Source organism: Vulpes lagopus, chromosome 12 (assembly GCF_018345385.1).
Source record: "Vulpes lagopus strain Blue_001 chromosome 12, ASM1834538v1, whole genome shotgun sequence".
In the NCBI taxonomy this organism is placed as follows: domain Eukaryota; kingdom Metazoa; phylum Chordata; class Mammalia; order Carnivora; family Canidae; genus Vulpes; species Vulpes lagopus.
The window spans coordinates 45,880,100-45,997,413 of record NC_054835.1 but is presented as its reverse complement, the minus strand read 5'-3'; the positions used below and the strand labels follow the sequence as shown (position 1 = coordinate 45,997,413).

Genomic DNA, 117,314 nt, shown 5'->3' with positions numbered 1-117,314 from the left:
CTCTGTGGTCCAAAGACCACATGTGAAGAAGGTGTCCTTTTCTAAAGAACACCAAGAATTTTACTTCAGTTTTTAGCAGCTTCCTTCGTTTACCATTTGCTGCAGAGAGAGGCCTCTTATTTTGAAAATGAGAGAACAGCGTGGATCTTGCTTTAGAAGGTTAAAGCACTAGATGAGATCAAAGTGATGTATGTAAAACTGAATGAGGTCCTGGAGTCACCGGCAAAGTTCACATTCACCTATTTTCGTTCAGTTTGGATGTAGCTGAATTCTCTCATCTTGGAAGTTGGGCCAGTATAAATCTGTGTCGTGGGACAGAGCTGCGAAGAGCCTGTGACCCATACTTGCTGGGATCCATCCAACTTTGGACACAGGTGCCATCCCGAGTAGGTCCCTGGACAGAAGAAGCCCCACAGGAGTCTCACTCTGCTCAGGCTTGCTTCCCGCTCAAGGCAAACCTGACGCGGGTCTGCAGAACATGCCCCTCAGGCTTGTGCACAAGGAAGGATCCAGGGACAAAAAGATCCAGAAGTGGGGGGGGGGGGGGGAGTTTCCGTTAGCTGAGCTGTTCTCCTTTTACAAATAAGGAACCTGAGGCACAAGGAGTGGGTTTCCCCTTTGCAGTCTGGGGCTGGAGGGGCGTTTGGGAGGGCTTCAAAGAAAAGTGCGAGACGGTTTTTCCATTCAGGTACTACCACACAAAATGAAAAAAAAAAAATTTTTTTTTTCTTAAGTAGCCAAATCATCAGCCAAGTGTTTGTTTGCCTCACTGTAGTTACCGCCCCGCCCGACTCTTCATTATTGAGACCATCCTACTTCCTTCCTGCTGCAGGCGCGGGCAGGCTCCGCGGAGCCCCCTGTCGACCGGCTTCGCCTTCGGCTTCCACACACTAGGGGAAAGGGACGCCTCCCTCGGGGCGCGCCGCGCGGACCGAGCTAACCTAGAACCTAAGACGCGCTCGCCGCGCGGCGAGTGCCGAGAACCTGCCGCCGGAGCCCCGCGCCCCTGACGAGACGCCGGACGCGCTGAGGCGCGGCCCCCCGCGCTCAGAGCCGGGGGGGCGGGGGAGGGACGGGGGCGGGGCTTCCTTACCCGCTCCGGGGTGGAGCCGGGGCGGGGCGGAGCTCTCCGGCCCTCCCCGGGCCCCGCTACTGCGCATGGCACGTTGCGTACCTCCCCCCACCCCCAGCAACCGGCCTGGCGGCGCGGCCCTAAACTAAGGAGGCGGAGCTGAGACGGGGTCGGGACTGCTTGCTAACTCCAGGACCAGGTACCGGGCTGGCGGGGCCGCCTGGTGCGCTCCAGGGACCAGTCCCTTCTCGCCCTGACGCCGATTCCATCTCCTCCGGGGCGGGCCTTCGTCAGATCGGCCATCCCGGCCCCCCCTCGCCCTCCACGGGCCCCTTTGCACCCAGTCCTCCTCGATTCCCGCAACGAGGGGCTGCAGCCTGAGAGCAGAGTAGGCTTGGGCCTGCCTGGGAGACCCTGGAGCGGAGATGCCGGGCGAGAGGGGCGAGCGCCTGTTTTCCGTACCCATCTTCCCCCCTGACTCCTAGGTGGGGAGCTTGGGGCCCAGGTGTCAGTTTGTCCTGTCCAAAGAGGCGGCCGATCCTGTGCTGACCTCCTGTCCCATCCCACCACCCCAATTCCCATCTCTCCCAGGCTGGACCGGCAGCGAATCAAGCCCCCTTAGGAGAGAGATTTAGGGGACTCCCTGAATCAGCAAAAACAAAGAGCTTCTAATTGTTGTCTTGTTTTCCAAGAATGTTTGGGTGCCCACAGATTAGGGGTGGAGATGGGCGGTGGGGGTAGGAAGTGAGCGCGAGGAAAGGAGAGTGGTTAAATAAAATTGTTCCAGTTTCCAGGAAATGGGGGACTAATTTTTCTGCCCAGCCTTCTTTTAAGATAACCTAGCATATTCTAACTTGACTTTCCCCAAAAAGGAAAAGCCGTTCGAATCGGTCCTTTTCTTACTGTATAATACCTGTTGAAGTAGAACCATATTCCAGTATGTATTTGAGGCATTAGGACAGTTCTTTGACTGATTCATGCTGTTGAAAGACACCCAAGATTGTTTCTTATTCCTGAGAATTGAAGAAACTGGGTCTCATTTGGTTACCTGCCTTAGGCCAGGAGCCTACTCAGCCATTTGTTACAGCGCTGAACTTAAGTCTATTCCCTCACCCTTCAAACAGGTTTCTTAGGGTATTGTGACTCAGGTGTTAGTGTTTGTAGTTGTAACCGCAGACCTGGATGAAATTTAGAAAAACAGTGACAAAAATAGGGGAAAAGGGAAAAAATAATAAATCAAGGTGAATTCTTTTCTATACTATTTGGCGTCTGGTCAGCAGCACTGTCAAATCAGGTGATGTCTTCTCAGTCAGTCATCATTGTATCTTTGTAGACACTTTCCCCTGGACTGCTCTATAATCACTGTGGTTGCTGGAGCACAGGCTTTGGAGCAGATCTAACTGGTCCTCTGCCACTTGCCCGTGTAATTTTGGGCATTTAACCTCTCTGAGCTTTTAAGTTCCTGATCTGTAAAATGAGGAAGATAGTACTTATTGTGAGCTGATCTGTGTGAAGCGTTTAGCACAGATCCCTGCACCTCGTAAGTTCACCATAAATGCTTGCTGCTTTTATTATTTTTGCAATTAACAGTTTAACAGATACGGGAGTGCCCATCTCATATGTTGGGCACAATAGCCCCTGGTGATGCAATAGTGAACAAGATGCATTGGCAATTAGCATTGTGGTAAGTGTGAGGGTTGAATATGGAGGCTGACACCTAACATATAGGGGAAGGGGAGGCGGGGGGCAGTTAGAGAGGACTTCTGTAGCACAAGACACCTGAGATGAGTAGTAAGGAACGACAGGTTAAAGGTAACAAGGCCAAGGGAGCAAAGGTGGTCCAAGAGGGGAAGAAAAAAATCTTTAATTTTTTCTTTGGACTCCATTTCCTACCTGCCCTCAGGTATGATGTCCTCAATATTGACCTATCCCAAGGCTTGCTTCCCAGCCTTCTGCTTTTCTCTCCGCATTTTTTTTTCAGTGCATTTGTCACTTGTATAGCTTTGGCTGCTATTTCCCAGGCCCACATAGTCATCTCTAATGTGTCTCTTAAGCATCAGTCTTACTTTTCTAACCAACTGCTGTATCTTCTCACTTGAGATACATAACTATTTTCTCAACCTCAACATGATTTAAAAACTCGAACTCATCTTTCCACTAGAACCACTTCTACCTCGAGTTTCCTGTTTTATCGCTGACACACTGTTCTTTCCCAGTTCCTTGGGAAAAAAAAAATCGGAGTCATCAGAGTTGTCTACAGTAGAATAGGTTCCCGATAAGGTAGTAAGTCTCTGGCTGGGGAAGTTTTCAAGCAGAGGCTAAATAATCTTACATCCAGGAGTTTGTGAAAGCTGTTCCTCCGAAGGGTGGAGGATGGGCTAGATGACTTATGATGTCCTTACTAACTAAATATAATTTCTTTATTTTCCCTTCATTTCCTATCCATCTGTTTCTTAACGTTCCCTCTGCTACAACTCTTATCACATCAAATATGGCCCATATAATTGTGTTCTAACTGGAATTCCTTTCTCTGAGGATTTTTCACCTCCCCTTCTCCCATCCCTTTGCAGATTAATATTCCTTAGAATATTTCTAGAACAAGGCTTCTCAAACATTAGTACCATGGTCCACAGATCAGCGACATAATCATCATCTGGGAGTTTATTAGAAGTACCAGGCCCGGCTCCAGACGTTCTAAATCAAAACCTGCACTTTTAATAAGATCCTCAATTTATTTGAATGCACAATAAAGTTTGAGAGACACTATCTTAGACCACTGTTTTGTGTTTGTCACCATTCTGTTCAAAACCTACAGTGGCTTCCTAGTGCCTGAAGAAAATCGATGCATATAAGGCCTCTTTGTTCTCATTTATCTGGAGTTAGTTGTGCTTCTTAATGTGCCTCACATTAAGTGGAGAAAATATGCAAAGTGCTAACATACTTCTCGGTACTTTGGGTCAGTCAGTCAACATTACCGAGTGCCTACTCTATGACAGGTAGGCACTATTCTAGAAACTGGGAGATACACGTGTGGACAAAACAAAGTAAGCACTAAAAATCAGTAGCTACTACTATTTCATGCTTGGAATGCCTCCTATTTGACATTGAAGCCCCACCCCTTCAATAAAACTATCCAGGTCTATCTCAGCTTATAGTAACCATCTTCCCTTTTCCTGAATACTGTAAGGGCTTGCCCATTTCTGCTTGTGCATTCCCCAGACCTTGCCGAATTAAAATTTTTTGAAGGTGGGAGTTTGAACATAAAAAACATAGGTTTTTTATAACTATGCAAGTTAATTTGAAACACATCCTGGGTTGAGAACCAATGTTCAGATAATTAATGAAGCTGTTGATGTGGTAGTCTAGGACCAGTTCTTAGGTTTGTTATATTAATTTATATGGTGTTTAGGGATTGACTTTATTTTGTATTTCCAGTATTTTCCAGAGCTGGACAGTTCTGCAGATAACAATCATCTTTTTATCTACATTAATATTCTATTTTCTTTCTGTTATAGACTACAAATGGATATGGATCCTGTTTCCTCTTAAGTTTCTTTTGTACAGTGCTTTGTGTTTAATGTTATTAAATAATTTGCACTCTAATAATCTTTTTATTTTTCAAATTTAGTCAATATTTTTACTATTTCATGCCAGGGTAAATGATTCTCAACATGGTGATGATCTTCTGTGAGAAGATTAGGATAGGGGTGAAGATAAATGCAATTTGATAAAAATCTATAGGTGATTTCGAAAGGTCTCCTCTCTCCCCTCGATTAAAAACCATTGCTTTGATTTCTCTAAGCAGTTCAAAGGATTCCAAGAACTCTATGTACCTGATTAAGTTTGTATTCCCATTTCTATACTATATACTACCACAATCCCTCAAAACTCCAACCCACCTAAAAAAAAAAAGAGAAATGTGACAGGGATTTTTTCTAGATTCTTCAAAGGTATTTCCGATTATTTATTTGTCATTTTACTTTTAAAATAATTTTTGTTGAGATATAATTTACCTACAATAAAACACACCTACATTAAATGTATGGTTTGTTGAGTTTCAACAAATACATTTGTGTAACTACTATGCAATCAAGGTACAGAAATTTCCATCACCCAGAAATTTCTTATGTGTCTCTTTGAATTTAGTCCCTCATCTCACCCTTGGTCCCAGGCAACCAATGACCTGCTTTGTGTCATATTTTTACTTTTTCTGGAATTTCATGTATATGGAAACAATATGTAGATTTATATCTGACTTTCACTTAACATGATATGATTGTATGTATCAGTAGTTTGTTCCTTTTTATTGCTGAGTAGTATTCCACATTTTGGTTTTTTTTACTTATGAGTTGATAGACATTTGGATTGTTTCCAGGTTGGCACCATTGTGAACATTGCTGTTATGAATATTCATGTATGTATTCATGTCTATGTGAACATATGTTTTTATTTCTCTTGAATAGACTATCTAAAGCAGACTTAATTGGGTCATGGGAAACTAAACTGTTTTCCAAAGCGGTTGTTAGACTAGTTTGCATCCCTATCAGCAATGTTTGAGTTTCTGTTGGTAGGTATCCTTGTCAACACTTGGTATTGTTGGTCTTTATTTTTAGCCATTTTTAGCCAATTTGGTAGGTGTGTGTAGTGGTATCTCATTGTGGCTTTATATACATTTCCCTGATGATAAATGATACTGAGCATCATTTCATGTGCTTAGTGGCCATTCCTATATCTTCTGTTCATATCTGTTGCCCATTTTTTAAATTGAGTTGTCTTATTGAGTTGTAGAAGTTCTTTAAATATTCTGAATATAGATTGTTTTGTAGACACATGTGCATGCTCGCATGACTCACACACACACACACACACACACACACACACACACGAGTTTTCTCCCAACTTGTTTATTTTCTTAGTGGTGTCTTTTGAAGGCAGAAGTTTTTAATTCTCAAAAAGTTTAATTTACCATATTTTTCTTTTTTTTACTTCATGTTCTTGATGTTCTTTTTTTAAAAAATTTACTTATCCCAACATCATGAAGATTTTCTCCTTTGTTTTATTTGGTAGTTTTAACTTTTTCTTTAGTTCTGTGATCCATTTCAAGTTAATTTTTATGTATCATATAAGGTAGAGGTGAAAGCTCACTTTTTCTAATTAGATATTAAGTTGTATCTAAACTATTTTTCCCCCATGGAATTGCTCTGGTCCCTCTCTTGAAAATTAATTGGCCATACATGCATGGATCTATTTCTGGATTCTCTATTCTGTTTCATTTATCCATTTGTCTATCCTTAGACCAAAGTACACTGTCTTGATTACTATAGCATTAAAGTAAGTCTGGAAATCAGATAATGTAAGTCTTCTTTGTTATTTTTCAAAATCATTTTGGTTACTTCAAGTTTCTTGTATTTCCATACGAATTTTAAAATCAGCTTATGAATCTCTTTTAAGAAGTCTTCTGGGATTTTGATGGGATTGCACTGAATCTATAGATCAATTTGGAGGGAGTTGATCTCTTCACAATATTGAGTCTTCCAGTCTATGAACATAGCATGTCTTACTTAATCTTATGTTTAATACCTCTTAGCACTGTTTTGTAATTTTAAACATACAGGTTCTTATTCATAATTAAAAAAAATATTCCTAATTTATGTTTTTGTTGGAATTGTAGGTACTTTTTCGTTTTTCTAAATTTCATTTTCTAATTGTTCATTGCTAGTACATAGAAACATAATTGGGTTTTTTTTTATAAATTTATTTTTTATTGGTGTTCAATTTGCCAACATATAGAATAACACCCAGTGCTCATCCCGTCAAGTGCCCACCTCAGTGCCCATCACCCAGTCACCTTCACCCCCCGCCCACCATAATTGGGTTTTGTAACTGACCTTTCTAAATTCATTTTTTTAGATCTAATATTTTTTTTTTGTAGAATACTTAGACTTTTCTACATACACAATAATGTTGTCTATGAATGAAAAGTTTTACACCTTCTTTTCCAATCTGTATGCCGTTTCTTTTTTTTCTTTTTTGCATTGGCCAAAACACTAGTACAGTGATGAACAGAATTGATAAGAGCAGACACTCTTGTTTTGCTTCTGTTCTTAGAGGAAACTCACTAATTATTTTTACTATTAGGTATGATGTTAACTATACATTTTTCATACATATCTCTATTATTTTTAAAGATTTTATTTATTTAAGAGAGAGTGCAAGTGGGAAGAGCAGCAGAGGGAGAGGGAGAACCAGACTCTGCACTCAGTGTGGAGCCCAATGCAGGGCTTGATTTTGACCCTGAAATCATGACCCGAGCCGCAATCAAGAGTCTGACACCCAGCTGACTGAGCCACCCAGGTCTACTATTCATGCATATCTTATACCAAGTTGAGTTGGTAAATTCTATTCCTGTTCTATTCCTATTTGACTATTCCTAGTTGTTTTTTTTTTTAAATCATGAATTGGTATTGAATTTTTTTCAGTTGCTTTTTCTCCATCTGTTGAGATGATTATATATATTTTTTATTGTTTACTCAGTTACTCTGGTAAAATTACATTGATTCTTTTTTTTTTTTTTTAAAGTAAGCTCTGTGCCCAACATGGGGCTTAAACTCATGACCCTGAGATCAAGAGTTAATTTTTTTTCTCCCCACCCCCACCATTTTTTTAATTCCTTAAAATTGGTTGTTTTTTATTTGCAAACAACTTCAGACAGTTTGGTATACACTGATTCCCTTTTTTAATTTTTTTTTCTGATTCACTTTTTAATGTTAAAACAGTCTTTAGTTCCTGAGATAAACCCTACTTGGTCATGATACATTATGCTTTTAGCCATTCTAGATAGAATTTTCAATAGGCAAACATAAAACAAGATCAGGATGATATAAAAAAGGATATATTTCAGAAATGGCAAAAGCTCTTGTAAGTGTGTAACCAAAATTTAAAAATTAGTAGAGGGATTAGAAAATAAAATTGAAGAAATCTCTTGGAAAGTAAAATTGTAAAATTGGAGTAAAACAAGTATAAATTAATTCTAGATAATTCAAGAAGTATGTTCCTTTTCTTTCTTTCTTTTTTTTAAAATTTATTTATTTATTCATGAGCGATAGAGAGAGAGGGAGAGACACAGGCAGAAGGAGAAGCAGGCTCCAGGCAGGGAGCCCGACTTGGGACTCAATCCCAGGTCTCCAGGATCACACCCCAGGCTGCAGGTGGCGCTAAACCGCTGCACCTCTGGGGCTGCCCTAGAAATATGTTTCATTCTATAACATGAAAACAGAGAAAGCGGAGGAGACAAAATTATCAAAGAAATAATACAAGAGGGATCCCTGGGTGGCTCAGTGGTTTAGCGCCTGCCTTCCGCCCTGGGTGTGATCCTGGAGTCCCAGGATGGAGTCCCACATCGGGCTCCTTGCATGGGGCCTGCTTCTCCCTCTGCCTGTGTCTCTGCCTCTGTCTCTCTCTCTCTGTGTGTCTCTCATGAATACATAAATAAAATCTTAAAAAAAAAAAAAAAAGAAATAATACAAGAATATTTCCCAGAATTGGAAGATCCAAATTTCCACACTAATAAGGCTAAGGTAGGGGAGCCTGGCTGGCTCAGTTGGTAGAGCATCCAACTCTTTATCTCAGGGTCATGAGTTTGATCCCCACACTGGGTGTAGAGGTTATTTAAAAAGTAAAAAAGAAAAAAAAAAAGATTTTATTTATTTATTTGACAGGGGAGCAATAGGCAGAGGGAAAGGAAGGAGCAGGTTCCCTGCTGAGCAGGGAGCTGGACACCAGGCTCAATTACGAGACCCTGGGGTCATGACCCAAGCTGAAGGCAAATGCCTAACCAACTGAGCCACCCAGAGGCCCCCCAAAATAAAATCTTAAAAAAAAAAAAAAGGCTAAGTGCAAATGGCCTAGAATTAGTCTGGATTGCAGCAGGAGGATGGAGGGCCATAGAAAGGCAGTCTCTAGGGAAAAATTGGAATGGATTTTTAATGTATTGAATTCAAATGTATTGAATGTATGGTAAAATATATTGACTAGATAAATAGCAGAGATGTAGTTCTTGCAAAAAGTTAGTAATAGCTATATGGGAAACCAAACAAGGGGGAAAATTAGTTATTAACTCTAGGAAAACAAATGGTGTACAAGAAAACAGACATGGTTGTCTTTGTCTCAGCTCTGAACCATGTTTCCATAGTCATAAAAATGTAAATGTAGACTGTTGACTTAATTGAACATTATGCCAGAATTATGTTGGGAGAATGAAGGCAGAAAAGTAGGGTCCACGAAGGTGATGTAGGAGAGCTTAGTCTTCATCTACGACAGTAGAAAGATAGTAGATAAATGTCTGAAATGGGTAAGTCATGGCCATACAATCATTAAGAATAATAATAAAAAGCAGGGTAAACAGCCAAAGAATTGAAGGTAATTGCTTCTGGGAAAGGATCAGAGGGGAGTTGGGTCAAGATAAATTTAAAAATTAAAGAAGAAAACCATCTAATAACAAACCTGTCTTTTCTAATAGAGATTGCAGTATTTCTGAATGTACTTGGCTAGAGTACATCCAGTTTTATTGCCACTGAAATGTTCTCTAAACCAATCTTTAAAATCTAGAAATTTATAGGTCTAGTACAGTGCTTTGAATGATAGACTCATAGTAAGTTTTGTTAATCAAAAGATATTTTTATAAAGGGAGATTTGACTAATTCAACCTGTTTCTATTTTTCTTTTAGGTTTAAATTTTTGAAATTTTTGACATTGAAGTAGGTCTACACATTAGGAACTCATGTCTTTTCTTGTAAGTAAACCAGAGCGAATTAGGGTGAGTGTTTCTATTCTTCTGGCTTTACTATTTTTATTTTCTATAAAGCAATGTATTTTGGCAGATATTGTAGGTGGGTTTTTTTTTTTTTTATGTGATGCTCAGAATCCTATGGAAGTGAGGCATGTAGAAAGTAAAGAGATATTGCAGCCTCTACTCCTGAGAAAAAAGCTTGCAGGCAGAGGCTGACCAGAGACACTAAATATACTCACCAGCTTGTCTGATAGAGAAGAAATGGTGGCTTATTTTATGAATATCACTCATACAATATTAAATAAATTGATGGCCCTTTTCACTATTGATATGTAATTACTAATAAGCTGCCTATTTCCTATGTATTTTCAATGAGTTTGTGTGTTTTAAAAATCAGTATCAAATTGTAATTATTGGAACACTTCCTAAGTATTAATAAAAGGTTTTCATTGAAGACTCTTTGAATGTAAAAAATGTTATTACACTTGAAAACTTCACCAGCTAAAATGATCTCAAGAACAAATACTAGATTTGGGTTCTTTATAAGCTTCCATGACTTCATAAAACAGCATTGTACTTTATTTATTATCAGGTATTTAATTTCTAAATGCAGTAGTGATTATTTTAAAATTTTGTAACAAGGCAGAAGTGGTATAGGACACATGAACATACCACTCTCTTTAAATATTAAAGTACATTCTATTTTGTGATACAGTGCATATTTTTTATACCAACTTTTTTATTTTGGTTGTTCTTTTTTTTAACTTAGAAAACAATTGATACAGAGAAGGATAGAATGATGTTATAGTTCTAGTTCTTAACCTGTATTACACAACTTAATTCTGAATGTTACTTAATATTTTTTCTTATGTTTGTGTATATAAGAATAATTTATACTGGAAAGAGCAAACTTCACTGTTAATTAAGAGGAAAAACAGAATCTCTCCTTAGCCTGAACTCTGCCTGGTGGAAAGAATGCCCCAAGCCAAACTTGAACACTAGTCCTTAAGTGAAATTCAATCTTCATTCCATTACTTTTACATATGAGCTTCTTTTCTGTTTCATCCTAGCCTGATTCATGTGAAACCAGACAACTGATCAGTATTAATGAAATCCAATACTCATTTGAAATAGGATAGTAAAGTGAACCATGACTGGTAAAGTTAGAGTGTCCTTGTAAACCTGGTAGAAAATGTAAGTGGTGATTGATGTCTTTAGAAATCCTAGTGGATGAAAGAATTGCAGCTTACTGTTTTCTTTTATAAATTAACAGTGGCTTGTGAAAAACTGTTTCATCTCTATTTTCCATACTATGAATTCCAGTAGCATTTTTCATATTGGCATTCAAAACCCAAAGCACCTGTAATAGACAGCCATTGAATGAGTAAGACAGAACCAGAAGATAGTTTTATGTACAGGAAGGACAAAAAACTTTATTATTATAGGGCCAGTACTACATTTTTCTCATCTCTCTGTCAGATTTAAGGATTATTTATCAGATTAGACAAAAAAGAATAGAGAAAGGAATTAACCTATTGTTTTCAGTTTATTTTAAATCAGGATTCTTTTTAAAACTTTTCCATAGAAATGCATATTAACTGTACCATATGATTTTTTTTTTTTGTAGTTTGTTTGTTTAATGGCTGATAGCTAATTTTTTGTGGCTTGGAAGAAATACTAATTCTCTTTGGGGTTTTCCTCTTTAGCGGTGGGTCTCGGAAAAGTTCATTGTTGAGGGCTTAAGAGATTTGGAGCTATTTGGAGGTAAGTACAGTATGGCATTTAGCCATCACTTCAGGATAAATGTCCGTACTCTTGTTGACTAAAATAATTTCCAGAAATTAGCAATTTTAAGGGCAAGTGTAAACTATAGTAGTTCTATTTGTTTGGCTCCATTTTGAATCCATGGTTTCGAAAGATTTGAGGACTCATCTGGCAGTTGACCTTGGCCTGTTTTGATTGTTAGAAAGTCAGTATTTACGTAAAGGCATTTTTATTTCTAAGTATTCGTCCAGTTGAACGACATATTTTTAAAGGAAAAAACTAAGTGTTTAAAAGCTTCTACCCCTGAAAATTTTAAAAATAAAATTATAGTAAGGATAAAAGTAGTAGCAATGATAAAGAAGTTCTGGTTTTACTGATCAATCTAGTTGACTCATCTTTTCATGGTAGAAATTATGACACTTAAGAAAACTAAGGAAAAAATCTATCAGGAAGAAAAATATTAACTAACTTCCTGTTATAAAATCCACATGCTGATTTTGGAAGTCATAGCCTTGCAATTTGGAAGTTTAATAGGGCCGGACACTTGCCTTTGATTCTTTTAGAATTGAGCCTTTTTAAGAACTGCGATCTTAAAGGCAAAGAAAATTCTTTTCTATAAAAATAGTAGTAGAGCCCCATTCTTTGTGTCTGAATACCAAGACGTGCTCTTCAGCAACTATAGTTAAAGAAACAGGTTCTCAGATTGAGTGCATTGGTTGACTGATCCAAGCAAAATGCCCTCAGTTTAGGCTTAAGATTGAGAGTGGAGACTTCTTAGTTACTAGGTGATACCTGTTCATTTATTTGCCCTAATGCCACTCAGAAACTTTCCAGAGGAGGATTATTTGTTAACTTTGTAGCATTATATTTTAGACAAATGAGAGTTTAGAAAAATGATGAGTTATTTTTGTCTTAATTCCAAAGAATAAAAATTAGCTGCACAGTAAAGGAAAAGCTAGTGGAAAAAAATACTATGTTCTGGTCCTGTTTTCACTATGTTTATGTTTGTGTATATAAGAATAATTTATACTGGAAAGAGCAAACTTCACTGTTAATTAAGAGGAAAGGTAGAATCTCTCCTTTTCTTCTCCTCATTAACGGGAATACCATGGTTTAAAAGTAGGCATTGGCATTTATAAAAATTGAGTTGGAAGTCCAGTTTACAATTAATTAGTTAAAAATATTCCAGTATGTGTGAATTGAATTAAGGATTTTGGTTTCAGCGTCTTGAGTGTAGGATCTTTGGCAGTCTTTTGACAATTTCCTAGTCTCTGACCTGAGGAGAGTGAAGGGGTTATTCTGTATATTGTTTACAGTGTGATGAAGCCTGTACTATCAAGTTTTATACAACTTGGAATTTGCCTTCTCCTCTGCAAGAATGAACTTGATTTCCTTTAATCCATTCACTTGGCTTCTTACCTTTAACAGATTATTTTAAGTAACTGCACTTGCCATTTGTATACCAGAAAACTGATGTCCAAAGCCAAAAAATAATAGTAATAATCTTATTTTTGACAAATTGAAGCTAATTTACTCTGTAGCTGGTTTCCTCTAACAATACTGTTGGATGCTCTGAATTCTAATTAAGATATTTGGAAATGTGTGATCATTCTAATACTTTCCAGTTAAAAATCAACTTTGATGATTTTTCTCACTTTCCTAGAATGATGAAAATAAAAAGGACAGATACAGAATTTGTCTGATTTAAGGGCAGGAAGTTATCTCCGTTGTCCTTTGTTTTATTTGTTTTCACATAGAGTTGCAGAGTGCTAAAAAGCCCTTGCTTTATTTATATTCAGAATAGAATGTATGTGACTGGAGAATCTAACCAAGTAATGGTCCTACATATACATGTTGCTGTATTAAAACCTTTTTGCCCTTTTCTTTTAAAGTCTGTTTTTTAGTCCCTGCACTCTCTGGGAAATAGCCAACCATCTCTATAACTTTATAATGAATGTTTTGTTCACAGTATAAGACTGAAACCAGCCTATTGAAAGTAACACTGTGTGCTGATGGAAAGTAAATGTAAGACTAGAATTATAGTAGCTGAGTTATACTTGCCAAAGAATACCCATAGAATAGTAGCCTTGCCATATTTTGAAGAGCCATAGATCCATGTTTAAAACCCCATCCATGTGTAGTGTTTTTACTGTAGGCCTCTCCTTCTGTGTGTACATGTGTGTGTTCATATGTAGCACTGTTGGCACTTTTTACTATAATGACTCTTAAGTGGTTTCTATAAATAAATGTAGTTCTAAGTGCTGTAACTGCTGTTCTGAATGTGGATGTGTCTTCTGCTACAAAACAAAATGCCAACAATCAATTTTTCTACTCCAGAGCAGCCTCCGGGTGACACTCGGAGAAAAGTAAGTGACTTTCTAGGCTCTAGCACTCTGGCTGTTGCATGGGGATGACTTCTTGTGGAAATCTGTGTTTTTTGTTGGCTTATCATTTGATGTTTCAGCTTATCTCATTGAATTTTATTTGTAGTATAATTCTTTTGCTTGTAGAAATTCAGGTTTCACCCTGGAAAGATTTCGATGCGTACTTTGGGAGCTAAAAAAATCTCAAGGCACTTGTCTCTCTTGGGGATGAAGGTCTCCTCCCCTTCCCCACCCTACCAGTCACCCACCACCCCATCCAAAAAAAACAAAGTTTCAACAGTCTAAGAAGTGGTTATCTTTTTAGTGGCTAGTGGTGCTAAATTTTCCATCTTTGGTCTATTACTAATCGATTTCAATCCACAGAGATAATACAGAGCTCTACCAAGATGATAGGCAACACCTCAAATCTCCTACCTTAAAAACAAAACCTCACACTAAAAAGTACAAAATAGAAGGTGTATTTTTTTTATTGGCAAAAGTTGAAAGACTCTCACCCTGCTTCCTACTCTTGTAGTTTATTTTACCAGAGTAACACCAGATGTACACAGTGTACCATGCTGTTTTTGATACTGTGAATCACTGTCTTATAAAGAGAGAGGATAAAGAGTCCTTTTCTAAATAGACTTCTTATTCTTTTCAGATGACAGACATCTGTACCTATTGCAGGCAGTCCAGGCCCACAGTTGAAGGATGGTGACATTGACTAGGAATTACTCTTTGAGGCTTTGGCTTTGCTTATCTATCTAGTTTGCTAATCAGAAGCACCTCTCCATCAGATCTAAATATTTTCCAGTCAGGAGACCAAAAACCATTCCCTGTACCATCAGTTAACTATTTTCCCAGAACAGAATGCCCATTATATAAAATTTTTATATTTTCACAGCTGCCAGTATTATGCCAAGAATTATCCTGTGTGAAACCTGTGGGGGGGGGGGGTGGATTTAGCATTTCACAAATATTGTCTTTGTGTGTTCTATTATACTTGGTTTTAAACTCTTTAAACAAAGTTATTTCATGGTTATTTCTATCAGTACCTTGTGTATTTTTCAAATGCTTCAAAAGGAATAAAATGCTTTTCATGGCAGGGGAAACTAAGAAGCTATGCTAGAATTAGTTTCTCTAGACAATTTGAGATGATACATCACACTAATACAACTATGCCATGCTGTGTTTAAAGAAAATGGACTAAACATTTCATCCTTTTCCATCTGAATTTTGGCCTTTTGTAACTCTGAAGCAGTATACTGATCTAACCCCCTCTTTTGTGGCACTATCAGACCAGACCTCTTCCTTTCAAAATATTGTCCTTGTTAATTTGTTTGTTTTCCTAAATAAAGGTTGGTTGCTCTCTGAGTTCAGACCTATAGAACATCCACAAAGTAGTTAATTGGCCGTGTTAGGATCATTGCCAGTGAGATGGGGACGGCAACCACTAGACTAGTTCATCTCATACAATTCCCCATTGCCAAGAACTCACATTCCCAATTACCTAAAGAATGTATTTCCTAAAACTAACAATTTTGAGTAGTTTTCCGTAGTCAACAAAGATAGTAGAAATATTTGCCAAGTTACTGCTTAATCATACCAGTAGTCTATTGCATCATTTCCTACCTATGGTCAACAAGTGTGTCTTTAGTTTGTAGCCTACTAGTATGTCTTCTGTGTACTCATAGCAAGGAAGAGGGACATAGGTCATAAAAAAAGTTATCTCAGTAGTTTTTCCCAAAAGAGTTATTTAAAATGCACTTAATAAGCATTTAGTCTCACAACTCCACCTGTCCTTCATAGTCTTTTTTCAAATTAGAGAAATATTCAGGAGTTTGCCTGGAAATCAGAGAATACCTTCAAATATATAGTAGTTTTGGATTTGTTATCATTGGGACTATATTGCTAAAAAATGCAATACTTTCTCAAAGGCAGGTACCAGATTATGATCTATAAAGAGCCCGTAGTAACAAGTGATCTACCATGAGGTACCATGAGGACTGGTATTTCCAGTGTAGGTCATTAAGTTGAACTCTGTCTCTGGTGGAACTAGCTGGTACATGTACTCTGCTTTCCTCTTCAGCTCATGGAAATGACAAAGTCATGGGCAGGAAACCTCAGTTCAAACTTTGCTTAAATGATCTTTGTAAGTGCCAGCATCATTGTAGCCATTGGGCAACACCTCGGCGACAAGACAGACAAGGTCCATGCCCTCAGGGAGCTTGCATTCTAGTAGAGGAGGCAGGCAACAGACCAATGAACTGCAATGATAACTTTCTGTGAGGAAAGTAAAGCAAGATGATAGAATCAAGTGACTAGAAGCTACTTTCCTTTGTTCAGTCTTCAGATGTTTAAGTTGAGACCTCAGTGATAAGGAAAAAGCAGCTATTAGAAAATGGGCAGGGGCGGGAGGCAGAAAAAGAGTAGGGCAGGAATGTTCCAAACAAAGGGACTGCTGGCATGAGCTTCCTAAGACTGAAGTATGCCTGTTCATAGGGGTCAAGTATAGCAAGTCATGGATGTGGTAAGGGATGAAGTCTTTAGAAGTAGGCAGGGGCCGAATCATGTGGCTACTCACAGGCCAGAGTAGGGACTTAGGATCCAGAAGTCAGCCCCTGGGTTTTGTGTTAACTGATGACACTGATTTTATTGAGGAGTAGATTGATACTTGAGAAAATAGGATCTCCAAGAGAACAAGAATACGTGTAGGCGATGAGAGGTATAAAGTTAAGGAGATGGGACTCAAGACTAACTTAGCCTGCAGCTTGTCAGCTCTAAACAAATGGTTAGTTGCAATTTCAGAGCTCCTGGTTTGGACTTTTTGCTCAAGTTTTGTCCCTTAGTTTTGTATCTCTCACCTGTCTGAGGCACTTGGGATGTAGTACCCAGTATCTTAGGATTATTCTGAAGATCAGACTGTGTCAAGTTACACTGGCTATAAATGATCCTAGAATTTGTTTTCAGAGCATTTGAAAACACAGATAACTATAAGAACCAAAATCAAACCAACCTTAACTATTGATCGAGCTCTTAGGATTCTGTTTTCTCTGTTCCATCTCATTTTTGAACAGGAGAGTGACCAAACAATAGGCAGCAAAAGAGGGAGAAGAGTAGAATTCACAGGTAGTGGTAAACTCGTTACATATTTCATCTCATTTAATTGTCACAACAACCCTATAAACTGGAAATTATTCCACTAATGAGATAATGGAGATCCAAGAGTTGAGAGTGACTTGCCCAGGGTCACAGAGCAAGTGATAGACCTGAGTTCAAGTTCTGCCTCTCTCTGGCCCCTGAGCCTATCTATAGTCTTTGCATTAAACTATATATTTTACTTAAGATAGCCTTTCCCATGTTACCTTTTCCAAAATTTAACAGGTGCAAGGTATAAAAGGTTCTCTGGATCAGAAGATTTGGAAAATGCTTGGGTTAAACAGTTAAGTTTCCTTACTACAAAACTTAAAGGAACTTAAAGCCTTTTATGCGAGCATGCCTTATAATTCTCCATGAGAGAGAGGATGCTGCATTTTCTCATTTAATTGGATGTGTAAGCTGTTCCTGTGCATTAGCTGCCAAGATCAGTGTTCCAGGGGGCCTACTTTGGGGGAAATCCTGCATTAAAACAACCCAGTAGAAAAATGGACAAGAGGCAGAAAGAGGCAATTTCACCTGGGAGAAACCCACATGGCCAATAAATATGTGAAAAAAGATGTTCAACTTTATTAGTAATCAAGGAAATGTAAATCAAATCCACAATGACATTGGCAAAAATTAATCTGATTTAGTAATAGAGGAAAATGGGTCAATGAGAACATACATATAATGGTGGAGGGAGTATTGATTAGTATAACCACTTTGGAAAATTTTACATTATCTTGTAAAGTTGATTGTTCATTTACTTGGTAACCTAACAATTCAATTTCTGGTTATAAGCTTTTGAATAGCTCTATGTATACATCAGGAGACACATTCAGATAGCACAGTTCATGATAGCAGAACTGAAAACAACCCAAAAAGCCCATCAACACTAAAATGGATAAACAAGATGACTATTACACAACATGTGTGTATAGCATGGCTAAATACAACAATATAGATGAGTCTTAGAAATATGTAAAAGTTAAATTAGAAATGTGCTGACAGGGCTTTCTTTTGCTTGACTAGATTCCTCTTACTGTTCTAGTAAGTGGTGCAAAAGGAAGAACCACACTTGGTTTCTTTCCCCATTGGCAGCGTGCACTCTTCTGAAACCAGATGTGCTTAAAATGTCAGGGACACCCAGCAAGGTGGTACCACCATGTCAGAACATTCTCAATTCACTCTCTTCGGGCTTGCACTGAGTCTGGGGCCTTTCATGTGTTCACAAAGACTTTTTCATAACTTGAGCTCAGGTTTAGGTATATAGCTTATGACATTTGAGCTGGCCTAAGGTTCTCCATTTCAATAGGACACACTTCTAAAGAAAGAGAATCCAAAAGAAAGAAAAACATGGCCCCTAAATCATGCAAATAAATGTAGGTCTGGGAGAAAGAAACAGCCTTTTGAGCTAAAGGAAGAGCTATTGCTCTGCCATCAATTTTGCTGGGCCCCCTTTTGCTGGACCTCAGAAGCCAGAGTTATGATGCCCACATCCTAATTGGCTGGAGTCCAGCTTCATTTGCAGCAGGAATGAGGAAGCAGGTTACTTCCGCTGCCTGGGATCGTGGCTGAGACCTGACAGCTCTGTTCCTTGCCCTGCAGCCCTGTGTGTTGGCTGTTCTTTGTTTTTTGTTGTTTTTTGCTTCAGTTGGAAATGTCAGAGAATAATTGGTCTGGGCTTTTGGTTTGCTAAAGAGAGGACTTCTTATGGCCACATTTTCCCTGTAGCAAGATTCAACATGTGACCTTTGGAATCTTGTGGTCAGGACCTTCACATAGGACCCCGTGGAGCAGGAAACTCAAGAGAACCCTCCCCACCTCTACCTCTCCATCCCCCTTCTGTTTTCTAAATATGCCTTTCTCCAGACATCTTTCCCCAGTTAAGAATTTCATAGTTTTTAACAAATGAGCCAGTTGTTGGTAAGGACAAGCAAATCAACAGTTGACTGGAACAGTTGACTGTCCCCCACCCCCATTCATCGACAGTGCTCATACTTACTGGCTCTGATGTTAGTGCTGGTGACTACACTGAACATCTGATGTTTTACATTTCTCATCAGATAGTGCTGGAAAAATTTCTTTGACCCAGGGTCAGAATTTGCATGTTTAGATGCCAGTCTCCTGAGGGGTCTGAGTTACCACCTACCTACTCCCATCCCACACCCAGTTTTCTCTTATTAACCTATTTTTCTTTTTCTTTAGACCAATGAGGCGAGCTCAGAGTCGATAGCATCCCTCTCTAAACAGGAGATCATGAGTAGCTTCCTGCCAGAGGGAGGGCGCTATGAGCTACTCACCGTCATAGGTAAAGTCCAGGAACTGCCATTTTCAGGCTCCAGGGCACTGCCACGGTCTTCTCTGCATCCCCAGATAAGTGTGTGCCAAAGGCTGTCAGCTAGTTAGCAGGATTCAGGGTGACCAAGCAGCCATTTGTGGGTATCCTTTCCTTTGTTTTGCTTTGCTTCCAGGTATGGGAAAAGAGATTATGTTATCAGGAGAGAAGCTCTTTTTCAATTTTTTCTTTTTGGCTGTATGCTTCTGATGTCCTGGGCCATAGTCAGTTCAAATGGTTGGCTGAGAAGGAATGGAGAGGAGACAAATCAAGAAATGTCAGCCACGAGGGTAACAGTAGTCACAGCTTTTTTTTTTTTTTTTTAAGAATTTATTTGAGAGCAACGAGAGAGAGAGAGAGAGAGAGAGCCTGAGTAGGGGCAGAGAGAGAGGGAGAAGCAGGCTCTCCACTGAGCAGGGAGACTAAATCGGGACTTGATCCCAGGAACCTGAGCCGAAGGCAGACGCTTAGCTGACTGAACCACACAGGTGCCCAGTAGTGACAGTTTTAACTTGAATTTTCTTTTTAAATCAAGTCTCTTTAAGGCAACCTTTGATGCTGTTGTCCTTGTTCATGGCATTCCCCTTTTCTTTTAGGCAAAGGATTTGAGGACCTGATGACAGTGAATCTAGCAAGGTACAAACCAACAGGGGAGTATGTGACAGTACGGAGGATTAACCTGGAAGCTTGTTCCAATGAGATGGTGACGTTCTTGCAGGTAATAAAGCATGAATGGGACGCTTGAAGGGTGGGCTCTTTGTTTCAGTAGTAATCACAAGGCATCTCTTACATCTGTCTTCTGAAAGTAACTGGCAGAAAATGAAGGTGGACCTAACCAAGAGGTTGCAGAAGTTCTTAAGAATTGTGGGCATTTGGCACTAAGGATTCTATAATGCTTCTCAGGCCAATTTAGAGTCCCCTCCTCTTCTCCAAAGACTCTTTTGTGGCTCACTGATTCATTTATTTATTATTCAGAGAGGCTAAGTAACTTGCCCATAGTCACACACTCTCTACCACTTGTAGAGATTCAAGTGGCAGACAAGTGCACTCTTGTTCCAGGTTGAGGGCAGCCTGCTCTCCCATGACAGCCATCTTCTAGCTCTCGTCCTGTTTGTCCAAGTTTCCTTTCTGCTGGAGAAGCACATTGCTACCTTCTTGTTAAATACGGAGAGCCCACAGATCCATCCAGTAGCTGACCGGGCACTAGACTCTCCTTCCATGACACAGGCTTGCACTATGAACTCCTAAGATTCAGGGCTCGGGTCAGTGTATTCTCAGCGGTGGGCTTGCAGCCTCTCCTCCTACTTCATTCATAACGTGTCTCTGAATTCATGCTCATCTGATGGTGCTCTACTACCCACTCTTATGGTCAGAGTAGTTTTGTGGGTCTGAGGAGGGAACAAGAAGTCAGCTCCAGCTTAGTGATTTGAGAAGATAGATATCTGAGTTTATTCTAGAGCATGTTGGACTTGAGGGCTCTTGTTTTAATTCTTTGGAGTAGTGGATAAGTAGTAGCTATTGCCTTTTTGGCCTTAGCCCCTGTCCCAGAGGCGAGACCCCCAGAGTTTCTGTAGTTCTTTTGTGTAAATTCATTTTAAAATCCCTTAGGTCTGACACTTTCTGTAGCTACTCTCTCAATCCCAGGTTGCTGGAGAAGTACCTTCGAATATCTAGTAGTTATTGTTTGCTCTCTGATGCTTTGTTTCTTTGTTCTATCGATTACATTTTCCTTTATAAGAGGAAAACATTTTTTGTTTTCTTACCTTAAAAAGGAGTTCTATGACTTAGTCCTTGAAGTCGAGCTAGGCTTATTACTTCCTGTCTTCAGTCAACAGTTGGTTCTCATCGTTTCCGAGGTGACGAGCTGGGACCTTCTGTGATGTTGTTAGCAGTTTCTCTGTTGGTGGAGAATCTTTCTCGAGGCTCTTTAAGATTGGCTGGTGAGCCAAACTGGGGCAGAAGCTGGCAGAGCAGTGCTGGCTTCCCTGCGGAGACAGCGGAGCCTGACGTGTCTCCTACAGGTGACCACCCGCCTAGGCTGCTCCCAGGATGCTCAGCAGTGCTCCAGGGAGAACAAAGTCCCCATATTATTCCTGCTGCCACTTCCATGTTGAGCGTCCTTCTTCAGCGCCCCTTGATTCTGACTTCCACTTACCATTGCTTTCAGGGGGAGCTTCATGTCTCTAAACTCTTCAGCCATCCCAATATCCTGCCATATCGAGCCACCTTTATTGCAGACAATGAGCTGTGGGTTGTCACATCATTCATGGCATATGGTGAGTGGGACGGGGTCCTGGCAGAGAGGTGTTCTGAGAGCACCATCGTCAGCTGGCTCATGTGTGGTTTCCTTCTCTGTTATCCTTCCCCTCTGTCCCCACAATTGTGTTCTTCAGGTTCTGCAAAGGATCTCATCTGCACGCACTTCATGGATGGCATGAATGAACTGGCGATTGCTTACATCCTGCAGGGGGTGCTCAAGGCCCTGGACTATATCCACCACATGGGATACGTACACAGGTGCATTCTTCGACATAACTATAACTGTCCATCACCAGAGCAGGGGTCTGTGCCCGGAGGCCCTCAGATAAATGGTGGAAGGTTGATTGAAGCTGGCGAAGTCAGAGTTTAAACCAAGGCTTGGGCCCTGGTCCTTGCCTCTGACTTGGTAGAGCATTTTGTCTGTCAGTGCTGCCTTTATCTGTCCTGAGTGGCTTGGTCCTGAGTACCGTGTGAGAAGAACATCTGACATGGACCCCTGCACCCCACTCCCCCTCCCTTCCTTGGAGCACCCAAACTGGCATATGTGCCCCCAAGTCAGCCCTATGCTTCGAGACTGAGGGGAAGGCAGGGTGCTCAGGAAAGCAGCTCACGGTAGGGAAGATAAGGAAACTGGGCCGCTCCTTAACTCCACATACAAAGGGGCACTTCAGATTGATTATGTCTAATAATCCATGTCTAATGTCAAAATGTCTAATATAAAACTACAGACTTAGAAGTAAATAGTTTTATGACCCGAGGTTCTAGGTATTTTAGAAGCACAAAACATAAGACAAAAAAAAAAAAAATGATGGATTTGATTACATCAAGATTAAAGGTCTCTCTCTAATAAAGGACACCATGAACAAAATTAAGAAATGGGTAACAACACGTAAGAGTAAGCTTTGTCTAAAACACACAGGAGATCTGTAACAAGGAAATCCTGTGAATGAATAAGAAAGAAATAGGAAAGAATAGAAAAAAGAGCAAAGGGTTTGAAGTTTATAAAGAAGAAACCCAAGGGAGACAGACTAGGGAAGAGGTTTATCCAGGCCTTATCAAGTCCAGGAAGCAGACTTGGGACATTTGGGCAAGGATTACCTGAGTCCTAAGTGTCATATGAACAGACACTCAAAGCTAACAATAATTAGAAGAGCAAATAAAAACTGGAGGACGTCACTCTATACCTGAGACTGCTGTAATTTGGAGGCTGAATGAGGCCCAGTGTGGTAAGGAGGTAGGTTCTCTTATCAGCGTAGTGGAAGATGGCCTGACATGATTAAGGTCACTCAGGACTGGGACCATCGATGCTGCTCTGGGTGTACACTCCCAAGAAACCCTCACACAGACCTTCAGGGGACATATGTGGATGTCATCGTTCATGTTCATGGTGGTTAGAAGCAGTGTCAGTGCTCCTTCCTGGGACAATGGATGAGTAAAAGTGTTAGATCCCACCCCAGGGTACAGGTGGCAGTTGGGAGCAAAGGTTGATTTTAGACAGGTGGCAGCACAGCTGGATCTTCCAAACAGCACTGAGAGGTGAAGGAAGAATGAGATAGTAAATTGAAAATATATACATATAGAACCCTGCTACAGTTTACAAGAACACCTGCAAACAAAAAGTATAGATTCAAAGCAGTAGATGGTAGGGAAAGCAGTGGTCTGTGAGCATAAAAGAGAACTTTAACAAAATACAAATAAGTTTTAAAGTCAGGTGATTCATAAATTGGGTCATGCTATTTTCTCTTTTATCATGCATGTGTTATATACAAATACATGTGTATGTATATAGCATGTACATATACACATGTAAAACACACACCCAAACACTGCCAGGGAGAGAGCTGCCTGGAGCTAGTATGTGAAGATCAAAGGTCTGTGACGTAAGGGGCTCCTGCTGCCCCATGACACCCTCTCTCCACCCCCATCCTCCCAGGAGTGTCAAAGCCAGCCACATTCTGATCTCCTCCGACGGGAAGGTCTACCTGTCTGGTTTACGCAGCAACCTCAGCATGATCAGCCATGGGCAACGGCAGCGTGTGGTCCACGACTTTCCCAAGTACAGTGTCAAGGTTCTGCCGTGGCTCAGCCCGGAGGTCCTCCAGCAGGTCTGTGGACTGAGTCCCAAGGAGCCCCCATCCCTCACCAACCTGAGTTTCCTGAGGGAACCTTCTGAAATTTCCTGGGATCGGGTGGTGCTTTGCTTCTGAGTGGAGTGCAGGGTTCCAGAGGGAAGGGTTCCTGCTCAGTGTGGGCATTACGTGCCCATTGCAGATGGTGTTTTTTCCCCCTTTGTGGGGCCCCAAACTGGACCTAATGCTATTTCAACTCCCTTCAGAGACCTTCCCATCTTCCAAGAAGAGTGAGCATTCTGGAAATACTTGGTGCTCGCCACATCCCTCCACTAAGCAGGAGCATGGGGTCCCACATTTCTTCCTGCTTGCTATACAACATCAGACATTCATTCCTTTAAAATATCAGCTATTCTTCAGTAGTTCAGGCAAGGAGAATGGGCCATATTTGAGACAGGCATTCTTTTCCTCTCCTGGGATGTCACTCCATGCCCTTCTAAGAACAACCAAGGCTACAAATGGAGTGACCTGTGGCTTTTTTTCTCCTGACTTAGAATCTTCAGGGTTACGATGCCAAGTCTGACATCTACAGTGTGGGAATCACAGCCTGTGAGCTGGCCAATGGCCATGTCCCCTTTAAGGATATGCCCGCCACCCAGGTGAGCCTGCAACCTAGTTTCCTTCTTGCCCTCACACCTCCCTCCGCATGCCTTACCCCTCTGTGGGAGGAAACCCCGGGCGGGGCGGGGGGACAGCCCCTGTTGTAGGGCCTGGGGCAGGAATACAAGTGAAAGCCCACATGGCATGTGTCTATTTTTTTTTTTAAGATTTTATTTATTTATTCATGAGAGACAGTGAGAGAGAGAGAGAGGCAGAGACCCAGGCAGAGGGAGAAGCAGGCTCCATGCAGGGAGCCCGACACAGGACTTGATCCCGGGACTCCAGAATCACGCCCTGGGCCAAAGGCAGGCGCTAAACCGCTGAGCCACCCGGGGATCCCCTGCACGTGTCTATTTAGATGTATAAATCAAGAAAACACATTTTTATAAATTTATAAAATATATTGTGTCCTCCTACCTTACTAAATACTTGGAAGGCCAGTTTCTAACTTGTAGTTCTCAAACTTCTCAGGTTCTGGGATCTCACATTCTGGTCAATACCTTGGGGACCTCTCACCTACAAGTTCAATTTCTTTTCATGCCCCTTATAATAACTACTCTTTGGCCACTGCTTGGCACACACAGTCAGTGATACTGTGTACCTTTGGGAGACAGACTAGGGAAGAGGCTTATCCAGGCCTTATCAAGTCCAGGAAGCAGACTTGGGACATTTGGGCAAGGATTACCTGAGTCCTAAGTACCTGGAGCATGACCTAGAACTGGGAGGGTGTGAGGGTAGGCTCTGAGCAAGCCTCTTCCTTGAATCCACAGATGGCCCTATGGGAAGAGGGGCAGCTAGAGAATGGCCAGAGGGGGAGACTGCAGAGCAGGAGGCCCATGGAGACTTCTGGGAGGATGTGACATTTGACCCTTGAAGGCAAATAGGAATTAACTGTGTGAAGAATAGAAACTAGGAAGGAAACTTGTAGACAGAGGGAACACCATGTGCAAAGACTCAGAGTCAAGAAAGGATAGGATCTGGGGAATGGCAGTAGTTACCAATAGCTGAAGTGCAAGTGCTTCGAGGGGGCTTCTCGGTGATGTGGCTGGAAAAGGAAGCCAAGGGCTTTGTGTGCCATGCTAGGGCATTTGGCTCCCATCCCAAAGCATTTGGAAAACTGCTGGTGGCTTTTAAGCCCAAAAGTGATAGCTTCAGATACATAATTTTAGAAAGATCATTACAGCAGGTGGATTAGACATAGCAGACTAGTTAGGAGGGTATAGAAACCTAGGTAAGGAATATAGAAAAATCTAAGACAGTCACAGAAAGGTGCCCGGGAAAGGTAAAGGGCTATGTGAAGTGAACAAGAGGTACGGGTCCAGAAACAGCACTGTCCAGTAGCACTTTCTGAGCTCATAGGAGTCCCTTATCTGTGCTGCCCAGTACGGTGGCCACTAGCCACCTGTGGCTATTGAGCACTTACACTGTGGCCTGAATTGAGCAACTGAATTGTAAGCTAAATTTAAATTAAGTATAAACAGCTATATGTGACTGGTGGCTACCATATTAGGCAGCACAGCTCTAGAGATACTTCCAGGTTTCTGGCTTGGAAGTTCACAAGGACAACCCTAAGGACAGCAGTCCTTAAAGCGGGGCTAGTTTTGCACATGTAGACCGAGAACTTCGGCACGGCCACCCCAGCTGAGCCTGCCCCTGAGTGCACTGCTCCCGTGCAGCCCGCCACCGTGATAGCCCAGGGTGGGGCAAGGCGGGTGCCACATATGTACCCCTTCAGACCCTGGATACAACAAATGGGCTGAGTGCCAAAGAAAATGACCTGATGGCCGCCTTCACTCTGGGTTGAAGGCCGTACAGTTCAAAGGATGTGATAATGTCTTGGAAACAGGAGAGGAGACTGGGAGCCCCTTCCTTGCAGCCACGGTCAGGAGGTTGCATCTTTGTAGGCCTTCTCCCCTTCCCTTTGTTTTTTTTTTTTTTTTTTTTTTTTATTATTATTTATTTATGATAGTCACAGAGAGAGAGAGAGAGAGAGAGGCAGAGACACAGGCAGAGGGAGAAGCAGGCTCCATGCACCAGGAGCCCGATGTGGGATTTGATCCCAGGTCTCCAGGATCGCGCCCTGGGCCAAAGGCAGGCGCCGAACCGCTGCACCACCCAGGGATCCCTCCCTTTGGCCTAGCTAGGGTATGGCTGCTTAGCCAGTGGCCAGCATTCCTTTGGGAAAATTAGACTTATCCCGCTTCTCCTTTTTCTACTCCCCCAAGCCACTTTTGTATATTGGGAAAAGTATATTTGTGAAGAAACTATTCTATAGACTTCCCAGGGGCCCCCCTCCAGCCTGGATCCTGGCTCTGTCCTCCCCAGATGCTGCTGGAGAAGCTGAATGGCACAGTGCCCTGCCTGCTGGACACCAGCACCATCCCCGCTGAGGAGCTGACCATGAGCACTTCACGCTCAGCAGCCAACTCTGGCCTGAGTGACAGCCTGGCCACAAGCACCCCCAGGACCTCCAATGGCGACTCGCCATCCCACCCCTATCACCGCACCTTTTCCCCTCACTTCCACCACTTTGTGGAGCAGTGCCTTCAGCGCAACCCTGACGTAAGGTATTTCCTCTGGGCTAGGAGTGGGCTTTCAGGGGAGCATGGGGCGGGGTGGGGGGGTGGAGCTGGGGCACTGAAGGCAGAGTTTGGGAGGATGCATCTGTCCTATAAAGGGCTGAGTTCCCGGAGGAGTCCTGAGCCCCTGTGGCCAGAGACTTAGAAGCCAGCTTGTCTGTCATTTCTTAGAGGGCTGAGGGAAGAAGTAGAGGATGCTTGAGGATGAGATGTAAGCAGCAGGATTTTGGAAGTCTGGGGCACAGGAGTGACCCTAGTCTCTCTTCCCCTTTCTCTACAGACCAAGTGCCAGCACCCTCCTGAACCATTCTTTCTTCAAGCAGGTACAATAGCACTTTTCCAGGGTTCCCTGGGTTTTTTTTTCTTGCCTGTGCTTCTAACTACCTTGTACTCCCTTAGCTTTGGGATCCCTAGATATATTCTCTCCTCCTCCCTTTGAGTCAGAGAAATGGCCATGTTTCTGAAACCCTTTAAAGGTGCTGCTCTTTCCTCTCATAGAGATTTTTGGCTCTAACAGACCAGCTGTCATGGGGCCACTTGCCCCACGGTGTCCTGGGAGCCAGAGCAACAGGATCCACCCCCACCTGTCTCTCCTCCCTCAGATCAAGCGACGCGCCTCAGAGGCTTTGCCTGAATTACTACGCCCTGTCACCCCCATCACCAATTTTGAGGGCAGCCAGCCTCAGGATCACAGCGGAATCTTTGGCCTGGTAACGAACCTGGAAGAGCTAGAGGTGGACGACTGGGAGTTCTGAGCCTCTGAAGAATGCGCACGTTCTCCATCCCGGGACACATGAACCCCGGCGGGGGCCCTTCCCGAGGGCTGGCCACATTCCCACTCTCCTGAGTGCAGACTGGGTAGAAAAGACATTTCTGCCAGGTTGGTTGGCCACTTACTCACTGGGAAAGAAATTCCTGGAGAGAAACCTTCATCATTACTGCTCCAGGACTTCTGAGACATAAGGGAATCCTGGCAGCCAGTGATCAGAGGCCGGGAAGCTGACATTCCATCCTGGGAGCTCAGGTGACCTCTTCAGAAGGAAGAGATGCTGTTCTGGCCCTGGAGGGCTGAAGGCCAAGCCCAGGGTTTGACTCCTTGACCCAGAGGACTGTGTGACTTCCTCTTCTCACTCTTGTCCTACTAGCCTGTTCCATCCTCTTCCTCTGCTCTCAGATCCTGTAGGTCCATGGAGGGGCAAGCAATAAGCAACCTGCCCCCCATCCTAGCCCCCAGACTTCTCCCTAATAATTGAAGGGAAGAGCATTTTTTTCTTGTTAAGCACCAGGTTAAGGCTGGGGCAGTCCCTCCTCACCTGCTCATTGCTTGGGCGGAAACACCTTCCCATAGTTCATCTGTGTGGCTCATCCCTTTCCCACCAAGAGCCCATCTTACTGCCTCCTGTCGGCACCTGGAGGCTTCCTCCAAGGCCACAAGGTCTTGCCTAGCCTGAGGACTTAAGTCCTTGTGCAGCTTTAGTTTCATTGCCAGAACAAATTAAAATTTTTGGAGAATCCATTGGAGAGTGGTATTGCTGTGTGCTGGCCACGCAGGCTGGGACAGGAGTCCCTCAGCCCCACATTCTGGCATCCCAGAGTGGTCCCACGAGCGCATGTGCAAGCACAGCCGTAACTATCATCAGATAGCCTCACAACACACGTAATAGATTTGTCTCCTCACTATCCAAAGATGTGAGACCGTCCGTTTTAGTCCACGGCCAGCAAACCACTTTGGGGCCGAAAGGTCCAGGTGCTAAAGACTAGCCTTTCCGCAGGACCCCTTCTGGGCCACTAGGAGTCCAGGCAGAAGAGGCTCATGTTTGGCAGGAAAGGAGGTAGATGGTCTTGTTCTGTAACATGACTTGCAGTGTCTCCTTACCCCTGGAACTAATACCCAAGGAGCAGGTAACCCAAGAACCAAACCTGTTCCCTCATCCTGGCTGGCCGCCAGCAAGGCTGGGCAGGGGAGTGATTCTGACCTGGGTCTCCAGGGTGCCTCCCGGCCTGCATGGGCACCATCCTGGCACCTTCCCTGCCTGCCAGTCCCTCTGGGGTGAGGCGCCCTCCTCTCGCTCAGGCCCTAAAAATGTCAGATTAAGGAAGTGCCCCTCCCTCTGAATGCCTCTGACCTGAAGCTGCTCTGAGCCATCAAATGCTCTCAGTTTCCCTTCTCTCAGAAATTATAACACCAGTTGAAAAACAAAAAATATCTCCTTTGGGCAGTTACAGGGCTTGAGGTGAAAGGAATGACACCCACTAGGGGGCTGAGTGGGGAGGCCAGGTCACATTTGTTTCCAAGCCTCCTCCTTACCCCTGCCCAGCTCATCTTTAAACCTCAAGTTCCCTTTTCTCAACACCAACATCAGCCTGTTTTCTTTCCTTCTGAACTGCTTTCTTCACCTTGTGGTCGGGTCCGTTCATCCTCCGCGCCCAAGCTGCTGTTCCTGTGGTGGCTGCTGGCAGATCCCCCCCTGCAGACCCGTCGTGGGCAGGGGAGGTGGCTCCACAGTGCCTGCAGCAGGCGCAGCTTGCTCCTGGTGCTCCTGCAGTGGGTGAGGGCCACACTTTCCTGCATCACTGCAGCGGTCTTTGAGAATCTGGTCACTGCTATGCAAGCTGCCAGGAAAGATGCACACACAGTTTTAGAAGTGTCTCACACACACACACACACACACACACACACCCCATCCAGGGGGTCTGGGCCTGCAGCTCCCCCCAAACATAAATCTTCCTCTAGGGCAGGGCAGGAGGCTGGGGAGAAAAAGCAAAGCAGGCCATGGGAGCCCTGAGGGAGCCAAGGGAACAGCTGGGGCCTGGGGAAGCGCGCTCCCTCCCTCCAGCCCTGGGGCTCAGAGGCGCGGAGCTGTTCTGTTCCCTGACACGTGTGTGTGGGCTGTGCTCTGGAGCCGCTAGTTCTATTCCTGCCACAGTGTGGGAACAAGCTATGTTTAGGGCTGTGTTTGGTGAAACTGCTTCCAGCCAGACCTCAGGCAGAGCCCGGCAGTCCCCGCAGCCAGGTAGCCGGCATCTCCCCACAGAGGCCCCTCCGGGAAGCCACGGCCGCGTGCACAGCACAACTGAGGCCCTACCCCCCCCCCCCCCCGTGGGTGACAGTCACCTGCCTCCTGTGCCCCCGACCGTCCAGCGGTGTGCTGGAGCCCCGGCAGCCGCTGGGCCAGCGGGCAGGGAGTACGGAGCCGGCGCCAAGCCCGCCGCCCTAGCTTCGGTACTTGGAGGAGGCGTTGGGTCTTCGGGCCTCGCTCCCTCGTGGTAAGGGAGGTTCGGGCGGGCGCGCCGCGATTCGCTGGTCTGAAGGATGAACTCTCGTAAGGGGCTGCCCTCGATTTCTCTCAGGCGACGGTGCCGGTGGGGTGAGGCGCGGTGACTGACGCCACACACCCGCGGCACCACAGGAACGCCGAAGCGCCGCGGGCCTTGCAGCCTCCGGGGGCCCTTGTCTGTGGGGTCGCAGCAGAAGGGACTGGGGCTGCTGGCCCCCCGGACCCCCGACAGACCGGCCCGCGGGGAGCCGGCGGCCCCAGGCGACCACCACGGGGCGCCGCGCCTCGCAGCCTCGCGTGGCGGGACCGCGTGCCGGCCGCCGGCCCTGCCGGCCTCGGGGGCGGCCTCTGGCGGCGGGAGGACTCCGCGGCCGGAGGGGGCGTGGGATCCCGGACCCGGCCGCCCCCGCGGGGCTGTCACCCCGCAGGGCGCGCGGACAGCCGGGCGGGCACGAGGCCACCCTGGGGAAACTGAGGCCGTGGGAGGGGCGTCGCTGGGAGCGCCATTTGTCCCGGGCCCCGGGCCTGTCGACCTGCCCTCGCCTCGCCCTGAGGCGCGCGCTCCGCTGCGGCTCCCGACCCCGCCTGGGTCTGGAGCGGGCCGACGGGGCGGCCGGGGAGCCGGGGCCGGCGGGGGCGGCGCGGGTGCCCGGAGCGCGGGGTCGGGGCGGCGGGGCAGACAAAGGCCGGGGACGGCGAGCGAGGGGAAGACAAAGCGCAGAGGGGGTCGGCGGCGGCGCCGGGGCCCCGGAGGCGGCTCCGGGCGCGGCGGAGCCAATGGGCGGGCGCGGGGCGGGGGCCGGCGGGGGCGGCGCCGCGATAAGGCGGTGGCGGCGGCGGCCGCTCGGGGACCACTGGCAGCGGCGGGAGCTCGCGCCCGCGCCCTCCACGCACCCGAGGCGTCCCCCGGAGACCGACCCCCCGCCCCGCGGCCCAGGCCGGGGCCCCGGTGAGACCCGCGGGCGGGCCGGGGAGGGGGCCTGCATCCGCCTCGCAAGCCCGGGCGCCGAGGAGGGGGTGCGGGCGCGAGGGCCGCCTCCCGCGGGGTCCCGACGCCCCGCGCCTCCGCCCGCCGCTCTTGCCCGGGGCCCCGCGCCCCGAGGCCGGCGACCGCCCTCCCGGGCGCGCCTCCGAGCAGGGACGGGGCCGAGTCCCCCTGGCGGGGCCCGCGGGGGTCCCGGGTCTGGGGCCCGGTGCTCGTCGGCCCTGGGCCGAGAAGCGGGGCGCGGGCGGCGGCTTGGCCGGGCGGGGCGGGCGGCGCAGCCCGGAGCGCTGTCCGAGGGCTGCGGCGGCCGAGAGGGGGGCGCCCGCGGCCTCGGCGGCGTCGGGCCGGGGTCAGGCCGGGCCAGCGGATTCTCACCGAGGCCCCGCCCGGCCCGCCCGCCCCTCCCGCCCCTCGGCCTCCCCTCGGCCTCCCCTCGGCCTCCCCTCGGCCTCCCCTCGGCCTCCCCTCGGCCAGGCAGGGTCCGGGCAGCGGGCGCTCCCGGCGGCTGCGCGGCGCCCCCTCCGCTGGCCGCTGCCGGCTAACTCTGTGCTTTCCCCACGACACATGGTTCCACTCAGGGACCCCCGGGCCCCGGGGAGCGGCGTGGGGGGCGGGCGGGCGGAGGGGGTGGGTGAGGGGCGGAAGTGGCAAGACCCAGAGCAACAGGAAATGACTTAGGGAAAGTCCCAACCGCAGCCCCCCAGCCCCCTGCCTGTAAGCGCTCCCACCCCACCCTGCAGGCTGGGGAAGGGCTTGTGGGGCCCTGCCGACCGACTTCCCCTTGCAGAACCCAGCGGGTGCCGCGTCTCCACCTGGGGCCTCCATCGCCCTCACCGAGCCATGTTCCAGGCTGCAGAAGCCGCCCAGGCCACCCCCTCTCATGTAGGTGATCAGCGGGCCGGGAGGGCCCCTCTCCCGCCGGCATCTGGCCTGGGGTGAAGGGGTGAGGGGCGGCGGGCTTGCCTGCCACCCTTTGCCCCGCCCCCCGGGGCCCTGGGACCCGGCGGGCGCCCCGCAGCAATGGTCTGGGCATCCCTCAGCTGACCTGGCCGATTGGCCCTCTCCCTTAGGAAGCCAAAGGCAGCGGTGGCAGCAGCACTGTCCAGCGCTCCAAGGTAGGGCCCGGGAGAGGAGCGTCGCGGGGAAGAAGGGGGGGCATGGGTCAGGCGCCTGCTTACTCTCTCCTGCGGTCAGTCCTTCAGCCTTCGGGCCCAGGTGAAGGAGAGCTGTGCGGCCTGCCAGAAGACCGTGTACCCCATGGAGCGGCTAGTGGCCGACAAGCTCATTTTCCACAACTCTTGCTTCTGTTGCAAGCACTGTCACACCAAGCTGAGGTGCGCCCTTGCCCTGCCCCTGCCCTCACCTGCCAGCCCTGACCTGACCTGACCACAGTTGTTCTGCTTCTGCAGCCTGGGCAGCTACGCGGCACTGCACGGGGAATTTTACTGCAAACCCCACTTTCAGCAGCTGTTTAAGAGCAAAGGCAACTACGACGAGGGCTTTGGCCGGAAGCAGCACAAGGAGCTCTGGGCTCACAAGGAGGTGGACCCTGGCACCAAGACGGCCTGAGGCCCCTCTGCGGGCCACTGTCTCTGCAGAAGAGGGCCTGGAGTGGGGCAGTGGGGAGGGTGGGAAAGAGTGGACCTGCTCTTGGGGTGGGGGGGTGGATCCTGGGGTGCATCCCAGGGTGGGATGGGGATAAGGCCATCTTGCTCAGGCAGAGGGTTGAGGGGGCAGGGCTCTGCTCCAGGATTCCTTCATTCTCCCTGGGTGGGGGTGGCTCGGGAATCAGGATTGGGGTTTTGCTCACCACCCTGCTTCCTACTTCTTTCAGCCTCCCCCCATGGCCCCTTGGGAGGCCCCCAAGCCCAGCTTCCCTATCTAGGTGCCTTTTCTCCAGTAAGGAGTCAGCATGCCCCCTCAGGGTCCCAAGCTCCCTCACTGCCACCTGGGGCTCTCTGCGGCCCTCACGTCTCCCCATCTACCTCTGCCCTTAGCCTGGTCCTGAGCCATGGAGACCGGAGGAAGGAGAGCCAGTGTGTCCTTGCTGGGCCTCCCGGAATGCCCACCAAGGCCCTGGCGGGGGGAGGGGGAGGAAGTGGATTAGCCCTGCCCTCCCCCGAAAGGCGAAGCACGACTTGCCCAGTGGGGCTTGGGACCCATCTTGCACCACCGGAGTCACGAAGCGGAAGCTAAAGCACCACCGCCAGGCTGAGAGCCACAGAGACTGGCTGGGGGCTGGCGTCCGCCATGCTCACCTCCTCTTTCTCCCCTGTTGCTGCCGGTTCTGACTGTTGTGATCAACCCTATTTTAAATATGTTTTAACAGATTCTGACTCTGTATCATGTGGCCTGATTGGGGGGTTGGGAGCTTTGTGGCAGGAAGGATGCAGAGGTGACAGGGAGCATGGTCAGTCCAAAGCATTCCTGGCCTTGATTGGGGTGGGAGTGGGGCTGGTGATGGGTATCAAGGAAATGCCAACCAGCCTGAGAGAAAAAGGGGGGGGGGTGCCCCTTTTGCAATAGCCAGATCTCCTCCACACTGTCCTATCCAGAGTGGTTTCATAACTGGAACTCTACTTTGCTGGTCAGCCTGTGTTGATTAAGAGAGGGTCAGGCTGGGAAGCCTGGCTGGCTCAGTTGGTAGAGCATGCAACTCTTGAACTCAAGGTTGTGAGTTCAAACCCCACGTTGAGTGTAGAACCTATTTCAGGCTATCCATAGGTGATGGACCCTGGCCTCACTGCACTTCAGTATTTTGCAAGGCAAAACCCTTCTCCTGAGTCCCTGTCTGGAACCTCCCTCCCCTGCCCGCCTTTGCCTTGGAAATCAGCAAACGATGGTAGAAACCAGCAGATTCAGCAAGTGCTGTTGAAGGTTCTCTAGTTTGCTGTGTCCTTCCCCATCTGTCATCTTCCCCTTGCTTTTTCAATCTCTGGGGAGTGGGGCAGCTGCGGGCACCATCCCAGGTAGTCGAAGGAGAAACAGCTTCTCTGTTCCTTGGAGGGACAAGTTTACCGTAGGGCAAATGCAGCCAACGTGGAGGACCTGAGACCCCACCGCCAGAGGATTATAGGTAGGAAGTCTGGGTTGTCCTGTTTGGACCCAACTGTCCTGATTTCTCCAAACTGCCCATGGGCTACATGAACTGGTGGAGCAAAAGGGCCAACTCCTCGGGGATTTGCTGCCACTGCACCCCATACAATTCTTGAGTCGTAAGTGGCCCCATGCCCACAGGACAGGGTAGGAAGCTGGGACTCAGACTTGTGGCAGATAGGCCGCTGTGTTGTGTTGAGGTAGATGCTGCCCTTTGAAGCAGTAGCTAACGCTCAGCGCAGATGGCACTGGGTCCTCAGCATGAGAGTGGAAAGCCCCATTCAAAGCAGGCCCAAATTCTGTGCTGGAGGCCTGATGGCCTGACAAGGATGGTCTCTCCCTGCTCCGAGCTGAACACCAACAACAGGTAGACCGGGGGGAGAGAACAGAGAGGTGGCTCCTGGAGGTGCCTGAGCCCTGCCCTACAGAACACTGCTCAGGGGAGTACTCCCCTGCACTTCCAGATGCCATGAAGTTTTGGACTCCAGCCACTGGTGACACTTGGGTCAGGGGGGCTGACAGTGCCACCTTGATAATCAGGAGGCACCCTCAGCAGAACTCTTGGAAGTGGAGAGAAAAGGGGAGCCACCTCTGAGCTAGCAGTGGTATCAGCCACATCATCCCATCCTAGGACCCCTCTGGGAGTAATTTCAGATTCTCTGCTGAGGGACCCAAGCTGCTTACCAGGCACCATACCTGGCTCCCCTCAGGCAAACACCTACTCTCCACTCCCCAACCAAAAGCATTGCCAAAGGACCCCTTGGGTATAAATGATCCCTTTTATTGTAAGTAATGTGCGACACTGGCCTGGCTTTGCACTGCAAGCCCTCGGTCGAGATATAGTCAAATAACTATGGCTGCAGGTTCTTCTGCACGATCCACAATTCAGACACAGACACAGAGCTGAGGTGGACAGGAGGGGCAGGAGGGTGGTGGAGTGTGGACTGTCCCCAGCCCTGGCCTCTCCATGTAGGTTTGGCCAAGGCCGACATAGCCCATGGAATGATGAGCAAACGGCAGCATGGCCCTTCCCACAGCAAGCCTGGTGCTGCTAGGGGGCTGCCTTTAAGAATCTTTGGGCCCAGGCTGTCCTAGGCCCACAACTTGTCATCTGGGTTATTTAATATAAAGACAATAAATTAAAATTAAGCAACAGCTTGGTCCTGAGGATGCTGAGCCAGCATGTCCACAGTTTTTGGCACAAAAAAAAAAAAAAAAAAAAAAAAAAAATCAGGTCTTTTTTTTTTTTTTGGAGTGCAGCGTTTCTTGGCCTGTATGCAAATTCACTTTTAAAACCCATTCCCTGTGAGGTAAGACCCCAGGAGGTGGGGCTCTGTGAGAGCCTGAAGCTGGGACACAGAGTCGTCTTGTTGGCACCGGCACCGTGCTCTGTTTCCTCTTGGGGAACAGGGGCTGGGGGTGGGGGTGTGGGCCCAAGAGGAGTGCTACAGCCATCAGGATGGGGTCGTGGAGAGGCCGAGCTGCCACATGGCAACTTTGGTCAAGTTGAGGGGCCAGTCCCCACCCTGGGCAAGGGCCGAGGTGGAGACAGGAGCACATGCTCACTGTCTTCAGAGGGCTGAGCTGGGGGTGCCTGACAGAGGCCCCTGTGAGAAAAGGATAGAAAGAGGGGCCCAGACCCAACTGGCACCGTGCAACACACATTCCTGCAAAACCAGCTGCTTTCATTTTCTCTTCTCTCTCTTGAGGCGTCCATCACCTGTAACAATCTAGAATTGATATATATAAAAACCATCAAATATGATCTGAGATATAAATTAACAAGTACAAGGCCTCACATTACATGATGTGAAAAGGCTAAAAACAGCGATAGAAACTACATTCATAAAAGTGCATCGTCAACATACAACGAAGGCTTTGGCTTGTTCTGGTGCCCGTGGGGAAGTGGGCATGGCTGGCAATGAGCTGCCTGGCGCTAATCCCCAGCTCCCCGGAGAGGCCCATCCCTGGACACTGGCTTTGTTGTTGTTGTTGTTGTTCCTTTAATGACAACTCCCAAGGAAACTGGGTGTTCGGAGGGAGGAGCTCTAGCAATAGGCACATTTTGGAGGGGAGGGGCCGGAAGAAAGGACCAGCGCCCAGGCTGAGGTAAATAAGGCCAACTCTAAGCTGCTTGGAGACACTGGCTCCCCGACCCCTGCTACCATTCTTCCTCTAAGAAGGGAAGGAGGTGAAACCTCATGGGGATGGGCAAGGCTGGCCAAGGAGGAACAGAGATGGAGTTTGGGACACAGTTGGTGACATCATATGGGCTCTCTCTTCTACCAGGTGGAAAGGGCTCTGGCCTAGCAGGGTCATGTCTCACAGACAGCCTGATATAACTTCCCTAGCTATCCAGAAGAGCCTGCCCAGGGTTTAGGGCAGCCAGCTGGGTCAGATGCTCTCACCACACTGCCCATCTTTCTTTCTGCTCCAGTGGGGAAACGGGTGCCAGCTCAGGAACGCAAAGGCCATTACCTTCAGCTCTTTCCAATCCAGCCCAAGGCCCAAGCCCACAACAGGGATACTCAGAGCCCAAGGGCACAGTCTCCAGTTTAGAAACTGGGTACAGCATAAGAGTGACTTCAACTTGTAAAACAGAGACAATTGCATTGACAAAACTGGGTCTCTCCCCCCACTAAGTGGGGACAGTTCCACATCTCAGGCCCCTGCTTGGGGTGTAGGGGGGGAGCAGGGCCATGGGGGCAGGCAGGATGGGCTCCTCCCTCCCTGAATAAGGCAGCATAACATTTGCTTCATTCATCTTTGGTAAAGGACAGGGACTGGCAAAGCTGACCTGGGGGGCTCCTGGGAGAGCGTAGCCCCAGCCTCTGCCTTCCATTGGCTATGGGATGCTGGGCTTTACCTCAGGCTTGGGTGGGCTCATCCAGCCCAGAGATGCCCTGGTGGTCTCCAGACATGGGAGGAGAAACAAAATAACACTTTGAATGAAAGTAACACTATTCAGACCCTCGTGTCTGTCCTGTGCCCCCAGACCCTTGGGGCTTTGGTGCTGATTGCAGTGTCAGGACACAGCCCCTGAGGGTAAGGCCCTCAGCACTTTGCACACTGTTCCTAGATCCTTCCCCTCCACGCTGAGCTTAGGATGCTGGAGCTCTCGGGTCTGGCAGGCTGGGGGCTCCCAGTCCTTGAGGCTGCAGCCACCCCACCCTGGCTCTGAGCCCCAGTGGTGGAAGGGGCACAGACGAACACTGGTTGGACTGGAGCTCCATAGTCCACAGCGTTGCCTGGGAGAAGCAGCAACTTTGCTGAGCCCCACAGCAGCCCCTTGCCTGTGCAGCAGGGGCAGCTGGCAGCAGTGTGCCTCGAGAGCTCAGTACACGAGCTGTGCAAAGTGGTGTGTGAGCAGCTCCTCGGCTGAAGGTCTCTGGCGGGCCTCCACAAAAATGCGCCTCAGGAAGTCCCGGCCATGCTCAGAGATGTGGGAGGGCAGCTGAGGATTGGTGGGCTGGGTGGCAATCTTGAAAATGGCAGCCATGGCTTCATACTCTGCCCAAGGTGGTTTCTCCGTCAGCATCTCTACCACGGTGCAGCCCAGGCTCCTGGAGAGAGAGAATCCCATGTCACGCTGGGCTCCCTGACCTGCCCACCATTGTGAAAGGAGGTGCCTTTCTCAGAATAACCAGAGGCAGCATGGGACAAGCTGAGGTGTGATACTTCTGTAGAGGGTACCCAAGGCTTCATCAACCTACATCCACCCGGGTGAGTCTTGATATAAGGGAAGAGACCCTGTAGTGTGGACAGAAAGAGCTCTGAGATAGCTGTGTTTGTTTCCTATTGCTGCTGTAATAAATTACCATAAGCATAAGACATAAGAAAAATTTATTCTGTAGGTCAGAAGTCTAGAACTAGTCTCAATGGGCTCAAGTCAATGGGTCAGCAGGAATGGTTCCCTCTAGAGGCTCTGCTTCTAGAGGCTGTCAGCACTCCTTGGTTCACGGCCCCTCCTTAGACCACTCCAACCTCCACATCTCTTGCTACCCACTCTCATCTGCTGCCTCCCTTTGCAAGGACCCTTGCAATTATACTGAGCCCACCTGGATAATCCAGGAGAATCTCCCCATCTCAAAAATCCTTAAATTAGGCTATTTGCAAAGGCCTGTCTGCCACGAAAGGAAACATTTACAGGGCATGGGGTTAGTACATGGGCCTCTTTGGGGAACCATTACTCAGCCCACTTCAATACTGTTCTGAGGGGGAAGAGACGCTCTCACAACTTCTGGGCTCTTTTAGAGGATGCACAAGAAGTGAGGCAGAGCAGACGCAAGCCATGTGAACGCTACGAGATGCCATGTGAACGCTACGAGATGAAGAAGCCTGCTACAGTTTTGAGATTGATCCAGGCCTTCAAACTGGGTGCTACTTCTCTTAGGGATTTAGCAAACACTAGGGAGGTTTTCCATGGCCTAGGCTCTCAGCAGTAGCAGATAGGTGCCATTTGAGATTAAAACACAATGCATAATTATTTTGAGATTCTTTCATGGTCATAATTATCAAGACTTTGTTTCCTTATGTTGTTGTGTAGAACCCATCCTGTGCCTATAAAACAATTGGTCTATTCACCTGTTGATGACTATATGGATTCGTGCTAGTCATTCGGGCTGTTACAAATAAAGCTGCTGTGAATATTTGTGTAAAAAAAAAAAAACAAAAAAACAATGCATTTGCCATAGTTGCTGCAGCAGGCACCAATGTCCCCACACTCATGGAGGCTGCCTCCTGACCTGGCTGCCAAGAGGTGAATCTCCTCTTGATCCCACAGCACAAAGCCCCCATAGCTCATTTCTAAGTTAGGGGTGGGCTAGCCCAGACATGGAGATGTCATCCCAGCATGTCCCCAGTGCTCACCACACATCTGCCTTCCTTCCGTAGCCCTCACCGCTGATCACCTCGGGGCTCATCCAGTAGGGTGTGCCAGTGACCGAGCGCATGCCCGTGCCTGACATGCAGATAGTCTGCAGGCGCTTGCTGGCCCCGAAGTCCCCTAGCTTCACGTTCCCAGCAGAGTCTCGGAGGATGTTGGCTCCTAAGGCATGAAAGAGCAGAGGCTGCAACCCTGGACCCTCTGGGCATTTTGTACCCTCCACCCTCTTCCCCTCCCTCCCAGGTCATAGGGTTGCTGGGGACAATGGAGACTACCAGGAATCAGACACGACGAGCACCTAGCACTACTGGCTTAGCGCTACAGCATGACATGATCATCACCACAGCCAACATCTGCACAGCACCCTATAAGTAGTTTCCCACATTGCTCAACCCATCCATATCAATCCCCCAAGGAAACAATCAGGGTCTCACTTTTCAGAAAATTAAGAATGGTTAAGTGACCAGGTTTTAGGGACCCCATAGCCTGTGCCTGCTCACCCTTGATGTCTCGGTGAACGATCATGTTGCTATGCAGGTAGGACATGCCCTCCAGGATCTGCCGGGTGTACTTGCGGGTCACACTCTCTGTCAGAGCTCCGTAGGCCTTCAACTGGTCTTTCACCGAGCCCTACAGCCACAGGAGTCAGAGGGAGTCAGCTCAGAAAAGGGTGGGGTGGTGGTGGTGGTGGAGGGCTATTTCCAGCACCTAGCATTGCAGCAAAGGAGTGATTCAGCCAACCCCTGTGAGCAACATACCAGGCTTTGTTGGGGGCTATGGGGCAGCTTGAACAGTATGAGCCCTTCCCTTAAGCAATGTATGACCTAAATCCAGAAGGGAGACCCCTCTGCTCCAGGTACAGGCTGTACTTACTGGACAGTCAGTGCAAACCACCCTCTAAGCCTCAGGTCCGGGTGGCCTGGGATGCCTCACATCCCACACCGCCACTACGGCCAGATGCAGGACCCTCCTGACTTTGAGCATCACTTCACCTTCTCCCCTGAGCCTCTGGCATATCAAATGATCAGAAGCATGTCCAAGGGACGCCTCCTCTAGAGCCCACAGCCAGGTCTGGCCCTTTCGTGTGTGTCCCACATGCACTGAGAAACACATACCCCCGGCATGTACTCCATGAAGATGGTCAGAGTCTTCTCCGCACGGTCCCGCAGACAACCATAGTACTGCACGATGCGCTCATGCTGCAAGTTCTTCAGCAACTGGATCTCACATTCCAGAGCACTCACCTCCTAGGGAAGGGGCCCAGTAGTCAGCCTGGCTCACAGGGCCCTGGTTCTGCCCACCTGGGACCAGCTCGGGTTGTCCTAATTAGTGACCCAGGGGAGTCTGTCTATCTTGGCAACTTCCGCTGGAGCAAAGGGGGACTCTGTTAACAGTCTGGCCCTTGGACACAATGCTGGGCAACCCACAGGATAGTGGCACTTCCATGCTGGAAGAAGGCAGACATTGGGGTGAGAGAATGGGGGGCAGGTGCTTAGTTAAGGTAACTGCTGCATCTGTCCACTCAGACTGGAGTGTAGGCTGCACCCAAAGTTGAACTCTGAAGATAAGCTCCTTCTTGGACCGAGGGCTGAGAGAGGCATCTGTGTGAAGGGTGGGGGAGGTACTGTTCCTTGCGGCACTGGCCACTGCCCCTCAGTCTGGGCTGTTTGGTACTTCAGCATCAACTCATTTCCTCATACCTAATCCTTCCCCCAGGGGTTCTGATGCTCTTTGGACCACAGTCCTTTTGCCTTTTGCCAAGGTGGAGAGCAAGGGAACTTGGGAGGAAGAATGATGGGGGAAGCAACCTGCAGCTTCTCGGGCAGTTAATCTACGCAGTGAGATGGGAATTTCTGTCAAGGGGGGGGGTGGTGTGGGGACACTGGAAGCCAGACCATGGGGAGGCAGTACCTTGCTTGTCTCAGGGCTGTCTGGGTCAAACTGGACTTGCTTGGAAGCAAGCTCACGTCCTGTGTCCACGTCATAGCACAGATAGACCCTGCCGAAGGCACCCTGGCCCAGGAGCTTCCCACGGCGCCAATTGATGGGGGCACTGGGAGCTACAGGAGAATAGAAGGAAAGAGTGTTAGCTCGGTAAATTAGTTACTGAGATCTTGCCCTGGTCTCTAGAGGCTCTGTGATGGGATCTCTGGCTCAAGAACCTCTCACCCAGAACCATCCTATCTCTCAGTCCAGCATCATTACCCCCATCTGGAGCAGGCTCAGTACCCTGATCAGTTGGACCATTAGGCTCAAGTCTTGAGAGGCAGATGGCCAGCTACCGTCATGGTTAAATCCTCTTCTGCACTCATCAAATACTTTTATTTCCTATGTCCCTAAACATCTGAATATGACAAGGACTGAGAAGATTGGTCTTCTGTTTAAACACAGAGAAACTAAAGCCTAGAAAGGGGAAGTGGCTTGCCACACAACAGTGCAGCAAGGCCTAAGGTCCAAGGGATCTGCTGCTGACCCACAGGTTCTTCCAGTGTGGTGAGGATGGGTGGGAGCAGCCTACTGCTGAGCTAAACAGCCCCAGGGGATCTCTGGCCTCCTGCCCTGCCTCCTATGTGAGCACCCGCTGGACAATCTCCTTCTGGCCAGGGCCCACTCCTCACACTTGGTTGGCACATTCCTCTCCTGCACAGAGAGGGCATTCTCGCTGTCTGCACTCCGCAGGCGCCCTCTGGGGTCCAGGTATTGCACCGCCAGACCCATGTTTTCGCCATTTGTGCTCAGGGAGCGGCTGGACGGCACGAGGGTAAAGAGGTTGCCTTGATGACGCCGTATTCGTGGAAATGTTCTTCTGCCTGAAGGGGTGCAGGAGCCATAGTAGAGCAAGTCAGACCTCTGGCCACAAGGCTAAATACACAAACCACATCATCCCATCTGCCCTCTTCCTAACTCATGCCAGAATGGCTAATGTCTCAAGCACCCTGAGAATCAACACAAAAACAGGAATTAGGAAGCAGCCACAGATGGTTCAGGAAGCCCTAGCCAAAGGGAAGGCACAGGGCTAGCTCTCAGGTACCACATCACTTGCAAGGCCAATTCACTGCTGAAGTCTGTCTTCTCTGGCATCCTAATCCTAAACCTGTGTGAAGTTCCATTCCATCTGCTGTCATGGGGCAGAAGAGGGCGCTGGAGAGCTGAATCCAAGAAACACGCTATGGATTCAGATCAAGGACGCTATGCTCCCAATGGCAGCATCTTGGCTTCCAAATACCGCCCTTCCCCCCATCTCCCCTTAGCCTCTAGTGCTTCAAGTCTGGGCACAGCTCCTCAGAAATAAAGGAAACATGGTGTGTAGGGTGCCTGGGCCCAGCTCCTAGCAGTGGCTTTTGTGTGGCAAAGCTCTACCCATGTCCATTCTGAGGCAGCCAGCAGGGGGCAGGGTAGAGGCGTACTCACCCTCGTTGTAGTCCTTGTGGTGCACAGAAACGTGGTAGCGCCGGGGGTAGGTTCCACCTTTAACCCCTTTGTCATACAGCTGAGTTTCCCGATCTGAGTAAGATAGAGGAATCATTGGTTTCTGGGTAGGTCAATGTAAGTGAGCCATCTAAGCCCCCATGTCACCTGAGACCTCCGAGCAGCAGCCCCAAGGAGAATTAAGACAGCCCTGGCTTCCCAACTCAGCTAACAAAAGCAGAATACCCACAATCCCATCCAGACATCCCTGCAGTGCTCTCCATGCTCTGGGGAACTCACCCGAGAACTCTTGTCTGTTATCTGGGAAGCTCTGGGCTCGGGACATTCTCGATTTCCGGAAGGATGGGCTAGAAAAAAAACAAAACAAAATCACAATGTAGATATCAGCCTACTTCAAGAAGCTGTCCACCAGGGCAGAAGGCAGGATATCCACATGGACTCTCTTCCTACTCCTTCCCACATCATTACATGGGATAGAAAACCCAGAAAAAATACCCAGACTGCCTAGCTTATCACAATACCTGCTTGGTATGTAATCTTGTTCTCACAGTTTGAGAGGGAAGCAGAATTTGGGAAAAACAGCCATCTTCTGAGTTTGGCTTGCTACTTTCTCTTTAAGTAGTCTGAGGCCCAAGTCTGACAGGACCTGCAAGAATCAACCCCTCCAGCCCTCCCAAATTCCACCTTGGAGTTTGGCACCACATACCCTTCTTGTCCTTTCCTCTCACCTTGGTAACAGGGGAAGAGTTGCAAAACACCCCTTGCCCAGGGTGCTAATAAAAATAGCAACAACACCAAGCATCTTCCTTTCAGACTAATTACCACCATCCCATTTCAGAGATAGGGAAACTGAGGAATGGAGAGGTTAGGGGAAGCTACTTGACTTATATTTTGATGGAGCTGGGGTCTATGTGGCTCCACATCCCATAAAGAAGAGAGGAAAGCCCTATGCTCAAGTTAGGCTGGGCCTCAAGGTAATAAGTCCAGGTCATTGGGTTTTACTCCCAAGGAAATGAAAACAAAGCATTAGAGGGACGGAGGCAAAATCTAAGAATCAAGTATGTTCAGCTAGCTTTCCTAGAATTCACCTAAATGTCCTCTATCTTACATGTGAGAGTGCCTTCTGAGAGGGCCACAGGCCGGAAACGGTTAAGGACACGAGGGTGCCCTCTACTTCACAACTACTAGACCTTCTGTGGTCTTGTCCTACTGCCCACCCCACTCCCCACCCCTGCTTGGCCACAAAGTTTGGGAGATATTTCAAAGCCAGAGTCAGTCCCTGTCTTGGCAGAGCCTTCAGTTTGTGGCAGTAACTCCTGGCACTTTTATCTGGGCTTCTTGCTCCCCTGGTCAAAGAGCAAGCCCCAAGCAATGCTATGAAATGGATACCAACAAGTAACTATGACTATTTTATGACGTTTAGAAGGAAGACAGTGCTCATCAGTTTTCAGATCTATTAGGAGAGACAGTACAAATTTGGCCAGTACCCATGTGAACAATTGGTCAGTTACACAAACAGAAAAAAAAATCCCCGAACCTGCTCCATAGCCTCTGACCACAGCCCTTAGTCCAGTCAGACATGATCAAATGTGCTATTGGGCATAACAAGGTGAAGGTGAGAGACTGGCTAGATCACTGCCAAAGCCAACTCTAAACATACACCTCCTGTTGGGCGAACCAGCTCCACAGAGCCATTTGGTGACAGCTCTTACTCTGACAGAACAAGATTACATACCAAGCAGATAGTGTGGTAAGCTAGGCAGTCCGGATATTTTGTTTTCTGGTTTTTCTATTCCAGTTTCTTACTCTATCAGAAACACTTGGAGGAAAAAAAAAAAAAAAAGCAAACCCACAGGTGATAATTCAATTTTTTTCCCCCAAACATGGAAGGTTCACTACTTCTCAGGCCAGATCATAGCAATGAGGCCAAGAGCACAAGAGCAGTGTATATTATATGTAAAATTCAAACATGTACAGCACTTGGGATAACAGAGCAAGCATTTAACACATATGACTTGCTATTATGAGCTACTATTACGAGCTACAATTACACTCACCTAATTATACAAACATAAGACTCTCATGGTACTTGAAAAATTAAGGAGAGGGCTAGGAATCCCAGAAAGAGATTTCTTTCCCAGAAGCATGGTGTTGTAACCATGGGTCTGCAGAACAGTGTCTAGATCAGAGACATACTGGCTAACTCTGTTTCCTCAGCCCATCAGTCCCAAACATGCCCAGGCACTAACACCCAAAGCAGCCATAGTCCCATACCTGTCTGCCGACCTGTCCAAGGATTGGCAACTTCCTGACAAGGAATTTTCAGCACTGCTCAGAGGATCCAACATCTGTAAGGCAAGACATACAATAAAACCCCAGCCCCTGCCTCAATCCCAGCCAGGTGACTCAGGGCTTTATGGCCCAGCCAAGGCCAGCAAATAGTCCTTTCTGTCAAAATATGAAAGTGCCCTTTCTGTGCCTGTGCAGTGGGAAGAATGGCTAAGAAGGTACTATTCTGCCCCCGTAGTTTGAAAGGCAAGTTTCCAGAAGGGAGAAAAATGCCTGGACAGCATCCCAAGGAACTCTGCCAGGAGAGCAAAGCAGAGACGCTACTTCTCTTGTTGGCATTTTGTTGGCTCAAGAACACTGGGAGCCTGGCACTGAAGCTGGTACTACCCCACAGAGGCTTCCATGGCATATGGGTGGGACTGTAATGCTTCTGTTTACACTCCATAATTTAAAATTTACCGAAACAAGAATGGCCCTCGTTCCACAGACAAGCCACTGCAGGTCCAGGAAGGTTAGGAGAATTGTTTAAAGTAATGAAACTAGTATTATACAGCTGATACAGATGAAAAATTTCCTAGTTCCTGGTTCTCATATGGAGGCAATAAGAATCTATGAAATGTTTCTCCAGCCTTTGGTCAAATGCAGTAACAAGAAGCCTTCAGATTAGCTTTTTTCTTCAACTAATCTCCCTTCATTTTGCCTATGGGGTATTCCCTATCAGAGTATTCATTATCTGAGATCCAAAGTTAAGCATTACATAGGGAAGCAGGAATCAGAATAATGAATATTCACTAATTCACTAACTTTCATAAAATTAGTTTCCAACTCAAATTATCCCTTCCTATTTAATAGTAGGGTCCATCTTGCCCATAATTTCAAAGTGAGACCAGTTAACAGAAGAAGAATAGGCAAGTAAAATAACATGACAGGCATGATGCAGAAGAATACCAAAGGTTCAAGAGAGGCCTTTTGAAAATCCACTGAATCCTGTGAAGCCCTCTGGGGGAAAAAAAAAAAAAAAAAAGAGGGCCCTCTTTATAACAGTGTCACAGAAGTCAAAAGGGAAGGAAAGAGGTAACATTGTGTCAGCAAAATTTTTGTTAGAAAAATTAAGCCAAAAAAAAAAGCTAAAAAAAAAAAAAAAAAAGTTAAGCCAAAAAAATTAACATGAATCATGCTTTTGTTTGTTCTAAAAATTAGCAAACAGATACAACTACTACCTTAATCTGATGAAAGAAAAAACAAAATAAACCTATCTTAGTTTCACTTTTCAAGAAAGTCCCAATTGAATATTCCTTCACTATATACTACACTGTTTTGGTTTCTGTTACGTGGATTTATCTTGAATGGCTGGTTACCAGGAACAATTCACTTTAGCTAAGGGGAAGGGCCTAGGCATTCCTTCTTTGGCCCCCCCCTAAGTCTGTCCTCACTAGGAGTCCAATACTCCCACACTTTCCAGGGCTAGGCAAGTACAGCAGACATGTAAAAGACCAGGATATAGGGCCATGGGGAGGGATAGAGACTAAAGGCAATGAACTCATTTGCAACCTTGAGATTTTATACCCAAGTCACCTCTAACACAGCTGATGTCCAGAAGTGCTCTAGCTACAGAAAACAGAAAGGATGGTCAGTAAAATACCCAAGTAGGGAATCCTTACTCCCTCCAGGAGTAAGTAAAAGCACTCCAGGTCACTATTCTAAACACAAACTTACCTGGAAAGCAGGAGTTACAGAAAAGAGAAGAAGCAGTGTAAAGGGTTTCCTCACAGCCTATATAGTTTGGATAATGCTTTATAGAGATTAGTTATCACCAGGAAAGAAAAGTTATAAGAATCAGTTTTAGGGGAAAGAAAAATTACAAGGATCAGTTTTTTATAAAATTTCTCATGTGATGCCACTGCCCCTTCTACTGGATGCTTTGTTTTTAAAAAATTTCCTCTTCCCAGGGGTGCCTGGGTGGGCTCAGTCAGTTAAGCATATACCTTTGCAGCTGCCTTCGGCTCAGGTCATGATCCCAGGGTCCTGGGACCAAGCCCTATGTTGGGCTCCCTGCTCAGAGGGGAACCTGCTTCTTCCTCTCCTCATGTTTCCTCTCTCTTCTCAAATAAATAAAATCTTTACAAAAAAAAAAGAAAGAAAAAGAAATTTCCCCTTCCCGGACCAAATCCTAAAAACTTGTAAGAGTGGATCTTTCTCTTATGTAATCAAAGCAAGCTCATTGAAAAGACTTCAGAATGAAGCCAGAGATCTCACTCTTGCTGATTTTACCAAGCCAAAATGCCATTTTCATCAAGTGAGCCATTAGTTAAAAAGTTAGCCATTAAAATGAGTGAGCCATTGTGGTAGGCTCCCCACAATGTGGCCACCCCTCTTCTTAAGTATGGGTAGAATTTGTGACTTGCTTCTAGTTAACAGACTATGGGAAAGAGGGTGATATATTCATTCTCATGATTATGTCATATTTTATGCCTCTTATCTTTACAGACTAGAGCAAGAGATTCTCGTCTTGGCCTTGAAGAAGCTGCCATATTGTGAAAAAGCCATGTGACAAGGAACTGAAAGTGGCTTCTAGGAGCTCAGGATGGCCGCTGGCCAACAAACAGCAAGAAGACAGGGACCATAGTGCTACAACCACTGCCAACAGCCACGTAAGCTCAGAAGGGAGCCCCAAGCTCCAGCAAGGAATGCAGCCTGGCTGACACTTGACTACAGTCTTGTGTAACCCTGAGTGGAGGACCCCTGTTAAATCATGCCTTACCCAGGAAAATTGTAAAATAATAAATGTATGCTGTTTTTAATGTATGCTGCTAAGTTTGTGGTAATTTGTTATGTAGCAACAGATAACTAATATAGCTGTCTACCACCATAAAAGCTCACCCAAAGTAAACATTTCTACAGTGTAATTTGGATATGGTATACTCCCTACCTTTCATCAAGAAATAACAGAACTAAAATATGGCTGATGAAAAACAAAAACTGTCAGTTTAGGATTGGTCATATGTTATACTCTGCTGATATCACAGGCAGTTTTAAGGAAGTATTCAAATAGCAGAGTGGTCTTCTGCAGGGAGACCAGTGAGAGGAGCACAGCAAGGTAAAATGTGTCCAATGCTCATCCAACACCAAGAAGGCTAGGTAGTTTACACGGTGTCAACGGCAGGAATTAATACTTGGTCCCAAAAAAGGAATAGTCCATATTTGGGCAGGTCTGGTTTACAAAGGAGCTAAGAGATGAGGTTCAAATCCCTCAGCTCTGCACCAGGCCCACTGAGTAGCCACATTATAACCTTGGTCTGACACACTCCAAGGCACACCCAAGCCCTGTACTCACACACTGCTCACTCGTCTCTGGGATGAACTCCCCTTCACTGTTGATGCTGGTGTAGGATCCCTGACGGGCAATGCGTTGCTGCCGCTCAGGCACGTAGCCAGGAGGAGGTGAGCTTCGGCCAGGGTTCTGGGAGCCTAGAGCACAGAAACAAGACCTTTTACAACACAGCCCAGGATATGTGGCTGAGAGCAGCAGACAGGGGACCAGGTCAGACCAAACATCTGTCACAGAGGTTGGTACCAGGTAGGAATTCAGCAGAATTCCATTTGTTTACTTCACTCTATGTGGCAGATAAAATGGGTTAGACTCAAGATCTATTCCACACTTCTAGTATGCCTTCCTGTACTTCAGAAATTAATCAGTTAAAAGCTATTACTTCTACAACCCCCAAAGGTCCAGTCAATCAGATGTACTTGTGTGAGATTTAGATGACCTCCTGCTGCTCCTACTGCTCCTGGCCACTACAGTCATGGAAGCCCTGGTTCTTCTTTCTGCTGCAGCATTAGCGGAGACCTCACACCTGGCCTCCAGTTTTCCAGACATGAAGGACAGATGCAGGCATCCCTATGGATGTGGTAGGGACCACAGCAGAAGGGTGCTGTGCTTCTGAATCTGGTAGCTTCCTGAGCCCAGAAGAGGGAGGAGCTCTGTGGTGTCTTAACCTAGAATTTGTTTTTTTCTCTCCAATCACTTTATAAGACGGGATATGCACTACATTTCTTCTTCCTGAAACTAGTTAGAGTGGATTCTACTCTACTCTGTGCACCTGAACCCTGACCAATATACTCTGGAGTGAAAAGGTATTACACGTTTTAACTAGAATGAAGCAAAAATGTGTCTTGTAAGGGATTGATTAGAATGAAAGAAAAACTTACTTATTGATGAAGTCCCAGACAGTGGTCTAACTATCCCCAGACAGCATGAACCGCCATTAGTCTGTTACATAGAGTGTCTAAGTGTACCTTCCCCGGGATAAAATATCCAAGGCCCTGGACACCAGTTTCCACTGAACTCTCCCCTGTTTTACAGGTAGGATGGGACTGGCTCACATGATGAGGCCAGCACTACAGACCCAGGAGGGGCTGGGGGAAAATAGCAAAGGTTTTCTGAGCTTTTATTTCCAGCCAGAGACTTTCACTTTTTCCAATACACATTGCTGCCTGCAGAGAGCCAGCCTTGTTATCTGATGGGCAATGGGCCAGGGGCTATTGTGCACAGGCCCACAGCTTGGGGCAGGAAAGGGAAGTCTCCCCAAACCAATGGCTATCAGAGGAAGCAAATGGAAAAACCAGGAGTTGGCAGAACTGCTACAGAGCATTTTCAGTTTTGTTTTTATCTTCAATTCAGAAATTGGGGGCCAGTGAGACACATAACAGCAGTCAAGAACAAATGAGACAGAGACCTTAACAGGACAGGATCCTGGACTGCAAGACCGAAGATGCTCCCACTGTGTAACAACAGGGACAGCAGCGAGCTAGATAGCACAAACCACAGTATGCGAGACAACCTATTCTAGGCCTTGGAAGGCAGGCATGCGGGGATGGAAGGTCTCTGGGATGCCCTTCACTGGCATTCCAGCTGGATCTTGCTCTATTCTGATGAGATCATTTGTGCCAAGGGGCCCCATCAGCAGTAGCTGAAGCAACAAAGCAGAGTAGTAGCCCCATGTTCAGGGTGGCCCATAGCTCTGCACAAAGGTGTTCTACACATGAGGAGAAAGCCAGGGCTTTAAGCTGCTGATGAGCTGTAGTCTTCCCAGAGTGTGCCAGCTATCTGTGAGCTTCTTAACCCACGGCGCAAAGTCTGAGCAAAACTCACCCAAAGTTGAAAGACTGGCTCTCAGATTCTAGCCCTTCTCATAGGAGACTCTGGTCAGGAAGCTGATGCAGTCAGGAAGTTCCCTCTGCAGGGAGTTCTAGGGTTTGGGGTCAGTGTTAATGTTCAGGTCATTGCAAGTACAAAGAGATAGCTGTTTTGGCCATCAACTATTTTCTCTAAACCCTGCTGTCTCTTGCTGGGCAGATGAGATTGGGGGAGGAATCGACTTTTTTTTTTCTTCCTCAAATGGGAAATCTTAACCAGTATTCCTCAGTGTGCTCACACTGGACCAGGCTGTGCAGAACAGAGCTTCTCAACATTTTGTCCCACGAGACCCTGAGAACATCCTAGATGTTTCAACTTTCAAAATTCCCATTTTATTTTGAAGTTGCCACCACTACTAAATAGTTTCTATTTAGTCTCATCTAGCATCACAAAAGAATTTACAGCAAGGAGAAAAACCCTGTGGAAGTGAAGGAAGCTGATGTGGGTGACCACTGGTTCTGCCCTTCCAACTGCACCAGGACAGGAGGGCTGGAGTGTGCACTGCTCTCAAACCAGCTACTGCTGGGGGCCCCCTGCAAGTCACATCTCCGTTCAATTCTCCTCTGCCTGAACTTTCCCTCCTCTCCTCTCAGAGGCCTAGGGCTCTCCTCCCCCTTGCCAAGGCATTAAGCACTCTACCTGCACTTCCCACTTCACCTGCAGCAGGTGCCTCTGGCACCACCCTCAATGCTCATTTCAGCTGACCTGGCACCTCCCTTCTTCAAGAGCATGCTCAGATTTCTAGCTTACAAGCAGTCTTGACCTTACTTTTGGCCTCTCCTGTAAGCCACTAACCCACCTCTGTTTTTCTTTTACAGCCAAACTCCTTGAAAGAACAGACTGCCTCTGCTCCCCTGCTCCCCATTCCTTAGGGGTTGCAATCTGACTTGCTGTCACTGTGGGACTGCAGTGGCAAGAAAGGAGATGGAGTAGGAAGAGAGGCAAAAGCACTTAGCGAGATGCCCTAGATCCAATGGGAGTCAGAATATGGCAGGGACAAGTCCCTGAGGCTTGGCTATGTGGCTTAAGAACACCACCCAATGTATTGTGGAAACATGGTGCTTGAGCTCAACTTCGAAGGTGGGTAGAATTTCTGTAGGCAAAGATATAAAGAAGAGCATCATCATATAGGGAAACTCCATCTGCCTTTCTGAAGACCCACATGGGCCTTTGGGTTAACTCATTACCTAGTTGTTGTTCTTGTTTGTTGCTTGTTTTTGTTTTTTAGCATGAACTAGTTTAACAGACTAACTGGCTTGAAAAAAATTAAAATTCAAGCTATGTATATTATGATGGGGAAAACAAAAAGCAAATGTGACAGCTGGTTTCAAACAGTTGAAAACCTGTCATATGAAAGATGTTACCTATGGATCTGTGTTGTTCGAGAGTCACTGGGTAAAGTGAGGGAAGATACATTTTCAATTCAATATAAGGAAGAAGTTCAAAGAAACAGCACAGATTGGGCTTTCTTGTAATTCCCCATTACTGAAAATGAGGCCATGGCGGCTGAATGACCCACAGGTTGCCATCTCTTGCTGTACACTTACAGGTTTCTTCCCATTGTAGGGGAGGAGAGCAAAGCCCATTTGTTCCTGCTGGTTGGAAGCTGAACTGCTAAGGCAGTTCAAAGGAAAACCTTTGACCCCATTTCTACTGCAAGAGCTTTTCTTCGTGCCTGATGCTTAGACCCTGACTCTCTCCTCTCTTCCTATTTCCTTCTACGTACACTGTTACTAGCACAGTAAACACTCAGACATTTGTGGATGAGAACAACAGTTTGTGCCTCTTACCCTTTCCAACCTAGCTGGTACCATGTAAGTCCTCCTCCCACCCTGTCCTGCTTCTCTAGTGACTCCTCTCCTGTGTCCTTTGCAGGTTCATCCTCCTCTAATTGGCCACTGAGTATCTGGGTCCCTGAGGCTCAGCCCTCAGGGACCCAGATATTTCTTACTCTGCAGTCTCTGCCTAAAGGCCTCTCATCTGGACTTCTGGCTTCAACTAGACAATTTCTAATTTTTTTTTCCTAGTCCTGATTTTCTCCCCTTAGAGCTAGAGACCTGTATATCTATCTGTCCATTTGATAGCTCCTCTTAGTTACCTCAATGGCACCCCCAATTCAACCTGTTTAAAATATGAGGTCTTCCCCTTCTCAGCACAGGAAACAGGTTCTCATCTATTGTTCCTGTCTTAGTGAAAGGCAATGTCATTTATCCAGATCCATACACCAGGAACTTATCTCTTACTCTTTCAACACTCATAAAGTGCATCCAATACCACAGTGGTTCTTGAACCTCTTAGAACCCTTTTACACTTTGAAAATCAAGAGTACTAAAAATCTTTTATTAAGTGGATTATATTAATTTTTTTAAAGATTTTATTTATTTATTCATGAGAATACACAGAGAGGAGAGAGAAAGGCAGAGACACAGGCGGAGGGAGAAGCAGGCTCCATGCAGGGAGCCTGACATGGGACTCAATCCTGGGACTCCAGGATCACGCCCTGGGCTGAAGGCGGCGCTAAACCACTGAGCCACCCGGACTGCCCAGATTACATTAATTGATATTCACTGTATTAGCAATTAAAGCTCAAAAGTTTTGAAAACACAATAATACACAAGCACACATTCCATTAGTATCAGAGCAATGACATCACCTCAGGCAGGTAACCTCTGAAAAACTCATACTCATGAAAGAATGGAGTAAAAAGGCAAATCATAGACCTCCCCATGGAAAGGATCCTTAGGGACCCCTTGCCCCAAGTTCCCAGACCATACTTTAAGAACCACAGCAATGCGATGTCCTGTTGGATTTACCTTCTAAATGTCTTAAATCCACCTGTGCTTCCTCTCTCCACTACTGTCACTAGCCTAATCCAAACTTCTGTCTTCCCCTGGACCAAACTACATTAGCCTAACAAGGTTCCCCTTTTAATCCATTCTTGCTCCCCTGCAATCTGTTCTCCACACTGTAGCTAGAGTTTTTCAAAATACAAACCTGAATATGTCATACCACCTATTCCTATTCAGTTTAAAAACAAGAAAGTGGATTTTCACTGCTTTCAACATTAAGGATCAAAAATCTTCATAATGAACCACAAGGCTCTGCATACCTCCCCGGCTTCAGCCCGTTCCTTTGCATCACTGTTCTCAGCTCTCCAGCCTCAAGGCTTCTTTCCATTTCCAATCACACCATACGCCCTCAGCCATCAAGCTTCCCCACGTGTAGCTCTCCCTGCCTGGCACTCTCTTCCTTGTTTTCCCTTTGGATCACTCAGGCTCTAGATCATAGGCTAAGGCTTTCCTGGCCCCGAAATTAGGATGCAATCTCTCTGTTATACATGCTCACAGCACCACACACCTTTCAGTCACAGCCTATAAATTTTACATTACTCTTATCATGACAAATGTTTGTCTTCCCATGTATCTCTAAAAGCCAAGGGGCAGGACCCAGGTCTTTTTTGCTTCCCATGTTTCTGGCACATAGCTGATACTTGGCCAATTAAATCTTAAGTGAATAAATGAATGAACAAAAATGTAGCTTGATAGGGAGAAAAGAAAAGATAATAAGATAATGTGCTGAACGCTATAATAGAGACGGGGATAAGGGACCAACATTTTCAGTGGCTTCCCACTGCCTACCAAACACACCCAAGGGCAGTCAAGACTCCTTAGGAGTGGCCCAGGCATCCTTTCTCAGCTTTTTTTATTTTCCTCCAAATATACCAGCCAGTCTGAAGGACAAGTGACAGCTCTACAGGCCCTCTCCTCTCATCCTTATCAATGGAAATCCCCCCACAATCTCTAAAGATCCAGTTCAAACAGCTCCTCCACAGAATACATATACAAGTTATCCTAGTTAGAAATAACCTCTGCCATTTCTTGGCTTTACGGAAAGGCTAGCAGGCTCCACCCACTTCTTCTGTCATGTCCATCACACTCTGTGCAACTTGGGGTTCCCCAAACCCACTACCTTCTTTTGTGATGGTGTCTGGCAGGTGCCCCTTCCTGTGCCTGGAATATCACTATGCTCAGTAAATGTTTCCTTCATGTGGAAGCTCTGAGGTTTCCTCTTCTGTAGAAGCCCTTCTTCAGAGTCCTAGGCCGAGTTGGGTATTGCCTCCTCCCACCCTACCCTGCCCTCCACTGTAGCCCCCACTGTACACACCTCCACTGTAGCCCTCATCCGAGCCCAATGGCTGGTACACACTGCTTGCTGAATGAAGAAACCCAAGATCTACATGTACTGGGAACCTGTGTTGGCCATTTTCTAGATACACAGGAACTACTTCATAGAAATCCTATTCCTCAGCATTCTCAGACAAGGAAACTCCATATATGGCTCCTCAAAACAATGGCCCAGCATTTAGCCCCTGCCTCTACACACAAATCTTGGTAAGGAGCAGGAGGCCCAATCACTGCCCCATGTTGATCCTCATTGCTTCCTGTACAAATGAACAATGCTGCCTTCCTCCAGCCCCTCAATCTCTCTGAGGGCTCTGGAACAGAGGTCATGCTGGCAGAGTTTCCTAGGCTTCAGGGCACCTGGATTCCAGGGCCAGAGATGTTTCAAATAGGGCCTCCTTGCTAGGGTGCTCGCTCTCTGCCCCCCACCCCCACCAGCTTATTGAAAACATCGTCACCAATTAATTATCCACAATGCTAGAGAAATATGAAACTCTTATACAGGTCTCCAGCTTGGCAACACTTACTACCAGTGTTTGCTCAAGTTCCAGAAATTACTCAATAAGGCAAAGTCAGTGCCTCAGTAACACATTCTTCTGCTACCCTCTCAGGAGGCTTATCATTCAGACAGGCTTAGCAGCAGGATTGATGTTCAGAACTCCCCAAACTGAGCTCAAGATCTTCAGAGAGTTCAGTTTGATGCAACTCTACCTGTGTGGATAGAATTTGTCTTCCTAGCAGTAGGAGGGGTCTGAGCAACATTAGGGCAGTAGGTTCAACACAAATGTTTGGTAAGGTCAGGTTTCCCTCTTGATACAAATTTCACAATTCAAGACATGGGCTTTCTCTTCAGACTCTGAGGAAATGGGATTCAGAGCCATACTGGACTATCTGGTATAATGCACAGACTTGACTTGGATTTCTTTCCTGGGAGGTCTGGGGGCAGCTACATAGTTTTCTTCCTAGTTAGCCAATCACATACATTATGGAAACAGTCTCCTGTTCTTTCCAGACAACTTAGTTTGATTCTCTAAAAGTTTCATTGATCAACATCTTCCTCAAAGTGTAAGGACTCCTCAGGAATCATAAGCAAGAGATCTGAAGTTAAAATTTAAACTTGGACCTTACTCCTAACCTTGTAAGTCCCTAGTTTTTTAGCAAAACAATGGTCAAAAATGAGAGTGAACTGTTTATGTTGGAGGTCTCCAAGTTTTGGAGACCTCAAACAATAAAATATTGTTTGAGGAGATCACTTCTTCAGACATGTTTAAAAAGGAACTTGGTCACACCATCACATTGTTATATTGTAAGCTCCGTGAGAGTCAAGGACACCATCCCGGTCATTTCTCTACCCATTCCCCCCAAATAAAGGCATAGAGGATTATTTTCCACAGAGTTAACAGTCAATAAATCTTTGATGATGGTTTTTAATTAATATTTAATTTTTTAAAAGCATGGGCAGATAAATTAGATGAGACGAGAAAAAAAGAGGTGAAATACTCACTGACAGAGACGTGCCTGCTTCTGGGTTCAGGGGGCTGATAGATGGCATTGATATCTCCTGCAGACTGGGAAGCTTTGATCCGCACCTGCCTGGACACCCCAGAATGGGGAGAGGGACTGGTCTGTAAGATAAGAGGAGAAAGGTTGAACTATCTTTAGCAGGCAGGCCAAGAGAGGCCCACATGTCCCTTCTGTAGAACTCCTCGTGCTCTTAGCTGTCTTCATGCTTTCAATACATGAGCTACCCAGTCTTCCCCCCCAAATCTTACTCCTCAACCTGGGCAAATCACGATTTCCTCATGGTAGTTTTACAGCTTCAGTGATATCTGAGCACTAAGACCCAATGCCCCAGTTTAAGAGGTGATGACCCAGGCATGGAGGAATAATAGGTTTTCCTATAATAATATGCTAAACAGAAAAGTGAGTTGTAAATACCCTCTCATAAAATTCTCCAGAGAGCTTGGGAAAAATAGCAGGAAATTATTTCAGCAGCGAGATCACCTGCCGAGTGGGGGGTCAGAATAGAGAATGACAGTAACCTCTCCGCCCAGCAGAATTCTGGTTGGTAAACATGTATTCCTAAAAGTAGCTTGATATGCTGCTTCTCCCCCAACCACAATCACTCCCCACAAATTATGGCAAAATCTCAGTTGCTTAGTATCACCAGGGGTTTATGTGCAAAACCACCTCAGGGTTGTGTTCATCTGGGAAAGGCTATCATAGCTACCATTCTGTCAGAGGTCAAGGATCTCGGGACAGAGTCAGAAAGCTTACCACACACACACATTCACTTTTCCACTGTTCCAGTTAAGCCACCCAACGAGCCCTAGAAAAAAATCAAAGCAACAAAGAGGGACCTTGCACTGAGAAAGCTGAAAAGTGAAGGTAGATGGTGAGCAAGTGACATAGGGATGCGATTATAAATACGTGGAGCACTACAGAGAGTGGGAATGGGAGGTCAGGAGCGCTAAATAATTTGGATCAAAGTTTCAACTTGCTTCTCCAGCTCTTCTACCTCACATAAGAAAAAAAAAGTTCGACCTAAACAAACTATATCCTGTCCTCCAGGAAAAAGGCTTCCCGCTCTCAGGGCTGAATTCAGCTGCCAAGCAGCCTCCTCTGGTCTTTCCACGCCAGACTTTATCACATGCAGGGCTGTCTCTACAAACTGTCTTGCTCTAACGGGAAGTCAGAACCAAGGGGAAGTGGAATGTTCTTTCTGAAGCCTCCGATGTGCAATAGCTCTCTGCTGAGAGTCAGAAAGGAAAAAACAGTCAAAGCCACATACTGGGGAAACAGGCCAGTGAAGGGCAAGGAAAGGCCACAACCCTATAGTCAGAAAGAGAAGAGCCACATGATGAGCCCCCTGAGGACACCTGCTTGCACACAGTGCTTTTTTTTTTTTTTAAGATTTTATTTATTTATTCATGAGAGACACACAGAGAGAGAGAGAGAGAGAGGCAGAGACACAGGCAGAGGGAGAAGCAGGCTCCATGCAAGGAGCCCGATGTGGGACTCGATCTCGGGTCCCCAGGATCACACCCTGGGCCACAGGTGGCACCGGGGCTGCCCATACACAGTGCCTTATACACAGTGAGAATTCCATAAATCTTGGCAATGTGAATTTGAAATGTACAAAAGAACGTACACTCTAGACTCAATTTTAAACTCTAAGAACTGAGACAGTAAAGTAGGTTCCACAGCCAGCATGAGCATTGGTTTGTAGAAGGAACGGCTGAAATTACGGCAACAGGTTGGAAAACAGATGAAGAGGATCAATGGAGGTTTCAAAGGAAGGCTTCATATACCCTAATGTGCACAAATCACCTGAGACCTTGTTAAAACACAAATTCTGACTCAGTATGTCTGGGATGGAGTCGAGAATCTGCATTTTTTTTATTTTTTTAAGATTTTATTTATTTATTCATGAGACACAGAGAGAGGGGCAGAGACACAGGCAGAGGGAGAAGCAGGCTCCATGCAGGGAGCCCAACGTGGGACTCAATCCCGGGACCCCGGAGTCACACCTGGGCCGAAGGCAGGAACTAAACCACTGAGCCACCCAGGGATCCCCTGCATTTTTTTTTTTTAAGATTTTATTTTTAAGTCATCTCTATACCCAATGTAGAGCTTGAACTTATAACCGCAAGACCAAGAGTCACACACTCTCCCAACTAAGCCAGCCAGGTACCCTGAGAATCTGCATTTCTAACAAGCTTCTAGGTGTGCTGATGCTCCTGGTCCATAGACTACACTTTGAGCAGCAAGGTTGTAGGAGAGTTATATTTCAATTTAAGTTCACAGTTCTCAATTCTAGACACCCATTAGAGCTGCCTGTGGGGCTTTAGACACCTCACATCAACTACAACAGAATCTCTGGAGATGGGGCCCAAGGACTGGTACTTTTTTTTAAAGATTTTATTTATTTATTCATGAGAGACAGAGAGAGAGAGAGGCAGAGACACAGGCAGAGGGAGAAGCAGGCTCCATGTAGGGAGCCCAATGTGGGACTCGATCCCAGGACCCTAGGATCACATCCCGGGATGAAGGCAGGTGCTAAACTGCTTAGGCACCCAGGCGTCCCTAAGGACTGGTATTTTTTAAATCTCCCCAAGTGTTTGTAATATTCAGTCAAGTTTGAAAACCTTAGTAGAGGGATAAAGGAGAATGGCACAGTAAACAAAAATGAAGTTCATGCAAGGATTCAGGAAACTTTGAACACAAACTAGAAGTGGGAAAGAGAGGGAGGTGGGGCTAGGAAAAACAAGAGGGGACTGTGGTGGAGTGAAAGGAAAGCCCACAGGTAAAGTGTGGCCAGCAGAATGTTCTAAAGATAGAAAACAGAAGGTGGCATTTGACTATTCAGTGTAAATCTCACTGAAGGACTCTGTAGGTAGCAGTGTGTGTGGCTAACACAAACAACACGAAAAATTACCAGGGAACCACATCAATAAAGATTACGGTGACTGGAAACTACGGGATCAGCAGAAAAAGTGGTTACAAGAGTTGACCCACAGACTATCTTGATAAAAGATTTGATGGAATGAGACAAAACGAACAAGTGGATTCAACTATGCAGAGGGTAAAAGTGTGTGTGTGTTTGCTCCAGTTTGGTTCATGAGAATGTAAGGTGAGAAATGGTACCCTGGATCTCATTAGTCCTCTGCTTCAAGGGTGGCATCAAGAGACTCTGCACAGAAGACTACAATACTTATGATAGTTATATTTTCTTCTCCTAAGGTAACCCAATATTTAAAGAGTTCATCCAAATTGAGATAAGGTGACTAAATCTGTGTTTTCATTATCTGTACTCTCCAGGGCTTCCTAGACTTTGACTGCATATTTACAGCTTAGGGTACCTTTCTAGACTAAAGAGTCCCAGGCTTTTTTGGCTATTCACATACAAAAGTGACTCCAACCCCTTGAAAATGTCATCTTCCCTGGACCTTTTCTAGCTCAGTTACCCTCTGAGCTGTGGGATAGAGAATGACACAACACCTCACAACTTCTTCCCATGGGCAACATTATACTTTCTGTTCTGCTTATAATGAACTGTGGAAGAGCCCGGAGGAGGTCTTCCAAGGACACTATAATAGTTATCAGACCCCACTCCCGGAGGGTAAGTGATAGGTACTGAACTACAAGTCAGAACGTCTGGATTCTAGACCAACTCTGTCATCACTGATTGTTCACCGTGGGCAAGCAACCCTAAGTCTAGGTTTCCCTAGGTGTAGACTGGCCAGAACAGCTGCCTGCCCTAGATCTCTCAAAGTTGCAAGAATCAGAGAGACAAAAGCACTTATACATGCAAGGTGTTATATTTAACCAGAGGCCAGACCGAAGCTATTGTACTCAACAAATTTGGTCCTATCTTCCTGCACTTGCCCCATTATTTTAGATTATCCTTGATATTTTGAACTTAAATAGTAGACAAGATAGCATGGAACTCACTGATGGGATATTTGGGAAGTGGGCAACATTTAGGTGAGAAGATTAGAAGTTTACCCTTGTCAGGGTGAATCTGAGGTAACAAAACAAAATGCCATACTCCATTTAAGGTGACTAGGTACTTGATTTTTATCATATTCAGATATAAGTGACAGAAGAATGTTAAGCTTGAGATTATTTTAAGATAGTGGAAAATTTGGGTCTAGGAAGTTATAAGAAGGTCAAGAGTAGAAAGATAAACTCACAGTTGAATGCACACATGCTTAGAGAAAAGTCTGTAATAGGAATAAACAGGCACAGGCCTATGGCAGCAAGAACTACTGAAGGAGATGATGAAGTATCCTAAAATGGCAGGAGAAAGCAAGGCTAGAGAGAGGCTCTTCAGACTAATAGGAGGCTCTGTGATGACCAAACTCCAGGAGTTCCCAGGTAAGAACAACATGAAGCCTAAGACATGGCCTTGGTCAGGTGAGCTGGGAGGGGTTAGACATACATCTTGGTGGGGGGTAAAGAAAGAGGAAAGATTAGAAGCTGTAATAGAAGGATCAGTAGAAAAGGAATTCAGAGAGAAGAAAGAGACTGCACATTTGAAAATAGGTATAAGGGAAGTGAAGCAGTAACAAGAGGTGGATGAGGCAATAGATTGCTAAGAAACTCTATAGAGAAATGAAGTGGCTGCCAGTTATCTGCTGGAGACACAGCAGGGTGCTATGGTATCCTGGAGTAGCACACTTAAGTATGATCTGTGGGGCTGGTACCATGCAACAGCTGATGGTGTAACAGTCCTCAACAAGGTAGTACAAAAACAGAGAATAACTCTCTACAGACTTTTACAGCAATTTGGCAGAGTGACTTTCTGTCTACTGAAATTAACGATAAATACTATAGTCTTATATTTTGTATATCTCTCATTTATTTTACCATTTCATTTTTCAGTTTTTGTGTTTTAAAAAGAATTGGTCTGGGGGATCCCTGGATGGCTCAGTGGTTTAGTGCCTGCCTTTGGCACAGGGCATGATCCTGGAGTCCTGGGATCGAGTCCCATGTTGGACTCCCTGCATGGCGCCTGCTTCTTCCTCTGCCTGTGTCTCTGCCTCTCTCTCTCTCTGTGTCTCTCATGAATAAATAAATAAAATCTTTAAAAAAAAAATTGGTCTGTAACAGACTGGAAATTAGAAAAATAAAACTGATTTTTCATCACAGATGGTTAGAGAAGCACTGTTCTAGAGGTGAGATTCCTGAGCTTATTAAGAAGCCTGCAGTGGGGCTCCTGGGTGGCTCAGTCAGTTAAGTGTCTGTCTTCAACGCAGGTCATGATCTCAGGGTCCTGGGATTGAGCTCCGTGCTGGGCTCCCTGCTCAGCAGGGAGTCTGCTTCTCCCTTTCCCTCTGTCCTCCCTACCAGGCCTCATGCTTTTTCCCCTCCTCTCTCAAATAAATAAAAATCTTAAAAAAAAGAAAGAAAGAAAAAAAAAGAAGTGTGAAGTCTAGGTGAGGAAGTTCCCAAGGAAAGGTTTCATCACCACCATTACCATTGCCACTACTAGTCCTTTCTTTTAAGATTTTATTCATTCATTCATTCATTCATTCATGAAAGACAGAGGCAGAGACATAGGCAGAGGGAGAAGCAGGCTCCTTACAGGAAGCCCGATGCAGGACTTGATCCCCAACCTGGAATCATACGCTGAGGTAAAGGCAGATGCTCAACCACTGAGCTACCCAGGCGTCCCCACAACTGCTAGTCTTTTTTTTTTTTTAAAGCATTTTATTTTATTTTTAAAGATTTTATTTATTTACTCATGAGAGACACACAGAGAGAGAGGCAGAGACACAGGCAGAGGGAGAAACAGGCTTCATGTAAGGAGCCCGATGTGGGACTCGATCCCGGGTCTCTAGGATCACACCCTGGACTGAAGGCAGGCACTAAACCGCTGAGCCACCTGGGCTACCCACAACTGCTAGTCTTTTTTTTTTTTCCCACAACTGCTAGTCTTAAATGTAAATCTCTATAAATGCAAAAAGTTGGGGCAGCTTAAGTGACCTGATAATAACAAAAATGGTTATTTAATTAAATTATGGTATATCTACTCAAGGGAATTATGCATCTTGATAAATTTTAATTACAAAGATCACACATTAACATGGGAAAATGTGCATCACAACGTTAAGTGAAAAAATAAATTAGAAAATTGGAGGACTAAAAAAAAAAAAAAAAAAAAAAAAAAAAAAAGAAAATTGGAGGACTACCATGACAATACTTAAAGTATGTACCTCAAAACTATAGGGGTACATGTAAATAGCAACTGATGAGTGTGTTATAGTGATAGGATTGCATAGGGTAATTCTCTCTTTATTTAATTTCTTTATTTAATTGAGAGAGAAAAATAGGCAGCAGGGAGAGAGTCCCAAGCAGATTCCCCACTGGGTGTGGAGACCAAAACAGGGCTCAATCTCACAACCCCGGCATCACACATGAGATGAAACCAAGAGGTTGATTGCGTCACCCAGACGCCCTAATAATTCTCTCTTTTTAAAATTTTATAAAGGGACGCCTGGGTGGCTCAATAGTTGAGTGTCTGCCTTCGGCTCAGGGCGTGATCCCAGTGTACTGGGATCGAGTCCCACTTTGAGCTCCCTGCATGGAGCCTGCTTCTCCCTCTGCCTATGTCTCTACCTCTCTCATCTCTCATGAATAAATAAATAAAATATTTAAAAATAAGTAAAGCTTTATAAAAAGTTATATTGACAGGGGAGGGGGGGAATTTATACTGACTTTATAGTAATTTTTAAAAACATAAGTCCTAAAAAATTTATATATATATGTGTATATATATACATACACACATAAAAGTCCTTAGAGAGGCATCAATGTGGCATTTATTTTATGCAACATCTAATGCAATGCCATAGGCATCAGAGCTCAGATGGTCATTTTTCAAACAGCTTGGGTGTTGCAGCAGTATCTGCAGCCATGCATACCCCTTAAAGGATGGGAAAGTGGATGTAAAGAACCATTTATCTATACATTCTCATCAAGGGAATGAAGAGATCATAATCAAGGGTGCTAGCTTCTAGTCAAGCAATTACACCATTAAACCGAAGCCTAATTCTAGCTTCTTCTGTATAGAAGGGGTTTGCTGAATATCATCTCCACTTGACTTTTACTAATAATTAAGAAGCATTCATTGGGGATCCCTGGGTGGCGCAGCGGTTTGGCGCCTGCCTTTGGCCCAGGGCGCGATCCTGGAGATCCGGGATCGAATCCCACGTCGGGCTCCCGGTGCATGGAGCCTGCTTCTCCCTCTGCCTGTGTCTCTGCCTTTCTCTCTCTCACTGTGTTCCTATCATAAATAAATAAAAAATTAAAAAAAAAAAAAGAAGCATTCATTGTGTTTTCTTTAAAGGATGGGTGGGGAAGGGGTCCCAAAACAAAAAAATCACAGCTCCTACTCTTGAGGAGCTTAATAATCTTTTGGGGTAAAACTTACAAATATGTATCAACTAGAGGGCAATTACTAAGCAACCTATAAACTAGTGTGCACATTATATCCAATGACTAAAGGAACAGGGAATAACCAAGATAAGATGGCTGCAGTCACAAACACTGACCACTCTGTAGCAGGTAAATCAAGTAAGATCCTAAAAACAAGGTCGTAGCCATGGTCTAGCAAAGAGCAATAAGGAAGAACTGCAGAATGGGTGGGAGTATGCTGAGTATGTTGAGGGATATGGAAAGACTGCAGAACTGGAAAGAAGGATATCTGGTGATAAACCCTGGATGCTAGACTATATTTAGACCTTCTATGAGAGGCAATAAAGAAAGACTATAAGGAGCAGGTAAGTAACTTGAACAGAGAAATAAAATAATAAAGTATATATTTTACTTCAGAATACTTCCCAAAACATATCTAGAAAAAAGATACATCTGGGACAGAGAAGACCAATCCTCAATCACATGGACATGTCTATAATATTAGAAAATGTCTTCCTTATTCTAAGGCCTCCTAACTGCATTCTCTTGTGCCTCCCCCTAATGAGTAGGACAGCCCGATCCCAAAACATCTTTTTAAAAATACATGGTAAGGGGGCTCCTGGGTGGCTCAGTCAGTTAAGCATCTACTTTTGGCTCAGGTCGTGATCTTGGGATCCTGGGATGGAGTGCCACATCGGTTCTCGCTGCTCAGCCGGGAGTCTGCTTCTCCCTCTCCCTCTGCCCCCACTCATGCTCAATCTCTCTCTCTCTCTCAAATAAACAAAATCTTAAAAAGAAGAAGAAGAAAAAGATGACGACAGACCCAAATTGCAATCATTCTTGCGAAATATAGGCATCAAAGACCTTTTAAAAGAAGCAGTTATTTAAGGGATAATTCCTCACTTCTGACGGCCTCTATAGATAGATTGCCTGCCATTTGGTAAGGAAGCAGCTAGTAAGTTACAAGAAGCCCACTCCATGGCCTTTTTTCCATTGAACAGAAGGAAAAGTCTGTTTCCTACATGTTTCTCAAGAGACAGGCATGACTGCTGAGGAGTTGTGAGAGGTTTACATGATAGTCTCAAATCCTTGGCAACCTTTGCTACACCCCACCCTCATCAAATCTCTCTTGTTGGGATCCAAATTGAATTGAAATAACAAAAATATAGAAAAAATTTTCTCTCTTTTTTTCTTTAGATTGGATTGATTGATTGATTCATTCATTCATTCATTCATGAGAGACACACAGAGAGAGGCAGAGACACAGGCGGAGGGAGAAGTAGGCTCCCCACTGGGAGCCTGATGTGAGAATCTCGGGATTCCAGGATCATGCACTGAGCTGAAGGCAGACGTTCAACTGTTGAGCCACCCAGGCATCCCAAGAATTTTCTCTTTTATCATATGTTTTCCTTCCTCCCATGTCACAAGCCAAGTAACCTTTAGCTGCAACTTTAACGTGGATGACTTGACTTTGCAGTGAAATCACATCCAAAATGCTACCTGGCCACTCAGGCTGGGCTGCACTTCTATGCCTGCTTCATTTTTAACTTTTAAATTTGTTTTAGGGAGAGAAAAAGGTGGTGGGGAGAGACAAAAGGAGAGGGTTAGAGAAAATCTTAAGCAGGTTCCACAGCCAACATGGAGCCCAATGCAGGGGTTGATCTCATGACCCTGAGATCATGACCTGAGCTGAAATCAAGAGTAGGACACCCAACCGACTGATCCACCCAAACACCCCCCATTATGTGCTTACTTTAACAGCAGTTGAGGAACACAAAATTCTGTCAAGGAAGCCAGGTAAACTCCTAAAGCACAGCAAGTTTTGTCTTTAGCTACCAGGCCATCATAGGGGCTACTTACATGGTTTCTGTCCTGGGACAGCAGCAATATCCTAAGGCTTTTCATGCTTGAGCTTCTATCTAATATGTCAATTGCTTTATCAAGATCATCTTGGTTCTTCAGCAGGATGGAGAGCTGTGACACAGGACACAGAAAAAGAGAAGCATATAAGATAAAAATCTTTAGTTTCTAAATATAAGCAAAATAAACAACAAAAAATAAATCTGAAGGAAAACAATCTCATTGGATACTACGGGATGTTAAAACTAATTGAAACCATATAGATATTTTCTTTTTCTTTTCCTTAAGTGTACAACTATTCAATAATTTTTTAATAAACTTACAATTGTGCAACCATCGCCATAATTCAATTTTTAACATTTACATTTTTCCAGAAAGATCCTGCACTCACTTGTAGTCACTCCCTCTTCTCACCTGCAGCCTTTAGCAACTACTATTCTACTTTTTGTCTCTATATTTGCCTCATTTGGACATTTGCTACACATGGAATCATACTTCATACATATTCAATTCAGGTCATAGTCTTTTACATCTAGTTTCTTTTGTTTAGCTTTATGTTTCTGAGTTCATCTATTGCTATTGCACACCCCATTGTCTTTTGCATCTAGTTTCTTTTGTTTAGCTTTATGTTTCTGAGTTCATCTACTGCTATTGCACACCCCATTGCTTGAAGATATTTTCTGAGAAGCACTTCCTCTTTATTTTATTTTTTAAATTTTATTTATTTATTTATTCATGAGAGAGAGAGAGAGAGAGAGAGAGAGAGAGAGGTGGAGACATAGGCAGAGGGAGAAGCAGGCTTCATGCAGGGAACCTGACGTGGGACTCGATCCAGGGTCTCCAGGATCACGCCCGGGTCCAAAGGCAGGCACCAAACAGCTGAGCCACCCGGGCTGCCCTTGCTTCCTCTTTAAAAACATCCTTTAGGGCAGCCCGGTGGCGCAGCGGTTGGCGCTGCCTTCAGCCCGGGGTGTGATCCTGGAGACTGGGGATTGAGTCCTGCGTCGGGCTCCCTGCATGGAGCCTGCTTCTCTCTCTGCCTGTGTCTCTGACTCTCTTTTGCTCTCTCTGAATGAATAAATAAATAAATAAATAAATATTAAAAAAAAATAATAAAAAAAATAAAAACATCTTTTACTCCAAAGCACCAAATCCTAAACAGTTAAAGCTCCATATTTCTTCCCAAATTAAGCAGAAAAATCATATCCTACCCTATCCTATGCTGCCCTTGACAGAACAAGCAGAAAAGGCATAGGAGGAGGAGGGCAGGCAGAGGATGAAAACTCACTCAAGAACAGAAATTTAGGGCAGCCTGGGTGGCTCAGCAGTTTAATGCCACCCACAGCCCAGGGCCTGATCCTGGAGACCTGGGATCGAATCCCACGTCAGGCTCCCTGCATGGAGCCTGCTTCTCCCTCTGCCTGTGCCTCTGCCTTTCTCTCTCTCTCTCTCTCTCATGAATAAATAAATAAAATCTAAAAAAAGAAAAAAAAGAACAGAAATTTAGGCTGCATAGCAGCATGTGGTACCTTAATGTTTAAAGGTATTTGTTAAGTGTCCAACTCTTAGTTTCAGCTCAGTTGTGATCTCTGGGCTGTGACATCAACATGGAGTCTGCTTAAGTTTCTCTCTCCCTCTGCCCCTCTTCCTGCTCTCTCTCTCTCTCTCTCTCACTCACTCTCTCAAATAAATAAATAAATCTTTAAATCTAGAGGACACTATGAGTATTTGATACTAAAAGAAAAGTATGCTTTGCCTGGGACCCAGCAAATGTCAGATCTTATACATTTGTGGCAAACACAAAATTAAGAAAAAGTCCAATTAATTTCATCAGTTCTCAGAGATGACGACTCTAAACCATAGCCAGGAAAACACAAATAGCAAGGACAGTGTTTAAAAGAACATTTCAAGGGGTGCCTAGCTGGCTCGGTCAAAAGAGCATGCAACTCTTGATCTTGGGGTTGTGAGTTCGAACCCCATGTTAGGTGTAGAGATTACTTAAAATAAATAAAAAAGGATAAAATAAAATTTAAAAACAAAATAAAATTTCAAGAGAATTCATAGAATGGGAGAAAATTTTACAAATCATATTATATTAAAAGAATTTCTTCCTGTAACACTCAAAGTAGGAATAAAGAAAGATTGTTGTGGGAGGTGGGAGAGAGATAAAGAAGTAATTAGGGTAGGCTTTAAAGTAAACAAATAAACTACAACTTTGTAAATGTACAGTATGGGTCTACATATCCAGGTTATATAAAGAACTCCTATAACACAACAGTAAGAGACTAAATAACCCAATTCTTTTTAATGGTCAGACATTATCCAGAGAAGACAAAGGCTAACAAGCACTGAATAGATGCACCATATCATAGGCATTAGGGAAATGCAAATCAAAACCACAATGAGATACCACTTCACATCTACTAGCATGGCTATAATTAAAAAAAAAAAAAAACCCAGAAAATAACAAATATTGGTGAGGATACAGAAATTACAACTTTCATATGTTGCTGGTAGGAATGTGAAATGGTACAGGGGATATGGGAAGGATGGGCAGTTTATCAAAAAGCTAAACATACAGTTACCATAAGAGTTCCACTCCTAAATGTGTACTCTAGAGAACTGAAAACATACGTGCATATGAGAATATGCACACAAATGTTTATAGCAGCATTATTCATAATAGACAAAAGGTGAAAACAACTCAAGTATTCACCAACAGATAGATGGATGCACAAGGTGTGGTTTATCCATATAATGAAGTATTCTTACCTTGAAAACATTATGCTAAGTGAAAGAAGCCAAACACTAAAAGCCATATATTGTATGATTCCGTGTAATATGATATGTTCAGAATAGGCAAATCCAGAGAGACAGAAGGTAGATTTGTGTTTGCCTGCCAGGGGCTGGGGAGAGAAGGGAAGAGGAAGTGACTGCTAATGGGTACAGGCCTTTGCTTTGGGGTATTTGAAATTAGATAGTAGTGTTGGTCATACAACTCTGTAAATATAAAAAAAAAAACACCTCTGAATTGTACAGTTTATTTTTTTATTTTTTAAAGATTTTATTTATTCATGAGCGACACAGACTGAGAGAGAGAGGCAGAGACACAGGAAGAGGGAGAAGCAGGCTCCATGCAGGGAGCCTGATGTGAGATTTGATCTTGGACTCCAGGATCACACCCTGGGACGAAGGCACGCGCTAAACCACTGAGCGACCCAGGGATACCCTGAATTGTACAGTTTAAACGGATAAATTTTGGGATCCCTGGGTGGCGCAGCGGTTTGGCGCCTGCCTTTGGCCCAGGGCGCGATCCTGGAGACCCAGGATTGAATCCCACGTCGGGCTCCCGGTGCATGGAGCCTGCTTCTCCCTCTGCCTGTGTCTCTGCCTCTCTCTCTCTCTCTCTCTCTCTGTGGGTGTGTCTATCATAAATAAATAAAAATTAAATAAAGTTTGCCCTTTTGAAAAAAATAAAAATAAAATAAAAAAATAAAAGGATAAATTTTATGGTAGGTGAATAACACCTCAATAAAGCTATTATTACTAACAATAAACATAAAATGAAGTCTCAAGAGATTTCTCATTTGTGGTTCTCAAATCCTGACAGGGCAAGGTTTAGAGGGCAAAGAAAAGAAAAAGAGGTTGATTCTTTTGCCTTCGTGGATGTATCTTGCAAGAAGTTACTGTGGCCAAGTTCAAAAAGGGTGTTGCCTGTGTTCTCCTCTAGGATTTTGATGGAATCTTGTCGCACATTTAGATCTTTCATCCATTTTGAGTTTATCTTTGTGTATGGTGCAAGAGAGTGGTCTAGTTTCATTCTTCTGCATGTGGATGTCCAATTTTCCCAGCACCATTTATTGAAGAGACTGTCTTTCTTCCAATGGACAGTCTTTCCTCCTTTATCGAATATTAGTTGACCATAAAGTTGAGGGTCCACTTCTGGGTTCTCTATTCTGTTCCATTGATCTCTGTTTTTGTGCCAGTACCACACTGTCTTGATAACCACAGCTTTGTAGTACAACCTGAAATCTGGCATTGTGATGCCCCCAGATATGGTTTTCTTTTTTAAAATTCCCCTGGCTATTCGGGGTCTTTTCTGATTCCACACAAATCTTAAAATAATTTGTTCTAACTCTCTGAAGAAAGTCCATGGTATTTTGATAGGGATTGCATTAAACATGTAAATTGCCCTGGGTAACATTGACATTTTCACAATATTAATTCTGCCAATCCATGAGCATGGAATATTTTTCCATCTCTTTGTGTCTTCCTCAATTTCTTTCAGAAGTGTTCTGTAGTTTTTAGGGTATAGATCCTTTACCTCTTTGGTTAGGTTTATTCCTAGGTATCTTATGCTTTTGGGTGCAATTGTAAATGGGATTGACTCCTTAATTTCTCTTTCTTCAGTCTCATTGTTAGTGTATAGAAATGCCACTGATTTCTGGGCATTGATTTTGTATCCTGCCACGCTACCAAATTGCTGTATGACTAAAAATGAACTATTGGGACTTCATCGAGATAAGAAGCTTTTGCACAGCAAAGGATACAGTCAACAAAACTAAAAGACAACCTACAGAATGGGAGAAGATATTTGCAAATGATGTATCAGATAAAGGGCTAGTTTCCAAGATCTATAAAGAACTTATTAAACTCAACACCAAAGAAACAAACAATCCAATTATGAAATGGGCAAAAGACATGAAGAGAAATCTCACAGAGGAAGACATGGACATGGCCAACATGCACATGAGAAAATGCTCTGCATCACTTGCCATCAGGGAAATACAAATCAAAACCACAATGAGATACCACCTCACACCAGTGAGAATGGGGAAAATTAACAAGGCAGGAAACCACAAATGTTGGAGAGGATGCGGAGAAAAGGGAACCCTCTTACACTGTTGGTGGGAATGTGAACTGGTGCAGCCACTCTGGAAAACTGTGTGGAGGTTCCTCAAAGAGTTAAGAATAGACCTGCCCTATGACCCAGCAATTGCACTGTTGGGGATTTACCCCAAAGATACAGATGCAATGAAACGCCGGGACACCTGCACCCCGATGTTTATAACAGCAATGGCCACAATAGCCAAACTGTGGAAGGAGCCTCGGTGTCCATCGAAAGATGAATGGATAAAGAAGATGTGGTTTATGTATACAATGGAATATGACTCAGCCATTAAAAATGACAAATACCCACCACTTGTTTCAACGTGGATGGAACTGGAGGGTATTATGCTGAGTGAAGTAAGTCAATTGGAGAAGGACAAACATTATATGTTCTCATTCATTTGGGGAATATAAATAACAGTGAAAGGGAATAGAAGGGAAGGGAGAAGAAATGTTGGGAAATATCAGAAAGGGAGACAGAACATAAAGACTCCTAACTCTGGGAAATGAACTAGGGGTGGTGGAAGGGGAGGAGGGCGGGGGGTGGGGGTGAATGGGTGACGGGCACTGGGGGGGGCACTTGACAGGATGAGCACTGGGTGTTATTCTGTATGTTGGTAAATTGAACACCAATAAAAAATAAATTTATTAAAATAGAAAAGAAAAAGAAAAAAAGAAAAAGAGGTTGAGGGATTTTAAATTAATAAAATGTAAATTAGTCAACTCTTGGTCACTGACATCAGCAGAGTATGGAAAGACATCTGTGATCTAAAATAATGACAGGAAAAAAATAAAAATAAAATAAAATAATGACAGGGTAGCCCAGGTGGTTCAGCAGTTTAGCGCCACCTTTGGCCCGGGGCATGATCCTGGAGACCCAGGATCGGTCCCACGTCGGGCTTCCTGCATGGAGCCTGCTTCTCCATCTGCCTGTGTCTCTGCTTCTCTCTCTCTCTCTGTCTCTCATGAATAAATAAATAATAAACAAAATCTTAAAAAAAAATTAATGACAATTATTTATGTTTGACTTCAGACTTAATATCTGCATAAATATTTGAATAAATGAATGACTAACATTTTGGGCAGTCACTTTATTGGCAAAAGAGGTTGAGAATGGATTTTGGGACATGTGGAATTCTTTTTTTTTTTTTTTAAAGATATTATTTATGTATTTGAGAGAGTGAGATAGCACAGCAGGGGGAGAGAGAAAGGGAGAGGGAGAAGCAGACTCCCCACTGAGCAGGGAGTCTGATGCAGGGCTCAATTCCAAAACCCTGGGATCATGACCTGAGCCAAAGGCAGATGCTTACCCAAATGAACCACCCAGGCACCCTACATGCGGAATTCTTAATGGAAACAGAAACAAGTACTAAGTCATTCAGAAAAATCTCTACTACCTGAGGAATACCTTCTTTAATGCTGATTACCCAGCTGACTCCAGCCTCACTTTCTTATTCAGTAACTGAAGCTTGAGCTGCAATTTGAAAAAGTTCTATGGATTTGACATTTATATGGTTTGGGTTCTCATAACATTTATTTATTTATTTATTTACTTATTTATTTATTTATTTATTTATTTATTTATGATAGTCACAGAGAGAGAGAGAGAGAGAGAGAGAGGGAGAGACATAGGCAGAGGGAGAAGCAGGCTCCATGCACAGGGAGCCCGATGTGGGACTCGATCCCGGGTCTCCAGGATCGCGCCCTGGGCCAAAGGCAGGCGCCAAACCGCTGCACCACCCAGGGATCCCTTTATTTATTTATTTAGAGAGAGGGAGGGAAAGAAAGTATGTGCAAGGTGAGGGACTGGGCGAGTGAGCGAGACAGAATCTTAAGCAGGCTCCACATCCAGTGTGAAGATTGATGCAGGGCTCAATATCCCAACCCTGAGATCATGACCTGAGCCAAAATCAAGAGTCCAACACTTAACTGATTGAGCCACCCAGGCACCCCTCATATCCTATATTTCAAATGTTTTTGTTTACATACTTTACTTATATCTGCATTACTTATTAACTACGGAGTTAGTGGTTTATTTTCCAAATTTGTTGCATTTCTAAAATTTGTCCAAAAAACAAAAGATCAGATGGTCTTATTTTTGTTAGCTATTTAGCAATACATCCAATCATAGTTGTACATTTTGTGTACAGGGGACCAGGCAGTTTTTAGCTAACAAATCTCAGCCCCTATAGATTTTTGCCCCAAACTATAGAAGAAGTGCCTTTTTTAATCCCCCTTGAGCTGATGGGTTTTTTTTTTTTTAATGATTTTATTTATTTCTTTGACAGAGAGAGCATGGCAGGCAGAGGGAGAGAGAAAAGCAGGCTCCTCGCTAAGCAAGGAGCCTGATGGGGGGCTCAATCCCAGGACTCTGAGATTATGATCTGAGCCGAAGGCAGACGCTTAATCAACTGAGCCACCCAGACACCTCTGTTTTTTTTTTTTTTTAAATATAGTTGACACATAATGTTACATTAGTTTCAGGTATACAACACAGTGATTTAACAAGTCTATACTTTATGCTGGGCTCACCACAAGTATAACTACCATCTATTGCCATACAGTACTATTGACTATATTCCCTATGCTATACTTTTTATCCCCATGATTTATTCATTCCGTAACTGGAAGCTTGTATCTCCCACTCCCCTTCAACCATTTTGCCCTTCTCCTATCCACTCCCCTCTGATAACCGTCAGTTTGTTCTCTGTATTTATGGGTCTTTTCCTGCTTTTTATTTATTCATTTATGTTATAGATTCTACATATAACTGAAATCTTTGGTATTTGTCTTTCTCGGACTTATTTCACTTAGCATACTACCGTCTAGGTCTATCTATGCTGTTGCGCATGGCAAGATCTCATCTTCTTATGGCTGAGTAATACTCCATTGTGTGTGTGTGTGTGTGTGTGTGTGTGTGTATATATATATATATATATACACACACACAAACATCTTCTTGATCCACTCATCTTTTTTTTTTTTTTTGATCCACTCATCTTTTGATGGACACTTGGGTTGCTTTATTTTTTTATTTTTTTTTAAGTTTTTTTTTAATTTTTATTTATTTACGATAGTCACATACACACACACACACACACACACACACACACAGAGAGAGAGAGAGAGAGAGAGAGAGAGAGAGGCAGAGACATAGGCAGAGGGAGAAGCAGGCTCCATGCACCGGGAGCCCGACGTGGGATTCGATCCCGGGTCTCCAGGATCGCGCCCTGAGCCAAAGGCAGGCGCTAAACCGCTGCGCCACCCAGGGATCCCTTGGGTTGCTTTATGGAGGAGATTCTTAACTCTTCAACCAAGAATTAAGGACTTGTTTCTCAAAGGGCCAGGAAGTTGCCCGGCTTTCTTGTCTTGTCCCCCAACTCAATTCCCTCCAGATGCACACTCTTTACTAGGCACCAACACACTGCCTCTCACACTAATGTGCAGCACCAGACCAAGCAGACTGTAGCCTCTAGTACCTTTCTTAGAGCTGGAAAAGCAGCCAAGTAACTGACACTTAAAAGAATCCCTTACTGGGTAATATTCTAAGTATGAAAAAATAAGGACTACAGAAGTGGAAGGCAAGAGAAGGAAGAGTTAAAGAAATCACCTACATAGGTGATAACTTTGGAAACAAGCTACAGTTGGCAGTTAAACTCTGAAAAGAATCTAGCATTTATGACTGTCAATAAAGGAACTGCCCATCAGTTTTCCACACCTCTCCAGCCCATTCTAAACCTCTGCTTCTTGTTAAGGCTGTGCTGCAAAGAAAAAGATAAGTTACAAAACGTAAAGGAGACAATATAAGCCCTGGCACGATACCTGATTCCACCATGGAACTACTAGCACTGAATGAACACGGAAATGGAAATAGCTATGTAATCTCCCATGTAGTAAACCCCACAAACCCCAGAACAATTGGAATTAAGAAAAGAGGTTCCAGAAAATGGAAACCTCCAGATGATATTAGAGGAACAAACTACAAAATCCTCAGTTAAACAGGGAGAAAAGGTAGTTAGCTTTCACCCCTCCTTAACCCCACACCATCCATCTAGTTTCTTACCTCATTGTTCATGTAATGTAGATCAAGAGGCTGCCCAAACACTGTTGTCACCTTGTGTTCCACGTCTTCATATCTCACAGGCCGGCTGAATGCTATAATTCTGAAAAGAGTAGGAAGTGGGGTTAATTGTGTATTTTAAAAGTCAGATTCAGAAAGCTAAGATGTCTGAATGATATCTTCCTGCTCTTGTAGGCACAGGATTCTTTTTTCTCCCTTTGTACAAATTGTCTTCTGTTTCTTATCTACTTCATTTTTTTCACCCTTCTGAGCATCACAAGCATGGCTCAATCCCAACAATTGTTCTACCATGACAGTTCAGTATCAAAGCAGAACACCTGGATTTAAAACTAGGTTCCAAAGACTCCTGATAGGAAGAAAACCTGAAGACAAGAGAAGTGGTCCTGAAAACATGGTCTTAACTCCTAAGTGACTCAACTCCAGGACTAAGGAGGTCTTGTCCATTGCTGATGCCAGAGGAATCTCAATGCTAATTATCCTCAGAATTGAGATTTCCTACTTCAGAGTCAAAGGAATTCCCCTTAAGTTGGTTATATGACTACGTTTTCTTAATTAGTGACAAGTGATTATATAAGTAGCATTGATATTAACACTTTTCTAGAGAGACTCATTAGATCAGTTCAAAGAACAACTTCTATAAAGTCAGAACCTGTTCAAATAGGTGTTAAAATTATTTGTCAATTAAATAACACAGCAAAATTTTAAAGTGGGGATAGATGAAATATACAAGAGGAATGAAACAGAAGAATGAGATATACAAAAAATTGGCAAAATGTTGATAATGTTGAAGCTGTGTTACAGGTTCAGAAGAATTCAGTATGACAGTCTCTCTACTTTTGTGTGTATTTGAAATTTTCATAATAAAAAGTTTTAATAGATATATTAGTTTGAACTATATGATATTGCTGGTAGTTAACAATTTTTGATGCACAAAAGTGGCAATTTCATGTAAGTCCAACCCAATACTCTAAAAACTCAAATCTTTAAGACAAAAATAAGCAGAGATAAATGAAACAAGAATGCATCAGAAAGAAACTCACATATACATTCTACATATATATATTTAGAAGAAGTACAGGATTTAGAAGAAGTACAGGGGAAGGTCTTCCAAAGAATTACATTAAATATAGATGACAAGAAAAAGAAAGATTTAACAACAAAAATTTATTTAAGAGAGAGAGCGCGCATGCACATTTGAGCAGGGGGAAGGGCAAAAGGAGAGGGAGAAAATCCTTAAGCAGACTCCCTGCTGAGTGTGGAGCCCAACACAGGGCTCAATCTCAAGACCCTGAGATCATGACCTGAGCCAAAATCAAGAGAGGGACACTCAACCGACTAAGCCACCCAGGTACCCCTGACAACAAAAATTCTGATAGCAAAATGAGCCATCGACAAAGTTGAAAAACAAGTATCAGGCTTGGAAAAAAAAAAATCCTTGCAAAATCAGTAAGAAAAAGACAACCCAACAGAAACATAGGCAAAGGATATGATGACACAATTCAAGGAATTCTGAATGGCTAATAAACATATGAAGTTATGTTTAATGTGATGGTGGAAAATGTATATCAAAACCACCTTCATCTCTTGGTAGCTTAAACTGGACAAAATCTGACTAGTGCTTAGTAGTCAGCACTAGTGCAGCACTCAGACCTGGAGCCTCTATAATTCTTGCCCTCCTTGATGCTAAGAAGTATGTGGTTCTTTTACATCTTCTCTGCTCCCCTAGAGTGGGAAGTGCTATAACTAGAGGAAGAAGCAACAAGCCACAGGAGAGAGGGATCTAAGCTGCTGGATTTTAATGGCATCTGACCAGATAATTTCTTTAATACTCTTCTGTGCCAGGCTGGCATAAATAAGTGGGCAGCAGAAAAGCTTCCATAATCTAGAACTGTGCTCTTCAATATGGCAGCCACTAGCTACATGTGGCTAAACTCAAATTAATTAAAATTACATTTTAAATTGGTTCCTCAGTCTTACTAGGCACAATGCAAGTGCTCACTAGCCACAAGTGACCAGTGGCTACCACACTGAACAACACAGGTATATAACATTTACATTATAGCAGAAAGTTCTTTTGGATAACACTGATAGCATACTTCTATCAACCATAGTCTATCCTATCTTTCACACAAAGCCTAACATCTCAAGAAGCCATTTTCTCCATAACTTCCTTCATTCATCACCACCTTTCATTTTTTGAAATTATATTGCTGAATATATTAGTTTATATTCCATTTAGAAATCCATCCATACTGTAATCCTTGTATTTTTTCCCCTCAAATCAACTGTTCCAAGGAGTGATACTATTAGATGCTATGTAGATATACGCGTTTTCTGGAGTCTTTTGAGAGAATGCCTTCCCATTAATTCCTAATAGCGAATCATACCCCATTTATCAGGACCTTAGCAAAAGTCTCTCTGAATAAAATACCAGGAGACGTTTTGGATGTCCCTAGCACACTGTTAGAAAAGGATCAGGCTCAGATAAATTCTCCGCCATTTGGTCTGGCAAATGAGCCATTCAAAACCTCCAGAAGCAGCCTCAAAGTCAAGATCAGAAACCAGGACTTTCAGGTTTGGTGAGATCTAAGCTGCTGCCATTAAACTGAATAAAAGGCACTTTTAGTCCGTGCTTCAAAGAGGAGCCTAACACCTGTGACAACCACCCTCACCACTGTCCAGACAGGAAGGGTTTCAAAGGGAAGGAGTTTGAATCTATAGTCCGCCTCTTCCGCCCTCCTGGGGCTAAAAGGGAAAAGCATTAGGAACCTGCTCCCTACACCCTTCCAAAGTAAAGGGAAACAGAATGGATACCTGGCATAGATAAATGGAAAAAGTCACTATTTCTTTCCATTTTTCTGTATGTTCTAACTCTATAATGGTCTACAACATTTAGATAGATACTATCCACACTCCAGCAAAAAAAGTAAAGAAAACCCACAATAATATTCTCTACAAAAATCCTAAGACTTGAAACACATGAAACCAGAGCTGTCTGGCACAGAGCAGCTTAAACTTGGCTTCCCTGCACCAACTTTATAAAGTCCTCAATTCCACACATAGTACACAAACAGTGAAATGCCATGGCTCCTGAAAAAAGCACCATAATAAGAGAATGCACAGTTTTCAAAATCTTGATACCAAGATTTTGCTCAGGGCTTCGAAAGGCCATTCCTGCCTGACCACCTTAAATATTTGTGGTTTCGATCTGGCAGCTTCTCTGAAACCAAACACATACACTTTTTCAGTGTAAGTCTGCTCACTGTAACTACATACCACTTTGGGAACAGGAATTCAGGAGAGCGTAACTGCATAATTAGGCTCCAACACAATTGAGCTTTTGATTTTGTATCTACTTCTGAAAACTCTCTGCTACTCCAAGTTTGGCAACCCCTTTAAAACCCAGTCATGTCAGAAGTGTGAAAAGCAGCAACAATGAAGTGACAATTTGACTTCCCTGCTACCAGCAGGAACAGGATGAGAGGACAGAGCTCAGAAGACTTTCCTCCTTCTAGGCCTAGAACCCACATGGCAGCAGCAGGAATAAGGCTCCGCAAATCACAGTGTTTCCATTAGGCAACCTCTGACAACCTTGCAGGCTTGTGAATGTATCTTTTTTTTTTTTTTTTTTTTTATGATAGTCACAGAGAGAGAGAGAGAGGCAGAGACAAAGGCGGAGGGAGAAGCAGGCTCCATGCACCGGGAGCCTGATATGGGATTCGATCCCGGGTCTCCAGGATCGCGCCCTGGGCCAAAGGCAGGCACCAAACCGCTGCGCCACCCAGGGATCCCCGTGAATGTATCTTTTTAAGGGAGAACAGCAGCCCTGTATCTGGACCTGAGCTACCAATGTTTAGAGGCATTAAGGTCCTCTGGTGGGACTTACACAGTAAGAAGACCTTATTCTTATCAGTATGCTTTTCACATTCCCAAATGTTCAAAGCAAAAGAAAAAGAAGGATATCAATGGGAGAGAATGGCATAGCAGGAAACAGATACTGAAAAGCACACTTAGGCACATATATGCCACATGCATGCACATATAGGGTCCCAATTATCATGACCAGAGTTTGGTATGCTTTTTAAAAGTTCTTCCTCAGGGCACCTGGCTGGCGCAGTCAGTTAAACGTCTGACTCTTGGTTTTGGTTCAGGTCATAATCTCAGGGTCCTGGGATCAAGCCCCGTGTCAGGATCTGTGCTTAGCATAGAGTCTGCTTGGGATTCTCTCTTGCCCTCTCCTTCTGCCCTTCCCACTTATGCTGTCCCTCTCTCTAAAATAAATAAATAAAATCTTAAACATATTTCCTTAAGGGGTACCCCACTGGCTCAGGTGGTGGAGCATGCATCTCTTGATCTCGGGGTTGTCAGTTCGAGCCCCATGTTGGGTGTAGACATTACTTAAAAATGGAATCTTTAAAAAAATAAGTTTTTCCTTAAATAATTTGAGAAATTAAGTGGAGTCCTATTTTTCTCAACTGAGAACTTCTACCTTGACTTCCTACAAAAAATTAAATACTAACAATGGAGAAAAGGACAGAAGGATTTTGTAACATCACTTTCACTTCCTTATCAAGGAAAGATACAGAATATAGACTGAAAAACTCCCTCTTTCTAAATCCTCAAATGATCTGAAATCTTTCACAATTGATGGACTTGATGCAGCTTCCCAACCCAGACACATTATAAAGAAATTTCCAACTCACTAACCTGGCCCTGATGTGGACAGAGCCAGGGCCACTCTACTGGGCTAGGAATGCACCACATCACAGGAGAATCTAAATCTCCTTCTGATGCTCACAGGTGGCACAGTGTCAGTGTATTTGGAAGTCATAACTCTGAGTAGACCTGGAGTCCTGACTTCCTCCCCTAGCAAAATGGTGGACCCACAGGAGTAGAGTAAGAGCAAAAGAGTAAAACATCAAAAAAAAAAAAAGTAAAACATCAGCAGTTGAAATGGTTTCCATTTCTAACACCAGAAATAAAATTCAATTGTTAAGCCAAGCCAAAGATAAAAATCACCTTTTTATGCCCAATCAACTCCATCACCCAGCCAGTGACCCCATAGGGATCGCTCCAGGGAAAGAGCTTCCAGAAGTTAAATGCTTTCTGAGAACTGCAGCTCACATCAACACAATCACTGAACAGAAGGCAGACTTACCGCCTCTCCCCGTTGTGCTCAAACTTGATTCTGACGTCACTCTGTCAAAGGAATGATAGACAGGTTAGTGGGTTCTCTGGCAAGTGTTATCCTGCCATTCCCAGGTAAGCTTCAGGTAGTCCTTTAGCAAGGTTAGGCAAACATCCCTGATGGCTCCTGTTCCAGCTTCTCTACCTCATACACATTCCTTTCCAATGAGTTCGGAGCCTTTTGAGTTCTAACCTCAGGAGCAACAAAGCTCTTGGGACAAGATCCCTAAGTGGCTACCCCAGTTCAGCTGCTATGCTCTGACATGTCATTTCTATGTTCATACACTCTATTTCCACACTGGCTCTGGAGTTTCTCCCACCACATTGCCTCCTGGCCAGGATATGTTTCCTTCTTGGCTGCTGTGACTAAACAGAAAGAGAAACCCTTGGAATGGATACTTCCTAGCTATGGGTCCACATGTAAGTTACTTATCCTCCATGAATCTTAGTTTTTCCATGTGTACAGTGGGGCTAAACATACCTAATCTCCACAGTTGCTATGAGAACTAAGCAAATAATGTAGGTAAAACACCTGATACATAGTAGACATGCGATAAATGGTTGCTGCTGCTACTACAGATTTTCATGTTCCTTCTAAGACTTACACCTACCCCCTCACTCCAGGTAGGGTAAAGTGAGATCCTGGACAAGTTACCTTAGAACTGTCCCCAGTTTTGTCCTAAATGACCATCATGGGTAGCCCATAAGCTGCAGGAAGACATGAACTGTGTCTATCTTATTTCTATACCACAGTGACAATCAAGGAAAATGGTATATAATATTTGTGGTATATAATATTAATCGATGGATTAACTGGGTAAAGAACAGAATTGAGTGTAAATATCAGAAATAGGAGGAAATAGAATCATCAGAATGTTAAGAAACAAATCAATGAGGAAGAGATATTGTAAAGGACAAGCAAATGACTCAAGGGATGAGTCATGGCAGGATAAGGGAAGAGATGTTATAGAAGAAAAGAACAGGTATAGAGAAAAAAGAAAAGTAAAACTGTCAGGAAATCAACAAATAGAGATGGAGCAGAGAAAGAGTGCACAGTCAGTGAATGAAAAGTATACTGAGAAAGAGAAATTAATAAACTGTGCCTTGGAACAAAGAAGGAGGTTCTAGAGTATCTTTAGATGAGAAACACAGAGCAGACAGAGAAGATGACAGAAACAGGACAGAATGTCAAAGGTAAGGTGGATACATAAAGGACTTTCTCTACTAAAGAGATTAGAAGGCTAGAATTCTCTTCCAGTCCACTGAACTGGACAGGTGATTCTAATTTACACTCTAAAAATGAGGATCTCAACGAATTTTTGTTTATGTAGATTACATCTACTGATATTTCCTATTAGAAATTAAAACAGAAAACTTAAATATATCTCATTCACCTTAAAACAATTTAAAAATATTACTTAACATAAACATATTGTTACAAAAAATAATTATATACTTTTTAGAGTTTAGTGACAGAATACAAATCTCTTTAATGCATGTTAATAGGAGACAGTTGGATTCTCATGTCAGCTTCTGGTTTTAATCTATTGTGGTAAAAGATATCATGTAGCCTCTGGAAAACTCTACTGTACATTCTTAAGAGAATGAGGGTGAAAAGGGCAAGTAACATTTTAGTATTTATACGAAAATAGTTTTGACCTCATAGACTCTCTGAAAAGTTCTTGGGAACTTTCTAGGGTCCCCAGAACACAGCTTGAGAATCACTGAATCAAAATATAGAATGCCGTCCTCTATCCTGTTATTTTAAAGACAAGATGGAGTTGGGGCTCAAAGAGCTTCATGTCCCTGAAAAATTCACATACTAAACAGTAGACAGCAAAGCTCCTCTGACCTGCAATGTGAAAACTTCAAAACATACCCCTGATCTTACCCTCTTATCCTTTAAAATATAACACATGGACCACTTTATCCATTAAGACTATATGAAAATAGTTAATATTTATTGAACATTTACTATGTACTAAGCCTTGTTCTAAGCATGTTATGTGTATCAATTAAACAAATCCTCACAACAAATACTATTATTGTCCCCATTTTACAGAAGAAATGGAGTTGCACTGAAGTTAAATAAACTCCCTCAAGGTCATCATGCTTTAAGAAACAGACAGGATTCAAACCTTGGAAGCCCAGGTCTTTTTTTTTTTATTAGGGAGTTCAATTTGCCAACATATAGCATATCACCCAGGGCTCACCCAGTCAAGTGCCCCTCTCAATCCCCATCACCCAGTCACCCCAACCCCCCGCCCACCTTCCTTCCCACTACCCCAAGCCCAGGTCTTAATCACCATGCTATGCTACAACTTAAGTGTCACACAGGCATAGATTTATTTTACTCACAGATGCAGTGCTTCAATGGGAGAAACTATCAAAGGATCTTTTGTGACCTTACTTTTTTGGAGCTCATGGAGGAGTTGGAGTAATAATGGAGTCAGAACCAGGAGGCTGGAGTACCAATCATGTAGCAAGCTATGGGACCTGGGGAACCAGCAGTGGAGGCTTTGGCTGAGGTTTTGAGTACATAAGGGATGGAGAAGGTAGAATGGGAAGGCAGTGTGCTCCATCTAGTCTGCACTCGCATGTGTGCTAGTGTATATTTGTGTGTGTGTGCATGCACAAGCAGAAAGGTGGGGCAGTGCTGCAGAGAAAGTTATCGTGTGGATTTAAGGTTTATGCAAGTGACAGCAGTTTTCTGTCTTTCTTTTTCTCCTTCCCCTGAAATGCTGAGCAGTTAGCATGGCAAGGGCCCTCCATGGCAAGTGCTTACAACATGCTGTTGCATGCTGACATGCCACCTCCAGCTTCCTACACTCTAGTTCCGCAGCCAGCTCTAGAGTTACATGAGCACTCAACAGTCTGCAGCCCTGTCTGTCCCTGCAAGTGGGTTACCACAGCCTTTCACCTCCTGCTGCTCACAGTCAGGAGCTTTGGTGTAGCTCTCATTATTACTGTTTTTTTATTAATAGATCCTATTTTTAGAACAGTTTTAGATTTTCAGAAAAATTGAGCAGAGCCTACATACCCTTCTTCCCAAAAGTCTCTCCCTGTTATTAACATCATACATTACACAGTGCATTTGTTTTTTTTTTTAATATTTTTTTAATTGAAGTTCGATTTGCCAACATATAGTATAACACCCAGTGCTCATCCCATCAAGGGCTCTCCTCAGTCCCGGTCACCCAGTTACCCCATCCCCTCACCCGCCTCCCCTTCCACTACCCTTTGTGGTACATTTGTTTTTGTTACAATTAATTACCCAATATTGATGTATTAACTAAAGTCCATAGTTTATTCAGATTCCCTTACAGTTTATTTCTGTTGATTTAAATTAAGAAATTTGGGGGGTGCCTGGTGGCTCAGTGGTTGAGCATCTGCCTCTGCCTCAGGTTGTGATTCCAGGGTCTTGGGATCAAGTCCCTCTGCCTGTATCTCTGCTTCTCTGTGTCTCTCATGAATAGATAAATAAAATATTTTTTAATAATAATAATAATAATAATAAAATAAGAAATTTATAGGGGTGCCTAGGTATCTCAGTTCATTGAGCTTCCGATTCTTGATTTTGGCTCAGGTCATGATCTCAGGGTTGTGAAATCAAGCCCTGGGTAGGGCACTACTTGAGATTCTCTCCCTCTGCCTCTGCCCCTCCCCTTGCTTGCACATTCCCTCTTTCTCTCTCTCCTTCAAAATAGATAAATACATCTTTTTTGAAAATTAATTTAAAAAGTAAATTTGTATTCCTCTGTTCATTTTTATCTTTTTGTAGCAATAAAAAAACATATTACAATAGCTCTTAAACTGGGATATTATGCTTTGATGCACTTATGAGGGAATCCCTTCTGTCCCTCTGTGGGACTGAAGAAAATGAATTTATTTCATGATGTAGTGCCTAATTCAAGTGCATAGTGCAATAGTGCATAATTCAAGCACTATTCTATGTGAATTCAGGTAGAAAGGGAATTAAACTTTTGCCTTAAACCATAAATCACTCCTACTCAAGACTAACCAAGCCTGTGATTAGTAAGGAGTGTAAACAAAGATGCCTAGTGCTCTGAATCCCTTCTCTCATGTGGTGACAGCCTTTCCAGAGCAGGATGCCTGCATGTACCACATGGCATGCCCACATCTGCCAAGTTCCTAAATCTGAGTTCCCCCTGTCAGGCTGACCAGAATAAGCCATGGATAAGGAAAGTTCAGATAAAGATAACTTTATTCAATTCCTCTTGCCAACCATTCTCCTTGCCTCTCTGAGACATTTCACACTGGTGGTCAAATCCTCTTTCATGAGGTTCTCTTTTCCCTTGCATTCTGCGACTCTATCCCAGCCCAGAGAACCTGCCACCACTGTAACCACTTCTGCATCTTTGCTGGTTCCTCTTCTTCATGCCCTCTCTCACCCCTCCCCCAACATGTGACTGTTCCTTGAAGTTTGGACTTTTGGCCTCTGGATTTCTCCCCTTTCCTCACATCTTCTCTTCAGTAGGAATAAAAAATAGGCAACTTATAAACAATCCCCAAATCTGGGGATCCCTGGGTGGCGCAGCGGTTTGGCGCCTGCCTTTGGCCCAACGCGCGATCCTGGAGACCCAGGATCGAGTCCCACGTCAGGCTCCCGGTGCATGGAGCCTGCTTCTCCCTCTGCCTATGTCTCTGCCTCTCTCTCTCTCTCTCTGTGTGACTATCATAAATAAAAAAAAAATTAAAAAAAAAAAAAAACAATCCCCAAATCTCTGACTAGCCCTAATCTTTCAAGCAAAACTTCCTCTGTCTGCCACGTAGCTGTGGCAGGTAAGTCGTTAGGAATGTAGCACTGAAGTCAAACTGTCTGGCTTCAAATGCTGGCTTAATATCTCCTAGCTATATTGAATTTGACTAACTGATCTGTGACTCAGTTTCCTCATGTATAAAGTACAAACAGTATTTACCTAATGAAATTATCAAAAGAATTAAATGAAACAAATAGGTAGAGATAAGAGGACAGTACCTGGCACTTGGGGCTGAAAGTGTTTCAGAGTACACTTTTTAGATCTGGAGAGGCAGTCTGATACATGTTCCATATATTGTGTGATGCTTCCCCCCAGGGGAAGGTATCTGGCAGCACTTCCATGACAGAGGCAGAATATGAACAGGTATTTCTCATGCACTTCTGCATTGCTTAGCCTCTCCTGAAGTTAGTCTGGGGCTTTATGACTAGTTCTGACCAAGAGCTGAGAACATCACTGAGCTCTACACTCTCTTTCTTGGCAGCGATATGTTCCAGGTCATCGGAGCCACCCTCAGGGTCAGGGTCCTGACTGTGGTGAACACTGTCTTCCCCTTCCCCATACTGGGAATATTGTGTTAAGTCACCTAAGATTTAGGGTTTTTATATTAACATAGCACAAGCTAGTTTTTGCAGTGAATAGTATGAATGCTCACAATAAGTGGAATAAATAAAGACTATAAATAACCCTGTATTCACTCAAGCCAGGTTTTGCTGCCAAATGAGTTTGCCACAAATTACCAAAAAAAAAAAAAAAAAAAGGCTTTCAGTTTCCAGCATTCTTTGGATTTCAGAATTGCAGCTAAGGGATTGTGGACCTATAAAAATCACACACACACACACACACACACACACACACACACACACACACAATCTGAGTTTTTTTCACTATGATCTCAAACTCAACCTAGCTCCATGTATGTCTGTACCAACCGTCTTCCTAAACTAGTCTTCCTTCTCAGCACTGCCATTTCTCACATTGGTACCATGTTCCCTCCGCTGCAGACTCAAACCTCTGAGTTCTGCTTGATTCTTTCCTTCTTCTCCCCTCCAATTCTCTCTTCAAAGGTCTCTGATATAGCACCCCACTCCCCATTCTCTCTGTCCTCTCTCTCGCTGACCCCTTTCCCCCTCACTCCTGGATCCCTAAAGGAGCCTCTCTACTTCTCAGCTTCCTTTTCCAACACATTCTAAATTCCTCTATAGTTTCAATCATCTTAACCACTGCTTTCAGCATGTCCCTTCCTTGCTCAAAAAGTAATCAGCGATACCCCTGACCTATAGAATAAAGTCGAAATTCTCAGCTGTCATTGAAACCCCTCTAGAACTCCTAACTCTGGGAAATGAACAAGGGGTGGTGGAAAGGGAGGTGGGGGTGACTGGGTGACAGGCACTGAGGGGGGCACTCGATGGGATGAGCACTGGGTGTTATCTATATGTTGGCAAATTGAACTCCAAAAGAAAAAAAAAAAAGAAAGAAAGAAATCCCTCTAGAATTTACACTCACTCAGTTTACTGTGCCACCTCACACTGTTCTCAGCAGAAAGGCTCTCTCCAGCCCAATCATCCTGAAATAGGCCACATTCATTCTTTTCCCTAGGTCTTTAACCATTCATTTTCCCGATTTGGAGTGCCACCCTTCCTCCTTGCCACCTAACTAAATGTTCACACATCCTTCACAGACTAGTTTAAGTGCTACCTCCTCCAGAAATGAGTCTGTAACTACTTTGGCTCAAATTCACCTTTCACTTTCCTGGCCTCCTATAGCACTCACTATCTGTACCATATTTTTAGGCACAGTGGCATCCTACCTCAGTTTCTTTATTCTTTTCAATATTTATTTATTTATTTTAGAGAAAGAGAGAAAGCAAGCAAGTGAGCACATGATGGGGGAGCAGAGGAAGAGAATCCCAAGCAGACTCTCCACTGAGCACAAAACCCAACGTGGGGCTTAATCTCATGACTCTGAGACCAGAACCCCAGCTAAAACAAAGAATCAGATGCTTAACTGGCTATGCCACCCAGGAGCCCCACCTCAGTTTCTCTCTTTTTTTTTTTTTCATGTATTTCTCATTTCCCAATAAGACTGTATGATTCTCAGGGTACAGGGAACATAATATATTTCTTTGTACGTCTAAGAGGTTTGACTACATGCACATGTTAAACTGAAGGACAGGTGCCATCCCTGCTAAGAAAAAAAGTTCCAGGACAAAAATTCAGATGTAGGCAAATTCAAGTCCCCTGCCTACCACAGCCAATCCAGTAATAGTGAAGGCCATGTGCAGGGGGATAGTGCAGGTTAAACTACAGATCTGGGAACTTAGCAGAGATGACAGGAGTAACCGACAATGATGCTAAACTTAAATAGAAATAACCTTCTAAACTCAACAACTGAACATGCAACCCAAAGAGCTCCCCCAAGAATCCCTACAAAAACCAGAGGTCAAAAAAAAAAAAAAAAAACCAGAGGTCATTAGGGACACCTGGGTGGCTCAGTGGTTTAGCGCCTGCCTTCAGCCCAGGGCATGATCCTGGAGTCCCGGAATTGAGTACTACATTGGGCTCCCTGCATGGAGCCTGCTTCTCCTTCTGCCTATGTCTTTACCTCTCTCTCTCTCTCTCTCTCTCTGTGTGTGTGTCTCTCATGAATAAATAAATAAAATCTTTCAAAAAAACCCAGAGTATATTAAACAAACGTTTTTCAACTAATTTGACTTGGCAAAGGCCTCAGCTAGCCATTGCTCTGAGTGCCTTCTCTCTGATTCTGTAGCTCTTTTTTCCTCTGTATTTGCTAGGTACCTTTGATGGCTCCCCCAGCTTTGGCACTGGAATCCTTATTTTGCCAAAGATTGTAAGTAAATAAGAAGAGGGAAAAAAGGACAACGAAAATAATTTTGTCTGACTCTGGAAAGTCCTAAGAGATCAATGGAAGAGATTATTATAAAGCAACCTTCTTTGCCCTAGTTCTTTCTATATCCTCAGTCCTTGCATTCATTTGACATGCAGGAAAAGTTCAATGAGTGTCTGAATGAATCAATGATTAAATGGTGTATTGTTTACCTACTGCTGCCTAACAAACCACCACTGTGCACGCACGTGCACATACACACACACATACACAAATGTAAATATATATATGTATATAAAATATAAAGCAACCTTCTTACAAAACAAAATGCCAGGCATGCATATTGTTTTAGGTTGTATTTTCAAACTACCCAGACTATCTTATCAACAACCCTTGAAAGAGAAAGGAAGTCCTGAAGAGCCAGGTCTATCACAGTAAAAGCAAAAGACAGTCTGCTCAATCAGTGACCTTACTGGAGGAAAAGCCCCTAGAATTCTCCTCCTTTAGAACTGATAGCCAAGAGCTCTGCTCTGCTAGTGCCTGCAATGAGGAAAGCAACTTTTCCATTCTGACGCACCCACTAGTGACCATCTGCAAGGTCAGACCCAGGAGAGCCTGACTTCTGTTCAAGCCTGTACTTACCAGTCTGATAAGATTTGAGAAAAACAGGAATTAAAGATTCTATTTCTTCCCCCACTGGGATTTTTAGAAATTAGGCTAGCTTCAGAAGTTTGCAAAGGACTATCTGATAGACAGGAATAACAATCCAATAAAGGTAGAAAACTTAACCCTTTCAGTTCCATGACAGTATGCAGAGTTCTGATTAGAAGCTTTCTTTAGAGCTCATGCACCCAATGCCAGAGCATAACAGAAGTGATGTAATCACTACCACTTTACTCTATACATTTGTTTCACAATGTACAAAATGCATTACATTCTGTCTATGATCTTACAACAACTTTAAGAGATAAAGTGGGTATTATTATGTCTATATTTCAGGTGGAAAAACTGAGATTTAAAAAGATTATTTATTAGACTTACACACAATAAAATTACTGAGACTGGGAGTCGAAGATCTGAGTTTACTTCCTGGCTCTATTCAATACCTCTGTGTAAGCACTTTGCAAACTTTAAAGTATTGTACACATACTTACAGTTGTTGTTATTATTGTTAACTGTTGTTGAAAGCACTCTGTACACTGTAAAATCCTAAATTAATGGATTAGTAATAATGACTTGCAAGCCAGTGCTTTTCTCACCACACTAAGATGTCAACTCTATAGAGAAATTGCACCTATTGAAAAAGCACTGTGAGTTGATGACCAGTAAAGAGATACTGCTCATCGTGGCCCACAAAACTGTCCACAGACCCCAGCCACACGCAGGATGGGCCACACATCTAAAATGTTCAGCCAGCTCTAACCGGGCTGTAGGCTTCCAAGGATCTAATGTACAGGAGGAAGAAGAAACGAACACAGAGCCTACCTCCTAACAAACAGTTCATAGCTAAGCACCTCATTGCCCATGTACTCCCACAGCTGCTCAGAATGCTTAGTTGTTGCCAAATGCATTCTCTTTTTCAGTTGGTTACCTAGCTTGTTCACTTAGGGAAGAGGAAGTCTGAGGTCCTACCAAACTGAGATATCAAATTAGGTCTTTCCAGTTCTTCTAGGCCTCAGCACCCCTAAGATTTCTGTCAATGAACTCACATCTCTTCTGGCTTTCCTTTGCTGTGTCCAGCTTGAGCCCCATGAGGCTATGCCAGTCTCAGCTCTGCCTTATAGCCAGTACTCCCCTTCTCACACTGAAGTAAGTGCTCTTTGCCTCTGCCAGTGCCATCCCCTCCCTGAATAATCAACCTTTCCTGCTGGCCACAATACTTGGTTACGTTCAGCTGGACTCTGCAATTTGAATCTTTAGCCCTATTTGACATTTCCTAGCTAATCTGGCATCTCTAAGCCACTTAAATTAGGTTTTAATCTTTCATTCCTCTCTCCCAAATATGGACCTTCTGGTAGAAGAACTGGTAAGGGAAAAAACAGTTTAATCCTATCCCAAGTCCAAGCAAACAAAAACAATAAAAATAATAAATATGGATTCACTCTGTAAACTATAAAGTCCTATGTTAACAGATTATTAATGCCACCAGACTCTTAGGCCAAGTTATTTTCATTACACTAAGCTGTAAACACATCTCCCTCCAAGGTCCCCCCCACCCCCATTTCACCCCATCCTTCCTGGAAGGGATTCACTGAGACTTTCTCCCCTTTCTGCTTTTGGGTTTTGCTGAAGAACATCCCTTCTGGTCAGAAGCTGAACATCTGTTACAATTCCCAGGAGAAACTTCTATTATCTTGACTTTATTAAGTGGAAAAAGTGATCTTGACATTTCCATTGCCCTTTTACCTAATATTAGCATAAAACTCTGAGCTTCCATTTCTAAACAGCCATGCTAGTTCCATAGCTTCACATTTCCCCCAGATCCCCATGCCTCCTGGAATAGAACCTCAAATAAGATTCCCACTGATGACCTTATCACAATGTGTAGAAACACATGACCTATGTAGAGCAATGAACATCCCAATGAATCGGTGAATACCTCTAAGCAGGCACTTAATTTCTTGCCCCACAAAACAACAGTCCCTTATATAATATATAAAGTCCTATATAGTCCTTTATATAATATATAAAGTTGTGCTGTCCAAGATAGTAGCCACTACCCACATAGTGCTATTTCAATTAAAATTAAATAAAATCCAAAATTCATTTGCTCAGTTGCTCAATAGCTACATGTGGCTAATGGCTACTACAGTGGGCAGCACAGATACAGAACACTTCTATCATCACACAAAGTATACTGGACAGTACTGACATAGGCTGCTTCGGAACAATATTGTTCTGTGAAATGACTAAAAGCACAGAACACAGGTAATGAGAAACCAGTACTCCCTACAAATTCACTAAGATGACTTGTCTAAGAAATGAACTCCACACTTGTCTAGCACTTGGATCAGATCTGAAAGCACATTTTAGTTTTAATGGGTAATTTGGTTCCCTACCAAAAATTTTTTTTAATTTAATTTATTTATTTGTTACAGGGAAAGAAGTAGAGCAAGAGCACATAAGCATGGGGATGGGTAGACAGAGAAGAAGAAGCAGGCTTCTCGTTGAGCAGAGAGCCTGATGCGGGGCTTGATCCCAGAACCCTATTATCATAACCTGAGCTGAAGGCAGATGTTCAACCGACTAAGCCACCCAGGCGCCCCCTTGCCAAAAATTTTTTCTCACTGGCCCCTGCACATTAGCTTGTTGTTACTGTGGGGCTGTTCAGAAGGGCTGAGACGCTACTGTTCTGTTTCTTCTTTAAAAACAAAAAAACTGGGGATCCCTGGGTGGCTCGGCGGTTTTGCACCTGCCTTTGGCCCAGGGCGCGATCCTGGAGTCCCGGAATTGAGTTCCACGTCGGGCTCCTGGCGTGGAGCCTGCTCCTCCCTCTGCCTGTCTCTCTCTCTATCATAAATAAAAATAAATCTTTAAAAAACAAAAACAAAAACAAAAAAACTGAGGTTAATAATTTGTATCCTTCATGCAACAGAAAAAATTTGATGATATTCAGGTAAATGGTGGGTCCTCAGAGCCACTACTTCTTGTTAAGATTACTTCCTAACCAGAGTCAATCCTTTTTTATAGGCTTCTCCCTTCATAACTATGGACATCACCTCAATAACACAACAGCTGGCAGAGCAAAAGATCAGGAACTTTCTTATAATAACTTTTAGGCTCTAAGCAGAAGGATTTCACAAAGGTAATCTCCCTTCAACGAAGATCAGGGACCACCACACCGCCATCCTCTTCTTAGCCTGGTCCTTTCAACTCAGGAAAACTTCCCCTTTTCACCTAACTGATGTCCATGCTCCCCATTTGGAGAAAGATCAGCTGACTGGAGCAGCACACTCCACATAGGAAGACAGGAAGGAAAGTGAGGTCATTAGGCTCAAGCCTGGGGGAGGGGACTCACTTCTGGTAAAATGCTCCTTCCAAAAGCAGCTTTGAATAGAAAAGAGTTACCACAAGGCAGAACCCACACAATTAGAATAATGTATGAAAACAGTACAAGAATGGGCCCTATTCTGTTGTTCCCCAGTTCTGTAAGGTAGCCATAAAAATAAAAGCAGCTTTCTAAACTAATCCTTCTGCTGTATCATAGAATAAAAGGACTCAGGGTCCCTAGTTTTCCTAAAGGCAGGAAATACTCTGAGAGGCTTTATCTAGCAGACCTTAGGCAGTAAAAGTTCTAGGGCCTTACTCTTTCTCTAGGAACCAAGGATTCTTCTGAAGAAATGGTAAACAAGGTGCAAATGAGGAAAGAGAAGGTTAGCTGATAACAAAGAGAACCACAAGGGAGAAAGGCATGGATAAATTTTCGTCAGACACACCAAATACAGCCATACAATATGGCACTAGACAGCCACTAGGAAGGAATCATTCACTCTTCTCTGCAGGCCAAAATACCCAGGAATCAGGGAGTTTGTAAATGCACTGGAGGTGAGAAGAAGGTTCTTAACAGCACAGGAGTTTAAATGTTAACAAAAATAGGAGTTGTTTTCCTAAAGAAGCACACAACTCTCAATAAAATAGACATTCTCAACTACCTGAGTTAACATAAGGGGAAACAACTGTAAACAACAATAATAAAATCCCTCATTGTTACCTTTAGAGTATATTATATGAAATTTCATTAAATAAATTTCCATTCTTAATTATATTTTATATAAACTAATACTAAAATTAATTAATTTTTTCTAAGTATACACTGTAAGGTAACTAAAAACATTCTGAGTTAGCGATTATGAATCTGGATTTAAACGTTTACCAAACAATCAGTAAAGGAACAGTTATATGAATACTGCCCCTAAAAGTGAAGGAATCATTCTTATTCTCCACAGATGAAACACTAGACACAAGACTTTGGGCATTCAGATCATGACCCACATCTGACTGGTATATATCACTTACCATTTAATGGACTGTGAAAGAGAAGGGCCAATAGCATTCAAGCCAAGTAGTTGAATAGCCTTGGCTTCTCAAATATTTACCCGTTTGAAAATCCCTCCCTAGCAATTTTAGTTGGGTCTGCCATGGCCACACACACCTGCCTATTTGGGTGACCCGAGTCTTTGTTCTTCATGGTCTCATATCCAGGCACCCGGGGACGTCGGCTCATCTGGAGGGCCACCAGATCCTTCATGATTGAGTTCAATGCCTCCTGTTCGTCTGCAATGAAAGAGAGTACATGGGCTAAGATACTTTAATATGGACCATAGGTAAGTGTTGAATCACAAAATTGTACACCTGAAACTAATGTTACACTGTATGTTAACTGGAATTTAAGTAAAAACTTAAAAAGAAATACAGAACAGCAAATTACTATCACAAATTATATGACTAATACTCACGGAGTTCTGCCCAGGTAAAATGACAGACCCTGTAACTATAATCACATGTATCTGATGTCTGAAAAGTAGATAACTGAGGTCATAATATGGCATCTTAAATTTTAATGGATTCTTAACGAATCTCATCAGATTTCTGGCAGCAGTATCTACCAATTCACAGTGGCAAGGGAGGTGCTCAAACAGGGCAATTTCTTCCAGTGCCAGAGAAACCCAACCAGGAAAAACAGATGAAAAGTTGGAGTGAACAACAACACAGTTCTGTGTAGTAGGGTACTGAGTGAAAAGATGAATTCATGGAGAGCTGATAATGGGTCAGAGTCACACACAGACTTATTCTTAAAGCGTCCCATGTAGAAGAGCACATTTAAAAAGGTACCAAGCAAGGACCTCAGGTAGCTGCTTTGAATACAAGTTGTTTTATTTTTTATTTTTTTAATAATAAACTTATTTTTTATTGGTGTTCAATTTGCCAACATACAGAATAACACCCAGTGCTCATCCCGTCAAGTGCCCCCCCCAGTGCCCGCCACCCAGTCACCCCCACCCCCCGCCCCCCTCCCCTTCCACCACCCCTAGTTCGTTTCCCAGAGTTAGGAGTCTTCCATGTTCTGTCTCCCTTTTTGATATTTCCTACCCATTTCTTCTCCCTTCCCCTCTATTCCCTTTCACTATTATTTATATTCCCCAAATGAATGAGACCATGAATGTTTGTCCTTCTCCGATTGACTTATTTCACTCAGCATAATACCCTCCAGTTCCATCCACGTCGAAGCAAATGGTGGGTATTTGTCGTTTCTAATGGCTGAGTAATATTCCATTGTATACATAAACCACATCTTCTTTATCCATTCATCTTTCGATGGACACCGAGGCTCCTTCCACAGTTTGGCTATTGTGGACATTGCTGCTAGAAACATTGGGTGCAGGTGTCCTGGCATTTCATCGCATCTGTATCTTCGGGGTAAATCCCCAGCAGTGCAATTGCTGGGTCGTAGGTTTTACAAGCCTAGTCTTTGAAAGCCCCCCTCCCAACTCTTTACAAGTTTATAGGCCTTTTGCTTCTTACAGGGAAGCCAAAAGGCAGTTCTATTGTTTTTCTTCCCTAAGTGACCAAGCAATGAATTGTCTCTCCCTTATTGAAATTACTTTTAATCCCCTTTTCCTGAAATAGCATAGAGTACTAGAATTCTCATGCACTGAAGACAACTGGACAAAACCCAGAATCCAAACCAGCCCAATTCTGTGTTTTGCAGAATTATCCCAGGTCCTTCAAGAGATCCTGGTCTACTCAAATAGCATTTGGGAGTTGAAAATAAACCTGTTGATCTGGAAAGGAATATGAAAGATGAGTTGTTACACATGTTCTGGTGACAGCTAAGTCACTTGGGGACCCAGGGCACACCTTAAAAGAAGTACAAGAGACTCCACCCAGAAAGCACTTATCTTTTGTCTTTTGTCACTGTGCCTTGGAAATGTTCTAACACCTTGTGGAATAAATCGGGGCTATTTGTCTCTTCCCTCTTTTTAGATCAAATGTGCTCAGGCGCCCTACATGCCCCGTCTGAGGAAGTGCAGGAAAGGAAGACGGTGCCCATGTGGAGGTTTCTGTCTACTCATAAAAGTAAAATTAGACTTAACATGTGCAGGAAAGCACTAGTAGAGTAGCTTCCCATCTAATTCCATTTCAAAATATATACCAAAGTGTGTATGAGAGCAGATGTAGAACCAAAAGGATAAATCAATGGGAGAGTGAATGAAAAGGAAGTGGGTATCTACAATAAGACATGTCAAAATTAAAACATGTACATCCCAAGATAAACAGTCATAGTGAAAAACAAACAAACAAAAACATATGTCCCATCAATTATTTTATATTTTCTAGTGATTTCCCTATAGGGCCCTTAAAGAAAGAGAACTTGCATGATATTTTGTTTTGTTTGTTTTTGTTTTGTTTTGTTTTTTAACCTCCCAACCAAGGTTTAAGAATTAGAGCATAACATCTAAGCTAGGAAGACTGGCTTATATACATAATACACGTCGGCTTATATATTAAGTTGGCTTACATACTATTTAATATATATGTGTATACAATTTTGAGGCCAACTGTAACAGTACACTGGGATCACATAAAGAGGATTATGACTAGATAACTGTTTTCTGAGGCACATTCAGGGCTATTCCTAACCGGAGAATACATAGGAGTTTTCAGTATCAAGGTAACCACCCTGTAATTTCTGTTGTCTCAATTCAGATACTGAACCAAGATGGATGTGAATACATACACAGAGACACAAAACACACATGCTTTTCAAGTCAAATCCATGACAAATCATTTCTAATTTTGTATAAGATGATGCTATTATAAGAGCTGGTTTATCAGGTTGACAAATTCGGTTTCCAGGAAGCTAACCAATTCCTGGCATTACTTCATGGATAAACTTGTTTGGTAGTTCCAGTGCTGAGAACACACTAGAGGAATAGTTTGGTACTATCTCCCAAAACCCAGAATAACTGACACAAGTGACACAGGGTTATAGAATCTGATTTTGTGTCAAAGTTGAAAACGCTGCTAGAGGGAGGCAAGTTCTTAAACTGATACTTCAAACTGAGGATGTGGATAAAGACAGGAAGTAAATCAAGTGGCTCTTTTAGGCATTTCTTCCTGGATTGAGATTTTAACTGAATTATCAGAACTCCAATATGGAATTCCTTAAAAATAAAAACAAACAAAACTTAAAAAAACCAATAGAAGCTTTCTTAGAGTGCAGCAGTCATTTATATGCACTTTGAAGTCAGAAAGACCTGGATTTAAGAGGCTTTGAACAAATCTCTTATTCACCCTAAACCTCAGTTTCCTCATCTGTAAAATGGAAATAATAAAAGTATCTCACAGATCTGTTGTGAGAGCTAAGGGAAAAAGAACTTACAAATTATTCCTCATGGTACCAAAGTAACACTTAGTAATGCTTAAAAAATGCTGGCTATTATTATCAATGGAAAAAGGTTGGTGGAAAAGACTGGACACTATTTAATCTACCCTAATACTTAATTTTATTCCTGGATTTTTATTAGTCATTAAAAATACCCATTCACTGAGTACCAGTATGTAATATACATTAGATAGTTCTGAAAGATACTTTAAGATGTTCAAATTTTAGGGGTAAAAGGATGAATGACACCCAAATACAAGGTGACACAAATAAAGCGATTGACTTAGACAATATATAAACTAGAGTACATAATCTGGCATGTGTAAAAAATTGTTTTCAGTGAGTAGGAAGCAGTTTTATAGATTATTTTACATAATTATTAACAGAATAAGAATTCTTTCAGAAAATCAAGTTGTTCCAGCTATGTGAGAGCTTAAAAAATGAACTGAAGATGAGAAAGGACCTAAAAGCAAGTGAGGGGACTGAGGGGAAAAAAAAGTAGGTCAGGGGCTGATCCTCAATGAATAATCCTTATCAAGTAGAGTAGGAAGAAGGTATGCTGGCAAAGGAGGCTTTAAGAGGTTTGGAAGAAAAAATACCAGGAGTGGCACCACAGAAGTCAGGACCAAAGAAGGACAGTGGCAGGCACAGGCCAGGCAGGCCCAATAGAATGGCAGAGGTAGAAACACAATTTTAAAGGGAATCAAGAAGCTAAAGATTAAAAGGAAATTGGAAGTAGTAGAAATCAACAATTCATTTGTGAACTTTACACATGAACAACTTGAGGCTGGGGTAATAGTTAGTGTGCTATAACCTTGAAAATATTTCCTGAGGATGGGGGTGGTTTGACACACTTAAAAGCTACCAGGAAGAAGCACAGAGGAAGAAGTTAATTCTAGAGATTAAGGGGTTATGACTATAGAGGGAAGGAGTATTCACAGAAAATAGAAAAGAAAGGATCTATGAAATAAGGATTAGAGTTTAGGCTTGAAAAGTGGAAGCTCTTAAGCAGTCTTAAGCAGATAGCTATCCATAATTATTCAGCAGTGTGCACTTTTTTCTTCTCCAGATACCCTGACCTATGGTCTGGGGGCTGCCAGGAAATATACTCCTCTCTCCTTAGCTTCAGCATGAAGTCAATCTTCCAGACTGAACTATTACTCTATCTAAAAGTAGGGTCTTAAGGCATGCCCATTTATGAATTCCCTTGGCTAAAAACCCAGAAAAGTTTCTAGTAGCACCATGTCCTTCAATAAACATTGTTGTCCTATATAACATGTTTACCATGTCAGACACTCTCCCTTTTCCATATATACAAATCCCCAAAGTAATGTTCTAATTGTTTTCACTTAACTAACAATGTTATTTCTTTATGTGGCCAGCACTTTACCCAGCACTGCCAGATGGTCTGATCACACTGCTCACCCAAGAGATGCTGTTTTCAAAGTGTCCCTGGGTCACATTACTATCTTAATCTCATGATATTTCATATTCTCCCACTGATCCACCTTGTCACCTTGTCAATACCTGGGGAAACATCATTTTATAGTAAGTACAAGGAAAAAGGCCCGAGCCTCATTGACAAGAAACTTTTTATCCTTCATGGACAATGGTAGAGCTTTGCTAGATCTCAAAGTCAAATTCTGATTTTTTTCTGTTTCTGGGCTATAACAGCCCTTCCAAAGTAACTGATGGTTTAAAATGTATTTATTTTTTTTTATTTTTAAAGATTTTATTTATTTATTTGAGAGAGTGTGCAAGAGCAAGAGACAGATTGAGCACAACCTGGGAGAGAGGCAGAGGGAGAGGGAGAAGCAGACTCCCCACTGAGCAGGGAGCTCAACACAGGGCTCAATCCCAGGACCCTGGGATCAAGACTTGAGCTGAAGACAGATGCTAAACTGACTGACCCACTCAGGTGCCCCCCAAATTTAAAAATACATATTACAAAGTAATATGAGTATCTTCCTCAGAAGAATCAACATATCACCACTATATTTTATTTTTACATTTAATGAAATTAATCTAAAGGTCTAGAAACTATAGGATTATGTATGCCAACCCCAAAACTACAGAATTGATCTCTCACTCCTGTGCACTGGTACATAGTTTTAACAAAATACCTACACCACCTCCTTGCATTCACTTGTTTACATATTTCTGGTTCACCTTACCTTTTTAAGATAACTTCTTAAGGACAGGAAAAATGCAGATACAAGGCCTAATACTGTTCCTGACATGTAAGAGACAATAAATGGGCAAAGACTAGCTTACGTAGACAGAACCAAGAAAATTGCTCCTTATCCTTTGTGTAGTCCCCTAATACTCACTTAGCTATTTACTTTTTATAAATGCCTAAAATTCAGTTTTAAAATCCAATGGTCAAGGGCACTAGGTGGCTCAGTTAAGCAATTGCCTTCAGCTCAGATCATGATCCTGGGATCCTGGAATTGAGCCAGGCTCCCTGCTCAATGAGGAGTCTGCTTCTCCACCCCCCTCTGCCCTACCCTGTCCCCCTTCCCCACTCCTGCTTGCTGGCACAAGCTCTCTCTCTCAAATAAATAAAGGATTTTATTTGAGAGTGAGAGAGTGCAAGTGAGTACACAAGCCAGGCGAGAGGCAGAAGGAGAAATAGACTCTTTGCTGAGCAGGGAGCCCAATGTGGGGCTTGATCCCATGACCCCAGGATCATGACTTGAGCCAAAGGCAGACGCTTAACGGACTGAGCCACGCAGGCACCCCTAAATAAAGTCTTAAAAAAAAAAAAAAGAAATCCAACTGTCATTTAAAAAAATACCAGAAATCTAGACAACACATAGCCATGCCGAGTCATTAAATTGTGACCCCAATTTCAATTAAAACAGTTGTTGGGGGATCCCTGGGTGGCGCAGCGGTTTGGCGCCTGCCTTTGGCCCAGGGCGTGATCCTGGAGATCCGGGATCGAATCCCACGTCGGGCTCCCGGTGCATGGAGCCTGCTTCTCCCTCTGCCTGTGTCTCTGCCTCTCTCTCTCACTGTGTTCCTATCATAAATAAATAAAAATTTAAAAAAAAAAAAAAACAGTTGTTGGCCAGTCTACACAGGAGGTCAGGTTCTAGACAAGCCAAGTTGACACTGGTCTGACTGGGAGCTCACAACAGCCCTGGAACCTTAGAGACCCAAGGTGCCTATAAATCACAATGATTCTGACTTCTAGCCAAGCTATTAAAGCAGAATCAACTCATCCTTAATCCTATACCCAGTTCACTGTAGTTTCCTGTAACATTTCCAAGTTGTTACACGTTTTTCAGTAACACTTCCCACTAAGTTTCAGACTGTATTTATAAAAAATCCAAATGTACGCTAGTGAATTAGTCTCAAGCATTAATAGCATTTGCCACTATAATTACTAAAACTGGGAGAGAATTCTAGTGTGACCAAGAAAAATGACCAGTCAATCCCAATTTTTTTAATAACCACATAATATCAAAGCCAAAAAAAGAAGCATATCTCCATATTCCCTATTATTTACAAAGATAAGTGTACTACAGGGGGATAAGTATAGTTCCCACTAAATATTTACCGGGGCTAACAGCCAATATAAAATCTAACCCGTTTTTATTACCAACCCAAGTTGTCAAACAAGCTTGAATCTGGGGCTTTGAACAGCTCAGGGAAGTATGACTGTTAATCAAAAAACCTGAAGGGCAGGGACTCAAATTAGTTTTGGTCCTTTCCTCACTGGGCTGAAGTTTAACAAATATAATGAAAATATTAATAAGTCTGTATGTCTTTCTTATCAACCTCTTGCTGTATCATAGTTTACTCAGAACCACAACTAAAGCAAACTAACCTGGGAATTTTATTCATCATACACATCACCAAAATGGAAAGCAATATTTAAAAGAGTGACTGTGTATATATGTGTGTACACACATATCCTTGCTGAAACTTTTATAAGGTAAATTAAAGATCCAGGCTCTGGAAGCATTCAGTATTAGCTCTAATTGCATATCAAGGTCATCTACAAAAAAGAGAGAGTAGGTACAAAGGGAACCTGCTAAAGAAAGTAAGGCAATTTCTTTATGTAAAACAGACATGGGGACAAATAAGAAAGCAGAGTTCCTGGTCCTTTTTCCTTTGGGGTTCCGGCCCCTACGTATATAGTCCCTTTCTTCCCCATCACTGTCTCTCCAAAAACTCATGCACTTGAAATAGTTTTTAAGAATGTCTTGAAATGTGAAAACAGGCTGAGAACTATTTTCATGTTGGACATTAAAATGAAGTCAACAAATCTGGACACTCTGACTGATTCAGAAGTCAAGAAAGTGGGGAGTGGGAGTCTGCCCATCCTCAAGTATTACACATTCCCTTTTGGGCCTTAACACTGCCCTCACAAGACAAAGAGGAAAGACCATCACAAACAGAGGTTCACAAGCCAATTCAAGGACTGAGTACAATCATCAAATTCCAAAACACAAGATAAATGTTTGAAGCCTGGGAGGACATGAAGAATCATGTGCCCCATTTATAGTAAACGTTTGGTATTTGTAGAATTATTTTTTAAAATACCAAGCCTTACTGGGTTCCTTTTCTGCTTACAGTCACAGGAGACTTACCCCAGAAAAGCAAGCACTTTTAAAGCAAAGAACGGGAAGGAAACCGTACACCCAGCAAATGAACAAACCCATCCTTTACTGTACAAGGGCAGCATGAAATAGAACAAGGCAATTCATTCAAAGGCATAGTGTAGATACAGGCAGTAAAACAGTATCTGCCCAATGTGACACAGCATACGCTTAACCTTTTACAAAAATGACCTGACCTTGCTATAGGGCAAAGCAAATATTAACGTTCCCTCTTCTCATGCATGGCACTTCAGATACAGCAAATGCCTTTGCAAAGGATCCTTTCACTGACTCCTTGGTTATTTAGGACAGTACCAAATGCTTTGCAAAACTCGTGATTGTGGACGACAGTATCACAGTAACTCATCCGAACAAGAGAAGCAAAGTACATCTAAAATGTTATCTGTTTCTTAACCTAGTCCAATAATCATTTGCTAAATTACCAAGAAGGACAACAAAATGTAATTCAGTGTAAATGCCGCGTGTGGAAGACATCAGAAGCATTTCTTAGATTACATCTTTACAACAGAAATTGCAAGTACTGATAAAAAGGAAATGATTTCATAGATTCTTTAGCGCAGTGAATGCTTCTTTTAAAAGTTACATAATTTCAGGGATACCGTTAAATAAAAATAATGGCTGTAAAACACTGCAACCGGATTTTTCAAAAAGTAGGATGTGAATTACAGCTGGCAGTCCCCTACCAATTCCTACCCTCCAGCAATCTGCGTGCGGCTCTCGTTTCTCAACCGCGCTGTTGATAACAGTGATTGCCGTTTTAATCATCTCCCAGCCTATCTCCCCGCACGCCCTCCCCCCTGCGCTGGGGCGCGCACAGGGCTCGAGAGCAAGCCCCGGGAACTCTCGCTGGCCGGCCTGTGTGAGCAAAGGGAAGGAAATGACACAGGCAGGAAAAAAAAGCAAATCAAGGAAAAGACACAACAGCAGCTGGGCCTGCACCAGCCTCCAGCCCGGGCCCCACACTGAGCCCCCGCTCCCCCGCCCTCGGGCTCGCGGGCCGGCTCGCTCGGGCCGGAGCGGGCTGCCCCGCCGAGCACGGGCCCTCGATCCCGCCGCCGCCTCCTCGGGATGCGCCCGCCGCGCGGCCCGGAAGGAGGCTGCCCAGCGGGCTCCGCCGGCCCGGACCGCCCCGGCAGGCCGGGGAAAGCCGAACCCCCGCCTGGGCCGCCGAGCGGCGAGCGGGGCGGGCGGGCGCCGGCAGTCCGCAGCCCGGGCCGGGTGGGCTGTCCATGCCTGTCAGGCGGCGGCCCAGGGTCCTCCTCCCCTCAGCCCGGGGCGGGGCGACGCGGAGCAGCGCGGGCACAGGCCGGGGCGGTGGCGACACTCACCCATGGTGGCGATGGCGGCAGCGGCGGCTCGGGCCCGAGTGTCACCTCCGCAGCCGGAGCTGCATGCCGGGGGCCCGGGCGGCGGGGACGGCAGCGGGCCTGGCTCCGCGCGGGGGGCGCGGGCTGCGCTCGGGGCCCCCGCCGCCTCCCCAGGCTCCGGCTCCGGCTCCGCCCGCGGCCGGGCGCTGTGGCATGGGCAGGGTGGCCCGCTACATCCCCGGCGCTCCTCGGCTCGGCCCAGCCCGGCCTCGGCGGCGCCGCTCGGCCCGCCCGCCCGCCAGTCTCCCAGTCCCGCAGTCGCTCCGTCCGGCCACCGTTCTCCACCTCAGGAACGCTCCGAAAAACAAACCGCTGGTCGCGCAGCTCGCCCCCTCGTCTGTCACTCACCGCAGCGTCCGCCAATCCCAGGCAGCCGCTGGGCCTTCGTGCCACCCCCACCCACTTCACCAGCCAATAACAGGGAGGAAGTCGCGGCCCCAGTCGCCCCCCCGACCCCGCTCTCTCCCCAGCACCCTCTTGGTCGCCAGCTAATCATCAGCACCACACGATGAACCAATCCCGCCTACTCTAGCAGGATGCCAATGGGCGAAGCCAAGGCCGTTACCGAGGGCCGTCTACCGCCTGCCAATCACCGGAACAGCGCCCGGTTCACTCCCGGCCGGCCAATCACGCGGAGGGCGCTGAGCACCCGCCTCTGCGCATCCCTCGCCGTCTCGCCCTCCCTCGCCCCGGGAGGTGCTAGTTGCTCCAATCACGGCTCGTGCGTGAGGCTCCGCCCACATTCCCACCTCCCGTCCGTCACTAGGGCTCCGCGGGCGCGCGGGCTGGCGCTGTTCCCCTCCGGCTACTCTGGGGCTGGAGTTTGGGAAAGCGGCTAGGGGGGCCGCCGGCCTCTCGCCGTCCCAGCTCCCGGCGGTTCGAACGGCCTCACGGGCCGGCGCCCTGCCCTTCCCTGTGCCCACGGCGGGCGCGCAGTAAGCGGGGAGGGTTCTGGCTCCAAGCGCTTCCCGGCGCGTGGCCACCTCCGCCGCCCGATCCCCCGACAAGTCCTCCGGTCCGGACGCTGCGCTAGCCGGGAGGCAGGGGCGGCCTCCGCACTGCCCGCCCTTTCTGGGTCTCCTACCTCCGGGGCCACACCCTCCGAGGGGCTGGGTAGTAAGGGAGTGTGGGTCCTCGGAAGTCTGGGAGTTCCGCGGCTGGCCAGGGCCCAAACCAGCCAGCGGCAAAGTCCGAGAGGGTCTTTCGGATAAAAGCTGTTTTCTTTAGTTATGAAAGCAATACGAGCTCTTCGAATTAAAACTGGAAAAAAAAAAAAAAAGTCCACCCCAGAGATAATTTTATCTATTTCCTACCAAGATATACAACGTTTGACAAAAATGGCTTCATACTGTTTGGTAGTATGCCTAGAGTTTATTATAAGTGTTTTCCCGTGCTACCGAAATATTGTTCCAAAACAATCGTACTGGCTGCATATTTCAAAATAGAGAATGACCATAATTAATTTCCCCAACCCCCATTGTTCATTTTATACACCCAGGTCTTCCGATGCCAAGTCCATCACAATTAATATGGGCTCCCTTCCTCTAGTCCCTATGCCAGTGTAATATAAATCAGACGCCAAAATAATCTTCCTCTGATGCCATTTTCAACCATCAACTAAGAAGCTTTAGCGGTGGCTTTACCCTGGCTGTCAAATCTCTCATGAATTACCTTGAACTCCCTCCCCTCTTTCTCTACACTCCTTTCTTCCCCCTCCCCCTTATTTAATCAGAGCCCTTGTCCTGTTAGGTTTGTTTGTTGTTGTTGTTGTTTTTTTTCCTCCAACAAGCTTTTAAGTGTGTCATTCTCCCACTTGACTAGATAGATCCCTACCCAGTTTATTGTAGTTCCTAACTATAATAATCTCTCTTCTGGGAAGGAGAGAAAGAGTAAAGGGGAAAGAAAATTAGTAATTATCAGTAATTTATACAATGCCAGGCACATCATCTCATTTAATCTTTCTAGTAACTCTGAATTAATACTATTTGCATTTTAATGATAAAAATGAAGCTCAGAGAAGTTAAGGACCAAGTCCAAGGGGGTAGAGCCAGGATTCACACCAGGTCTGCAACCCAAAGGTCACGTTCTTGTACCAGGCCAGTGTTTCTCAACTGCTTTTTCATTATCACTCCTCTTTTCCCCCAGGAGAAAATTCTGAATTACTTAATTAAATGTGAATTCTAATGAGAGAAATTAAATACTAAGGAATAAGATTTCATCAAATAGGGTTGAGCTCTGAAGGCTATATACCATTGTATTATCTAAGTTGTTTTTTTCACCCCTTAGGAATCATTTTTCACCCCACTGGGGTATCACCCTGGTGAGAATGTGTGTAGTAAGCCAGTGCTAGAGGTCCTTATCTCCCAATCTGGGGCTCATATCTGACCCTTAATTTTACTGACCTGTTAGATAAATATTTTAAAAAGACAACAAGTGGGGACATTTGGGTGGCTCAGAGGTTGAACATCTGCTTTCAGCTCAGGGCGTGATCCCAGAGTCCTGGGATCAAGTCCCACATGGGGGGAGCCTGCTTCTCCCCCTGCCTAGGTCTCTGCCTCTCTCTCTGTGTCTCTCATGAATAAGCAAAATATTTTTTAAAATTTTAAAAATAAAAACAAAAAGACAATAAGTGGAAATCTAGTACTTACTCCATTGCCTATATGGTTTATTCAGCAGCTTCTCTTGGAATGTCTAAAACACAGACCTAATTTCACAAGTTTCACACTGAACTCCTTATACTTTCCTGCTCCCCCTAAAATACCCTGCTCTTCTATTTTCCCAATTGTTGAAATACAAACCTAGGAGGAGTCTTCCTTGGTTTTGCTCTTTCCCTAACATCCCTATATCTAAGTCTTCTCACCTCTGGTTTCAAAACGTATCTTAATCTAACACTTCTCACCACTACCATCCTTTCTTTTTTTTAATTGTTTTTGTTTTGTTTTGTTTTTAAGATTTTATTTATCTATTCATAGAGACACAGCTAGAGAGAGAGAGGCAGAGACACAGGCAGAGGGAGAAGCAGGCACCATGCAGGGAGCCTGATGTGGGACTCGATCCCGGGTCTCCAGGATCACGTCCTGGGCTGCAGGCGGCACTAAACCGCTGCGCCACTGGGGCTGCCCCTCACCACTACCATCCTGGTCCAAGTTGCCACCCTCTCCTGGATGACTGCCCTCATCTCCTAACCCGGTCTCCTCTGTGGCCACCTGAAAAATGATTCTCTACACAGCAGCCAGAGTGATCCTTATAAAATGTAATTCAGATCATGCTATCACCCTTCTGTTAACCCTCTAATGGCTACCCATTACACTAAGAATAAAACCCAAACTCTGTCATGGTTTTTCAGGCTCAATAGGAGCTGGCCCTGCCATCTTCACCTCCTTCCTACCTCTCTCCCACAATTACTCTTCTGGCCACACTGCCTTCTTAACATATTTTGAACCTACCAAGTCCAGGACCTTTGCACTTGCCATTTGTTCTACCTAGAATGCTATTCCTGAAGATGTTCCCATGGCCAATTCCTGCATTTTATTCGAGTCTTTGCTCAAATGTCAACTCTTCCGAGTTTCTAAGCACCCCATCCAAAATAGCCTCTCTCTCCATCATTCTTTAGCCCCATATTCAGCCTTATTTTTCTTCATAGTGACTAAAATTGTAGGTGTGTCTTTCCTCTATAATGAACATAAGCTATGCAGCAGCAGGGATTTTGTCCTGTTCACTGCCTTATCCTATCACCAGCACTTAGAATGCTTGCACATAGTAAAGAACTACAGTACAACCATTTAAGTCTTTAGTCAAAAAACAGCCTTCTGATTTTCCCTCCTTCTAGCAACTGCTTTCTTTGAGGGCTTCATTTCCATTGTCTGTCCCTTAACTGGCCATCTCAAACATTCGCATGCTGAAGTTACCACACTAGACTTTCTTCTGAGCTCCCAAGATATTATCCTCTAGCCTCCAATAGGCACCTCAAATTCTACAGGTCCCAACTGAATTCATCATTTTCTTCCATAGTTCTATATTTCCTCTGCCATCAACACTTTCCCAACTTGGGCCTGTGAATTCTCTCCCTTAGAGAACTTCCTCTCCATTTCCCCTGTGCCCATGGCTAATCTTAACCATGTCACCAATCTGTCCATTTCTCTCCCATCCTCAGGTCCACCATCCTACTTCAAACCCCATGTAACAGTGTCTGCTTACATCACAGAGTGATCTTTCTAAAACGCACAACTCAGGGCAGCCCAGGTGGCTCAGTGGTTTAGCGCCACCTTTGGCTCAGGGCTGTGATCCTGGGGATCAAGGATCGAGTGAGTCCCACATCGGTCTCCCTACATGGAGCCTGCTTCTCCCTCTGCTTGTGTCTCTGCCTCTGTTTCTCTCTGTATCTCTCATGAATAAATAAAATCTTAAAAAAAAAAAAACACCGCACACCTGATTCTGTCATGCTCTGCTTAAAACCTTTATAGTCTCCTATTGCCCTTAGGATAAGTGGAATACCTGGATGTAGTTAAGAAGGCCTTTCAGGACCCAGGCTATACCTCTCCAGCCACAAGTTTTTCCACTTCCCATCTCTGCCAACCCCATCATTCAGATCTATGTTCTGGCCATGGGGAACTACTAGAGTCCATCTTACCTCTCTATCTCTGCATCTGCTATTTTGTTTTAAACACTCTTCTCCTCCATCTTTCCCACTCCTCTCATTCTTTCAGGAAAGAACTAAGCCTGAACATCACTCCCTCCAGGAAGCCCTTCCAGACAAATACTCACAATTCTGGGTACCAGGGCACCTAGTACTTTCTTCATCAAATCACCTGTCCCACTGTCGTAATTGCCTTTAAGGAAGTAAGCATAGAGACAGAAGCTGTCATTCAAATTGGTATGCCTAGCATCTTTCACAGTACATTCAAAAAATAAGTATTTTTTTAAATAAGTAAGTGAACCTGAACTGGGGATGTTAGTAGTTGAATGTGATCTCTACAAGTGTGCCCTTGTAGTTGTATATTTTTTCTCTTTCTATACTGTTTCTCTCTTCACCCTTCATTTTCCCTATGTGAAGCCTCCCATCTGGGCCATGCCTTCTCAAGTCTGTTCCCCTGGTTTTATAGAGTAGATGCCCCTGGTTAAATACTAAAGCCATAGCTGACCCCAAGGATCACAACCTGCTCCTAATGCTTAGGGCCTCAAGCATCCTATGATATACCAGCTGAATACTTTCTTTTTTTCTTTCCAGGGCATAAGAACACTTGAACATAGAGAACCCTGGGTGGCGCAGCAGTTTAGCGCCTGCCTTTGGCCCAGGGCGCGATCCTGGAGACCCGGGATCAAGTCCCACGTCGGGCTCCCGGTGCATGGAGCCTGCTTCTCCCTCTGCCTGTGTCTCTGCCTCTCTCTCTCTATCATAAATAAATAAAAATTTAAAAAAATTTTAAAAAAAGAACACTTGGACACTAGATAGGGAACAATAAACATGAATGAATTTTCAGGAATAGCTCAATGAATTTGGTATAAAAAAGGAAAAACAAGGGGTACCTGGGTGACTCAGTCAATTACGGGTCAGATTCTTTTCTCTCTTTTTTTAAGATTTTATTTATTCATGAGAGGCACACAGAGACAGAGACATAGGCAGAGGGAGGAATAGGCTCAGGACCCCAGGATCACAACCTGAGCCAAAGGCAGATGCCCAACCGCTGAGCCACCCAGGCACCCCAAGGGTTAGACTCTTTTCAGCTTAGGTCATGATGTCAGGATTGAGATTGATTCCTGTATCAGGATCCAGGCTGGGTGTGAAGCCTGTTTAAGATTCCCTTTCTCCCTCTGCCCCCTAGCCCTGCTTATGTATATGTTCTCTTAAAAAAAAAAAAAAAAAAAAAAAAAAGGTTATCATCTGACTTGATTAAAATTTTTTTTTAATTTTTTTTTAAGATTTTATTTATTTATTCATGAGAGACAGAGAGAGAGGCAGAGACACAGGCAGAGGGAGAAGCAGGCTCCATGCAGGGAACCCGACATGGGACTTGATCCCAGGTCTCCAGGATCATGCCCTGGGCTGAAGGCAGCGCTAAACCACTGAGCCACCTGGGCTGCCAAAAAAAAAATTCTTAAAAAAAAAAAAGATTTTATTTATTTATTTGAGAGAAGAGAGACAACGAGAAAGAGAGCATGGCAGGCAGAGGTGGGGGGTGGGAGGGGGAGGAGCAGAGGGAGAGGGGGAAGCAGACTCAGGGAGCCCCAAGTGGGATTTGATCCCAGGACCCTGAGATCATGACCATAGCTGAACGCAAACACTTAACTAATTGAGCCACCCAAGCACCGCTGATGACAATTCCTTTAATTCAGAGGTAAAGAATATATTCAATCACCAGTTCAACCAGTTATTTTATCTGCATTGTTAATGAATGATATGTATACCACTGAAGATTTTTACAACCATGATATTTTATATATTACTGACATTAACTAATAGAGAAAAAAATTGCTTTACATTTATAAATTCTACTTCTTTAAATTTATCCTAAGGAACACTTTGCAAGTGAGCAAAGATAAGTAATGTTCATTGCAGCATCCAGGATACATTGTGAAGTGAAAAAAACAAAAACTCATAAAGCATAAACGTACAGGGTGATCACATTTCAGTTTTTAAAAAATGTTCATTCAAACTTAGTGGAGGGAAAAAGGCCAACATTTATTGAGCACTTACTATTGCCAGGCACTCTTTTAGGTGATTAACATAGGTTAACTTACTTAATTCTCAAAACAGTCCTATGAGATAGGTACTATTATCCTAATTTTATAGACAGAGGTGCAAAGAGGTTAAGTTCTTGTCCAAGGTTTCTGGCAATTAAGAGTTGAAATCTGTTCCCCAGTAGATTGGTTCCAATGAATAGAATACAGAGTAGATTGTTAATGGTGGTTATATCTTAGGAGGAAGGGAATCCCTCCAGTTGAGGTTCACTTACTCATTCAAAAACCACAGATGTTACCTCTTTCACATGGACAAAAGAAAGACAAGAGGAAAAGTAAAAACTACTATCCTCCTCAGTGTCTGGGGAGGGCATAAGGAAGAAAGCGGTTTGGGTCAAAATTAGTGTGGTATCTATCCTAACACTTGCCCTGGCCAGACCTAATGGGTCATTTATTTCCTCTTCAGAAGGGTTCCAGAGGTGTCCCCAGCAATTCAAATAAAAGTCTACAAGTTGGGGTCTCTTCGAGTGTGAAGTTTTATTGACTCTTGTGCTCTAAGTATCAGAGAGTAAAGCAAAAGAAACAAAACAGAAAAAAACCCCAAAAGAGTAACTCAGCCTATGGCTGAATTTCCACTGTTGGCTGAGGCCTCTGGCAGAAGGAAGGCAGCTATGTACCATGTGAACGCTTCCTGTAAGTCAAGGCTATGGATGGAACCTATCACAAATACTTCCATCCCATGGAAAGGTCACTTGAAAGTGAGCCGAAGCCAGCTGCAAGGCATTGAATGATTCTGTCTGCTAAGACAATGACCAAAGATAAGGCAAAGGCAAGCCAAGACCAGATCTCATTCTTTTGACTTTAAGGTATGCCTGACTCCTGGCCTCTCACATGCTGTCTCCCTAGGTGGACAATAATGTGACTTGTTTTTTTTTTTTTTTTAATGTTTCCCCTGATTAAATATATGATTGTAGAAAAGTGACAACATCACCACCCAGAGATAACCAGTTTTGAGATTCTAATATACTTCCTTCTAGTCTTTTTAAGTCCATAAAGTATGACTATATTTTAAAATTTGGATCATACTATAGAGTTTTACATCTTTGTTTTCCATTTAACATTACACTGTAAACATTTTCTGACATAAAATATTTTTTAGAAAATAATTTTTAGTGGCAGAATAACTCATATTCTCTCTGCTTAAGTATTCAGTTAAATAGTTATTTAACCTATGTAGCTAAGGGTCTCGTTAGCAGAGTTAGAAGCAGTACAGGTCCAAATAAGTTTTCATTTCTGCCTTTGCCATGCTAGCTGCAGGAAAGACTGCAGGGCACCACCAGGGGTCAGTGCAGAGCCATCCAAAGCCCTGCTGTAAGAAAACTAGTTACAAAAATCCTTAAATCCTACTAGAGGACTATTCACGAGTACATGAGTAGCCAAGTTCCCTTCCACAGTAGGCTCTCCTGGTGCAGATTTCTCAGACCAGAAATTAGGAGATTCTTCCTAATTATATCATAATTATAATCAACATTTACAAAACAGCTATTTTTATAAACCAAGATCAATGTAAGATGTAGTATTAGGCCTATTCTCACCTGCTTGCTATGTGACCATTTGTGTATAAAATAATTGGCCTGATTATTTTAGTTTTGCTGTGAAAATCAAATAACATAAGAAAGTATTCTATAAATTACAAAGCAGCACTTAAACTTTAAATTGCACTATTTTAAGAATGTGCTCATCAGATATTTTGATGAGTTATCTCCTATAAAAACTAAAGAATGTGAGGCACCTGAGTGGCTCAGTTAAAGTGTCTGGCTCTTGATTTTGGCTCAGGTCATGTTCTCCAGGTTGAGACTAAGCCCGGTTATCAGGCTGTGTACTGAGTATGGAGCCTGCCTGGGATTCTCCCTCTCCCTCTCTCTCTCTCTCTCTCTCTCTCTCTCACACACACACACACACACACACACACACAATAAATTTTAAAAAACAAAACAAACTAAAGAATGCCAGGTAGTATCATGATTATGAAATGAGGTGTAAGAGGATATGCTTTGGCATTTTCATGGATTATTTCATTGTTTTTTTTCTTCCCTTAGCCTTTGCTCTCCAACTGTTAAAGTCATCATGGAATTAGTAACCGGTTTTTCCTAGAAGCTGAAGTTATTATTTATAGCCAGCCAATTTGGATTTTGTTCTTTTCCTCATTTACCTGAAGCTCCTTCAGGAAAATTATTCTGATCTCAGAAATGGTTTAAACAACTTATGAGTAGGTAAATAACAGGGATCAAAAAGCCATTCCAGGCCTGACATATTTAATGGGCTCCTGCATAGGTGATTGGCACTCCTGGTCTTTCTAAACTCAAAAGTGACACCTAAGGGGAAAAGGTATGAAGCGCCCTATTTCCCAGCTTGCCAGGATCTGAGTCAGTCCTTCACCCTTCCTTCTGTTCTCATTTCCTCTCCAGTTGCCAGTGCCCCATCATTTGCCAGCAGGGATGAAAAGGAGCTCGAGTGGCATTCTGGTAACCAAGTAGCTTTGAGAACCAGCTTGTCATCACCTCTCCTGAGAGTAGTCCAATATGCTGAAAGGTCTGCTCTGATCAATCTCAGAACACAAGGGGGTCTGGATGAAGCAGGGCCTGGTAGTCCCTTAACATTGGCACTGGATTTCCTACTGAGTTAGAGCCTTAAGCTCTTTGGCAGAAGGAGGGCACAGAGACCACACGAAAATAACAAGGATGCATGTATAGCTCCTGCTGTCCTAGGATAGCTCCAGCAGACAGCAGTCCTGTGTCTGACCTCAGAGGTCCTATGTCTTAGAGCAGGATCTAACACAGAGTACCAACTGAACAGTTTGTGCTCCTGTTAAATACAGTTCCTGGTACATAGGTGTTTGACAAATACTATTTGCATGACAAATAACAGATTTGGGCCACCAGACCAGCACAAAGTGGTGCCTGTAGAGATCTACATTTTTCTGGTCAATTAAAAAAAAAAAAAAAAAAGTCCTGGGCCTGGAGTAGTGGAACTAAACCTATAGACTTCAAAGGAAGTCAAGAGGGTCCCAATAGCTGGACAAAAACCCAGGAAAATGCAAGAGCTATACACTATGAGTTTAGCAACCCAGATCAGTTATATTATATAAGAGCAGTTTCTAGTACAAGGGCCTTCAGGGCACCTGCCATTCCCACAAGGGCCAAATTCCTAAGATCAGAATCTGATTAGCTGGTTGGCTCCACTTCACATCCAACAGGGCTACGAGACACCAGCAGAGCTGACAAAGAGGCCCCATGGAGATGCAGTGACTCCCTTGGCCACAAAGCTCCAGGTCTTTATTTTATGCCTCCTAACCTGCTAGGCCTCCAATCTGCTTCAATCTCAGAGTTGCTGCAGAAGCCTGTGCTCCAGAATGAGCTGCAGGTTGCCTAGGAAGGACCCCAGGGGCACAGAGAGCCTGGTTACTCAATGTTGTCATAGACCTGGATCACATCTTCATGGTTGCCAAGAGCCTGGATGAGAAGGGCGGCCTGCTCCAGGTCAGCATCAGCCAGCTGCACCTTTGTGTTGGGGATGAATTCTAGTGAACAGGACACAGAACACAAGCCCAGGGAGTCCAACTTCTTCCTCACTTGATGCAGTGAAGAGGCATCACATATAAACTAGGGACAAAAGAAAGTCAAGAGGTGAGGAGTCAAGAGATAAAAAGGATAAAGCCAGTCAGAACTTTGCAAAACCTGAATGGAACGACTATAATGAATAATTCTACTAGCAGAGATACAGTTTTCAGACTTCTGAATCCTTCTCATAGTCCTCAATAAAGTAAGCCCTATCCAGTATTCGTGTAATAAATGTTTGTGCAATATGTGAACTCTTTATGTCACTTGTACCCCAGGGCACAAGAAAGAAGAAACAGAGAAGCAAGCCTTAACACATCTATTAGGGCTCTCTCAAAAGTTTACCAAACACTAAGGCTTCATACTCACTTTAAAAACATTCTTTTCCTCTTCATCTTCAGTTTCCTTGACATCTTCAGCTCCTGCTTCAATTGCCAGCTCCAGGGCACGCTCTAGGTTCACAGCTTTTTTCTCTCTGTCCTCCACTCCAACCACGATCACCCCCTTTTTATCAAAAGAGTGGCGAGCTCCATCAGCCATCATTCCCCTCAAAGGAAAGGAAACATACCAGATTGAATGCCTGGAGACACTTCAGTCCCCACATAGCACTGCATCTAATACTCTATTTCTCACCCAGCCTTTCGAGTTTATACATACTTCTGAAGAAGAATATGCAGCTACCCCTGGGCAAGAGAAAAACCCAAACATACCCCTATCCCCTTCTTTCTGCCCTGAGTGGAGTTTAGTAGATACAAAGACGTCATCATTTAAGATTCCAGTCTTGGTGGTACATTTTAAGACCTGGACATCATATTGCTACAGATAGGGAAAATGGAACAGAGGGCCCCTCCTACACTTGATGAAAAAGTCTTTTGGATCCTGCCTCATACAGAATGAAATAAGGGAGAAGAAATGATCATTCCTTTGGATTCTAAGGATGAAGTATGCTTAAAACTTGAAACACCACCAGGAACAACAGTTCTTTCCTTGCAAAGATTTGGAATCTCAAGGCTTCATACCTTTCTACTCTCCCCAGACCTATACCTACCCATTCTTGTTCAGGATATGTCTGATGTCTGAATAACATTTGGAGCCACTGTTAGATAATGCCTCAATGAGCAGAGAAGAGCCACCAGGGCCTCGGCCCTCATACAGCAAATAAACATCCTTGGCTTTCTGCAATAAACAACATGAGCACATTTTCCTGTTTCTCAATTCCTTCTTGCATCCCAGCCCAGAACACAGATACTGACTGCATGGGATGGGCACTCTGGGGTACAGCTTCGGGTCTCAAGTCTTTCTTGTTGTCCCCTGCCTCTGAGAGGTGGCCCTTTGGGACCAACTTTTGAGGTAATTGCAAGTATGACCCCTTACTGGGAAGGGAGTCTGTTTCTCTGGTCCCTGAACAATCAATTAGCCGTCACCTCGTTTCATTTCCTTCCTGTCCCAGCTGAATCCCACATCTAACACACATACCAGCCCCCACAATTCCACCAAGACTCATCCTTCTACACTCATCCTGCATGAAACCCACTTGCGAAGTCTCCTACCCCTGGGGTGCTAAGTATTGCTTTAGGAAATAGCACACCCAGGGCACACCCAGGGCCTATCATAAGAACCACTGAAAATAGCATGGTCACAAAATTCAAACAATAGATCAACAGATTAGCGACTAATCTAATAGGACCTCCCATGCCACCTCCACTTATCCCTTGCCCACAGATTTGACCTTCACCACTCTCTCCAAGCACCCTGCCCTGCTGCCTTTCCAGGAACCCTCAAATGACAATTTCTTCCTTCTTCTTTCACAAAGGAAATAAAGGACCACCAGGTATGTGAAAATCCTCTACACTTAACTGCATCACAGCCTACATGAAGGCAGTGTGTATAATGGTTAGAGACTAGGTTCTATGGTCTGTCTGGTTTTAAATCTGTAATTTTCTTGACATTATCTTGACTTGGTCACCTCATCTTTATGTGTCTCAGTTTCCACCTAAAGTTGTTTTGAGGATTCAGCGAGATAATGTATACAAAATTCTTATCAAAGTGCTTGACCTAGAGTTAGCACTCAATAATTATTAGCTATTAAGATGATTATTACTTCCTCAGATGACCTGGGCGGCTAGGTCAGTTGGGCATCTGCCTTCAGCTTGGGTCATGATCTCAGGGTCCTGGGATCAAGCCCCATGTCTGGCTCCCTGCTCAGGCAGGCCCATCTTCTTCCCCTCCCGCTTCCCATTCTCTCTCTCTGTCAAATAAATTAAATCTTAAAAAAAAAAAAAAATTACTTCTTCAAATCCTTCCTACTTGTCCCAGAGGAAGAGATGTCCTCTCACCTGGGCTCAAAGACAATTCCCATAACTGGTCTCTATATCCTTGCCCCTCTTACCATCACTGTTGCTCTGTTTCCCTTTCTACTGGCTCTTCTCCTTTAGGGCATAAATATCTGAAAAACAAACCCTTCTTCAATCTAACATTCCCCACACTGTGCCTGTTTTTCCTACCCTCACCTCACACTCTGGCTGAATAGTCCTAGGCCGTCTGGTTCTGTACATTATCTACTCATCCTATCCTTGATTGGGCTCCCAAAACCAATGTCCAAAGTCAGAGAGACACCAGAAGGCTCTGCATTGAGAGTGTCAACCACAATGCTACCCTTCTTTTTGATAATCTAAGGCCTGTTTGGTGGCCTTTCAGACATGGGCCCTGGAGGGGCTGTGATCAATAACAAGAAGTGAAACTGAGGACATACCCTCATTTTAAGCGATGCTTCAATCGTTGACTTGGGCATGTGCTTGCTGCGACACACCTCTAAGATGTTGGCCAGACTGCTATTGAGCTCAGGGTTGGGGCCTCCTTCTGAGAAAGAGAGAAAAGACTGGGTGAAGACATCTCATTACAGCCAGGAGAAAGAAGGGCTTTCTGCCTCTCTACCCTCCCCCAGCAAAAAAGGTAGAAAGTCACCACTTGTCTCTCAGTTAATTTTGGACATTTAATCAGTGTTTGAATGGAATATGGAGAAGTATTTTGGAAAAGAAGTTTCTAATTCACTCTGTAAGGATGAATATCTTTTTGTTAGGTTTCAGAGACCACTTTGCATCAGATGAAGAGGTAAGGGATGAAAATGGTACCAAAACTTCCTGGACTTATTAATACCCCTTGTTCTGACTCTATTATTTTGTGTGTAATTACTGAAATGCTCATATGACAGCATGTAATCATGCCGTCTCTCGGGGTGGGGGTTTTCCTCATTATTCTGTGTCACCAGTGCACATAACAAATACTCAACAGTGTTGATCTCACTCAATATCAAGAATTAGAAGAAAGCAAAGAGAAATATCAGGCGTGAGTTCTAGGGGTAGATTAGTATTTACTGAGTGCCTATTATGTGCCAGAAAACTCCATAAGGTGGGTACTATCCCTGTTTTATAGAAGGAAACTGAAACTGAGCAAGGTTAAGCAATTTGCTCAAGGTCCTACAGTCAGTAAGTGACAGGAACCAAGTCTTCTTACACCCAAAATCCATGATTTTTACAGGACTCTTTCTCCACTCCTACAGGTATCGAACACTAAATACAAAAACAAAAACAAAACCAAGAAAGAAAGAAAAAAAAAGCCTTCTTGTAGTGGCTACACAATGGGAAAAGACATGGTTGCAAACTTACCTTCTGAGAAAAAGTGTCTTGGGAAACTGAAGCTGGGCAAGTAACAGCTTTCCTCAATGCCCCTGCCACAACTTATGTGCTACCAGAGGGGGCTAGAGGGTTCGATTGGTCTCTTCAGGCAAGATACCCAAGTGACCTTACTCTTAGGGTCTGTTTCTATGAAGTACCCAGCTACACACTAGAATGAAGTCACTTTTACCATTATCATCCTAATAGCAACTCCCCGCCAAGCAGGCAGGCGCTCAGCATCTGGAAAGGCGAGTGGAGTCCTACAATGTCGGCAGGTGTTTTTGAGCGTTTATGAAGCGGGCAACGGTGTTCACGAAGGACCAAGGCTCACGGTGGTCACTGATTTGGCTGTGGGCGCAGAGAGGGCAGCAGCGGGTGACTTACCTTTAACTGCCAGGCGGATGCTCAAACAGAGCTTGGAGAAGATGCGACTCCTTTCGGCATCCTTGGGACCCTTGATATGCCGGACTTTGGACCACTTGTTGTGCCCGGCGGGGACCGCCGCGGTCAGGTGCAGCGTCCTGCCCGGAACGGGGGTGCGGCCCGTGGGCTCGGGCTGGGAGGCCGCGAGGGTGGGAGGAAGAGCCGCCCGGACCCCGGGGCCTCGCGCCCCCCGCAGGCACCCGGCAGCGACCCTGCTCAGGCTCGAGGCGGCCCAAGCTGCCATCGACCCCGACCTTGGACCAAGGTCAACAAGAGCAGCCAATGAGCGGCGGCCAAGGTCAGCCCGTGGCGTCCGTGGCGGGAGCAAGCAGGTCCTGAGCCTGAGGCCGCCTCCACCCGCGTCCACCCGTCACCAGAGACCTCGGGGCTCAGGCGGGCCCGGGACGGAACGCGAACCACCCGCTCCCATCCCCGGAAGCCGGGGTTGGGTGCCCTGGATAATGTAGCACACTTCCTTTTTCCCGGTCCGTTCCAAAAACGCGCCCCCACCGACCGCAAATTCCGTTCCGCCTAACGGTATCTGCTCCTTCCTCGCACCTGGTGCTAGCTGGGGTCAAGGTGGGAGCGACTTTGAGAGTCCAACTCACATTTTTTTAGCTGTAACGAAGAGTTCACTTAGGAATTTATTATTATTGTTGTTGCTTATTATCCAAGCTACTTTGTGATGGACTGGCATTCTCCTCTTTGTACCTTGCCATTTTAGAAACATCACATTGCGCCTAGAACTTTCCCCAGTTCCTGTATTCAGCACAAACCTGGGTCTTTGCTGATCCTTGTTCCACTTCACCTCACCTGGCTAAGTTTTTTCTTTTTCTTCAAGATTCAGTTCAGACATCATTTTCCACCTAAGAAAACATCCCCTAATTCTCCAGTTGGGCTCAGATGCCCTACTTTGTGCTCACATGACCCTTCATACACGCCTATACCCTAGTACCTAACTTTTTAATATAAAAATATTTATGTCTCTGCCACAATATTAAAATTCTTAGAGAATTCTTAGAGAGCAGGACAGAACCCCTGTGTCCAGCACAGTTCTTTTTTTAAAAATAAGTTTTATTGACATAATTCATGTCATACAGGTCATCAACTTAAAGTGTATAATGGTTTTTAGTATATGCGTTCATAGATTTGTGTTGCCATCACAATTTTACATTTTAGCCACCCCAAAAAAGAAACCCTGTACCCATTAGCAGTCATTCCTTAGGGGTTTTTTTTCTTTAAGATTTTATTTATTTATTCATGAGAGACACAGAGAGAGAGAGAGAGACACAGGCAGAGGGAGAAGCAGGCTCCATGCGGGGAGCCTGATGTGGGACTTGATCCTGGGATCCCAGGATCACGACCTGAGCTGAAAGCCAATGTTCAACCACTGAGCCACCCAGGTACCCTCATCCCCATTTCTTCACAATTCCCTCAGTCCTAGGATGCCACCAATTTACTTCTTCCTCTATGGGTTTGCCTATTCTGGATATTTCACATGAATAGAAGAATCATGATACGTAGTATCATGATCGTAGTATCTTTGCGACTGGCTTCTTTCACTTAGCATGATGTTCTCAGGGTTCATTGATGTACCATGTATCAG

The 117,314-nt window shown here is 44.4% G+C and overlaps 4 protein-coding genes across 12 annotated transcripts; 2 read left to right on the top strand and 2 right to left on the bottom strand.

The window, feature by feature from the left end:
- The first annotated feature begins 704 nt into the window (after window positions 1–704).
- Window positions 705–28,546, top strand: STRADA (STE20 related adaptor alpha). Of its 9 annotated transcripts, none has more exons than XM_041725855.1 (14): window positions 705–1,271; window positions 5,448–5,486; window positions 9,799–9,863; window positions 11,567–11,624; window positions 13,962–13,990; window positions 19,334–19,436; window positions 20,060–20,181; window positions 21,631–21,739; window positions 21,857–21,980; window positions 23,656–23,827; window positions 24,346–24,450; window positions 26,777–27,018; window positions 27,311–27,353; window positions 27,529–28,546. In XM_041725855.1, the coding sequence occupies exons 3-14, from the start codon at window positions 9,852–9,854 to the stop codon at window positions 27,742–27,744; spliced, it is 1,335 nt and encodes a 444-aa protein (XP_041581789.1). In that variant the 5' UTR covers window positions 705–1,271; window positions 5,448–5,486; window positions 9,799–9,851; the 3' UTR covers window positions 27,745–28,546. The 9 variants fall into 9 exon arrangements, with proteins under 9 accessions (XP_041581789.1, XP_041581785.1, XP_041581788.1 ...); XM_041725851.1 differs by having other exon boundaries at window positions 9,799–9,887; XM_041725854.1 differs by lacking the exon at window positions 5,448–5,486.
- A 2,447-nt stretch (window positions 28,547–30,993) lies between these two features.
- LIMD2 (LIM domain containing 2) lies at window positions 30,994–33,629 on the top strand. The gene is made up of 5 exons (XM_041725860.1): window positions 30,994–31,257; window positions 32,081–32,175; window positions 32,364–32,408; window positions 32,488–32,627; window positions 32,703–33,629. The coding sequence occupies exons 1-5, from the start codon at window positions 31,086–31,088 to the stop codon at window positions 32,860–32,862; spliced, it is 612 nt and encodes a 203-aa protein (XP_041581794.1). The 5' UTR covers window positions 30,994–31,085; the 3' UTR covers window positions 32,863–33,629.
- A 1,525-nt stretch (window positions 33,630–35,154) lies between these two features.
- Window positions 35,155–101,590, bottom strand: MAP3K3 (mitogen-activated protein kinase kinase kinase 3). Its single transcript, XM_041725688.1, has 16 exons — window positions 101,278–101,590; window positions 92,088–92,209; window positions 79,282–79,322; window positions 74,106–74,205; window positions 65,153–65,266; window positions 55,875–55,995; window positions 48,327–48,460; window positions 44,978–45,051; window positions 42,983–43,050; window positions 42,686–42,778; window positions 41,893–42,084; window positions 41,186–41,334; window positions 40,390–40,521; window positions 39,775–39,904; window positions 39,259–39,436; window positions 35,155–37,952 (listed from the first exon to the last, which is right to left on the bottom strand). The coding sequence occupies exons 1-16, from the start codon at window positions 101,279–101,281 to the stop codon at window positions 37,724–37,726; spliced, it is 1,881 nt and encodes a 626-aa protein (XP_041581622.1). The 5' UTR covers window positions 101,282–101,590; the 3' UTR covers window positions 35,155–37,723.
- A 6,036-nt stretch (window positions 101,591–107,626) lies between these two features.
- Window positions 107,627–116,157, bottom strand: LOC121473685 (translational activator of cytochrome c oxidase 1). Its single transcript, XM_041726287.1, has 5 exons — window positions 115,670–116,157; window positions 114,364–114,470; window positions 112,660–112,787; window positions 111,981–112,158; window positions 107,627–111,656 (listed from the first exon to the last, which is right to left on the bottom strand). The coding sequence occupies exons 1-5, from the start codon at window positions 115,950–115,952 to the stop codon at window positions 111,456–111,458; spliced, it is 897 nt and encodes a 298-aa protein (XP_041582221.1). The 5' UTR covers window positions 115,953–116,157; the 3' UTR covers window positions 107,627–111,455.
- Window positions 116,158–117,314: the final 1,157 nt, after the last annotated feature.

What these genes read in the sequence shown, in the direction of transcription:
- LOC121473685 (XM_041726287.1), bottom strand. Translation starts at nt 115,952, where the DNA reads ATGGCAGCTTGGGCCGCCTCGAGCCTGAGCAGGGTCGCTGCCGGGTGC. An exon ending in AAGCATCGCTTAAAATGAGG is followed by an intron (nt 112,788 to 114,363) that starts GTATGTCCTCAG and finishes TGTTTATTGCAG; the next exon opens with AAAGCCAAGGATGTTTATTT. An exon ending in CATATCCTGAACAAGAATGG is followed by an intron (nt 112,159 to 112,659) that starts GTAGGTATAGGT and finishes CTTTCCTTTGAG; the next exon opens with GGGAATGATGGCTGATGGAG.
- LIMD2 (XM_041725860.1), top strand. Translation starts at nt 31,086, where the DNA reads ATGGGCGGGCGCGGGGCGGGGGCCGGCGGGGGCGGCGCCGCGATAAGG. An exon ending in GCACTGTCCAGCGCTCCAAG is followed by an intron (nt 32,409 to 32,487) that starts GTAGGGCCCGGG and finishes TCCTGCGGTCAG; the next exon opens with TCCTTCAGCCTTCGGGCCCA. An exon ending in CACTGTCACACCAAGCTGAG is followed by an intron (nt 32,628 to 32,702) that starts GTGCGCCCTTGC and finishes CTGCTTCTGCAG; the next exon opens with CCTGGGCAGCTACGCGGCAC.
- STRADA (XM_041725851.1), top strand. Translation starts at nt 9,852, where the DNA reads ATGTCTTTTCTTGTAAGTAAACCAGAGCGAATTAGG. An exon ending in AGATTTGGAGCTATTTGGAG is followed by an intron (nt 11,625 to 13,961) that starts GTAAGTACAGTA and finishes TTTCTACTCCAG; the next exon opens with AGCAGCCTCCGGGTGACACT. An exon ending in CACATCATTCATGGCATATG is followed by an intron (nt 21,740 to 21,856) that starts GTGAGTGGGACG and finishes TGTGTTCTTCAG; the next exon opens with GTTCTGCAAAGGATCTCATC.
- MAP3K3 (XM_041725688.1), bottom strand. An exon ending in TACATTACATGAACAATGAG is followed by an intron (nt 65,267 to 74,105) that starts GTAAGAAACTAG and finishes CCTGTGTCACAG; the next exon opens with CTCTCCATCCTGCTGAAGAA. An exon ending in GAGGAATGTGCCAACCAAGT is followed by an intron (nt 41,335 to 41,892) that starts GTGAGGAGTGGG and finishes ATTCTCCTGTAG; the next exon opens with CTCCCAGTGCCCCCATCAAT.